The sequence below is a fragment of the Paramormyrops kingsleyae genome, chromosome 13 (assembly GCF_048594095.1).
Source record: "Paramormyrops kingsleyae isolate MSU_618 chromosome 13, PKINGS_0.4, whole genome shotgun sequence".
Lineage (NCBI taxonomy): Eukaryota > Metazoa > Chordata > Actinopteri > Osteoglossiformes > Mormyridae > Paramormyrops > Paramormyrops kingsleyae.
Genome location: NC_132809.1, coordinates 5,530,985 through 5,675,163, shown reverse-complemented (window position 1 = coordinate 5,675,163; position 144,179 = coordinate 5,530,985). Strand labels below are relative to the sequence as shown.

Genomic DNA, 144,179 nt, shown 5'->3' with positions numbered 1-144,179 from the left:
TTTACTTAATACCAAGCTGACATGATAAAATTGTGTGTTTTTTTTTCTATTATTATTATTACAATATTACTTATTACTTTTATTTCTAAGTTTGAGGGCATATTGTATTGTTGCCAGTTTGAAAATAAGCTATAGAGAAAGCTTTCTAAAAGTTTTTACAAGTTTCTAAAAGTGTTTACAATGGCGTGGTCTGCCATCTCACTTACAAGCATATTTTATGGCTTCTCAGATTGCACTTTAACCCTAAAGTAAAAAAAGCTAAATAAAGTTAAAACTTGTTTTGAACCATTTTTGTCATCTGTAGTTTGATTTTGAGTAGGGGAGGGATTTTATTTTTAGGCCATATTGCCCAGCTCTACACAGTACCATCAAATGTTTTATACCTGACTTAAAAAGTTACGAAACTTATAAATTAATGAATTATTGCAGACAGGCATCACTGCAATTTATGAAAAAAAGGTCAAGCAAAAAATGTTAAATCTGTATGAAGAGATTTAGAGTCCCACACAGATATCCCACCTCTCACAGAAGTCGCGGAAGTCTCTCGCAAATTAACAGTTGCTCCCTGGTGCAAATAATATACAAATCCCGAGAATTTTGGCGAGTAAGTGAGAGAGAGACAAAGAGGTGGGATGTCTACATTGTTGAGGGATAAGCACCACCACCACACACCATTTTTTTTTTTAAGCTACCTACTTTTCACAAACATCAACATGGTCTTGTATTTCTGACAGGCTATACTTCTCGTTGCAGTACAAGCATTCTGTCAGTGGTCCAGAGGATATAGGCTGGTCACTCTCAAGAGTCTGAATCATTGTAAGAACATAAAAAGTCACATTAGCAGATATATAGTAGGGTTAGCTTATACAAAGAAATAATAATTTAGGAATATTCTAAATCACTTTATTTAAAACTAGTGTATCACTTAGTTTTAGTGGTTTAAACTGTCTCAATAACCACAGTATTATTACTAACCAGAGATTTTAACCTTTTCCTACCTGCCTGCAGATCTATATCTTTCTGGAGTGGCCGGATATATATGAGAGCCTGCCCAACCATGACAGACTCACTTAAGAGGTACTCAGGGGAATACCTATCATCTGGACAGGGTATTGTCTCTAATTTTTTGGAACGTGTTGATCCTCTGGATCGCAACAGCTGGAAACCGCCACAGTTTTTCAACATAGGGAAATGCTGAGAGAGATGGTCTGAAAACTCCTGAGGAGTGCAGTATTTGTCTAAAACAAAGATAAAATAAAAATACAAGTTAATTTCAGGTGGATAATGCATTAATGTAAGCATGATTTAAGCAAACCCTTAGAAAGAGAAAAAAATGTACTAACTATTACCGGGAATGGTGATCCTCTTCTCTCTTATTCCTGCCCTCTCTAATTTGTTTTTCACTGATGGACTTGGCACCTCACATTCCTTTCTCTTGGACAGGCAAAAAAAACGATGGGTGTAGGAAACACTTTTAGATTTCTTTGCTGAAGGTCCAGCAGTGCTGGGATGTCTCAGCACACGGCCCTGTGGATTTGAATATGGTGCAAACCATCTTAAAACCTCTGCTGCAAGAAAATGATTATAGATTATGAACACTAGTTTGTATTTTAATAAATTGAATTACACAGTCAGTGTCCGGTCTGCCAACTGTATGGTGAACTCTGACCTGCGAATTTGTATCTCGTGACCAATATCGATCACAACGCAACCTTTAGCTGAATTAAAAGAATAAGAAAGTTTTTGCAGTAAAGTGAAGCTTTAAATATTTGTACTTTTTGGGTTGATTATTTATTTTTTGTTGTTGTTACGTAAGCTACGCCTGCTCAAAGTGTAGTGTGACCGCGGCTAAAGCCGTCATCCCATTGTTTTGTCAAAAACGAGCATTTCAGACGATGGTCAACGAATGTGATCGTCAGTAACAACCCACCTCCCCAGACCCGAGTGAAAGTTGGCAACCCAAGGCCAAACTGTTGCCTTGGTCTTTATCTGCCAACTTATCCCGTGTCCCACCACTTCGATCCGGAGGCGTCGTGCTCAGACCAGACGATGGGTTTTCTGAAGGGTCAACATTTGCAGTTTGCCACTCCAGTGCTTGGGCAGCTTCTCGGAGAAGCTGTGGAACGGACTTCGCCATGTTCCCTACCGGCAATTATCAAAATACCCACGACAACGTAAAGTAAGCCCCGCCTTGACGCAATGATTGCTGTAGGGTGGGCATGGTCAGCTCGGAATGCATTTTCAAAGCCGCATTGAATTTTGCTACAAATATCCCACGGCGTCATGATGAAAATGCAATCATAAGTGTCCTAACTAGTCTAAATGCATTTAGGACAAAAAACATTTAAATGATAATTTTGCTACTGTTTCTGCTTGGACACATTACTCATATCAAATCAATTTGGGTTATACATTTTCATTTTGCTACTTATAAAGCATTAAAATAGTATGCATTATACAACTTAAGACTACTGTTGGAAATGGAAAATGTAAATAATATAATTTAATTTTCAATTTCATTCTGCACCAAATTTTGCACGCGTGGAGGTGATGGAAAATGTAAATTTAAATACAGAATTTCATTGCCATTTTGAATATTGTACTGCCATTTTGCATATTGCATTGCAAATTGAATTTTGCTACACATATGCTTCCATAATACTTGTTCATTTAAATCTCTAAATTATACAACTGAATTGGCCTTCTCAACATGGTCCCTGTGGTAGTGCGAACTAAACAAGACCTGACAAAACCATCTTGGCCAGGAAACAGCTCTTTGATTCTTCCAAGTTTCCAGAGGTACCATCGAGTAGTCAAACCAAAGCAGCAGGCGCGCCAAGCAACAGCCAATGACATTTCAACATCGTAGAAGACGTAAATTTTTTTTTTAATGTGTTTAATAATTAGAGTTGTGATCTAGAGACCTGCGTGGGACGAATTTTTCAGTCCCGCTCCTGCCCACTTCCGCAAGATTCTGTCCCGCTCCCGCAAAAAAATATTATTTTCTCCGCCCACAGTATTCAAGTTTTGTCCCGCTCCCGCCCGCAAAATCCCGCAGGTAAACATATACTGTAAGTAGTTTTATTTTTACTACTTCTTCCCGCTACTCTGTTATTTGTTTTAGGCAAGGTTTTACTGATCGAACGAGCCGCTCCCAGAATCCGCCCCACCAGGCTGCTCACTCTGCGATGAACTTCCAGGTGATCCCTCTCTGTGAGAAGAACTCCAACAACTACGGGTCTTTAATAGTCTTCCAAAGCCCCTTCAAGTCTTGGTCTGCTCTCTTAAACGTTCTAGCATTGTCAGAATAGATGACCAGGCATAATCCTCTCCTGGCAATGAATCTCTTCAATGCTAACAGAAATACCTCTGTTGTCTGATCTGAGACCAACCCTAAATGGACTGCTCTGGTTACAGCACAGGTAAACAGGGCAATGTATGATCTTTTTACAGAACCATCTGCCTTCACATAAAGTGGGCCAGCAAAATCCATGCCTGTGACCTCGAACAGTGGTGATTCATATATTCTGTCCTTAGGCAATGGTGCAGTGGGTTGTCGTCCAGCTTTCACCTTGAATCTCTTACACACTATGCATCTGGCCACAATGCTCTTTACCAGCTGCCTAGCACGGATGATCCAGTATCTCTCTCTCACTTGTACGAGAGTGTCTCTCACTACTGAATGCATCACCCTTTCGTGACAATCCTGTATCAACAGTTCTGAAAATCTGTGTTTGTTGGGCAGAATCCAAGGATGTTGCTCTGAATGTAAAGTTGGACTGCTGTAGCCTTCCTCCAACACTTAGCAGCTCATGTTCATCAAGGAATGGTTTGAGCTCTCGGATCTTACTGTCATGCCTTGCAGTTTTCCCTGCCTTCAGTAGCTGGACCTCCTGATTGAAACTCTGATGTTGCGTGATTTTAATCCAGTACTTCTCAGCTTCAAGAAGCTCATCTGCAGTCAGTTCGCCGTGTAATTTTGATGTTCTTGTTTTAGCATTGTTTATGAATTTTCTAATCCATGCTGTCACTTTGAGAACCCTTTTCAGTTTGCTATAATTTTCAAGCTCCAGTACTGGTTCATAGACACTGGTATCATTGGCAGCATGCTGTATGGTGACTTGGTAACTGGATTTAAGTTCTGCATTCACCCCATCTGAAATGTTTCCATCCTCAGCCTGTTGTGCCTGATCGGCTGATGGAGCAGCACTGGGACCATTCCACCATAGCTGGTTCTGTAATGCCTCAGCTGCTTGTCCCCTTGTGGGAAGGTCAGCTGGATTAATCTTTCCTGAGATGTGTGAACATGAAGCTGGATAGTTAAGCGTCTGGATCTCAGTCATTCTGTTAGCAACAAATGGTTTCCACCTTTGTGCAGAGCTGCAAATCCAGTGCAGTACAATCTGGAGTCAGTCCACATTTTTGAGTCTGTTCCATCTTCAAGGAGATGCTCAAGTTGTTTGCCAGTCTTGTTCCAATCACAGCCCCCATGAGCTCCAAACATGGCAGTCATTTTCTTTAGAGGAGCCACCCTGGATTTGGAGGCAACAAGACTCATTGTTGTTTCTCCTTCTTGTGTTTTGCCTTGCAGATAGGCCACACAACTGTAAACCTTCTCGCTGGCATCACAGAATACATGCAGTTTCAATCCATGCTTGTTTTCTTGTTGCATGTCTATTCGGTACCACCTTGGTATGGCAAGCTGGTGTAACTGAGTCAGTTCTGAACACCACTGTTGCCATTCTTGGGTCAGATCTGGTGGCAGCTCTTCATCCCAGGAGAGTCCCCTCTCCCACATCTCTTGGAACATGCACACTTTAAAAAATTGCTTGTGAAATTTACAGTAAATTATTGGCAAAAAATTTGCCAATAAAGAACTGTAAATTCACAGTAATATACCATGAATTATATCACAGTACATTACTGTGTCAGAAAAACAGTTATTTACTGTTTAAAAAATTACAGAGTTTTACTGTTTTTTATTTATTGTACTTTACTGTAATTCTCATTTACAGTAATCCACTGTAATGTCATGTTTTACAGTTAAATACCGAAATCTGTATTTACATTAACTTACTATAATTTTATTAATTACAGTAATTACCTGGCAACTGCAGTTGCCTATAAAGTACTGTAAAAATTTTTGGAGTAATTTTCTGTAAAAATACAGCAATTTAAAATAGCATGATCTCATTTGTATAACCTACAGAACAAAGAACACATTGTACTTTTTAGTATTTTAATGTAAAATGGGCAAAACATCACAAAGATGAAGATCCACACCAAGCCAGTAAACACTGGAAAATAAGAAACATTCTACTGTATTGCAAACAGCCTTAATAGCAATGAGGTAGATTCTCTTTCCTTTATTTATATCTGACACACTATTCAGCCAGATGTTCTGACAGTAATTCACCATTGAAAAATTGTCAATCTGAATCTCTCAAATCTGAACCTGGCTAAAATAAAAACTAAGCAAATTTCATTGGTATATACTGCATTCAACATCCTGAGTTGTATTACTGCATATAAAGTCATGAGAGGTAGTGCAATTGTGCGTATGTGTGTGCGTGTGTGTGAGTGAGTGAGTGAGTGAGTGAGTGTGTAATCTTTTGTCCTGGTTTGTATGTAATGTTAATGTGTGTGTGAATGAGTGAATTGCAGTCAGTTGTTCTGAGTAAGCAACTCAACACTGAGACATTTTATCTGAACGTGCATGGCTAATCTAAATATATATATATTGGCATATAATAATCAACAAGAACAGGAACTTGAAGATGCATTCTTACTTTCACAAAAGAGTTATCTAAAATGTGCATATGTAATGTTTGTATGTGAATGACAGTTTGTATGGGACTTTATATGTTTACATATGAATATGTGTGTGAGTTTGTTTGTGAGAGAGAGTGAGAATATGTGTGTAGGTGTGTGTATGTGTGTGTGTTCCACAAAATGATCTAAAAGTTCATTTTACACCTGCGTGTAATGCTTGTGTCTGAGTGTGAATTTTGTGCATGTGTAATGTTTGTGTATGAGTTTATGAATGTGTGTATTACATTTGTTGGTTTGAGAGTGTAGATTTGTGTTTCGTGTATGTAATTTTTGTGTACTTCAGTGTGTGAATGCATGTGTGTCTAATGTGAAAGAAAGTGCGTGTACACCTGTGTAAGGGAAACAGAGAAGTGCATACACCTACACACACAGCCAATCAAAGTCCATTAACCTCCTTAGGAGACTGCAGACATTTGCATTCATGGCCTGCTTCTTCTTCTGTACCATCTGTCCACTGGTTTTACTCAGAGCCATTCTGACAGTGGTCTTGGAGTTGGTGCTTGGATTGATCCCCACAAAACATCTGCAAAATCAAGGGTAAACCTTTTGCGCTCTTCGCCCCATCAATGCTCAAACCCCCCTCCCCATTCACATCAATTTATCACCTCATTCTTAGTCCATCACCCTAAATTCAAAAATAAATATTTTTTTAATAGCCTGCAGTGCCATTCATCAGTCTAGATTGTTTTGGTGTAAAACATGACCCAGTTACTCAAGAAAATCCACAGACCTTGTTGTGAACAGTTTCATGTAGGAACTATTTCATTTCTACTAAACTTTACATGACACCTGTTGTTATCACTGTGCTGAAGGTAGCAAGCATCTACTCATCCATAAGAGCCTCACACTCAGTGTGCAGTAATATGGGTAGTAAAAGTAGATCCTACATTTAACTGCTCACAATACGTTTTGTGGATTATCTTGAGTAACAGTGTCATGATTTCTGGTAAGAGACATTGCTGTTTTTTTTTTTGGGGGGGGGGGGGGGGCGGCTTTGAACACCACAACCCTAGTGCCATTTAGTCTCATACTATTCAAGAGAAGGCAGACATTTATATGGCCAATATTTTCAAAACCTGGCAACTCGCACCAAAACAATCTAGATGGATTAATAGCACTACAGAAAAATACGTATTTTTGATTTTGGGGTGGACAATTTCATCCATGCAACCTCCAAACTACATTGTTCCAACATGGCATTATCCAAATTAAAAGTATTAACCAAATTTATCTCCTACCTACACAACTACTTGCATTGAAATATGCCTTTTTTCTCAGTGAACCTTTTGGGCTGTATTTTGACAGGGTTGAGTACAGCATAAAACACTGATCAAATGGGTATGCACTTATTGGCATTACATCTGTGAACATTCCACCTGCGCTAAGACTGTGTTAGTCTATGCAGTCACAATAAAGCCTGTCTTTTGTACCATCCATGCCAGTCTCACATATTCTTTATTCTCTTGGAGAAGTATGTCGACCTTACTGAGATCTATCTGCCTGATAATAAATTTAATTCTGCTGAGTTCTGCATTAGACTGATGGATGTATAAATACAGCTTTCATGTCATTCAATATCTAAATTTTATCTTGTATTTTAATAATAATAATGATTTACCTGCAGGAAGCTTCTTCTTGGTATTCAAAGTTGAAAGTATAGAATGAGGCAAAGGCAGCTGCCAGACCTGCCACAAAGTTTGGATGAGGAGATATGACCACCTGACCCTCGATGCTTATCATCCACTTCATCGAAGACAGCATCTCACCTAAAATCAATGAACATTTATACAGGCAATGAGGTACCTTGCAGTACAAATATGTAGTGTTGTGATATAGAATTTAATAAATTCTACCTTGAACAATCAGTCTTGGAGAATCTGGCAAAGACATCGACCCCTCCACATCTGCAGGTGTGGCTGTTGCTTGAAATGTGGGTTGTACACGCTCACATTAATAACACAGTGTGGGTTTCAGAGATTCATATTAGTACTACAAAAGGATATCTAATCAAACACTTACATCAACTTGTAAAATCTTTCAAATCCTGAAACTGGCTACCTTCAATGTGACAAATTAGTACAGAGTCATTTGTTTGAGCCCTTCTGCTAGATAGCTGATATTTCTTGTGATTTCTGTACAAATGAGACTTAAATGTAGCAAACTTTCTAAAAGAATGTGAACATTCTGGAACACCACAAATGAAAGATTGGTTTGGTGCATTTTTGTGTAGCTTCATATGCTGAGTAAAGGCTAATATTGTTTTACATTCATGGTTACACAACTTGCAAATGTACATAATTTATTAAATTTTAAAGTCGTTTTAACTCTAAGTAATAGATGCTCAGTAAAGGTCCATGTAATTTTAAACAGTTAACAGTAACAACTATAACTCAGCTATAGGCAAGTAAAACAGACATGGGGTTAATATACAGTAGTAGCAGTCTAAACCACTCAAGTACGGTATGTTAACTGTTGGTCGGGCTAATGTTGTAACCGCACCACTACTTACTAATGAATTGATTTTCGAAATAAAACATAATACTGCAATTAAGATATTATTTCACTTACTATAAGTTCATAATTTTAACAACGTGAAACTAACAAAATTCAAAATAAAAGTGATTACTGGAAAGTCTGACATAATTTTACGATTGTTTGTAAAAGAAAAAAAAGTAGCAGTGCTTACAACTAGCAGAAAAGCTTTATACTTCATTGTGTTAAGATTAGCGTTGATTCAAACAGCATTCTCCAGCGCCAGCCATCACTCACTCCTTCCTGGTTTCTCAGTGCGAATATTTAGTAAACGCGCAGTACACACCTACATTAACGTTCATTCGAACTATATTTCACCTGGTTTCTCGGAGAAAATGTGTAGTAAAACTTCGGTTAACACTTACATTAATGTTAATTCAAAATCACTATCTCCAACGCCAGCCATCACTCCCTCCCTCCCTGGTCTCTCGTGGCAAATATACAGTAAAACCTCGGTTTTCACTTTGTCCAAAGAAAATGCGTGCCGCCTGTTTTCCGTGCTAATACTTTACTGTGAAATAAGCAGTAAAGAGTTGTAACCATCTAATGGCCCAGGATGCATTGCGTTTTACAATGTAATACTGTAAAACCATGAAACAATACTTTACTATAAAAATTTACTGTAAAAATTACAGCAATTTTTTACAGTGCACTTAACCCTGATGAAATAAAATCATCCACGTAAAGTGACTCTCTTATTATATTTACAACTTGTGGTTGTTCTGTTTCATATTGTTTCAGGTGTCTTTGAATTGTGACGGCAAGCAAAAATGGGCCCGGCGTCACCCCAAACACCACCCTTGTCATCCGCAAGATGCAGAGCTGTTCATTCTCTTCCCATGTTGGTGGACCTGAGAACCACAAGAATCTGACTGCATCTCTGTCCTTTTCTGCGAGGCATATTTGCAGGAATGCCTGTTTTATGTCTGCTAGGAAAGCGATTTTGTGTTGTCTGAATCTGATGAGAACACTGAGCAGATCTGGATTCAGGTTTGGCCCTGTTAGTAAGCAGTCATTGAGAGATGGACAGCCATCTTCATGGGACGAAGCATCAAAGACCACTCTTAATTTCGTGGTTGCCTTGTCTTCTCCGAGCACTGCATGGTGCGGCATATAATATTTTACAGTGTTACCTTCATTGCCTTGTGGCACATCCTCTACGATGTTCTGCTCTAAATAATCCTCCACTACCTGATTATATCTGCTAAACAATGTCAGGAATTGTCAGGAAGCTCCACTCCTTCTGGTTTCCATGGCAACTGCACTTGGTACCGTCCATCCTTAAAGGTTGTCATTCTCTCCAACATCTGCAGAGCCTTGCTTTCTACTGGGTTCTGCGCCATCTCATGTATGATACCCAAAGACTCCATTTCCCAGAATGATTTCAGCTGTTTGGAGGAGTACATTTTCTTCAAAGGGAATGAGCATGCAAGTTGCCTCAGTAATGCTTGATGCAGACACTGGCCCCTGTTACAGACCATCCCAAGGTACTTTCCAATGCCATCAACACTTCCGTCAGTCTCTCAACCTTCCCTGTCACTATCTGCCAATAGTAGTCAGCTCCTATAAGGACAGCGAGGTCAGGTTCATCATTACTTCCTGGGAAGTCTGCTAGTTGCAGTCCTCTTTTCTTGAGCTCATGCTGAATCTGTTCACCAGGTACCTTCATTATTGCCGAGCACACTTGTGGGGTTTCCACAACTTCTATTTCAATTTTCTGACTAGGATCCCAGATGTTCTGCAGCATGACCCTAACTGTATTGCATTGTGATCTTTTGGGAACAGAGGAGCCAAACGTGTGTAGCGTGAGTGTCTCGTCTTATTACTGGCAATTTTAAGCGCTTCACCAGGCTTTCATGGATGAAGCTTCTCTGGCTGCCTCCATTCAATAAACAACGAGATACTTCCTTGCCTGATGGGCCTCCAACCCACACCTTTACAGTCTGTAGCAGCACAGCTTTCTGTTCACCTGGTTTAATTTCCACTGAGTGATGAAGAACTGAGGAAACTATTGCCTCCCCTGATTCAGATGGGGACTACGTGTCAACCTTTTCACCAGTGCACACAGCAAAGTGATGTCTCCTTCCACATTTCTCACAGGACACATTCTTCATCCTACAAAATTTTGCAATGTGCTTCTGGCCTAAACACACAAAACATATTCCCATCCTTTTTAACTTGTCCTTTCTTTCAACAATGTCAAGATTTGGGCAGTTTTCTGATTTGTGTTCGGCCCCAACAGTTGTTTTGTTTCTGGCTGGCTGTGTGCAGTGCAGCAGCAGATTGCATGCTAGGCCTTTTAAACCTCACATCACAGAACTGTAATTTGTATGGCTTGTTCTCTGTCTTCTGTGGAGTGTATGATCTTGTCATCTGCAGTGATCTTTCCCTACTCTGAACCTCCTTCTGTAAAAATGTGACTATTTCAGACACTTTCCATTTCTCATCCTCTTTTCTCTGACGGGTATATTCAAGCGCGATATCATCTGGAATCATTTTCAGCAGTATTGGACATAGTAAGCCTCCATATCTTTCAGACACTACACCCAGTGACTCCAAACTTCTAACTTGAACTTCACATTCATCGTATAGCTGCCTCAGAGGAAGTACATCAGAGGATTTTTAAACAGGTGTTAGGTTCAGGAGTTTTGACATGTGAGCACTAATCACCACATCCTTTCTTCCAAATCTGTTTTGCAGTAACTCAATTGCGTTATCATAATTCTCATCTGTCAATGTCAGCCCTACTACTGCCTTTGCTGCCAGTCCAGTGAGATAAGTTTTCAAATATGTAAACTTTTCTCTTTTGCACGGTGCTTCATTCTGGTGAATAACAGCATCATATTGGCTCCAAAACTCCTGCCACAAGCTGACATCGCTATCATATTTGTTAATTATCAGCTTGGGTAGCTTTACAGATGCCCTCTGCGCAAATGAGTTAGCGTCACTCACCCTTTGATGTGCCGCACCACGGAGCAAGTCCTCCTTTTTCCTTATTATGCGCTGTGCACGACTCTTGGACAGAGTGATACGCTCCTTATATTCTCCTGAGGTTTCAACCTTCATCTCCAAATCGTCCAGCACAGTTTGACGTTCTATTTCGCCATCTAGTTCAAGTAAACTGTGCTCCTTTACAGCTAATATATCCAGCAACGTGCTCAAATGGTCAATATCCGGATCCGATTTAGCCATTTCTGAGTCAATTTGATGTACACGTCGTGTCGTAGCACCTCTAATTGTTCCCCACTTTCGTTTAATTCGTTCCATTATCCTTTGATGACCATCCTCTGCTACTCCTGCAGCTCTGGCTGCATCTTCACGTGTGTCCCGTTCACTCATTATCCCGGGTTTCGGCACCAAAAGAATGTAGCAAATCCTCTTAAAAATGGACAGGACGTCAGTTATGTAAATGATAAGCCTTTATACTGTAAAAGACTTCGGAAAGGGTGTACAACATAAATGACAACAAATATAATGGCTTCTAAAAGTTAGTATCTCTTCATTGTCGGCTCAACAAACATAACTAACTTCAGCAAGAGTGGAAGTCCCCCCCCTTTTCTCTCAAAGAATCATGGGAACTGCAGTCCTCCAGCAACAACCCAATACGTCAACTGAAACGTACTCTCTCAATAGGAAATAAGATATAATTAACAGCTCTCAACAAATGCATTTCTTACAACAAATCAATCAAAACACAACTTAAATTGCTGTTATTAAATCAGATATGCATAACAACAAATCAACAACAAATCAATCCAAACAGCAATAAAGTTACAACAACCTTTTCCATGATCTTTGAAATAAAAGGAAGATTTGAGATAGATCTATAGTTTCCTAAAACACTGGGTTTAGGACGGGTCTAATAACACCCATTTTAAAAAGTTTTGGAACATATCCAAACTTAAGAGATGATTTTAACACATTTAACAGGGTATTGCTAATCTGCAGTGCAATTTCCTTGAAGAATTTTGTAGGAATTGGGGCTACGAAGCTTGTAGAGGATTTACAGGAGGAAATTAAGCTCAAGAGTTCTGAGTGTTTTATAGGAATGAAAGATTCAAAGGTCTCATTATTGATAGGCATAAGGCAATTGCGGTATCCCTGTGAGTCTGTTAATGTGAGACTTAAATGGGATTCACTAATTACAAGTATCGCTTAGTAACCTGGGTTAGAAGGCTCGTCCAGTGAGCTGCATCACCAGGTAATGTAAACGATTGGTAGCGAAGCTCCCCTCACGGCCGATGAGAGAGAGTCTCGCGATGTTTCAGGCGAGTTTGAGGTTCAGAGCGTGTAGCAAGATCGCACAGAGGCAGGAGCTTAGTGTGAGTACTCAATGACGGAGGCTGAAGTTGTGTAAAAGACATGCATTTATTCCTAGCTAACACAACAACTAACATAAGACAGACATTACACCTGACATAAACAACAAACACGAAATAACGGAATAAAACAAACGATGTAATTATGAAAATGCAATGACCGGATTTAAATGAGTAACCTTAAATGGGAAATACTGTTCTGCAAAGCAAGCACAGTTTGTGGAAACACGACCCTAAAGTCTTATAGCAGGTTAACAGAACAGCTTAAGTTGTTAGAATGAAAGGATGTTGGTTTACTTGGTTGAAGAGTGGGGGGGGGGGGGGCCTTGGCAGTTGATGGCAGAGCTGCTGAGCTGATGGCACTCAGGAAGGCGCGGGGTTTGGAGCAGTGGAGTGGAGTTTCTTTAGATTTTCTCTCCTGGTGAAGCTTTGTCTTGGGTGCTGTTCTCTGTTCAGCTGGGCCTTCACCGGAGGGTTCTTGTGGGCTTCTCGTCTCCCGGGCTGATGTTCTTCTTTGGGCTGGCGGTTATTCTCTGCGCCGCTGCTGGTTGTTCTCTGCGCACCTTTGTTCTGAGGTGCTAGATTTTTATGGTCTAAAGTTCATGAATAGGGATGACCAGGAATTCGACTCCTGGCCCAATGGCTGGCCATCCATTTGGCGGGCTTTCGGAAGGGGGTCTGTATCAGTCCTTTTGGGATTTATGGCCTGACTGATTCTCCCTTTACTGATGATTTTCATTAAGCTGTTATAACTTTTGATACATCCAATTTTATGGTAATCACTGACCAGATTTGGAATCAGGGGTGATTAACAATCAGTTTGACACCAAACATGCCATACCAGCTTCACAGGTACATACCTCATACCCTCTGTATTAATTGATTAAACAATTAATTATTTTATCTATGTGACTGATTCACATCAGTATAGGATACAGGTGTTTTGGGTTGCACCTCAACAGATGTTACACTTTGTGCGGATATTACATCAAATATTCATATTACAAACAGCACATCTTATCCATAGATAGGCGTGGCCGTTAGTTTGTGGTAATATCAATATAAGTTGCACATCTGGAAACAACATATTTTGTTTGGTGTGGCTTATGCCAATTCATCTTCTCCAGAATGGATAAAATACACCTTAATTCAGTTCATTTAACATAGCATGGTAGAAACAAAGAAACTTGGTGGGGTCCACCAAGATCAGATAAGGACCACAAAGGAATGTTGGAAGAGAAGGGGGGGTTTTAACACAGAAGACTCTCTAAAAGTTAGGACACATTGGTTACACTAATTTTCCAGATTCTTCTGGTATTCAATGAGAACATATATACAATGGTAGCTATACCTATCTATTTATTTAAATTTATATGTGTTCAAGTGCAAAGGGGGTAAAATAGGTGATACTCTGTGAACATGGTTATAAGGGTGGCACACAAAACACTAAGATTGTCTAAGGACACATACAAACATAACCTATCTGTATATTGAGACTAGTAGTCGTGAGTAAATCAATATACAGGGTATACAAAAGTCAAACTTAAATGAAACTTCCTTTAGGGTGTTTGTCTGTTGGGTGAGTGAAATGTAAGGCAGAATGTATGGGGAGGGGGTTGTGTGCCAAGTCGAGGGACCCCTGTCCGTGAAGTCCACTCTGCTTGTCTGTAGGTCCCTAAATCTTTGGGCAATAAAAGTTGGAGTGCTGGCCTCCCTTGATATCTGTGTGTGTGTGTTTATGTGTGTAACCCCCCTTTGGTGCCTCTCGTACCAGGCTCGGCCTTGTCTCAGGCCACCTGGAATTTAGGCCCTGTGATATGTGCATGTGTGATCCTACATTTACATTAATGATATTGACACAAATACATACAGTAAACTGGTTAAATTTGCAGACGACACCAAGGTGGGCGGTGTAGCAGATACTGATCTAGCAGCAGAGAGGCTTCAACGGGATCTGGATTTAATTAGCGAATCGGCTGATACTTAGCAGATGAAATTTAACACAGATAAATGTAAGGTGATCCATACAGGGAGCAGAAATATAAAGTACAGATATTTTATGGGTTCCAGCAAACTATAGGCCAATCAGTTTAACTAGCATTACTGGAAAAATAATGGAAGCTATAATTCAAGTGAAAATGGTAGATTACCTAGATGCAAATAACATTATAAAGGATGGCCAACATGGATTTAGGAGAGGTAGATCCTGCTTAACGAATCTACTTGAGTTCTTTGAGGAAGCTACAAGTGAAATTGATCACAAAAAGGCCTTATGAGGAGAGGTTAGCGGAACTGAATCTGTTCAGCCTTGAGCACAGGAGACTAAGGGGGGATATGATTCAGGTCTATAAGATTCTAATGGGTCTGGATGCTGTTCAGCCAAATGACTATTTCAATATTAGTCTAAATACTAGAACTCGTGGCCATAAGTGGAAATTAGCGGGAGAACATTTTAAAACAAATTTGAGGAAGCACTTCTTTACACAGCGTGTAGTTAGAGTATGGAATAGTCTTCCTGCTAGTGTAGCGGAAGCTCAAACCATGGGTTCCTTTAAATCAGAGCTAGATAAGATTTTAACAACTCTGAGCTATTAGTTAAGTTCTCCCCAAACAAGCTTGATGGGCCGAATGGCCTCCTCTCGTTTGTAAATTTCTTATGTTCTTATGTTCTTAAATCACCCACAATAACAGCTTTTTCAGTACTGACCACCAGGTTTGTTAAAAAATCAGCAAACTCCTTAAGAAAATTAGTGTACGGCCCAGGTGGTCTATACACAATAACAATGGTGATTTGACGTGAAGAGCTAGAAAGAGATGAGCCAGCAAGACTAAGAACAAGAGTTTTAAATGTGCTGAAACTCAAACCACATTTCTCAGACACTCCTAGGCTGGACTGAAAAATTGCAGCAACACCACCACCTTTGCGATTTGTTCGAGGGTTATGCTTATAACTGTATTCAGCTGGAGTAGATTCATTTAGTGCCAGGAATTCATTCGGTTTAAGCCAGGTCTCTGTGAGGCATAGGGCACCAAGACTAAAATCAGTAATTATTTCATTTATTAATAGTGCCTTAGGGTGCCCTGCATCACAGCTGTTTTCTAGTAATGGATTCATTGTATTTTTTATTAAGTTATTACTTAATAACACTACGGTGGAATAGGCTTCCATGATTAAAAACAAGGGGAACAGACACAGTCTCAATAAAATGAAGCCTAGGTGACGACTCTAAGCGACTAGCAGGCGGTCGGTTATGCCTGTGTTCTGTCATAAAATACTACCTATCGAGACGTGCAATCGAGCCTTTCTGCGCATGTGTAGTTCCACCGTCTTGGGATTAGGGTTAGGTTTTAGGAGTTAGGGTTAGGGTTAAGGTAAGGGTTTTAGGGGTTTTGTGGGGTTAGGGTAAGAGTTAGGGTTAAGGTTAGGGCTATCGATTAGCACTACGGTAGCATTTTTCGACAAGGCAGCATATATCGACAGAACACCGGTTTGCCTGCCGCCTGGACTTGGCTCTAGTTAGTCAGCGATTTACCTGGAGACTATGAGCTATGCTTTTAGACAAGAGGTCGGCACCAGCCCGCTAGGGGTGAATACCGTCCCTCTTCAAAAGCCCAGGCCTACCCCAAAACACCGCCAGTTGTCTATATAACCCACACCATTTATCGGGCACCATTCCGACAGCCAGCAATGTAGCGACGATCATCTGCTGTACATTTCATCGCCACGTCTAGCAGGGATGGGGCCAGAGCACGTTACTGACACACACATCTTCTTCGCAAGGTTACACACCTCTATAAAATTTGACTTCGTGATCTCCGATTGCCTCAATCAGACATCATTAGTGCCGACGTGGATAATAATCTTAGAGTATTTACGTTTACTTTTAGCCAGCACTTTTAAATTTGCCGAGATGTCGGTCGCTCTGGCACCAGGTAGACAATTAACTATGGTCGCTGGAGTCGCTACTCTCAAGTTTCTTAGAATAGAGTCGCCTATTACTAGAGCACTTTCGACAGCTGTCTCAGCGGGAGTTTCACTGAGTGGGGAGAACCTGTTGTAAACCCGAATGGGCGAATGGTGCCGGTGTGAAATTAGGGTTGGATTTACGACTATGCCGCCGGGTCGTCACCCACTTGCCTTGCTGTGAAGGCTCTGCTGCCGGAGCGGGGGGAGACTGAATATCTATGGCGGACATATCCGGAGCCGCTAACACTGAATCAATAAAACTCTCATTCTCCTGAATGTCCCGTAACGTCCGGATACGTCCCTCTAAAACTACAATCTTCTCCGTCAGCTTAGCGACTAACTGACACTTCTCACATGTAAACGTACCGCTAATGACCGGAGAAGAATAACTAAACATATTGCACTCAGAACACGGAACAGGAGACATGGCGTTGTACTTACGTGAAACGGGAAGACTGAACTTTTAAAGCTGGAAGCACCTTTTTGATTGAATGGAGATCGTAGGTCGGTGCTTGCGAAGTTGATTAATCCGTAGGGGTTTGGAAAATTATCAGAAGACTATTAAGTTTGCGAATATTTTTTCGAATGACTTAATTCTAATTATTATTTAGGTGATATCTATAGTTTTAAAGTTCGCGCGGTAGCAACCAGTTTCGCTCACGCAGGAAACAGCGGAAATGACGTAGTGGGTCAAACACTGGTGACCTTCAAAAGGAATTAGCACTATGCTAACACCTAATGGGAATTGCCATTAACAGGCTAACAGATATATGCCTACACATTGTAAATCCTCCCAACAGCTCTTATTAAATGATTTCTTTTTTCCTTCTCTCTCATCTGGCTCTGTTCACCATAACAGAGCAAGCTTCATAATAAAAGACAACCGTCTTTATTCATTGATCTCTCTAAATGGACTTATTGGCTATTCAGCCAATAATTGGATGCATACAAAGTTTCAGTCCAGTCAGTTTAAGAGGGCTTTATTGTCATTCTATCCAAATAGAGGTATTCAGTGGGTGGGGGGAGGCACTCACAATACTTAAAGTGCAAAAACAGAAGAAGTGAAAGAGGGGAGCTGGACGTTTGTGAGGCGGTGTGGCTCAGTGGGTTAGACCTCTGTGCTTGTGATCGAAATTTTGCTGCTTCAAATCCTGTTCTTGGCAGATTAGTTATATGTCTTTTGGGCCCTTGAGCAAGGCCCTTAACCCTCTGAAAAGCTCCAGTGGTCCCAGACAAATAGTTACCGCTGTGTGTGCTGAGAAGATGGGGTATGTGAAAACTGAAGACTTCCAGTGTACTTGTGCAAATAAAGCATAATTTCAATTCCAATTCCATCTCAGCCCCAGTAAAAGCTTAATTTTATTCCTTATAAGAACAGGATCATTAAACTGCAAACACTAAAAAGAACAATCTGGAAAATGCTACAAATAAGGCTCCTAGCAGACCTACATTGTGCCTCCATATTGGATTCCCGCAGGATTACTGGACTCCTTCACACTTGTTTCAAATAAGAGGGCAACAGGTTCTAATGGCTTCTCCTGTAGACATTTGAGATGTCAGACACTTATACAGATGATTAATTATAGTAGAAGGAGGTCCGTGGAGGCCTTTCTCAGTGAGAACATAATCTGTGTCTTTCCTTCATCTACCCGGCCAGTCTGCTGAATTCATTTCCTTTGCCACATAGTTTCTCCTCACAACAGCCTAACACCCCTGCCATGGGGATGAGGGCATATTGATCTAGGGGTGACTGCAACAGTGCATTTGATATCTAAACACTAGAGCTGCAGTCTTTTTTTGGCACTTCTTTCCTTCAAAGAAATGTACATGAGATGTCTGCAGCACATTTCATTTACTGATGGATTCCTGCTCTTTAGTCAGGTTAAACTATAAACCTTCTAACTGCATAAAACAGAAATGTGCAAATGTGTACAGTATAGCTTGATTTAGAATTTATGCATATTTTTCCCCCAAATTATTATCTTAAATTTCTGGTTGTTGTAAATGTATTTCAAGTTTATATAAACAAAAAGTTGTTTAGTGTATTTTAAATGAGATTAAGTATTTATACAAGCAAATATGATATATTACATGGAAAAGAGGGAACGCACCCACCTGCTACTTAAGTATTGATATTTTATATTTCAAGTTAAATTACACATTCAACAATAAATTATCTGGTCATCATTCAATGTCATAGACCTATAAATAACTAGAAAATTTATATATTATTGTCAGAGATATGAGCATCATAACATGTTAATTTAGTTACATTTCCATTTACATATATGAGTTTCATGCATAAAGTATATAACATTATATATTTTTCATTCAATCACAATATTGTTTTATTAAATAGTTTTACTGATCTTCTTGTAAAGAGAGAAAACATGCAAAATCCACACACATGCAGCACAGCTGGAATTCGACCCCCACAGTCCTAGACATGTGAGGCAACACTGCGGACCACCGCATGTAATTCTGAAAAAAAGTTTTTTTTATTTTTAACTTTAAGTCTTTAAAGGTTACGGCTTTCGGAATGATGCAGGGCCTGAACATGGAAAATGCCAAGGACTCATCACAGATGTAGCACCAGAAAGGATGACAGAAAACTTGTCACACATTATCTAATTTTCAAAAACAGTGGCACTCCTAACCACTGACACACAGACTTAATGGAATGATCCATATGGAAAAAATCCTCAAAAAATAAAATAAAAATGTAAATAAAACTCTTGACAATTTTATGTATTATTTTAGAAAAGTAATGCACATGACGTTAATGACGGAACTGGGGATACACACTCTGACATGGACTTAAGTACACCGAACTTAATGGAACAACAAGAAACAGCTGATAACATCGGGATTTCACACGGGGTTAATGAGGGGATGTGGCACACAGGTGGATCGTATGAGCTGGGCCTGACAGAACCCCCCCCCCAAAGGCTCACACACCGGGGAGCGAAGGGACGAGACTGGGGACACGAGACCTGAAAAACAAAAGCAAAACATCAACGGGGCACTGGTAACAGGACAGACATGCAGAACAGAGACAAAGGCAACAGCCAAGACAAGAACTTACAAACGATCGGGAAACGCAAGCAGGCACAGGGGCATCAAAATTGGAGACATGGGGGGAACACCAATGGGAGGAACGAAGGGGCCAGGAGTGAATGAAGGAGACATGGAGGGATGAGGAGTAGACACAGGAGGCCGGAAGGGAAAGAACGGAGGACAACGGGGAGCCCGAGGGAACCCCAGCGGGCGAGAGGTGGATGCCAGAGGGGCAGAAGGCAACTTCGAGGCTGGAGCCAGAGCAGGAGGGGGCCTCGTAGGGGGCAAGGAGGTAGGCGGAGGGACAGGCGGAGGAGGCAAGGTGGAAGTCGGAGGGGGCACCAGGGGAGGTGAGGAGGAAGTCAAAGGGGACACCAGTGAAGGGGAGGAGGAAGGTGAAGCCACAGCCGGCGAAGGCATAGTCGACCGACGAGCTGGAGTGGGGGGGCCCGCTGGCGACTGACAAGTTGAAGCGGGGGAACCCGCAGTTGACCGACGAGGTGTCAGAGCCAGGACCAAAGGCGGCCGACGAGGCATCAAAGGGGGACCACAGGCTACCGCTGAGCAGGAGCCAGAGGACCCGAAAGCGCGAAGCCACAGCGAAGGAGAGCATGGGCGAGCCAGGGGGCAGGGCGGGCAGGACACAACCTCGGCGCAGGTGTCCCCGTCCGCTCCAGGAGACCGAGAAGTGGGGACCTGGTAGGGATCAACCATGCTGGGGTGATGGACGGGGTGACCCCCCAGAGCGGTCCATTGGGGGGAAAATCCCTGAGGGCTGCCATTCGAGCTTCCCTCCAGGGGGAAAGGAGCGGTGTTCTGACAGTCTGGGACCTTCCTCAGGAACAGGGACTGGGGTCCTGGGAACTGGGGGCACGGGAGCAGGGTCCAGGGGATCGGCGACTGGAATAAGCAGAACAAGGACTTCAGGAGAACGCACCCCTGAGCATGTCAGACCAGGAGTCAACTGGAACAGGGGCCTGAGTCACAGGAATAGTGGGGCGCGGACCATCATCTGCCAGCACAGGATTAGCAGGGGACAGAGCATCGTCTGCTGGCACAGGAACAACGGGGATCAGAGCATCGTCCACCGGCACAGGAACAGCGGGGGGCAGAGCATCGTCCACCGGCAGAGGAACAGCGGGGGGCAGAGCCTCAGGAGGAGGCGCAGGGACCTCGAGCGGAGGCGTAACTGGAATCTCGGCCAGAGGCGGAACTGGTACTTCGGGCAGTGAAGGCGGAACTGGAACCTCAGGTGGTGGCGTAGGTGCAGGAACCTCAGGCACAGGAACCGCGGGGAGCGATATCGGAGTTTGCACCCGGGCATGGTCGCCGTCCATCGCAGAAACTTGGAGACTCACAGGATCGAGGTCTCAGTGGATCTGGCTCCTTTTACCCTCTGGGGTCAAGTGCATCGTCAGCGACGCAGCGTACTTTTCACGTCTATTTCAGTTTATATCTTGCTGAAATATTAATGTAGAATCATAAAAAAATGCTGGATAAATCCGTAATGTCTTCTTTTCAAAATGTCTATTGTCGGAACTATTAAAGTTTTTAAAATTAGGTTAAATCGGCAAAAAAGTAAACCATGTCACCTTACTTTGTTTTACCTGCATCAGGGGCGTGCAGTACCGCTGTCACCCGAAGATCACTATTCACATTCTAAATGAGTGCGTATTCAAATCGCATTCGCATGGTAATTTGATGAACAACGCAACGGTGAAACGTGATAAAGATACATCCCCGTCAGCACCATAAAAGGGGGGTAGGGACGTGACCAGGTGTCAATGGCTCATTCATACACATGAAAGTTGCTACATATTCAATGAAAGGAGCCAGAAATAGTGGTATGAGTTAGGTTTTTCTTATTTATTTATCCAACTGAATGTTGCAACTACACCATTTAGTTATCTTCATATAGCCAAGACTTTTGTGATCAGATATCTGGGATCAAAACAAACTGCCAGCATTGCTTACTATGTACTTTTATTATGTTTCTGCAAGTGTTCCAAACTGCATTTTGCAATGTCTATACTTTGATGTCAAATTACAAACTTAACAAAAATCTGACATATTTACAATATACATTAAAATAAAGAGTGTAATTGCAAAACAAATAAATTATTTCTTCTATTTGCCATGAATTAAGTTTATGATATTTGAAGAAATGTGTGATCGTGCCTCAGTCAGTGAAAGTGTGTTTCCTACCCCTAGACCCCAGAGGGTTAAGGGCCAGACATCCCCAGAAAGGGGCGAGTTGCCGACGTGGGCAGCAAAGCAACGGGGTTGGAGGCGTCAGGCCACCAAGTGGCAGGCGGCTACTGTGGAGTGGCAGTTGTGACGCAGGGAGCAAACACTGCCAGGTCCATGATTGGAAGGGGTTCCATCCGATACCCACCCGGGGAAGAAGCAGCGGAGATGGAGGCGGCCCACAGGAAGATCGTCGGCCTATCTGCAGGTCTCCGATCTTTCCGCTTCTTTTGTCAGCTGGTAATTTGCGGAGGCTTCCAGGACACTTCAGGGGGCTCAGACAATGTAGCAGGAGGTAACTCAGCATCATGGGATACCTGCCGGTTTTGCAATTCAGCTATCCTCCGTAGCAGTGGCCGGAAATTGTCACGCAGCTCCTCCATGAGGTGCACGTCTTCAGTTAGGGACATCTCCAGGACACCTCGGACTGGGTGAGCCAGTAGGTAGCCTCGTCAACAAGACCGAGGTAGCGATACTAGGTTGGGGGGGGTACCTTCTTCCTGAATTCCCTCATTCTGTCACACCAGCAGGCAGAGCAGGGAACGGAAAATCAGGATCCATGACACAGAGCTTCAGGAACACGGGGTTTATTTGCAGACACAAGCAGACAGGGCATAACCAGGCACATGACGTTAATGACAGAAATGGGGATAAACACTCTGACATGGACTTAAGTACACCGGACTTAATGAAACAACAAGAAACAGCTGATTTCACACGGGGTTAATGAGGGGGCGTGGCACAAAGGAGAATCCTACTGTACCAGCTGGGCTGCGTAATACATGTGGATGACAAATAGTTTTCCTCAGAAATTATGCTGTTGAAATATTTATTCAACATATATTTGTATGGAATTATAATAACATTAAGAGACCTCTAGGACACAATAGGTAATTTAAACTAGCATTTAATTGCTGACAAAATCAGGAACTGTTAGGAGTCACTTGAATTCATAATAACAAATTTCTTTCCCCCTTTGTCGCGGAACATTTTGAAAGCAGCCCGAAAGCCGCAATCCGCGACCTCCTAATATTTACCCGCAATTGTATTTTCAAAATAGCCCAATTGGTAGGGAAAACCACAGACCTGGCATTTCTGCGCTTGCCAATATTCTTTCCAGGCTAAAATCACGTCTGACCGCCCTCCGCCTCCACCTCCACCTCCACCCCCCTTCTTTCGTACTGTACTGCGTACCATGATCAACAGGAACCCACCAACAGTAATGGGGCAAAAGGAGAATAAGCACAAAGACAAAAACAGGAAATATGAATTAACTTCAGGTTTTCGGAACTGTGATTGTTCTCTACTTGTAAGTCACACACATTCCCACAAAGTTTTAAAACATCTATCCCCATTGTCCCTTACTGACGTGTCGTGCATTATTCTGTACGCTAGAGGGCTCTGCATTGCATTTCTGTGTCAGCTCGTCTCGCTTGTTTGGAATGGGTTCAGCTATGGTTTGGCACTCTCTTCTCATTATTACGCCCTAAATCACAAAATTGTCACTATTGTTTAGTGGAAGCGGCTAAAGGAAAAACAACGATATATGTAATATTTACAGCTGTCTCTTTCTTGCCCAAACTGCTTATCCCGGTGGTTTTCAAAAGAATACAGCTTTATTTATTTCCCTGCTGGGGGAATTAATGCGATCTTAAAAAGCATGTGTAAAAAGAGTGTGTTTTATAAATTATATCTCTACTGAAAAAGTGTGGATGCATATACATATATAACGTGCATATATATATATATATATATATATATATATATATATATATATATATGAACTGTGCCTGTTATATAACAAAAAAAAAGCAACATTTAAAAACAATATTAAATCATACTGCATCACATCGTTTATTGTAGTCATATTCAGCCTAAATCAAAACAGAAGTATAGTTCAAATCGCGGACCGTAGATACAAAATGCCACATAAGGTATACTGTGTTTGAGAGGCAGGAAACTAAATATTCAGTCGTCTGTCTTCTGTATTATTTACATGGAATAAAAACTGAGAAAGTGGCAATACTTAATATGCCCATGCAATTGCATTTGGAATGTTTTAGCATACTGTACGTAAATTAATCAATTAGCCTTTCGGTTGGCATTCTTTATTTATAAAGTAACCTGCGGTGTAAAGTAGGCTTAATATAGTTTCCAAGAAATGTTGCAATTTTTATTCCAGACCTGCATTAACTGACAAACGCGGTTATGTATCACTGACAGAAGCAATCCACTGGTTTATAAAAGTTGTGTATTCCCTGGTATGAGGTGGCAGTGTTATTTCCAAGTGCTAGACAAGCCTCTTCTCCGTAAACACTGCGAAAGCAGACTCTGCTCGGAGCGCTTCTGCTTGTTAAATTCTCCGTTCTTCACTTAACCACGGGCGTGCGATTAAGTACAGGAAAAACGTGAAACCACCTCCTTTTGTTTACTTTTGCCAATTTTTCTTTATATTTTGAGTATTTGATGGAATTACTTCAGTTTTTTCCGGGTTGCAGTTACCGTTACTGAACAGTAAGTACGCTCCAGTATCTCAGCGAGTGCATTGCAGGATTTAAGTGGCATGACTCAGAGGGAACTCTTTGCTAATGTATCTGATTATTTATCTGACATATAGTTTATTTTTCTAAATATCTAATCACCGATTTTATATTCATATCAGCTCTACTGAAGAGCGTCTGCAGTGCATATTTCTTGACTGCTAATATGGTCATTGAGTTAAATATTATGATAATTTCACCTGTAGCGTTATTATTTTATGCAGTCTTTTTGTGTGGATACGTGGAGGAGAGCATTTAAAGTCCGTGCAATGTCCTGTTTCTTTAAGGCGATTCATACATATAAGGTTTGTCACCGCAGATGTCCTTTGTGCCTTTGACATTTCTCTTTGAATATATGCATTGTCACTCGACATGCCACTATGGTGGACATGTCCCTATGAAACTTGTCGTTGATCTAGTGCTTGAAACATGATAACAGCATCACTTTGCTTCAGTCCAGATTTTAACTACATCGCCTTTCACAGGGGTGAAGGTGACAGTATCCTTTTCTTCAGATTAATTACTGCTTTATGAATTATATGATGACATACTCACGTGCTACACTCTGCGCTATTTATCAGTTTCCCGTCTTCTACTGGTTACATAAAAGCTTAATTCTGCTCTTCTCGCCAATAAACAAGTTATTTTTTTTAAACCTATGCATTACACCTTTAGGTTCTATATGGGCCACTTGGGAACAAGGCCACTGTATATTATTATTATTATTATTATTATTATTATTATTATAATTAGTAGTAGTAGTAGTAGTAGTATTGTAGTAGTAGTTTACAGTTTGGATTCAGACCCTGTAAGCTCTCTGAATCAAGTACTTGCACAGACAGACAGTTCCTTTAACTTTAACAATGAATTACATTTTACTTTCTGTAGTCTATTCCATGTCTATCCATCCACCTTCTTAGCACTTAGATTGGTCAGGAGGATGGTGCTCGGTTGTTGGGTGGGGGTGGGGGGGGTGAAGCACAGAGATTGTGGAACAAAGAGAAAAAAGTGATTAAAAAAACAAGTTCAAGAAAAAGAAAGGCATGTAGACAAAGCTACGCTAGTAGTTTTTTATCTTTTCCCCAGCTGATTGGGGAATTTGTAATTCCTCCAGTCAGTACGTTAATTTATGTAATTTAATAATATGTGCAGTGTACTTTGTACACAGTGTCTTTTACATTAACATATTAATTATACATTAGAATAATTATGGAGTAAAAAACTCATTAACTGTGTGGAGGGAAAACAGTGATTTAATCATTCAATTAAATGAATATATCTATATAGCCATATACCATAACTAGACTTTGTCAGAAACATAACTCAGAAACATTCGCAGAATCTATGCATTAGTAGTAACATGTGAAAAGTAAATATTTGCATACTAGTTTACCAAAATACTTGTGAAAAACACCTCTCCACAGAATATCTACAAGGCTAAATATTTAAATGTATATGTATATTGGTTGAAATATGGGTTTCAGTTTGGGTTTGTTTAACTAAAGAGAAATAAATTGAGATTGTCAGTTTATTTCTGATTTATATATCTATATTATTGTGCTGCCCTTAGTTTATATGTGTACTACAATAATATCTCGATTTCTTACAAATGGCATTTGTGCAGGCCTGCCTGTACAGCTTTGATGTTCCCTTTTCTGATTCTGTTGTCATTCATGGTCGAGTATTGTTGACTAATGCCTCCTTACATTCACCAAGGGCTTTTTGTTTGTTGTTATCTAGGGTGTGCAGGCTGCAGAGCCAACAAATGGAAGGCCCTCTGAGAAGTTTGTATGCACCCTGCCGTCTCTTAAAAACGCTCCGTACCTTATGAGTGATCTTCATCACGCCATGATCCCAAAGGCCGAAACTCGAAGAAAAAATTAGTATTTTTCCTCCTTCTTTGTGAATAACAACATTGGAGAAATAACGGGTGGAGGAGATGACGGGAGAAGTGTGGACCTCATTGATGCTTACATGGATTATATGCATCCCTTATGCATGCACAGTCCTCTTCTTCAATCAGTCGAATAGTTTACAAGCTGGACTCGTCATGGATCTACAGGGGGCTGGTGGAGTACACAACAGTTTGAGCCGTGCCAAGAGAGGATGGGTTTGGAACCAAATGTTTGTGCTAGAGGAGTTTTCTGGCCCCGATCCAATTCTAGTTGGCAGGGTGAGTACTCTGGTATTCCAGTTGTCAGCGGGGTATTAAACTTGCCTATAATGTGGAAAGATTAATTCAGCAAATGTTTTTGAGCATTCAGCAAGAGATTCATACAGGCAGGATTAGAATCTCTACTGACCTCTCTTTCTACGGGAAAATCGATGTAGACATCCATAATCAGCATTGGTCTGTGACCTTCCAAATTGTCATAGTATAAAATCTGCACCACATACTGCAAAACTATAAGTTTAATACCCAACATCTTTGAATGCTAATTAAATGATCAACCTGGGGGGTAGAGACATTTTACTCTCTGCATTTAAAGCAGCTCAACATTACAGTAACTAATAGGGCTGGGTATTGTGACCAATTCGGCAATTCAATTCAATTCTTATTTTTATGGTTTCGATTCGATTCGATATCGATTAGCTATCAATATTTCATTTAAAATGTTAGTTTTGCAGACATGGATCCATATTTTGATATAAATGCTGGTAACTGAAACTCTCCTACTTAAGTTTATTACTGAAATACACATCTACATTAATAATAGGGTGCACACAGTTGTTTATTTTAAACAACTTTTATTTTAAATGAACACTGTAACAAGAAGTCATAAATATGTTTTTAGTGGAGCAATTCGAAAGATGGTGACACCTTCAGGACGAGAGGTAAATATTCATATACTCTTACGTGAAGCACGCGCAATAAGAATCGATTCGGGGATTTCCCGAATCGATATCGTTGCGTTAAACTGAAGATCGGTTAAAATCGGAGAATCAATATTTTTTACCCAGCCCTAGTAACTAACAATAAATATACCACTAACTTACGTGTACTATTAGAGCATTTATGACATTTATTTAAACTTTATTTTACCAGGTAAATTAACTGAAAACCAGTTCTCACTGCTTTACGTGATATTTGGGAGAAATAGCAGATTACGCATGCGTGTAACTAAACTCTTCAGCCAATAAGGGCAAAGGTGTATCGTCACGGAGGCGGGTCCAGTTTGTGCAGCCGGGTGAGAGGTCGCAATGCATCTAACCGTAATGCATTGCGTCAGGATCAGAATGCGTTGCTTTAACGCAAGTCGAACGCACCCAATGACCGGACTGGGGAAACAAACTGAAACGCGGATTTAATACAGAGGACTAATGACAACAACCAGAAACAGCTGATCACATGGGGATCCCACACGAGGTTAACGAGGGGGCATGGCACACGGAAGGAGCAGATGATGGGGGCAGGACAGGAGTTATGTTGGGATAAGATCTTTATCGTTTTGGAAGCCATTAAGAAAAAAATGCTCTTCTTGTTTTACTCTGTTCATTTTGTGTTTAAATGCTAAAAAAAAAAAAAAACATATTTAGGTGTAATTTTGGGGGGCCAGGAACCAATTAATTGGTTTTTCATTATTTCTTATGGGAAAAATTCGATCAGAACTCGAACTTTTTAGGATTTGATCCATAGTCCGGAACGGATTACGTTCGAGAACCGAGGTACCACTGTACTGTGCATTTTGCTTGAGAACCAACCAAACTTTTTTGTGATTATCCTTTGTGAAAGTCTGCCCTTTCTGATGACTATAAGACTTGTTTACACTTAGATTTAATTTATTTAGCAGACACTCTTATCCAAAGCGACATACATTTTTCAGCAAGCAGGGTCAGGCAGTCCCTGTAGTGAAGAGGGGCTTAAGGGCCTCGCTCAGGGGCCCAACAGGGAAATCACTCTGCCAACATTCTTTACTGGCAGAATATTAAAAATCTGCCTTTGGCTTAAAAACTGGGTTTTCACCAAGCACTCTGAAACTGAAATATAAATAAAATATTTGATCCTACCTCCATACCTGTGTATCAAAACAAATTCAAGAAAATGTATTCATATACAATACCTGGAATATCAATGAACAATCGCAGGTATAAAAAATCAATTATTCATTAATTTCCAAACTCAGAGGTATTCCACTGCCCATTGGTAGAACAAGTGAAATATTCATGGTGGTTTATCTGTCAGATAATGCCTGTTAGATGTGATTCTACCAAATAGTTATCCCACTTCAGTAATTCACTGTGCTTCTTGTACTACTTTACTTTTTTAAACTCTGTATGTTCTGCTTCAACCCACCCCCGGTTATCTGAAGATTGAACCACTAACTGCATTATTATTGATCCTTTTCAACAACTAAGAAGAAACAATGCCACACAATTCAGCTAGCAATGACTAAAAGCGATTTTACTCCTCAATCCTGATAAACAGGCACCTGACAGATCTGTAGGCGGTGCAGTGGGGTTTAACATAGATGCCTTCATCATATAGTTAAAATTGACAGTTACATTCCAACTTGTGGAACTCCCATTCAGAATTAATGTACAGCACATGTAGCACTAAGCTACACTTATTTATGCTGCGTTCGAAATAATGGAGTTAATTACTGAATCTTAGAGATGGGGAAATGCAGCTGATCTTAACAAAAATGGCAGTATTTAAGTTCAAGGTGGACTTATGCCTTATCCACTGCTAAATATTAAGTAGAGCAGTATTGTTTTTATTGATTTTGAATATACTTTTGAATATTGTACCTTCAACCCTGCAGGTAAGATTCATGTTGTACTGAGAAACCTAGTCCCTACCTATAATGTTTGGATCGCCATCACGCACAATTAGGGTTAAATAAAATCATTAGAATACAAAAATATAATCATGGTCGAAGGGGAGAGTTTGATTAACATGTTCTGTGTTTGTGGTTGTGGATTGATTACAGGGAAAAAAAAAAACATTCAAAGATTAGACTCTCATGGATTTGAGTTTGATATTGAAACTATCTCAGGCAAAGATTAAACTTGTTCTATGTCATGGTTGCTGGGTGATTATAAGAAAAAATCTGAGGCAGAGATTATGCTCATTCTATGTCTTGTTTTATTGTTTTGGATTCAGTTGTTCAATTATAAATTTACCTTTCATCTCATCAGTCACCAGGCTTACCTTATTTATGTCATGCCATCGCCAGAAACCATTAGCATGTATGGAAAACTGTATGTTGTGTAGGGGGTGGGGCACTGATAGCAACAATGGATGACAGCTGTCCCCTTTGGAGCCTCAGATTTGACCCTGGGAAGGGATCTTTCTGCTAGGATGGCGCACTTGCAAAACAGGCATAGGCAGTGTGACGCTAAATGAATCTGATAGTTGAGAAATTTCTTAAATCGTTACAGTGTTACTTATGTTGAAAAGTAATTAGTATTGGTGAATATCTTTGTTCATTCAGTAAGTGGCACCTATAACTTTTTGCCTCTATGAGACTGAAATGCTGTTGAGTACCACCTGTGTAATAATGTTCAAACAACAGTAAGAGAGGTAGTATAGTGTACTGTGTATGCATTGGCAATGAATACTCTGAAGTATTTTTCCTAAATTTTGTATATAAGAAAAAAAAACCTTGACAACTAGCTGTCAGCTGCCATGGTTATTGGATTTAGTTCTTTTGTGACTAGAACAGGTCTGAAGTTTTAAGTGCAGAAACATTATGCCCAGAGACTCTGACAGTATAACACTTGGAACAGAATTGAAATGAATAGAATGTGAAAACAGTGTTGATGCTCCTGAAGGTCCTGATGATCAATCCATTGTCATGCTGATGAAAATGAGCATTCATAGGACAAATCTACCACATCTCCAAACCATTACTTGAGAACAATTACATATAATACTCTGTCTAGCAACTGAATTATCATCACCTCTGCAGTAAAAGCAGATTGACAATGCCCATCAAAATGGTTTCAGAATCTACTCATCTGTGCCCATTATGTGCTCTACTTAAGGTCTGCATCTGAACTGTACATACCATGCTTAATGTACAGATAATACTATGGCTGATAGAATTAAGAAATCAATATCAGAAAGTGGCAGAATGCAGAGTTGTAGGAGTGCTGAGGTGTATCCCAGTCAGCATGGAGTCCAAAGTAGGGGGATACCCTTCACAAATCCCCCATAAGGTACACTGCGTAAGGAGACCATACATCCATCTATACAATTGCATTTGACCCTGCATCCATCCATACAATTTTCATATAATTCAATGAATGGCTGTTTTAAACTTTTCATGGTTTCCAGCATCATAGTGGATGCATTTTATGGCAGTAAGGGGAGGGTTAAATTGTTTAAACTGATGTTTTTGCAAATCAGTCCCAGATATGACGTAGACATTAACATGCACAGATGACAATTGTGAATCATCGTTAGTGCTAAAAAAAGAACGTGGTCAGTGCTATAAATTAAAAAGCAGTATATAAGCGGTTAACTTACCAATTTCCTCATTTGTCTCATTTCATGTTTACCAGCCCTTCCTATGATCTGATAGGTCACACATTAGTCGATATTTGCTACTTGGTTTCAAGTAAGTATACAGCTTTGTAGTAACTGAGATAAAGTGCCCAAAAATAAATGATGAGTGAAATATATGAAGGACAACTGATTTCTAAATCGTACCATCCACAAGGTGGGTTGGGTCATATTTTGCCCCCTACAAGCAGATACACCTGGATACAGGTTACAAGTACCACATATAATTGTTGTTGATCATTATAGAAATGTGAATTAATGAAGACTATAGCTTCTCCTGGACAATGATTTCAGCCACAGAAAACAAAGAGTGCGATATCAGTGCTACTGGAAGTGCTTTCCATGCAAGGGATTTCTTCCCCTGGAGTGATGATTGCACAGATATTCATTCCAATGGTGCATCCCCTTGCTCAGCATGCAGCACAGACTCTGCGAATTAAGTATAGTTGCTGTCCGCTGTTCCTTCTGGGAATCTGGCAACATCCAATGCAGGCGCAGCACATCTAAGAGTACCTGGTGCAGCAGCTCAGAATAAGAACAGGGGGAGACTGTGCATGAAGCACCGCTTCTCATCAAAAGAGAGTCGTCTTTCCTTCATTGATTCCAAAGTCAGACTGGGTCATGCATTAATGTTGCTTCAGTGCTGCTTCTGTTCTTTCGATGTAAAATGAGAGAAAATGGTTGTTTTGAAGAATACATTATGAACTTGTTTGAAAGACACAATCAAATTCAGAGTAGAAATTTAGGAGACCATAATCCTTTTTAAATTCATACAAACTGTAGTTTACATAGGCAGTTTCTTTGGATTTCCTGAACAACTTGAACACAGAATGCACAGATTCACTAAAGTTCTCGAACACAAAGTAAAAAATTGAATATATACATGCATACAGGTAAATGTGAATACTCATATAGCTGTATGTCACCTTATTGTATATGGTAACATAGGTTAACAAAGCAAACGTCTAGAACCTATTCATTTTACATGTAAACAAAGGATTACATCAATAGGAAAACAATGATAAATTACACAATTGTAAAAGTATACACAGGGTTTGTAGTCAAAGAAAAGTTTCACTATTCTCGGTAGTCTGGTATGACAAAGATTATAACACTGATTTGAGTTCTACAGCAAAATGCCAAACACTGCATGACTGATCTTGGTAGAAATGCTATAGATTACACTACAGAAATTGACTTAAGACTTCCTCACCAGTCTGGGTTGAACTGTTCTGGGTACTATAGTAAAGACAGACATGGTGAAAGAGAGAAAAAATAGTGAGTTTCATGCTGATCAAACATTCAGTATGTCTAGTTGCAGATGTTGACTCTAACCTCTAAACTTGAAAAAAACATTCAAATGTTTTATCATTATCCCTCAGTCTGTATTCTGTAACTTCTATTCAGGGTCACCGGGGGGGGGGGGCTCGGTCCCGAGCGTTTCCCAAGCGTGTCCCGAGGGTGTCCCGGCGGCTATGTGCACAAGGTAGGGAACAACCCTACTATGACATGAGAAAACATGCAAACTCCACACACAGAACCCTGTTGGAGACGTGAACCCTAGTAACACTGGTCCCAGCGGTGTGAGGTTACCATGCTGCTATTATTCTTATAATAATAATAATAACTAGAAATGAAAATTCCTGAAGAAATTTCTGCTGACCGCGGAAGAGCTGCTGCATTATTGATTTAATTATTTAGTGTTGTAGTTGTGGAATGAAGACTGGTCTAGTAGGAAAACTTTGACAGAAATGCATTGAAGTCAATGGGAGAGTACTACTACTTCCACTTCAACCCGATTTCCAAAAAAGTTGGGCCGCTGTGTAAAATATAAATAAAAACAGAATGCAATGATTTACAAATCATATAAACCCGTATTTAATTGAATACAACATATCAGATGTTGAAACTGAGAAAGGACGCCGCCGTAGATGTGATTGGGAAGAGGGGGCTCATCACCAGACTCACCGGAAATGCTGTAAGTGACGTCAGACGCCGGAGACTTGGCGGAAAATCTGAATGAACAGCGAGCTGAGCGAGGACAGCGAGGGGAAGTTGGAATCACTCGAAGAATACATTGACTGGTACTTCGACACTACAGTCATGAAGAAGAACCTCAATACATCTTCCCCGGGAAAAAGCGAGACGCCGTCATCCAAAAGAAGTCGCCCGGCAGACTCCCCCGGAGCAACTTCGCCGACTAGTAAAGACTTCGCCGACATACTGGAGTCAATCGACAAGCGATTGTCCAGCTTCGACGCGAGGTTGTCTCTGGTCGAGATTTTGCATCAGGAGTTCACATCCCTGAGGGAGTCTTTGGAATTCAGCCAGCAACAGGTGGAGACACTCGCTGCTGAAAACGCCTCACTACGGGGCTCAGTCAAGTCTCTAACTGAGAATGTGACCAATCTAAAAGAAGAAAATAAAAAAATAAAAGAGACTGTCATCGATCTCCAAGCCCGTAGTATGAGAGATAACCTGGTGTTTTCAGGCATCCCGGAATCTGCTGAAGAGGACACAGAAATTACGGTTAAAACATTTATCAAGACCCACCTGAAGCTTCCAGAGGACACTGTGGAAAGCATCTGCTTTGACAGAGTCCATCGGCTGGGAGCTAAGAGGCCTGGTGCCCTGAGACCGCGTCCTATTGTGGCCAAATTCGGGAATTTCAAACAGAAGCAGCAGGTGAAGAGCCGCGGCAGGGAGCTGAAAGGAACGGACTTTGGCGTAAATGACCAGTTCCCCAAAGAGATTCTGGAGCGACGCAAAGTTCTGTTCCCAATCCGACGCAGCTCCATCCAGAAGGGCTCCCGAGCTGTCATCGCCGTGGATCGGCTCTACGTGGATGGACAGCTCTACCGCGACCCTAACATCACTCCCTGGTTATATTAACGCCACTCCAGATAAGAACCTGTTATATTTTTCTTCTTTTCCCAAATCCTCTTCTGTTTAATCTAGCTTATACATGTTAATTCGCTAATTTAATGTTAGGTCATAACAAATACACTACCGTCAGTCTCCGCGGCGCTACAGTGCTAACAATGTTTATGTTTCTATGTTTCTCACATATACCCTTACTCGCGTGCCCCTTTGTATGTCTTTTTCACTTCTCCCTGCTTTCCCTGCACCGATCACCTGCTTTAAATTTCTACTCAATTACACACAACACCCTCGATTTTTACACATCTGCACGACATGATAATGTACATATGTACTTAGCTTCACCACAACCACTCCGACCTTATAGTGCACACAGACATATAGGATACACACGCACACAAGCGCTCACACGCTCGTTCGTATCTGACTCATTTGCACGTGCAATATTAGCTACACACACATGTCTATGGGCACACTAAGGTTTGTCTCATGGAATGTGCATGGAGCTGGCTCCAGAGAGAAGAGGTTAAAAATATTTAGCCAGCTTAAAAAACTACAGGCAGACATTGTTTTATTACAAGAGACTCATAGACCTGCCACAGCTACAGATGAACTTAAAACACCTGAGTTTCCTAATGTGTTCTCAGCCTGTTATAACTCTAGGCAAAGGGGAGTAGCAATTTTAATACATAAAAATGTTAATTTCACATTACTCAACACAATTATAGATCCAGAAGGTAGATTTATAATCATTAAATTTTCTATACTTAACAAGAAGTTATGTATTGTTAGTATATATGGTCCAAATGTTGATAACCCTTCATTCTTCCACGTTTTCTTTACCGCACTCTCTGAACACCTAGATAGCGCACTCGTTCTTGGGGGCGATCTCAATTTCGCACTAAATAAAGAAATGGATAGGCTCAGTACAGCTGCTCAGCGCAATTGGGAATCCATAAATATAGTTAAGCAGTACATGAGTGACTATGGTCTTCGCGATGCATGGCGTTCTCTTCACCCCAACCGTAGGGAATATACTTTCTTCTCACACGTCCATCACTCTTACTCTCGTCTGGATTATTTCCTAATCAGTAGCTCACTGCTGAGTGACATTTCAGACACTGAGATACACCCTATAGCTGTCAGCGATCATGCTCCTGTATCTTTAACCCTAATAAATAAGAAAGCCATTCCACCAATTAGAAACTGGAGATTTAATACATCATTGCTTAAAGATGGAGATTTTATTAACTATTTCAAAAAAGAGTGGGCTTTATATTTAGACTATAATGACCTGCCTGGAACATCAGCATCTGTTCTCTGGGAAGCAGGCAAAGCTGTGATGAGAGGTAAAATAATCTCATTCTCATCACATAAAAAGAAAAGAGAAAACAAGTATATTCAGGAATTAGAAGAAAACATCAAATCCTTAGAAGAAGCTTATGTATCATCCCAGGAACAGGAAATGCTGAATAAAATACGTAAAGCAAAATTAGAATTAAATGAAATTATTCATAAAAAAACACAATTCTTAGCACAAAGACTTCGCTGGCAAAATTATGAATATGGTAATAAATCAGGTAGATTTTTAGCTAACCAGTTAAAAATAAATAAAGAAAAAACAACTATATGTGCTGTTAAAGACTCAACTGGGGATACAGTATATGACCCTGAAAGAATAAACAACACTTTCAGGGACTTTTACAAATCTTTATACTTACCACAGATAAACCCATCAAAAGACGAAATTGATCAGTTTCTTGATAGTATAACCCTTCCGAAATGATCAGATAATCAAACGATAGAACTGGATTCTCTGCTGACACCAGGTGAACTCCAGGAAGCTTTGAACAGTATGCCCAATAATAAGGCTCCAGGCCCAGATGGATTTCCAGTAGAATTCTATAAAGAATTCTGGACAATTCTGTCACCAACATTCTACAGAATGTTGCAGGAAACCAAGGAAAATGGTAGACTACCACCAAATATGAATTCTGCCAACATTAGTCTCTTGCTAAAACCAGGCAAAGACCCTATATTGCCTACCAGCTATCGTCCAATATCCCTTATTAATGTTGACCTTAAAATAATCTGCAAAGCTCTCTCAAAAAGAATAGAGAAGATAACCCCTCACATAATTCATCCTGACCAAACTGGTTTCATAAAAGGGAGGCACTCATCAACAAACACACGTAGATTACTCAATCTGATAGACTATTCGTGCAATAAAAACCTTCAAATCATAATATTGTCTCTAGATGCAGAAAAAGCATTCGATAGAGTTAGTTGGAGTTTTTTATTTGCAACATTACACAAATTTGGTTTTGGAACCTCTTTTATAAACTGGTTAAAAATATTATATAGTTCCCCAACAGCATGTGTTAGGACGAATGACCAAACATCCTCTAGCTTCTGTCTCAAGAGGGGCACCAGGCAGGGATGCCCTCTCTCCCCCTCACTGTTTGCAATTTTTATTGAACCACTAGCAGCAGCAATTAGACAGGCTATAGTGATTAAAGGCATCAAATGCAAGAATGTGGAACATAAGGTCAGTCTTTATGCGGATGATGTGTTACTTTTTCTCCAGCATTCACAAACCACTCTCTCTGAGGTAATTACATTAATAAACTCTTTCTCAAGAGTCTCAGATTATTCAATAAACTGGTTAAAATCTACAGTTCTTCCAATTAACTGCTCCTTTCAGAACTCTTCCTCCACTCCACTGCAATCTGGGGATATTAAATATTTAGGTATTAATGTTTCACCTAGGCTGGCAGACTTAACTAAATTAAACCACATCCCACTTTTAAAGAAGGTAGAGGATGAGCTGGTTAGATGGAAGTCCCTGCCCATATCACTCATGGGAAGGGTTGCATCAATAAAAATGATGGTGTTACCAAGAATTAATTATTTATTTGCAATGATTCCAAGTAAACCATCACCTGACCTAAATTCCTTTGGAAAGATAAACCATAATACCAAGGACAATGGAGGACTAGATCTGCCTAACTTTCACCACTACTTCTTAGCCAACAGGCTTCAAAACATCTCAGGATGGCTAAAACATACCTTCTTAGATGAACCTTGGCTAGACGTAGAACAGGCTCTATGCAATAACATAGACATTTCGGATCTACCATTCATTAGCTCAAACATTAAACGACATGAATGCTTCAAAAGCATCAGTATCAGCTCTTCTCTGACAGCATGGTGGGAGTTTCTTAAAATGACTGAGTCTTCATTAATCCCAAGCAAACGTACTCCCATCTGGAACAACCCTGACATACTACTAAACAATAATATGATAAATTTCCCGGATTGGAGTTGTAAAGGTATTAAATACTTGGAACATATATTTGAAGAAATAGACTTTATCCCCTTTGACTTATTAGTTAAAAGACATGGGATTAACAAGAATAGATTTTTAGAATATCAACAAGTTAAATCTATAGTAAAAAGGAAATTCAAGTCTAATCAAATCAAATTACAAATACCACCAAGGGTGGCAGAATTCCTTAATCTCAAAACCCCCAAATTACTGTCTAAAATATACAGGACACTTTCTAAAATGGATGATTCAATATCCCTTCCTATTGCAAAATGGGAGGCAGATTTATCAATCAGCTGGAACCACAATTTCTGGTCTAAGACATGCTTAAAAACCTTTGAACTGATTAGAAGTCCCAATTTACAATTAATACAATACAAAATCCTGCATAGAGTGCACTATACAGGGCATCGGATGTTCAGGATGGGTTTTACATCTTCTAACAACTGCTCACACTGTCAAGGGGATACACCTGAAAATTACATCCATGCTCTTTGGTTCTGTCCACCTGTTCAGATGTTTTGGCGCAGGATTTGTGAGGACTTATCAAAGTGTCTGAAATGTACCATTCCAGCCTCTCCTTCAGTCTGCTTGTTGGGTGACTTAGATGGTGTCACTACCGAGATTAACACAACCCACATGGCTTTCACCGCTTTATGCATTGCTAAGAAGACTGTCCTCATGAACTGGAAAAATAAAAATAACCTTAATATCAACCAATATAGAGAGTTTGCTGGACCATATTAGTCTTGATACAGCTTCTGCCGCCACATTAGACCAATCTCTCTGGGCTCCTTTGATCAGCTCCATCACCTAGTGGCGGTGGGGGGTCGCAGGTTTGTCCCGCTTCGGTCTTTGTTGTTGGTGTGGGGGGGGGCCTATGGGCTTGGGGTGTCTGGGGGTTCCCTGGGGGGGGGGGTTTCTGGGGGGGTTCGGCACTGGGACTGCGGTCCTGGCCTGGATGGGGCTTTGGTGGCTCTTGGGTGGCGTCTTTCTGGTGGCTGCATGCAGCGCTGCTGGGGTAGCCTGTGCCGGCGGACGTAGGGTACCAGCCTGGCGGCCGTGCTGCTCCTGGGTGGGTCCGGGGCGGGCTTGGGGTTCTGGGGGCGCTCTGCCTCCGGGCTGGGGTTCCGGCTGGGCTGGGGGGGCTTGGGTCCTGGTGGGTGGGTCGCCGGGGTGTGGGCTGGCGCGTGCACTGGGGCCCGGCCCCGGCGCGGGGACCTTCGGCGCATTGGAGGGGCTGGGGGCCTCTTTAGCTGGTGGGGAGGTTGTTACCATCTGCCCGCAGGTGGTCCCTGCCTTAGGGGTATCCACTCTGCGGGGGTGGGGGGGAATCCAATAGAGTAGGAGAATGGACCCAACCTGGGTGTCTGTTGTCTTATGTAGTCTGGGAGTTGACTGAATGGTGGGGTGGGTGTAGTTTTTCCCTCTGTGGTGGGGTCTGGTTGGCTGCCCCGGGCTCTGTGGTGCCCGGTGGTGCCGCTGCTCTGGGCCCCCGGACTGGATGGGCCTCGGCTCTCCCGCCCTGGGTGGATTTCGGGGAACGGGAGTGCTTATGGGGGTCAGCGGGGGGGCTGGCTCCAGAGGGGGGGTACTTTGCCCCCCCCGATCCTTTCCTCCCCATCCCTAAATGCTTCCCTCCTCCCGCTCCGTCACCCCAACACACATATAGGGCTTTGAGGTGCAGGTGCGTCGCTGGGATGCAGGGGAGGTATTCCTCCTCTGTCCCCCCGTGGCCACCTGTGTCTCAATCACACATCACAACTTAGACACTCTCATTACTTACTCTCTCATGACACATACATTTAGGGCCTTGGGGGTGGGCACAAGGAATGGCGTCCAGAGGGCGGTCTGTTCATTCAGCCTTACCTCTGGTGCCAGTGCCCACTTCTCAATTTTAAGTTGCATATAGACATTGAGGGTTCTGGGGAGGGGCCGAGCTGACACCAGCTGCTGATAGGCAGAGGGAGGTTAGCACCATGCCCTTCCCCTGTTTTAAAGCACTTTAGAACAACACGCACCAACACCACATATGAGCGGGCGGAGGGAAGCATGGGGTCTTTTCACACCCCCGTTCTCTGTTCACCATCTGGGGCCGGGGGCTGGGAGGAGCTGGCCGTCCGGTCGGGGTCTGGGCTGGTGGGCTTCTCGGCTGCTGTGGGGTCCGGGGTTCTTGTCCCCATGCCAGAGGAAAAAAGGGATCCATCTCCGAGGTCTGGTGGCGGATTGCCCCTCTGGAGGCGGTGGTGCCTAGATCTCGGAGTATAGAGTATATATGGGGAGTGTGAGTGTGTGTACGGCGTTCATTTCTGTGTCTTCATGTTGGGCGAATGGGTGAATATTTGTTTATGTGTGCATGAGGGTGGGAACGTATGCTTGTGTATGTGTGTGCCTGTCTGTCTATACGTATGTGTCAGGTTGGGTCTTAGACTCCTCCTGAAATAACATCTCAGGCTCTATTACCCCCCGCCACACTCCCTGCTGGTGGATGAGGCCCCCGGCCGCCGATGCGTTGGTGGTTCTCGATGTCTGGGGCTGGATGCTCTGGTGTGTGCTGGCTCACTCTCGGCGGTTGCCTGCCGGGGCCTGGCCCTTCCGGCTCTGTCGGGGCCCTGGCTGGGGGGTGGGGGGGCCCTTGGATCTCTGGGCCCGGGGTCCGGTCTGCCCTGGTGTGGCCGGCCGCCGGCGGGGCCTGCGTGCTCGTCGCCACGGCCCCCTGGGGCTCCTGTGATGTGGCTGCCGGATGGCCCCCCTCCGGAGCGCTCCTCTGCCCTTTTCTCGGTGGGGGCTGCAATTGTCCCTGCGTTGGTCCTCCTGGGGTTCCCGTGCCCTGGGGGGCCTCTGGATATCTGGGGCCCGGGTCTCCCCCGTGTCGACTTCATGTCCTGGGTGGGCGGGGCTGTGGCTCCCCACACACACTACTAGACAATTACTTGGAGAAACCTTAGGAACAACAACGCGCTGACACACAGGTGTGCACACAGGTGCTCACGGACACATGCTCACGGACACACACTGTCTTGATCGGCTGTTGTTTCTGGGCATGGGTTGTAAGGCTGGTTGTGTGTGCTGTTCAACAACATTTAACGTTTGATGGTCGTTGTGATTAGTACAGATGTTGTATGTTGTCTTTCTCTTTTCAACAGACATGGAAGCAGATTATCTGTTTTTTTTTCTTGTTTTTTTTTTTTTTTTTTTTCTTGTTTTTTTTTTCTGTTTTCTTTCCATTCCTCTCTCTCCCTCTCTCTCTCTTCCCTCCTTCTCCTTTGTCCCCCCCCTCCCTCTCCTTCTTTTGAGGAAATAAATAAAAATATAAAATAAAATAAAAAATAAATAAATAAATAATAATAAAAAAATAAATAAATAAATAAATAGATACAGTCCTCCGCAGAGGGGGGGTGGAGGAGGGAATATAACAAAAAAAAAAAAAAAAAAAAGAGAAATTTTATAGTTTTATGACAAATACATGCATGCTCAATCTTTAATTTAATTTGATGCCACCAACGCATTTCAAAAAAATATAGGACAGGGGCAATACAACACTGGAAAAGTTGTGTAAAACACCTGGTTGAATATCTGTGAACTACAACCGTGGCCAAAAGTTTAGAGAATTACACGAATATTCATTTTCACAAAGTCTGCTGCCTGGGTTTTTATGATGGCAATTTGCATATACTCCACATTGTTATGAAGAGTGATCAGATGAATTGCAATTAATTGCAAAGTCCCTCTTTACCCTGAAAATGAACTTAATCCCAAAAAAAACTACTTCAGCTGTATTTCAGCCCTGCCATAAAAGGACCTGCTGACATCATTTCAGTGATTTTCTCGTTAACACAGGTGAGAGTGTTGACGAGGACAAGGCTGGAGATCATTCTGTCATGTTGACTGAGTTAGAATAGCAGACTGGATGCTTTAAAAGGAGGGTGGTGCTTGAAATCATTGTTATTCCTCTGTTACCCATGGTTACCTGCAAGGAAACTTGCAGTTACCATCGCTTTTCACAAAAAGAGCATTACAGGCAAGGATATTGCTGCTAGTAAGATTGCACCTAAATCTACCATTTATTGGATCATCGACAACTTCAATGAGAGAGGTTCAATTGTTGTGAAGAAGGCTTCAGGAAAAGTCCAGCAAGCGCCATGACTGTCTTCTAAAGTTGATTCAGTTGTGGGATCAGGGCACCACCAGTACAGAGCTTGCTCAGGAATGGCAGCAGGCAGGTGTGAGTGCATCTGCAAACACAGTGAGGCGAAGACTTTTGGAGGATAGCCTGATGTCAAGAAGGGCAGCAAAGAAGCCACTTCTCTCCAGGAAAAACATTAGGGACAGACTGATATTCTGCAAAAGGTACAGGGATTGGACTGCTGAGGACTGTGGTAAAGTCATTTTCTCTGATGAATCCCCTTGGTTGGGGCATCTGGAAAATGATTGTCCAGAGAAGAAAATGTGAGCGCTACCATCAGTCCTGTGTCATGCCAACAGTTAAGCCTCCTGAGACCATTCATGTGTGGGTTTGCTCCTCAGCCAAGGGAGTGGGCTCACTCACAATTTTGCCTAAGAACACAGCCATCAATAAAGAACGGTACCAAAACATCCTCCAAGAGCAACTTTTCCCAACCATCCAATAATAATTGAACTGGTGACCTTCTGATTACAGGCACACAGGTTTAGCCCATTGAGCCACAAGCTGCCCCCAACAGCTTGGTGACGAGCAATGCCTTTTCCAGCATGATGGAGCACCATGCCATAAGGCAAAAGTGATAACTAAGTGGCTCAGGGAACAAAACATTGACATTTTGGGTCCATGGCCAGGAAACTCCCCAAACCTTAATCCCACTGAGAACTTGTGGTCAATCCTCGAGAGGCGGGTGGACAAACAAAAACCCGCGAATTTTGACAAACTCCACGCATTGATTATGCAAGAATGGGCTGCCATCAGTCAGGAATTAGCCCAGAAATTGATTGACAGCGTACCAGGGCAAATTGCGGAGGTCTTGAAAAAGAAGGACCAACACTGCAAATATTTTCTCTTTGCATAAACTTACAGGAATTGTCAATAAAAGCCTTTATGAAAGATTTATGAAATGCTTGTAATTATACTTCAGTATACCATAGAAATATCTGACAAAAAGATCTACAAAGACTGAAGCAGCAAACTTTGTGAAAACCAATACATGTGTCATTCTCAAACCTTTTGGCCATGACTGTAATTAGGTTAATTGGCAACAGGTCAGTAAGATGATTGGGTACAAAAGGAGCCTCCCAAAGCGGCAGAGCCTCTGTAGAGTAACAATGGGGATAGGTTCACCACTCTGTGAGTCTGCGTGGGCAAATAGTATAAAGATTAATGTTCCTCAATGTTATATTGCAAAGAATCTGGGAATTTCATCATGTATGGTAAGTAATATCATTAGAAGCTTCAAAGAATCTGGAGAAATCTCTGTACACAAGAGACAAGGCCGAAAACCAATATTGGATAGCCGTAATCTTCGGGTCATCAGGCAGCACTACATTAAACACAGACGCGATTCTATAGTGGAAATCACTGTTTGGGCTCAGTAACACTTGTCTGTGAACACAGTTCATCGCTGCATTCACAAATGCAGGGTGGAACTCTACTATTCAAAGAAGAAAGAAGAAACGAAAGAAGATCTAAACATGATTCAGAAACGCCGCTGACTTCTCTGAGCTCGAGCTCATTTAAGATGGACTGAGGCTAAATGGAAAATTGCCTGTGGTCTGACAAATCAAAATTTCAGATTCTTTTTGAAAATCATGGACGCCGCATCCTCTGCACTAACTAGGAGAGGGACCATCCAGATTGTTATCAGCAGACAATTCAAAAGCCAGCATCTGTGAGTGTATGGGGGTGCATGCTGCCATACATTCATTCTGTGCGTACTACAGCAGCATAGTAGAAGAGTCCAGGTGCTAGACTGGCCTGCCTGCAATCCAGACCTGTCACCCATTGAAAACCTTTGGTGCATCATGAGACGATAAACATGATAAAGAAGTCCACAAACTGTTGAAATCCTACATCAGGAAATAATTGGACAACATTTCACTTTCAAAACACAAGCAACTGGTCTCCTCAGTTCCCAAACAATTACAGAGTGTTGTTAAAAGAAGAGGTGATGCAACACAGTGGTAAAAATGCCCCAACTTTTTTGAAAAGTGTTACTGGCATCAAATTCAAACTGACCGTTTGTCATAAAACAATAAAATTTCTCAGTTTCAAACTCATATGATGATATGTGGTCTGATATGTTGTTATTTCTAGTATTGCTGTTTCTATGTTCAATTAAATATGGGTTTATATGATTTGTAAATCATTGCATTCTGATTTTATTTACATTTTACCTAGCATCCCAACTTTTTTGGAAACTGGGTTATACAAGATAAAATAAATATAGGAAGTGCATATTTACAAGAGTATATTTCAATATTTGCACATAGACAGAGCCATTACTCCCCCAAAATGCAGGTCAAGCTAATTGGTGTAATTTCATTATCCTTTATTCTGTCGTAGTATTGTGACTGAGTATAGCTTCTTGTTTATTCTGCAGTCGTATTTATAGGACAGTATTTATGCTGAATGATGCCTGACTGATACTGCTGAACACTGCAGAAGATATTCAGGAAGTTCTTATATTTCTACAATAAGGTACACAATTACAGTGGTACCTCGATCAGAACTCAAATTTAATCCGTTCAGAACTCTGGATCGAATCCTAAAAAGTTCGAGTTGTGATCGAATTTTCCCCATAAGAAATAATGGAAAAACAATGAATTGGTTCCCGGCCCCAAAAATTTACATCTAAATATGTTTTTTTTTAGCATTTAAACACAAAATTAACCAGATAAAACAAGAAAAGCATATACTGTACTAAACACATCTAAGCACATTTATCAAAACAGTAATTTGTAAAGTAAGAAAATAAGTGTATCCAAACAATGTGTAAAGTTAAAAAAAACAATGTGTCCTGCCCCGACTGTCCGCTCCTTCCATGTGCCACGCCCCCTCGTTAACCCTGTGTGGAATCCCTGTGTGATCAGCTGTTTCTGGTTGTTGTCATTAGTTCTCTGTATTTAGTCCGCATTTCAGTTTGTTTCCCCAGTCCGGTCATTGTATTGTCCGTCTGCGTTTTGCCTGCTTTACCTGTAATTAAACCCCATATTCCCTGATACCCTAATGTCTGCGCCTTTGTCTCCGTTCCGTCCCCGCTCGGCATGACAATATTATTATAATTAAATGTATTAATGGTTTATTATTAATATTAAACTAATTAATAACAAATCTTTATTTTTAAATGTACTTTATTATATAATAATAATTACTGTTACTGTCTATCATTGTCTAAATGTATTTTTACTGTCTAAATATATGTATTCCGCTAGTGTAACCATGCACGGTGCTATCACAGCGAATGCGAGGCTGAGACTGAAGTGTTACCCTTTGTTTCCGCTGAGAGACGTGTGTGACTCATTTCCCCACGCATACAAGTTATCTTAGGTCGGCATTCACGGTTTGACTTCTGAGATTTAGATTGAGTTCTAGGTAATTTTTTTTCGAACTGGTTGGTTCGACTTTTAAGAAATTCGAGTTCTAATGAGTTTGAGAACTGAGATACCACTGTACTAACATACAACGTAATACCATTACGGAATTTAATTTTGGGGCATCAATAAAAGGTTTAATCTGATGTGGTCCAGACTGCTAGTTGCCTTCCTGTGGAGCTTAATTTAGCTGCACACTTTCCTTGTGGAGACAGTGACCTGTCCTTCTTAGAACAAAGATCTAATTTGTGTTTTTTATGAGGCCAGAGACATCAACGTTTCCCATGTCTTCTGCAGTGTTCATCCCTAAATGTAATTGTTGGAACAGTGTTGCCAATATTAGCCCTTTCGTTTTGGCCCATGCCATAAGCAGTTCATAAAACGAATGATGTACTTACACGTGCCAATATAAGGGAGAGTCATATTACTTATCTTGCATGTTCAGACAGTGTTTTTAACTGGTACTATTTAAGCTCACATCACTTTTCCTTTTGTTTGTGTACAGTGATAAAAGTATTGTCCTATGTTTATTACTTTTATCTTTCAGATGATAATTTCTGGTAACTCTCCTTCATTTAACTGATTAATTTATTGTAATTAAATGTCCTATATGTGTAATGCCCCCCTCCCCCCAGCATTAATGCTATTATCTGTATCCTACAAACGCAGAGACTTTTTTTCCTTTGTTTAACGAAAAGAACACCTGTTAGTTAATTATGACTTACTGGCTTACATTACAGGAGGAGAGGAAGAATGCGGATGGTTTTCTAATTCAGGACATTTGTTTATGCAAATTATTTTAGCTCCATCAACACCGTGACACTTGTGATGTAATGCACCGTTTGAAGCATGAAAGACAGATAGCAAAAATAACCACAAGTGTCAATCAAAATGTTCTGTGCTGCTTTTTCAGCACCTTGGCTGTTACCACATATTACTGACTGCAGGTTATTATCCTCTGAAGGCAGGACGCCCATCTGATTTGCTTGGGAGAAAAAAATGAAAACATTTCATAGGAGTAGAGTTTTTTTTTTACTAAGCAATTATTTGAAAAACAAAAAAACAAAAAAAAAGCAGGAGGAGCATGAAAGTGTTATTATTTTAAAGAATTGTGGATAAGTGAGGCTTTAAAGTAATCCTCATATATAAAATAAATATATAAATATTAGATGTTATTATTGCTGAACTTCATGCATGTCTCACACAATATTATTTCATGCACTGTAGAACTGGTAAATTCAAAGAATCGATTTCCTCTACCATAATAGAGCATAGTTTTCCCATAGGCCAAAACCAGTGTCATGATAACAATTCACTGTGACTGACAGACAGACAGATAGTGGGGCTGGGTATTGGCACAGATGCCTTGCTTCGATTAAATATCAATCCGATATATAGTAGCTTTACATATTTGGGGAGATGTTTAAAAAGCTCCAAATGGAACACAAATTTACAAATGGAAACAAATTGTGAAAATCACTAAAGAAAGACCAAAGGCTTGTATACCAAAATCTTTTTATTTGTGAAACATATGGGTATAGTTCCTAAAAAATAAAACTGATCTTTTTCAAAGCACAAAAAAAGATTTCTGGCTGAAAAGAATACCTGAAAATAAAAATCTAAAGTCTAAAACTTGTGTTATATCGGCTGGTGGGCGAGCGGGGAAGCAGGCGAGTCAAGCCGGTAATACGGGGTTTATTAGGCAACACAGGACTGACGGCGACTGAACATTAATGACGGATCTAGGGATACTGACACAGACGCGGACTAAATACACAAGAAAAGCCAGGATTCACAGGAAACAGGTGCACACAATCGGGAAGTAACACGTAGGTAATGAGGGGGCGTGGCACATACGAGGATCGTACGAGCAGGTCATGACAACTTGCATGCAAGTTTGACATATAGATATGTGCCAAAACATAAATTATAATCTTTTTATTTAAGGAACATATGGATATTGTTTCGAGCTCGACATTGGCTCTGACCTTACAATTCGATTTGATCATTAGATTGTATGTGGGTATTAGAAATGCACATTATGACTAGCTACAGTTGAATTTCTGATATAAAGAATTTGTGTTCTAACTAGTTAGAACTGAATTTATGATATCCTCTACACATGAATTAAAGCTAAAACCACCTACAATTCTGATGTGAGAATAAAACTAATTCACTTGTTTGCATTCATGTGCTTGGAGTACTGTACTATCATGACTGACAATGTACCAAGATGGTGGCATGAGGTGATTGCATAATACTATTGTAACCCTTCTTCAGATGAGAAAGAAAGTAGCACCACTGGTACGATAAGAGGACCAATACAGCGAGAATGTTTTCAAAGTTACGGGAAAAGACATAAAATAACTAGAGCAATCTTGGGATTTTGTGAATCAATGCTAGATCGTCAGAACTAGGTTAATCATGAAATCTATACCCCCCCCCCCAACCCCCCAGCTTGGTGATAGATAGATAGATAGATAGATAGATAGATAGATAGATAGATAGATAGATAGATAGATTAACGTTATACAATTATTTAAGTACAGGGTACCTGTATTTCTTATATTTCACACCTTTTTTTGTTCAGTCTAAAATTGTTCTATATATGCAGGTTATTTATGAGTACAATACGCTGTAAAGTTTTTGTAATTTGAAAAAACAGTGGTTATAAGAACACTAAAGAGGAGTTTGCATTCTTGTAAGGTTTTTGCCTGGATACCTTTAAAATCATAACTCCCCCTGCAGTCCTATACTTGCAAGAGTTCTTCCTGTCCATTTATCCACTCTGTCTTGGTGCTGCCTGGATATTTTCAAGTATTCTTTTAATTTTTTTTTAACACTACTTTCATTTTAATATGAAAAAAGGACATCCCATAAATGTTTATTCAGGTAAGATTACATGGTCCATGTTCTTTAAGTTTTACATGTGAAAAATTGTGGTGTTATCAGTGTTGGAAATGTTGCTTAGATTGTTGCTTAAGCCACTTAATCCACAAAATGTCCTTGAAAACAGCATAGACTCTGCTTTATGATGCACTGGAAGTCAATAAGCTATTAAAATCATTCATACAGTTCCTTTATTGTGGATTTACCAGCATAATGGCTTTTTGTAATTATCTCATTCATAATCCACTATAACACATCACATTTGCTGTATCAGTGTCTGACTATTAACAAAAAATATGTCTTTGTATCTACAATATATAGTAAAAATATATGCATGAAGGAAGCATTTCCTTTCCTTTCAGGCTTAGTACAAAACAGTACTTATGATTTTCTCTGGTAGACAAGTTTTACAGTTGACTGGATAGCCCCTAGATACCCCCATAACTGCAATTAAACTGTACACAAATATCGTTAAGGAAACACTGAATAAAATTAAAAATATGAAATTTGTTCAGTTAAGCAGAATCAAAATTGAAATGAAATTTAATTTTAATGTAAGTGCAGGCAGATTGTGTTTTAATACTGAGTAGTAGGAACAAGCACAGCCAGCAGGTTTAGTGGGAATGAAACATGTAAATCCTAATATAAGTCCCCACAATATTTACCCAGAAGGCCTTTGGTTATTCAGTAAAGCTTCACTTTCCAAGTACTACCATACAGTACTTTGTTGGGTTACACAGCACTGTTCTGTTCCTTTCTATCATGTGATAATTAATTTGCTTTAAATTCCACCCACAAAAGGTTTTATTAAATGTTTATCAAAATTAATTACTAATTAATGTTGGTTTTTATCTGATAACAGGGACATATTTTATTTGTACTTTTACCATTTCAGTAATAATATATATACACTCACCTAAAGGATTATTAGGAACACCTGTTCAATTTCTCATTAATGCAATTATCTAATCAACTAATCACATGGCAGTTGCTTCAATGCATTTAGGGGTGTGGTCCTAGTCAAGACAATCTCCTGAACTCCAAACTGAATGTCAGAATGGGAAAGAAAGGTGATTTAAGCAATTTTGTGCGTGGCATGGTTGATGGTGCCAGACGGGTCGGTCTGAGTATTTCACAATCTGCTCAGTTGCTTGGATTTTCACGCACAACCATTTCTAGGGTTTACAAAGAATGGTGTGCAAAGGGAAAAACATCCAGTATGCGGCAGTCCTGTGGGCGAAAATTCCTTGTTGATGCTAGAGGTCAGAGGAGAATGGGCCGACTGATTCAAGCTGATAGAAGAGCAACTTTGACTGAAATAACCACTCGTTACAACCGAGGTATGCAGCAAAGCATTTGTGAAGCCACAACACGCACAACCTTGAGGCGGATGGGCTACAACAGCAGAAGACCCCACCGGGTACCACTCATCTCCACTACAAATAGGAAAATGAGGCTACAATTTGCACGAGCTCACCAAAATTGGACAGTTGAAGACTGGAAAAATGTTGCCTGGTCTGATGAGTCTCGATTTCTGTTGAGACATTCAAATGGTAGAGTCAGAATTTGGCGTAAACAGAATGAGAACATGGATCCATCATGCCTTGTTACCACTGTGCAGGCTGGTGGTGGTGGTGTAATGGTGTGGGGGATGTTTTCTTGGCACACTTTAGGCCCCTTAGTGCCAATTGGGCATCGTGCCACGGCCTACCTGAGCATTGTTTCTGACCATGTCCAATCCCTTTATGACCCATCCTCTGATGGCTACTTCCAGCAGGATAATGCACCATGTCACAAAGCTCGAATCATTTCTTGAACATGACAATGAGTTCACTGTACTAAAATGGCCCCCACAGTCACCAGATCTCAACCCAATAGAGCATCTTTGGGATGTGGTGGAATGGGAGCTTCGTGCCCTGGATGTGCATCCCACAAATCTCCATCAACTGCAAGATGCTATCCTATCAATATGGGCCGACATTTCTAAAGAATGCTTTCAACACCTTGTTGAATCAATGCCACATAGAATTAAGGCAGTTCTGAAGGCGAAAGGGGGTCAAACACCGTATTAGTATGGTGTTCCTAATAATCCTTTAGGTGAGTGTGTATATATATATATATATATATATATATATATACTGTATATATTCAGTTTAATTGAAAATTACTAGTGAGTCCTCAATTCTCAAATTGTGTTTGCTATGATTTCAATCAACATTTCAAATAAAATTGTTTACTTAAGGGTTTGAAAATGTTCACTGTGAAGACATGCTTGCCAAGTGACTTCAGTACTGAATACCTGTACTAAAGGTCAGGAGAGTGGATGTTCATTGAAAATATCCTTTGTAAGGGTTAGAATTTATGAGTTTTATAAATTGCTGAAATTAACTTTTTGCAGATATTGTATGCTGAATTTATTTTGACCTATTTATGTAATTAAATAATGTATTTTTAATGCTAATTTAAATATACATTTTTATGCAATTTCAGTGAAGAATAGACATGCAAATTATAATTGGGCTATGACCTTGATTACTGGGTCACGAGCATGGTTTGATCATTATAGTACAAATGACTAGAGATGACACAATTTTTTTTTTTTCTGGTCCAGTTCTAGGGTGACCACCTAATCCATGTCAGGAGGGACACTATGAGCTACAACAGGATTTGTAAACTACCATTTCATACATTTCAATTAAAAGGACCAGGATTTCACTTAAGCACTGGGTTCTTGCCTTATGCTGATTGGTCAGTCTCCTATAATCATGCATATGTGTCAGTAATGTTAATGCGAAACAGCTGGATGAGTCTTTCAATCTAGGAACTAACCAAACATTTTAGCAGAGCACAGAATCCTTTCAGCTTTAAAGTAGTTCGTAAAAGCTGAAGTAGCTCATAGTGTCCCTCCTGACATGGATTAGGTGGTCACCCTATCCAGTTCTAATACCAATATTAAATTTATGATTTTCTGCTGATATCGATATTTTCCCCCTTCATCAACTACTAAGCATTAAATGAGATATTTGTATCAATACATTTCAAATAACGTGGTAAACTATTTGAGTTTGAGTTAAGTTGAGTGTTGTAGTGGCATTGTATGAGTAAACTAAGAAGAGGAATATGTAATGGTCGTATTGCTCAAACAAATGCTATGCCACTACGCTACAGAAAGATATCCACATCCAACATCATTTACACAAGTCTGCTTCTTTGTTTTATTCAGTAACAATTGTGCATAATATTTCTTAAAGTGCAAATTGTGTAGACTTGCAAAATTAACATTACAAAGAAATCAATCATAAAAATATCTCAGTACACCTCAACTAACCATTTCTAGTCAAAAGGTACACGAGTCTCCAGTTCAATGGAGCACAGTTAAGACTTTTAAGTAGTAATTAACCAAATTTTAGAAAGAATACAAGTCTGAAGACATCTATTTTGTACAGATTTTACTGTGTTCAAACTTAAGAAAAATGAGCACTATCCTTACATTCACTGCATTAAGCGGTTTTGCTTTTTTCTTCCTTCAGGGTAACATACTGTACAGTAATTCCCCTTCACACTCATGAGGCTTAGGGGCCATGCAAGATCCCCACAGATGAGAAAAAGTATCTATACGGCATGTCGTGCTATGGCTAAAAGCATGTTCATGATTTTTCAGGCTCAACCTACTTCGGAATTGTTTTCTTACTCCCCCCGCCCCCTTGATATCTAATCCAACATTTTTTACCGGTATTGGCCCAATACCGATAGTGGGTTTTGGATCGGTGCCATCTCTACAAATGACACTCTTTGGAGAGAGTTTCTAAAACCATTTGGCAAAAGCATCGTCTGGATATATATCTCTGCAGGACCTTGGAAAGGATTTTCACGATCAGAATATATTGAATCCAAATATCCAAAAATATTATGGTACGACCTCAACTGCTGCTTTTGGATTTCTGTGAACAAAGGACTCATCCTAAACTGTTATTTCTTTATTTCTACCTAATGTATCACTTTAAAAGTCTCCTTTTAATACTGTTTCTCCAGGGGTACTTTTAGGAACAAAGACATAATGGGGATTAAGTGTTATCTCCAGAGATAAGAAAATGGGTGATTTTTCTTAGGGAAAATTTTAAATGAATGAATTAACAAAAATCAAAGGCTGTTTTTGAGGAGCCTAGTAGCTTGGTGAGTAGTACTTTTGCCCTCTGGGACCCTATAGGATTTGAGCTTTAAATTCTGCCTTTGTTCTGTGCATATGCAGTTTGCATGCCTGTATGCCATTGTGCTACCTGAGGGTTGCATTTGTCCTCCTGCAGTCTAAAAATGTGTAGTTACGCTAAATGCCCATAGTGTCATTATGTGTTTATGTGCTGTTCAGGATGTTCACCTCTCCAGTGCTGTCTAGGATAGGCTCCAGCCCCCCCATAACCCTGACCTGAATAATTGAATGAGTAGAAGATGCTGGATTTCTGGCCACTCACTAGACAAGGCATGTTTCTCAATACGAAGAATGCAAAGGTCATACTTGTGGTCTTGGCATGAGCAGTCTTGTTAACTTGCCTCCCAAGAACAAGATTGCAACACAATGAATGATGTAACTGTTCTTGTTAGCAGTGGATGCAACTGATGCATCTTTGATATTTGTGGTTAGGCAAGAGCAACATCCAGGGATTTTTACCGTCCTCTGTTCTTAGTATTGGAACTGGCAGTGGAAGATAATGTGACACGGGTAACACAAGAGCAGTCAAGTACGCATATTGCGAAACACATAAGATCCTTTGCAGGAAATTAACTAGTTTGAACGGACATTGAAAAATTCTGGATATGATAGAGGAACACTAGACAGTTTAAGATTTATGACTGTTGGTTAGTGTTTTAGTGTTTTCTTCCCCACCCTGGCCGGCACAAATGAAGACCTGCATCAGGGTACATCTTGTGGGTCAGTATTCCACAAGAGGGCAGCTTATTTCGCTTTCAAATTTGGTCCATTTTCTGGGTCAGTAGAATTATTAAGACCTTGTTTTTAAATAATTTTTTTTATTGGCCTTAAAACATTAAAATAAATTGCTTTTTTTCAGTCATTTATTTGGAAATCTCAGGAAAATCATGAACACATGTTATAAAAATAGCAGTACATGAAATGTGATTCATGCTGTTGTGTGACTGAAGCAAACAAAGGTAATGACTACAATCTTATCAATAACATCAGATAATAGATAAAGGGGGATTGATTGACCCGATTAGAGACACGGGTCAAAATCACCCCTCATTTGTGTGCAGTAGCACAGTGAATCCCGGACACCTTGAGCTAGGACAGGATTTGTAACCTACCATTTAAATTAAAAGGACCTGGATTTCACTTAAGCACCGAGTTCTTGCTGTGTGCTGATTGCATGGTCAGTCTCCTATAACCATGCACGTGTCACTAATGTTAATGTGAAACAGCTGGATGAGTCTTTCAGTCAAGGAAACAAACCAGTCAAAGCACAAGAAGAACTTAACAATTTAGCCAAGCGCAGGAGCCTTTCGGTTTTAAGGTAGTTTGTAAAACCTGAAGTAGCTCAAGGTGTCCGGGATGACATGGATTATCTGGTCACCCTACTCAATATAAAAGAAATGCAAACTTGTCACAGGCAAAGATTTTAGATCACTGGCACACTTAACTAAAACAACAGCTAACAAGACCGATGCAATCAGTCTAATTAAATGGGCAATTAATTAATCAATCAATTAATTGTTGAATTGCATTGTTGAAGTTGCTTGTTCAAGGGAAAATTTCTACAGCACTGATTTTCTGAAGACAGAGATTCCGCCTTCAAGTACAAGAAATGTTTTCAGTGAACATGGAGGACAAAGTGCAAAAAGACTCTGAGCACATGCTCCACAAGTTTCCTATCATGCCATAAGGAAGATAAATCAAAGATGAAAGAATGAATAAATGAATGATCGAATGGAAACATCTCTTGTTTTTTTGTGTTTTAGTGATCTGATCAAGATCCCAGTGATTTTTTTTGTCTTTGTGCAGCTCAGTATTAGATTTATATTCCATTTGTGAAGTGACCTCAGCTGCTCAATGGTTTGAGCTTGTGACCATGATCTGCTGGATCGAAGTTTCTTTCTGCATCCTGACTTGTGCTTTAAGTTTAGTTAACGCACCAGTTTAAGCTTTTCAAGCATGCCAATTTAAGCGTCACTAGCATGCAAATTTAAGATCTGTTAACGTGCCAGTTTAAGTTCTATAATAATGCCAGTTTAAGTGTCATCTGTGTGACACGTTTTGACACTCCGTTTGCATGTGAATTTTAGTTCTGTTAGCTTGTCAGTTTAAGCAAAATGTTTTGACCCATATATTTTACATTTTCTAGGGCTATTTATCATGGTTTTTAGGGTCTGCCTTTCACGACAGAGTGTAGCATGGTTGAAATTGGACACTGAATGGAAAACATACTCCAATTCTCTTAGAAAATATAGAGATTCCACCATCATCAAGTATAGAAAATGTTTTCCATGTTTTCAGTGAACAAGGAAGATGAAGTTCAACAAGACTCCACAGCTTCCTTTTGCATAATTACCATAGTGCCACAAGGACCTTACAAAATCCGGTTTAGCTAAAAAAAGGTTTTCACCTGAGTTGAACTAAGTGACAGGCCTTCTTGTAATGGAAACTTTTAGTCTAGGCCAGTATCCACGACTATAACCAAACTATTATAAAAATGATGACAAATATGACTAACCTTATAACACAGTTTTTAATGATTAAGATTTCACACAATGCATATTTATAAGAAGCTAGTTACTGGCAGCATCACAAGCTGGAAAAGATTTCATGAGCTTCGGCAATAGTCTTTTTATGTTTGGCCTTATAACCTACACTTGTAACCAGTCAGCATTTAATAAGGTGCTGAATATGGTTCTCAGTTTCCAGAACACTGTAGGCTGCCATAATGAGACTGACACTATCTATACAATTAAGATTATCATATCTTTAGTCATATTTCAAGCAAAAGATGTGAAGGAATCTCTCTTTTTCCAGTCTAACCTTATCTAATTTTTTTTTTCCACATATAATCAAGGTGATATACAGACATTTCCACTTCCATTGATTGGCATGGATTTAAATATCTTTCTAAATGTTGATAAATGTTTAAGGCTGTTTGTTAGCCTGCTTGTGACTCCATCTAGTGGAGATCTAGTGAAAAGCATCACCAGGGAAACCACAACTAATCATACCAGAAACCCCTTATCAATATTTACATGTTTTCAATGAAGACAGAATGGTTGGATTCTAAAGGTTGATTGTGCTCAATAACTGCAACACTCAAGTTTCCCAGAGAGTGCTGTGTATATTTCTGAATGGTGCTTAGTTGTGGATTAAGGCTTTAGCTGTGTATCAAGACCCATTATCTTCATTCTGGTTTTTGTTTTAGTATTTTTCCTGGAACTGTCCAAATTTAATCAAGAATATATGCAGAATATAAAAAAATAGCTTGTTATAAAAAATAGCTGATATTTGGAATTGAGTTAGGTTGTCCTTCTACAACAATGAAACATGTTCAAAGAAATGGATATTTTTTTCCTTATTTAATAAAATCTTCTCGTTAGACTGCATGGCCAGACAGACAAAGGTAAAGCATTTATTGATTCAATTGACACAGAAACACAACAGCGATACTTATAACTGTCAGATCATAAATGGAGCACTCTGTCTTACTCACCGGTAGAGCTGTTATTGTTTTCTTTTATATACTTTTACATTGACAAATCTGATATGAATGCAGGTATTATTGCAAACCAAAACCAATTCTTGTTTTTGAGACATGTCCTTAAGTGACATTGGACCCCCACCTCCAGTAATGGCTAGAAAGAAGCAATATCATTATCAGTATCCTCTAATGGCCCTAATTCCACACTTATAAATTCCTGTTTTATCATTGTTGTCAGATATTTCCTTTAGGCAACAATGTTGCTGATGAGACTGGTGTTTCTGAAAGTAAAGAGCAATTTTTTCACGTTGGATTTACCTCTTTTTAGTGGGTAGGTTTTTGTTTTAGAGATAGCGGGAATAAAAATTAAGACCCTGTACATAACCAACTAAAAGCAGTTATTTTTTGTATAAAATATCTAAATTAATATATCTTAATTAAATGGACTGCAAATATCCTTATACTAGTTATATATTAGTAGGAGTAAAATTAGTATAACTGGCTTAATTCTACATCAAATCATACATCATAATTGATATAATCCAATAATCACAAATGAAAAAAGCATTGTCGTATTCAGAATACAAAGCAATCCACTGGTTTTCAGAGGCTCAGTGTCGTACTTTGTTCAGTCAGCATTACAACATTATTGACATAAACTATATAAACAATAAAACTCTAGCATCACAAATGCTAATATGTGGAATATACTATAAAAACTGTAAAAAATTTACATGGGTATAGCATGCGCCACACAAGCATTCCAGTAACACAGTCCATATGTCCATTTTCCTCTAACGAATTACAAATGAATGCAGTGTAAGGCAAAATCAGGAAGGGTTCCCACTGAATCTGCTTTTCTGTTCAATTTCATTTTGTATAGATAATACAATAAAGGCTTACCGAATCATATCCTCACCTCATGTGCTGCTCTGAGGGACTTCCTGCAACAGCAGCTCCTGTGTCTTGTGTTTTTTTTTTTGGTTTGTTTTCATGTACGAAGTATGCCATAACTTTTGCGTCTTATTTTCTGGTTACCATGGCTTTGACCTGTGTCCTTTGTTTTTCCACATTACAAGGCCGATGTTGCTGACAGAACTGGTGTGATGCCACCAGTGAAAGAGCAGGAGTCCGGCACAGATTTTATGTGCTTTCTATCATCATGAGCAATATAAGGTCACTGTTAAATAAAAGCAGTCCAGGAGCCAGGGGGAATGTCTGTTACAGAAGCAACTGGACAGATTTCATATTGTGTGAGGGTCAATTTTTTGGTAAAGGTAAATGGTTGGCTGAGGGATGACAGATATCACATGCGTTTTCACATACCCTTGTGTTGGTTGTGTGTGCCCCCTCAGCAGACACTGCAGTCACAATGGAGGTGATACACCATTGAGCATCTCTGTGCTTTCATTGCAATTTATTGCCTTAAATCATGTTTCGCCTTCTTCTACCATTGCCAGTTTGTGGAATGTACCACAAAGAAGAACAGGACCTTGGGCCAGTTATTGGCCAATGGCATGTAATTTTGCTGTGCTACACTGTGCAGATCTAACAAAATTCCACTATATGTCCATTCTACATACAAGAAAGTACATTGTTTTCCCATTAACCATGGATCACAAAAGCTCTGAACCTGCTGAATAAGAAGATGAGGCTCTTTAGGTCTGGAAAGGAGGAGGAGATTAAACGGGTACTTGACAAACCTTGACAAAGCTGGCATTACAGTCAGGACATGTTCTTTGCCTTTTCCAGAGCATCATCCATCAGACCTTCAGCATCATCTAGCTTCTCTGTCTGGGGAACAGGCTTAGCTAGTATTAAATGATTAATATGTCTTTTTAAACCAAAATGTATGTAATGTAATGAAAATGTATACTAAATAAATATTTCATGTACCCAGAAGAGTTCAGTCTTGAGACAGTTCTTGAAGGTCTTGAGGGACACTGCAGACCGGATGTAGTTAAGTTCCAAAACTGAGGAACCATGGATAACAAAAGTCTATGATGACTTTGTGGCAGACAGTTGTGCTGTGCATGTTGGGAATTATCAAACCAAAGCCAACACCCCAAAAGGCATCCAGGTTTGTTAATCTATGAAGCAGGAGATATAGTTCCATCCACTAATAGTTGTATTAAACATACATAATAAGCCAAAAATACAAATAAAAGCCCGTCAATTGCAATCCACATACTATCCAGAAGAGGTACTGTAAGGATAATATTTAGAGCTGAAGTCTAAGAGTCACGCTAGCTAGGAGATATAGTTCCATCCACTAATAGGTCTCCCATACAAAAGACACTGCAAATCGCATGTGCACACACATCCACAGAATGGTAAAAAGCCAAAACCAGTTATGTACTGGCATACAGATACCCCCACTTGAAGGAATCAGGCCACCAAGGGGCTCTCAGCTGCTAAGGGAGGGAAGGCATACACACACTCATCTTTGTATTCATATCTTTGTAGGGACTCTCCATTCATTTCCATGGGCATAACCATAATCCCAGCTATGAAAGCCTTAACCCCCACCCAGCCCTAACCATAAGTAACCAAACAAAATACGAGTGACATTTTTAGTTTTGATTGCAGATTTTTATAATATTGTGTTGCCCCTTGTGGGGACTGAAAAGATGTCAAAATAACAGGTTTTTATCACATTGTGGGGATATTTGTTCCCCACAATGTAATATATACACAACACACATGCAATTAGTGGGGTTCCACACACTAAAAAATTAAACACCTTACTGCAGTCAACCACAAGTTGAATCATTAACCACTGGTTACCAAGAGCGATGGAGAAAGGGCCTCCTGCCAATGGTGTAAAAAACCAAAAACCTGCAAAACAATTTTGTGAGATGTCAAACACATCACTTACAAATACAAAACTAAATACATTGATAAGCCCCACTCACAACACAACCAAAATAACCAAAACAAAAGACTAATATGGCTTGGTCAGCATTGTCCACTTGCTAGCAGAGGTAGTAGGCAAATATCCACGGTATATGCAAAGCAGCTAAAAAGCAGTATGACTAGAGTAGCAGGGGAAGTTCTAGTCCCCCAGTCAAACACCAACCAAAGCGTGCAGTCCCTATAATACATGATAAAACATCAGGTTAAAAGCAAAGATGGTAAAAAGTGTAAAACTAACGCCATAATAGGCTACAAACCAAATTGGGGCATACCTATGAATATCCTGCTAGTATAAGCTATTACTTAAAACAACATGCCTTTAACTACATGCAGCATGCTGCAATTAAGTCGCAAAGGAAAAAAGTGTGACCATGCCAACAGCAGTCCACGAGATAGTAGCCTCTGACAAAGAATCCGGGCTAAGAGGACCTACAAAGTCGTAACCAGTGACTATAAACAGCTGCCTAAAATAGTACACCAGAAAAGTAGAAATACGTAGAAAAGGCTTCCATACCTGTGACGATGGTGAAGATCAGGTAAACCGAAAATGGGGCGTCTACCAGGCCTTATATAGAATGTCTGTACGTGATGTTAGCTGCTAATTATAAATCATGTAAATAGTCCAGCCATGAACAGAATACATCTATTCTGCTACAACTTTTTTCTATTTGGGGACATTCTCTTGCTGATTATACAGGGCAAGATGTAACGTACATCCTGATGAGTGACTCAATGTAAGCTTCCATGTCTGAAAGATCCAAAGAGGCTATTTTTAGGCTTTAGTATCTTACATAATTGTACACATTTTCTTTCCACAGCTGCGTTTTGGCAGGCTGATTAAAATTACAAATATAACAGGGAAAAAAAGTTATCATATGGAATGAGTAATATTTTGTCAGCATAATAACCATATTCCTCACAGTTAAGAGGATGAGCAAAGATTTTAAAAAAATCATAATAATCATTCACCCCATGACCCTGACCAGGACAAGTTGTTAGAACATAGATAGTTGAATCTAATAGTGATTCAAGGTGAGAGCATATAACATAAACTTTTCTTGTTCTTTTTTTTTTGTCAAGACAAGAAGCAAAATCACTCATTTTTCGTGTAATATAGTGAAGTTCTTCTGGCACCAACCCACAGGTTGGAGGATGCATAGGTCTTAAGCAGACATTGATGACTTTTCTAGGTTCCATAATCTGACAGGGAATGAGAAATTATTCTAGAGCAGACAATAAAAGCCCTTACCACCCCTCAAGGATTGAAGTGTAAAAATAGTTTATTGAATAAAATAGTTCATTTTCCCTCAGCGATGAGATTCATGAACCAGAGAATTGTAATCTTGGCCAATATGCAATGTGATTTAAGACTTCTTTGGACTTAGAGGCCAGCTAATGAACTGGTGCAAGCAGTAATTGGTTATTTTTATAGATAAATAACCCCACTCAGCTATTTTTTTTTCTTTTTAACAGATGCACCTGTGGCATACTGCTGCATAACCACATGTGCTTTATTTTTTATTTTATTTTCAAATTTCACTTCATATACCCGATGTAATGCCCCCTTTTGCATAATTCTCATTATGCAGGAATTATGCATCTTCCCTATTATGGGGAAGATGGTGGCACAGGAGGTCGTGCTATTGTTTGGTAACCGGAGGATTGCAGGATCAAGCCCTGGTTCCTCCTGATCCCATCAAAGCGTGCTTGAGCAAGACACTGAACCCCAAATTACTCCTGGTGTGCAGGTTGGTGCCTTGCATGGCAGCCTTTGCCTCCAGTGTATGAATGGGTGAATGCGAGGCATGAATTGTAAAGTGCTTTGAGTACTCATAGGAGTAGAAAAGCACTATATAAATGCAGTCCATTTATCACACAGGTTAGGATTAAAAGCATCTAGTGTACACCAAACAGGTAGAAGAAGTATACTATTTTCTGTAATTGTCTCATCAATATTCAGATATTTCAGGAAATATCAGATTTGCATTTAAGTTTCTCAACAGCTATGTAGCTCACATTATGTAAAACAGCCATTCACCAGGTTGTGAATCAAAGGGAAATGCGCTCAATATGCTGACTGCCTCCTGACACATTTACGAGAAAAATATCAGTGACTTAACTGTGGGAAAAACATTTGAGCTTTTATTAACCCATATAACCCAGTAACTGTTTTTTTTTCCTCCCAAATAATAAATCTTCTTTCTTACTCTTTTTACTATTTCTCCTTACTTCTTTTTACTCTTCACTATATCCATTATGTTTGACAAATCTTAGAGGAGGAATGCAGAATGCTTGTTAACGACTTTGAGATGCAAAATGTGTTCTGTAATGCAACCTTGTACACATAGCAGTGGTGAAAAACACACCTTTATGGAAGTATTAAGAGAATCAACTCTAAGAATAATGTATGTATGGTGTGTAAGAAAGACTTAGGCAATCAAAGAAAATTATGTTTAATGATCTTCATGTTGGTGTAAAACTATGATATATGTCAAATTCATGTGAAATGCAACAAATTCATTGAAGGGCTGGGATGCCTCTGAAGAGAGGTTTGGGACCTACGTGAAGTTGGCCCCCCATATGTTTCAGATTTCAACCAAACTGGTCTCAATCATATGTGCCACATTTGTGCTGGATTGTGCCGTTAAAATTTTTGTTTGGGCTGTTTTAGTTTCTGAGATATAAATGTTTGTTTACATGGCGATGTCATCAGCGTGAAGTTGGCTCCCCATTTGCGTCTGATTTCCACCAGACTGATCACAATCTTGTGTGCTGCGTTTGTGCTGGTTTGTGCCATTAAAACTGTCCTTTGTGCTGCTTTAGTTTCTGAGATATTGCTTATCTACATGGTCACGTGACTCTGCCATTAAGTTTGCCCCCCATTTGCCTCAGAACTGGTCTCAATAGTTTGTGCCATTTAAAAATTGTCTGTACTGTTATACCTCTTAGTTTATGCCCTTACATGATCGCCGTATAGTGCTCAGGCTCGTGTTTCTCATGTTAACAGAAGGTGGAGCGTTTGATGACTCTACAACAAAGCTGTACGTAGACTTAGTCAGCCCCGCCAGCCAGATATCGCATTTCAGGATCATGCTAGATATTTTCACAAATGACCGACCGTTACATACTGCCTTGTTACGTACAGGCTTGACCCAGGTTATCATCTGTTCTACCAACTCATCACAGCACAGTACGTCTAGTCCTTGAGATGTGGGAGTGAAAAAGCAAAAACAGTATGGAAATTGTGGAAACTAAAACAGCACAAACAAAAATTTTAATGTCACAATCCGGCACAAGCGTGGCACATACGATTGAGACCAGTTTGGTTGAAATCTGAAACATATGGGGGGCCAACTTCAAGCACGTAGGTTACGGAACTGACGCGGTGTTTCTTTAGCCATACAACAATATATAACTATTTGGAGAACATAAGAAATTCTTGTAGTTTTTATTATGTTTATGTCACTTTGCATACAAATTGTGTGTTTTGAACAAATATAGACTTACAATCCTGATTAATAACTTTAAACATTTTCTTTATATGTGTGTGTGTCACCACCAACTGTCAAGTACAGCAATTGACCGTGATGTTTTTTTCAGCCGTATTACTCACATGTCTGAGACCTGAGATTTTGACACCATTCACGTAACACCCAATATCAAAATTTAATTGAGAAGACAGCTGAGACTCTTAAATGGTATATCATTAAAGTCTTGCAGAACAGAAACTTATGAATAGCAGATGGATATTAAATCAAAGACCTAAAATGAAACTTTCAATCTGCTGTCTGAATGCTATAGGTCAGGTCATCACATACACTGATTGTTATAGTCTTAATGATTGTGCTGTAATTATTTTGACATTATAATCCTGTTTTAATTTAGCTTTATTCTACATTTATTCTTCTCTTTTAGCTCCACACGGATTTGGATTCCGGCAACAAAAACATCAAGTACATCCTAGCAGGCGAGGGAGCTGGGACAATCTTTTCCATCAATGAAGGGACAGGAGACATACATGCAATGAAGAGACTGGATCGTGAAGAGAAAGCCGAATACACACTCACGGCACAAGTTATAAACAGGGACACAAACCTACCTCTCGAGGCACCTTCAGAATTCACAATCAAAGTTCAGGATATCAATGACAATGCACCAGAATTCACCCAAGGCCCCTACCGTGCCACCGTTCCAGAGATGTCTCAAGTGGGTAAGACAGCCGGGTCACATGCCAATGCATACTACTACACATTCGATTACCAGAAGGTATTGAACAAATATGGTTAAGCACACATAAATCCAGGAAAGTAAATTTGAATATTATTTATTACATGGACAAATACTTGATTTAAACAATGAATGATCCACCTGCTTCCAAAGGTGAAGACTGAAGTTGTTGCTAATATCTGTGAAACATTTCTCTTAGCCAATTTCATATATCCATCTGATTCTACTTTCTGTTTGCAAGTGTTTTATTCTATTCAGTTACAATATTTTTCAGTGCTGGAGTGCGTATTTTATTATTGCTAGTAAATATTAAATTCAACTACTTAGTTGATGACTAAAACTCACTGTCAGCAATCAGGAAATTACATCTAATGGCAGAGTAATTACAAGAAAAAATCTTCATGCCTGATACCAAGTGTATATTTACTGAAAATATTGGTTTCTGCCATTGTGCACTACCTGATTCTGAGCCAAGGGGCTGAGCCAAGTAGACTCATGTTAATTTATCTGTTTTTTTTTTTTTATGAGTTTATCTTCTATAGATAATAAACATTTCCATATATTTTATATGAACTTGTAGCAGATTTTAGATGTTTATTCTACGGTGCTTAGGTAAAAGATCTGCTGTTTTTCTGGCACACATCTATGCACACATTTACAGATTTGTCTGTGCATTCACAGATCTATGCATGCATTTATAGGTTTGTCTACGCATTCACAGATCTATGCATGCATTTACAGGTTTATCTACGCATTCACAGATCTATGCATGCATTTACAGGTTTGTCTACGCATTCACAGATCTATGCATGCATTTACAGATTTGTCCACACACGTAGAAAATCTCATAATGCATAGAAATCTGATTACATGCATGGATTCTGAATACACATTTACAGATTCCTGTACACATTTGCAAATCTAAGTACGCAATTACAAATTCTTTTACACAATTACAAATCTGATTATACACACACGGATGGAGATACAGTCACACAACTCTCCATACACATTTGTAAATAATTTTGCTATAATAATAGCCCCATTAATGACCCACTAAAATATGCCTGGACAGCAGGGCTGCTTTCATCCAAAACATTGGGTAACCAGTGTCATTTATTCTTGTTTATTGAAAACCTTTCCAGGAGAAAGTCTTTTTCTGGAACATATATTTAAAAAATGCTTAATTTGACAAAAATGTTTCAAATATACATAATTAAGTGGGGTGGCCTTACACTCTGCAATCAGACCTCCAAGCCAACATTGACTTGACTCCTTTCATTTGTGGAATTAATCAGATTGGCTCCAGGACCAGAAAAGACCAGGCAAGGATAACATGCATTTAAAAGACAGTGGAACAGAACAGAAGCTTGTGCATTTTGTTCAATGCAGGCTGTATGGCAGCATATTGCTATCAATGTGACAAAAATTAAACTTGCCTTTCTCATTATACTGAGATAGTTTTCACGTTTTAACATGCAGGTATAGTGAGAAACTACTTTTATTTTTTTTTTATTTTTTTGTCATAATGGTAGCAATGTGCTATCCTAGGGGTGCTAACAATACTGCAATGCTATATATTATACATTCCAAAGGAAGAAAAACAAAAAAACCAGTCTTCAAAAATGACAACAGCCATTTTAACATTGATTTTTATGAAGCTAAATTTTAACTGTGGGTAATAAAGTTTATTGAATCCCAAATGTGGCTGAATCCTGATATATAAGAAATGCTGAAAGTGTGCTACAGTATTTCATTTTTTCAGCTTGTATGTGGGATCCTTCAATAATGGCTATTAAAATTTGATCTGAATGACGCTCAAACACTGACCAAATTTCTAACAAAAGTAACACAGCTGTGGCTACCTGCCCTTCACAAGAGAATTTTGTTCATGTGCAGTATGACCAAATTAAAAGAGATCTTAGAGGACCTCATGTGTAGTTCTTGAAGCTCATGAACCTGGAAATTGTTATAAAAAAGTTCTAAAGACTTCGTCCACCACCAGTGCAAAATTACACAAATAGTTTGCAAATGGAAGAAATTCAGTAAAGTCAGTGTTACTTTCACAAGGAGTGGACAATGATCGTTAAAGGAGAATACTGTGGAATCATCATGAGGGATAAACCCTGGGTTGAGAGCTAAGGATCCGGAGGCATCTCATACACTTAATAACATCTGTTTTCTACCATATCAACTATAAAAGAAACATGGAACAAGAGTTGTGTTCATGGAATATCACCATGGAGGAATCCACTGCTCCCTAAAAAACAGTTTTCTGAAGGTCTTCTGGATTTTCTACAGCACTGCTGGAATAACCTTCTGTCAGCAGTTGAGACAGAAGCTGGACCGTCTGGTAAATGTACACATGACAATTATTCAAACATGGGAGCAATTCAATAACAGAGCAGCTTAGGGCAGCAGAAATTCTATACGTTGCAAAGTCAAAGTCCTGAACTCAGTCCCATTGAAATGATGTGTCATGATCTGAAGCAGGCCATTCAAGCAAGACAGCTAACAGTATACATGACCTGAAACATTTTTCTACTGAGGAATGGACCCAAAACACCTCTTAATTTTGGTTAAAGTTATTGTCAAAGGGGGAGGTTAAAATACTTGTTTTCTGTCAATGGTCTTGATAGTTTTAACCATTTTGATTTTATTAGCCAATCAGGTGGGAATCTGGATAGTTTATTTCTCAACTATGTATGCAGTTATATATCATAGAATGGGCATAGTGGTCATATGGTTAGTGTTTCTTTATAATTTGTCTGTCCACAAATGCTTAATGTAAATTGTATGATGAAAGTAGTTTACAAAAAGATTCATAAGCAGATGTTATTCACATTCACCTTCCATCTCTGCAGTCAACTGACTGTCCCAGTGCACCTTTTTTCATTGTCTTTTTTTTGTAGTTGTCTATTTGCATTACTTTGCAGACCCAGCCTTCATACCGTTACCAATCTTTTTGTTTAATCTTTGGCATTTCTGCCGTATCAGTCTGTCCCCTCCCTCATCCTCTACACTGCAGTTTTTAACAAGTTTTAAAAGGGATGAATTTAGACACTTACTTGCAGTAAACATTTTATCCAGAAGCACATAAATGTGACAGATCTGTTCAGTATTTGCATCATCTGTTCAGGGTTCAGCACACTTCCCCCTGTGCATCTCTGAGTGTTTCATATCTTTTCCTGTATTTGTTTGTCAAGTCCACCGGTGAATCATGGATTGTTGTTTTATTTTGTGCTATATTCTTTACTGGAGAACATGCTCACTTTCCAAGAAGAACACACATTAATAATTAATTTTGTTATAACTAATTAGATAAACAAGCCCTTTATGCTCAGAAGCATAAACTCTGTCCTCTGGGGTCCAGATCAAAGAGGCATGTTAAACATGTAACTCGGGTAAGCAGTATACAACACATTTATCATCGAGTCAGAGGACTGCACAAAGTGCACACTGAAATTGGAGAGGAAAACAGAAGAGTAACAAGGTTATTTTAAAAACAAAAGTACAACGACCTAGATCTAATAATAAATAGCTTGTACAAGAAGTCTTCTAATCTTAAAATCTCTGCCATTAATTTCCAGTTTGTATAGTCCAACTGCGGTATGTAGTAGTATGTTTTAATAATGGTGCATTGCTGTTTTTAACTGGTTTTTAACTGGTTGTGTGCCTCAATAACATAATTTGATTATGACAGTGACATAAACATAATTCAGTCATAACATTAAAACTATTGACAGGTGAAGCAAATTACATTGATTTTCTCAATACAGTGGCACCTGTCAAGGGTGCCATTATACACTACATGCAGGGGCGGATTAAGGTGCACAGAGGCCCCCAGGCTACAGTAATCTGTGGGGCCCCCAACCCCGCCCCCCTCCGCGCCAATGGGGGCCCCCTTGCAGGCTGGCACACGTGGGGCCCCTAGGCTTAAGCCATATCTAGCCTCTGCATTAATCCGCCCCTGACTACATGGAAAAAAGTATTGGGATACCTGGCCATTACACCTATAGGAAATTTTATGACATCCCATTATAAATCCATCAGCATCAATATGGAGTTGTTCCCCCCTTTGCAGCAATAACATGGGAATTTTTGCCCATTCATCTAGAAGAGCATTTGTGAGGTCAGACACTAATCATGAACATGAAGGCCTAGCTCACAATCGCTGTTCTAGTTGATCCAAAACATGTGCAATGAGGTTGACGTCAGGGCTCTTTGCGGGCCAATCAAGTTCTTCCACGCCAAACCCAACCATGTCTTTATGGACCTTGCTTTGAACATTGGGGCTCAGTCATGCAAGAACAGAAAAGGGCCTTCCCTAAACTGTTCTCACAAAGCTGGAAGTATAGAATTCTCCAAAAGGTCTTGGTATGCTGAAGCATTAAGAGTTCCCTTCACTGGAACTAAGGGGCCTAGCCCAACCCCTGAAAAACAACCCCATACTATTATCCCTCAGACAGGTAACCTTTTCCTGGCATTCGCAAAACCCAGAGTTGTTCATCAGTGTGATTCAGAGTTGTTCATCAAAGTGTGATTCGTCACTCCTCAGAACACATTTCTACTTGATCCAGAGTCTAGTGACAGTCACTCTATCTGATGCTTGGGATTGTGTGCTTAGTGATGTGAGGCTTGCATGCAGCTGCTCAGCCATGGAAACCCATTCCATGAAACTCCCGGCACACAGTTTTTGTGATGCATTTAATGCCAGAGGAAGTTTGGAACACTACAATTACTGAGTCAACAGAGCATTGGTAACTTTAATGCACTACGTGCCTCAGCACTTAGAGGCCTTGCTGTTACTTTACGTGGCATGCCACTTCATGGTTGAGTTTCTGTTGTTCCTAAATGCTTCCTCTTTGCAATAATACCACTTACAGTTGACCATGGGATATCTATCAGGGAAGAAGATTCACAAACTGACTTATTGCAAAGGTGCCATCCTATGATAATACTGCACTTGAATTCAGTGAGGTATTCCGAACAACCCATTCTTTCAAAAATGTTTGTAAATCTGACTGCATAGCTAGGTACTTGATTTTATACACCTGTAGCAATGGATCTAAATGGAACACCTGAATTCAGCGATTGAGAGGTGTGTCCCAATACCTTTGTACATATAGTGTATATTAGGCAAGTGAACAGTCAAATCTTAAAGCTGATGTGTTGGAAACAGGAAAAATGAGCAAGCACAAGGATATGAGCAACTTTGACAAGGGCCAAATTGTGATGGCTAGAGGACTGGGTCAGAGGATCTCCAGAATGACAGGTCTTGTGGGGTGTTACCAGTATGCAGTGGTCAGTACTTACCAAAATTGGTTTGAGGAAGGATAACTGATGAACGTTTGATGGGGTCATGGGTACCCAAGGCTCATTGTGAGAAGCAAAGACTAGCCCATGTAGTATGATCCAACATGAGGGCCATTGTAGCACAAATTTATGAAACATTTAATGGTAGCTATGACAGCAAGGTGTCAGAATACACAGTGCACCACAGATTGCTGCATTTGGGGCAACTACGGCTCAACAGACTTCTTATACTGACCCCTGACCACTGCCGAAAACACTTACAATACCTACAATGGGCATATGAGCATATAGCTGGGCCAAGTATTATCACACTGTTCAGGAATGGTCTGAAGGAATATGAAAAACAGTTTAGTGTGTTGACTTAGCCTCCAAATCCCCCAGATCTCAATCAGATCAAGCATCTGCAGGATGTGCTAGACAAATAAGTCTATGGAGGCTCCACCTCGCAACTTACAGGACTGAAAGGAGCTGCTGCTATCATGTTGGTGCCAGATACCACAGGACAACTTCAGAGGTCTTGTGGAGTCCATGCCTCAAAGGGTCAGAGCTGTTTTGGGGGCACGAAGGGGATCTACACAATATTAGTCAGGCGGTTTTAATGTTACGGCTGCATGTGCTTGCATGTGTTTCATGGGTAATGGACAAGGTTACATTTGAGTTTCACATTTTCTTACTGAAATTAGACATTCAGCAGCCATCAAGTACTGAAATGATTTCTAATGCAATTACTTATGAATCAATGATTAACCACAGAGAGTACAAACCCACACATATGTTGCACATTACATTTTAATTCTGGATTTGATAAATTATAATTAAAATGAAAAATTATTGATATATTAACAATATATTATAATGTACAATATTTAATGTTTTTATGTTTATTCTGTTTTTTTGTCCCCACACGGTTCTGTTTTTTATTCTCTGAAAGCTGCATTGTAAGATTTGAATGTTTCGCATTGGTCTTTGTGTATAAAATGCTGGCGGCTGCTGTTGTATTCCAGATGTAAGATAAAGACCATCTTTAGGTCTTAGAAACTAAAGGCTCAACCAAAAAAGGCTGCAGCAAAAGCCAGCATTATTTGTGATAAGTTGCATCTACCCTCTAGCTTTCAGTGAAGGCTATTCTTTCAAAACAAATCCTATAATTTAAATCAGAATATAGGTGATAAGTCAGTATTTTTTCCTATTTTTCATCCTTGGCAATTTCTACCACAGGGTTTGGGTGTGTGTCTGTGTGCTGTTTTGTGTGTTGAAGGACGTTACAGTATATTGTAGCGTCGGTGGGAATTGAGTGTTCCGGCATCCTTGCAAGCTTTGTACTGTATATAGCCCTGTGTGTCCTGTAAATAGCCCTTGAATGTATTTGATAGTGTAATTACTTGTGCTCCTGACTGTCCTATGTACCATTACCTGTGTTATCTTGACGTTCTCTATTGTATAATTACCCGATCATGTGTGAGCCTTCGTGTCGAGTGTGCAACATCCCCACATTTGCCTCTCTGTATAGTTGCTTTTTGCGTTGTGCATTAAAGAGCAACTTTGTGAGAAACCATCTCCTCTCGTATTTTGCTGTCACTGCCATGATACCTCGGTCAGCCAAGCATCACAGTGGTGTCAGAAGTGGGATGCCAGAAGTGGCCCCACTGATGCTACTGGAGCGGGTGCCCTCTGGCAAGTCCGCTCCAGCCTGGCAGATCGGAGGACAATCGCGAAGTGATGAAGCAGAAGAGGAAGCGGTGCTGGGGATAAGACAACCGGGACAGTGACACTCGTCTGCTGGGACTATAGCAAGAGGGGGCACCAGCTACGTGGTTGCCCTGCAGCCTCCCTCACGCCTGCCAGTGGATAAGCTAGGAGCGGCACGGAAATGAAGGTGCCCCCATTTTCTACTGGAGTGCCCTGTACATGTGCGGCGTGACCTCAAGCCACTCCTGCCAGCCTGCGGACCTTCGGCAGAGGCGACGCTGGCAAATGAGAAAGGCAGGCACCTCGGCGGACTCCGACTACTCACAGGTCATCGAGTGTTCTCCACTTACCAGCCGCGGCATGACCCCAGCAGAGAATATGACCAACAGAGGTGGCAGTATGAGGCTGCATGCCGCAACTGAGAGGCCCGGCTAACTTTGGAGAGCTGCAAGCTGGAGGAGCAGCAGGAGCTTGACCAACAGGACTGGGAACAGCTGTGAGAGTCCACAGAGCAGCAGTGGCGGGAGCTGGAGCAGCTGCTTGGCGAGCTGGCCAGCTGGGGGTAAGAGTGCGACTGCCAGAGGAGTTTTGCCGAGGCAGTGGAGCCAGGCACTGCGTGGCCATGAGATGTTCGGTCATAAGGAGGCATGTCACGGTTTGGAGGCTCTGCTGGCTCAGGAGCGCTGCAAGCTGCAAACCCATGACACACTCTAGAAGCCCCGCTGGTGAAAGGCCTCCATGAGCGTTAGGAGGAGGCCCATTTGGCACACCTGTGAGAGGCCCCCCAGCCTCTCACAGCAGCAGCTGTGAAGGCTGATATTTACTGCCAATAATTCCCTTTCAATTGGTGGCCCATATTGCTTTGCACACCTGCATACTAAATAGTTAGAAATATGTCTGCTTTATGGAATTATTTATTAACATTAGCAAAAACAACTTTAGAAATGCATTTTGCAAACATTGCCCTGCTATTAATAAACATCTCAGCACAACAAGTTTGATTGCTCACCTCAAGGCCAGACAGTGAGACGTTTCTGAAAAATAAATCTGTTCCAATAAAGAAGGAGCCTCCCAAACAATCAGTATTGGTGTCACTTTTCGAAATAAACGGCTACCGTTATTGGCCAGAAATTTCCTTATCGGTGCATCAGTAATTTAAATCATATTTTTTTGCTTCTGCCTGTAGCTTCTGAGATATCTGCCACACCATCATGACCCGGCTGGAGCATGCATAGAAAATAGATGGATGGATTGTTGGATGGATGAAGGGATGGATAGATTGATGGATGGATTGTTGTATGTTTTTGTTTGACATTACCCTACAGACTACCCTACAATTTCACCATCTGACTTTAGAGTCTCTGTTTGGTGTAAGTGCTGCTAGTTCATAACTACTTGTGGTCCTTGCAGCTGGTTGCTACAGGCATTAACATGTAGATGGTCATCTTAGGTAGCTATAGATTGTGGGAAACTTCCTATTGAAGGACACATTCATAGATAGTTCAGCTGTGGCAGCCTATGTGATATCTTTCCTATCACCAATGCATTGTGGGGATTGCTACTCAATTCCTTTTTACAGTACCTATAATTCAGCCTAAAACTTGATAGGACAGTTAACTTCCAGCATGTAACATAATTAACCAACCAAAGTTTAACAAGTCTCCTAGTTGTTTGTTTTTCTTGCTTCATACCTGTCATAATCTCTCTGATATATATTTTTTCTCCATGCAACCCAGGTGGCTAGTCAACAAGTCACCCATATTTCTGGTATCTATACACCCACTGTTAGGGTGAGCAGCATAATTATGATTATTTATTGTTTGGTAATAACAAATGTGAATTCTGTTACTGAACAACTCTGAATGTGAATGAGAAATAAAAATAAGAATTTATATAGTCAAACTATCTTTATCCAAAGCTATTGTATACAGAGAAGGAAAACCTTACACAGAGCGTAGGAGGAATTCAAACCCATCAACCCTCAATCCTGAGGGAGTGAGGTAGTAGTGTCCCCATGACACCATCGTAGGATTTGTGATTGTGATAAAACACAATGAAAATGACTGAAATTAACAACTGTTTTGGGCCACATATTCATGTCCTTGTGTTTAACTAGCTCTTATTCTTTTATAAAATTAGACAAATCTTTATAACAAACCTATTTTATTATGGGTTTAGGTGTTTTTTATTGCTCTAACAAAGAAAAATTATTACTTTTATCTTTTTACATCTCTTTAAAGCACTATTTCTCTGGAATATGCGCTCATTTTAGCATGTCCCAAATGCAATGTATTCAACTTCCTCAGTAAATATAAACTTAGGAAAATTATAAAAACCAAAACTTATTCTTTATTATTTTGATAGACTAGGGTATAAAACCATTAGAGAAAGAAACAAATCTGGTGAAACTTATTTTGTTTTCTGTAATTATGTAATATATTATATGTCCCCACATTCGTTTTCCACCCTGTGAGCCTCTAGTTTCTTGACTCCCTAAAAAGATTACATATCCATACAGCCATTTCCACGAAGTGACAATATTTGTTTTTGGGGGGAAATTCAACTGGAAGACTAAGGTAAGCTTTAACTGTCACTCTCTCCTGTATTTTTCTCAATTTTATATTACACACCGGATTGAGGCACCCTTAAAGTTCCACCCTGTTAGTATATATTATGGGAAATATTTATTGGAAAAAATATATTTTAAAACATGTTAAAAATAGCTATTTAAATGCTGATCAGCTGTAGAGTGTGCGCTAGCTAAATGTTGCTCACTCAAAGAGCTAGAGCTAAATTAGCTAGAAATATTCCACCCTGTTAGGGTATGTATAGGAAAAGCAGTTTACTGAGTAGAAATTGTACAATAATATTTATTATTTTCATTAAAATGACTTGTAGATTTATTATTTGAGTGTATTTCTTGTGTGTGATAATGAATAATAATGGTATCATTTAATTTAACGTTAGCTAACTCGCTAACGTTAACCTTCTTTTCCAATTTTATTTCCTGTTAAGGCCACTTAAAATTAATAAATTGTTTTACATGACTCAAACTTCTAAAATATTGGTGAGTAGGGGATTTTATATTTTATATTTTATATTTTTAGCGAAAAGACGAACGGCAACAGAGATATACTAAAACTAGAAAAGTTCTCAAACAGCTCGCGAAGGGTAATTTTACTCGGTATATTGATGCGCCCTGCCAAGATTTTAATACCGTGGGCCCACACACAATCTGACAAACGACAAAAACGATTGTCCGAGAAGCATTAAATTGAAAAATCCGAGGCTGACATTCAAGATTTTTCACCCACAGTTTTTGAGGTAAAAAAAACGGATTTTTTGAAAAATATAAAATATAAAAAAAATCGAGGCGGCACCAAAAAATTGAGGCGGGCGGCCATGTAAAACAATTTATTAATTTTAAGTGGCCTAAGGAGAGTACAGTGCTTTCATATGAATTCAAGTGTTTGCAGTCCATTCAATTTGTCGCCGTTTTTGAGGTTCTCAATCTATTATCTCAATCTATCAAAATTTTAATCAAAAATGGAGCACTGAAGTAAAGAAATAATAACTTGGATTATATATATATATATATCGGGATAATTATTGATACCGTTTGTGTCACGATCTGCGCGTACGATCCTCGTGTGTGCCAGGCCCCCTGATCAACCACGTATGCTCCCATGATTGTGCCCAGCTGTTTTCTTTCAGTCTGATATGTTCTGTGTATTTAGTCTGCATCTGAGTCCGTTTTCCCCAGGTCTGTCATTGATGTTGTTTATCTTACCATCCAGTAAAAATTAGTCGCATCCAGTAAAAATTAGTCAGTGGGTAGTGAATGTCGATCCAGTCCCGCTGTTAATCAAAAATGTCCGTGGCATTGACCTGTCAGTCAAAAACTTATTAGCCAATGGGGACGCATCCCTGAGAAAACCCGCCCACGCGAGAAGTTTGTCAGGGAACGCAAGCGATAAAGTTGGCATCGTAACCGCAGTCAGGCAGCGCAAGCGAGAAAGCTGGCAGCGTAAACAAAGGAAAACATTATTAAAAGACCAATCGTGTTTGCAAGTTATAAATTTTACTTTTGAGATGACATTTCTTTTGCTTCAGTTAGTTTTTTTTCTTCTCGAAGCCTTGTTTTTGCTTGATGTCAAAAAAGTTTTGCTTGATAATATTGGCACAAATCTAATTCCATACCTAACAGGGTGGAAAACGTCTGGAGAAATATATGCAAAAACATCCCATAATTATAATATTTTCAACCCCTGAGCTTGGCAAACATGCATTCCTCATAGCTAAGTATGGTATAGTCCTGACAAAATGTTTAAACTATAAAATATAATCATTCCAATTTTCAGAAAACAGACAGCCAAATATGTGGTCCAAACAGGAATCACCCTTATACAAAAAAGAGTCTCAAAACTACTGCTATAATGACCATTTGAGTAATCTGCAGGATGTCCTATACTGTAAGCAAAAGTCTAGTAATGCATTTTAAATTGTTGGTAACACTTTACTTAAAGCAGTCATCATAATGAATTATAGATACCTTCATAATGCAATTATAATGCATTCATAAAGTATTATAAATACAGTTATAACTGTTTATAAAAAGGCATAACACATTATAGCCACGTTTATTATGCATTATGAATGCTCTATGAATCTACACTATAATGCACTATAATGCATTATAATGGTCTCCATAATATGAATACATTATCATATATGAAGGTACCTATAATGCATTATACATGAGTGCTTTAAGTAAAGTGTTACCAAATTTTAACAATTTTTTGTTGTTTATCTTGTTGCTAATGCTGTTGTTGTGGCATACGGGTAACGTTACAAATATGTATCCATAAAGAATTTTTCCATGGGATCAATGAAATACATGTTATCTTTACCTTATATATTGCATTAGCCACTGACTCCAAAATTCAGCTGTACAGTATAACGGATCAAACTGTATACCACTTTGGAGAAAAGTGTCCCTCTTTTATTTCCAGCTATCAGTCGTCCCCAGCTGAGACTGTTTGGATCTAATGAGGGGTAACAGATGGCCATGGCCTGACTAGATGTTTACCACACTGTATATTTCCAGCATCATCAAACTCATTAAACCATGCTTATTGCATTTGTGAAAATAAAAGCCATGTTTAAATTGTAGCTCAGACTTTTTTCGTTTAAAGATGATCCTCCAATGAACTCAATTGATTGATGCTATTACTTAACGACACCCCTTATGACAACTAGTATAATATAATATTCTTGGTGATGTGTTCTATTTAAATAGAAAATCATTAAAGAGACAATACATTTTAGCTTAGCATGTCACGCCTTACTAAAAGTTTAAAATTCAATTCACTAGTAAATCAGAACAGTTCCAGTGGTGCAGAACAGACATTTTGGAGCATTTTTACTTGTTGATATTCAAAATTCAAAAATAGGATATTGTTCCTCTGGGCAAAACCACAATTGTATGTGGCCCTTCCTTTTAAACCATCTGGATCTCAACAGGCAATGGATCAAATTGGAAAGGCACAAAGCAGAACTGAAGACCACTCATGGGTTTTGACTTTGACACCTAGTGGCATGCAATTCCATGCCTAGGGAGAAAAATCAGTAGGCAACTGACTGATAGACTGAAAGAATTCATCCATCCATCCATCTATTTTCCAACCCGCTTATCCTACTGGGTCGCGGGGGGTCCGGAGACTATCCCAGAAGCAATGGAAACGAGGCAGGGAACAACCCTGGACAGGGGGCCAGCCCATCACAGTGAAATAATTCATTTCCATTGAAATTGCAGATAACCCAAACCATACTAGTATTCGGTAGTCCATACTTTGATCATGGATTCATTCATCACCGCAGTTGTATGCTACATCTCCATGATATGCACAGCTGTCAGTTGTTGGTTGAGACATTGTAGCGAGCTGTGATTTGGCCTGGATGGATGTAGGGGCCAAAATCGTTATTTGTTGACACAGGAAGCTATTGCTATATAATGTGTTACAACACACATAGCCATGCAAACAGAGTGAATAAACAGGCAGATGAGGAAAGTGATATGTGCTACAGCTATCTGTAATAAGATATTATGTGTCCATAGCCTGAGGTACACAGACCCATCTGTAGTGTTCAGCAAACAGGAACAGGATCCATAAAACTTGACGCTCCAGGTCAGGCCAGCCATTTAAATTTGACCTGGAAAAACAATGTAACATATTTTCAGTTTAACGTATGCTTAGTACTTTAATGCACTCAAGTCAGGACAAGATTTTATAAACTCTTTTAAAGATACAAAGTACCTCATTGATTAGTCCCCTATTATGACATTTACTGTAATATTCATGATGCACCTACATTACAGTTTTTGTCACAAATAAACGTAAAAGCCAGTTTGTAAATCCTCCATCACATGGAAATGTATATATACACGAATGGATGTGTATGGATTGCTGAATATAAATGCTCCACAACTGAAATAAAAGTGAGTAAACTAGTAAATTAGTCAAAGTAAAAGTCCTTCAACAGGGAAGCAGCAAGTTTATGTTTTTGACTCCTAATTTGGCCTGTCGTCACAGTGAGATGTGAGTGAATTAAGCAGACTCAGTGTAGGTTTGAGACGAGAATCTACCTGCCTTGCTAGAGATATGGTTTCATATTTTCGGAGTCTGCTCGGACATTTGGTTTTATTTGATCTTTCTTAGGCTCTTTTATCCACAGGTATGTCAGTCACCAAGGTAACAGCCACAGACGCAGATGACCCAGTGTATGGAAACAGTGCCAAGCTGGTTTACAGTATTCTGGAGGGCCAGCCCTATTTCTCAATTGATCCCAATACAGGTCAGTGCCTACATGAGACACACATACCCTAAATTAAGTATTTAGATCCAGCTTTTTCTTGCAAGTTTCAAGTTTTCCATATGAGACACCATGAACAGAAAGACACAGTTAACACTGAAAAACATCTGTATATCAATGTTAATTTCAGATCAGCGACCTAGAACAATTGCTAAATTTAAAAAGTAATGATTGAATGATAAAATGTATTTCTTTGAGTACCAATAGAAAACAAAATTTGAGTACCAATAGAAAACACTATTATTTCAATACCAATAGAAATCATAGAGCAAACATGGAAACTTTACTCACTGTACTACCAATTCACAGGACACAAACACACACACACGTGTGTATTCATATCTTTGCAGGAACCGTCCATTAATTTCTGTGGGCAAAACCCTAATCCCACCAATGACAACCTTAACCTCTACCCAGCCCTAACCATAACTCTAAATAACCAAAAAAACATACGATAGTTTTGGCATTTTTGGTTTTTAGATTTTGCAGATCTTTGTGGGGATAACAGGTTTTTATTACTTTGTGGGGGACATTTGCTCCCCACAATGTAATATAAGCATAATTCATATACACACACACACATACACGTGCACGCACACACACACACACACGGACACACACACACACCATTCAGAGATGCCATTTCCTACTGTGGGAAGAAACTATTAATATATATTATACCCACACACACACAAACCAATCAATAAAATTAAATAGATGAAATAGTGAGGACTCACAGTGTTTTTGGGGAACATGCAATGCAAATAATACCGAAGAAAACAGCTTCTCTTTTAACACAAGTTCTCTTACCACAACATAATATGCATGATTATTAAGTAACTGCTGATGGATCTTTCATTTGAGGCAGATGTTTTAATTAATGTTAATGAAACATTGAAAACAGCCACCAGCCTCTATTTGATGCCTCCAGTAACACAGGAAATTAATCACGTTTGATTAATGAGCAAATGTTGTGTTCCAGTTCATCACTTAGCTAATGGACAGGAAATTACTGTTTTGTCTTTCTTTCCAGTTTGATAGTCATGGTTTTGCATAAATAGCAGGCAATCTTTAAGGATTAGAGTGATAGAATGGATGTGCACAGAAGGAAGCCATTCCTTTCTATTTTGGTATTAAAACTGGTTAAATTATTATGACAGTGATGTTGTGCAAGGAATTGCCTACATTCTCACCTGAAACCTTTTCTTGATTTTGCCTCAAAGAAAACTAAACTGGTTATCGCAAGGGATTAGTACTATATATATATATATACACACACTGCTCATAAAAATTAAAGGAACGCTTTGAAAACACATCAGATCTCAATGGGGGAAAAAAATCATGCTGTATATCTATACTGATTTGGACTGGGTAATGTGTTAGGAACGAGAGGATGCCACATCATTTGATGGAAATGAAAATGATAAACCTACAGAGGGCTGAATTCAAAGACACCCCAAAAATCAAAGTGAAAAAATTATGTGGTAGGCTGGTCCATTTTGACGAAATTTCATTTCAGCAACTCAAAATCGTACTCAGTAGCTTGTATGACCCCCACGTGCTTGTAGGCATGCCTGATAATGTCGGGGCATGCTCCTAATGAGACGACGGATGGTGTCCTGGGGGATCTCCTCCCAGATCTGAACCAGGGCATCACTGAGCTCCTGGATAGTCTGAGGTGCAACCTGGTGGTGTCGGATGGACTGAAACATAATGTCCCAGAGGTGTTCCATTGGATTTAGGTCAGGCGAGCATGGGGGCCAGTCAACGGTATCCATTCCTTCATCCTCCAGGAACTGCCTGCATACTCTCGCCACATGAGGCCGGGCATTGTCGTGCACCAGGAGGAACCCAGGACCCACTGCACTAGCGTAGGGTCTGACAATGGGTCCAAGGATTTCATCCTGATACCTAATGGCAGTCAAGGTGTCGTTGTCTAGCCTGTAGAGGTCTGTGTGTCCCTCCATGGATATGCAACCCCAGACCATTACTGACCCACCACCGAAACGGTCTTGCTGAACAATGTCACAGGCAGCATAATATTCTCCGCAGCTTCTCCAGACCCTTGAGACTGGGCTGGGAGACACAGTAAACCTTCTGGCAACGGCACCTATTCATGCGCCTTCCTGGAGGAGTTGGACTACCTGTGCAACCTCTGTAGGGTCCAGTTATCAGCTCATGCTACCAGTAGTGACACTGACTGTAGCCAAATGCAAAACTAGTGAAAAAAAACTGTCAGAAAAGATGAGGAGGGAAAAATGTCAGTGGCCTCCACCTGTTAAACCACTCTTGTTTTGGGGTTCGTCTCATTGTTGCCCCTCTAGTGTGCCTGTTGTTAACTTCTTTAACACCAAAGCAGCTGAAACCAATTAACAACCCCCACTGTTACTTAACGGACTAAATCAATATCCCAGAAGTTAAATTGACTCGATGCTATACTCTGATTAAAAAGTGTTCCTTTAATTTTTTTGAGCAGTGTATACACACACACACACACACACACACACACACAGAGTACTGTGCAGAAGTCTTAGGCAGTCCAGAGAAATGTTTAAAGCTGTTTATCTGGGTAGCTTTGGCTTAGAACATAAAACAAAATTTAACATTAGAACATGTGCAAATTAAGAGTAACACAATAAAAGCTAGTAATAATTTCTTCTGTTTTCTAAAAAGTAACTGATATCTAGTTGGATGGCTAGATGAACACCGCTTCATTTCCCAAACTTCTCCTCAGGGGCACCTCAGCCGTTCCATGATTTTGTTAAATTTCACCAACAGCTCAATTAAATAATTAAATAAATTGGTTTAAAAAATCAGTGACAGATTGACTAGCTGTATGAGGTGTGCTAGTGGCCAAGTCAAAAACTATATGGCTGCACTGGATGGTTGCTGCAAATTATATATATATATGTTACTGTGTACATAATAAAATGTACTCTACACACTCTGTACACAACATCATTTGAAAATTTCAGAACACAGAACACCCCACAGCCTGAATAACACTGCTGGGTAAGCGAGGTGAGTCAGCAGTGGCAAATTCTGTCCAGAAAATTGGCTGAAAGCCTCTAGACAGAAAGTAAGACCCGCACTAAAATCTAACCTTCGACCCTGTATTATATAGGTGATTGGAAGATGGAGGGATATATATACAGTCTATGCAAGTGTTCTATTGCAATTGCCTGTATTAACTTTAATCTGGATAACGTCTATTAAATTTATTTGAATATTTCATTTGATACTTCAGTACTAATGAAATTATGTATTATATTATTGTCACCTTACACATATTGTATTATCACTGTGGTGGTGGTGGTTTTTTATACTGGATGAGACATTACACTGGAGTCTAAGAACCTCATTTAATTTCAGCTGTTATTAAAATTGCACTTCATGGGATGGATCGAGAAATGAGGGAAGAATACCTGGTTGTCATTCAAGCCAAGGACATGGGGGGGCACATGGGAGGCTTGTCAGGTACAGCTACAGTCACCGTTACCCTGAGCGACGTCAACGATAACCCACCCAAATTCTCAAAAAGTAAGGTCATTCCCATTTATAAAGATAACCTCATTAATTACTCCATCTACCATACCGAGCTGCTTATCTGGGTGATGAATGACAATGTTTGTTGTGTAGAAAAACACATGGGGGGGGCTGCTCACAATAATGCTGATATAAAATATATAAAAAATATAGATTATATAATATATGATATTTTATAATATATGATATTATATTACATATGATATTATATTACATGATTCTAACTAGACTAGCTGCCGCACTAGCTGGTGCGATACATTTCATGAAGATATAAATCTTCAATTGTTGAAGCTCTTACAGGAAGTAAAGCACAGTACGTTACTGAGATTCTTGTCTGTGGTTCGGTTCCTGACAGGTATATATGAATTTGTTGTACCAGAGGATCTTGGCCTGGAGAATTCTGGAGGGAGAGTGAAGGCAAATGACAGGGATTTTGGAGAAAATGCACTATCAACATACAGCATCATTGATGGAGATGGGAAGGATGTTTTTGAGATAACCACAGATCCTCATACACAAGAGGGAATTCTTCAGCTAAAGAAGGTAAATTCCAAGTTTGGGACTACCCACATCATTGCACAGATATTGCTGAGCGATTTGGATTCCAGACAAGCTTTTTGTTAGTGCATATGACATCAACACGGTTATTCACATATTCACTTTTACTAAGACTATGATGTGTTTATTAGTTTATTAAAATATTTTTAAATATAGAAATGAATTAAGCTACATAATATGAGTACAGTGTTCACATTTGTATCACTTCAAAGAGTGGAACTGCATGAGTACACGTATTCTAAGAAACATTTTAGCTGGTTCAATGTCTTTTCTAACCCCATTGCTGAACAGAAGACTTCAAGGAGTGAAGAATTATTTTAAAAAGAATTAGTCAAATTCAGAATATAAAGACATTTAACAAGGAATGAAGAAAGCTTCTAAAATGATTTGAAGGAACATCCTGCAATAACCTTTTTTAAAGTCATGTACAATTTTGTCATTCAGCAGGCACTCTTATCCAGAGCGCTGTACAATCGAAAGCAGGGTCAGATGGTCCCGGGAGCAATTAGGGCTTAAGGGTCTTGTGCAGGGGGCCAACGGTGACATCACTTTGCTTACTCTGATTTGTACCAATGCCCTTCAGATCACAGACACAGCGTGCAAACTCACTGAGGCACACACTGAGCACTTTTACCCCTTTCAAGCTCTCATTTTGCTATTTGTTATTCTTTTATATATCAGTGCTTGAAATTTTGCTTTTTTAAATGTACTTATTATTGGAAGCAGTAATGGTGATATTTTTTCTCAGACCAGACAGTACTGTGGATAGTTACAGATCACTTGATCTGTTTCTGGAGAAGGTGTAAATATTTCTACATTTGTCATGGGTGACTGCATCTGGTGCTACACTTCCATTTGATCTACCAAAGAAAATGTTATGTTCTTCTTTTGATTATCAACACTGGCAAGATATTCAGAGTGAAGGGAATCATTGCAGAACTCATGGGTTTCTCAGCCCTCATAAAGTCTCAACTGTTGTAAATACTCCATAAAAACTTTCATAGGAATAATACTGTAAGAATCTCTGTAAATAATAATGTGAGTAAATACCAAAAATATTAGCAATTTATTTGTCATTAGACATTATTCCACTTCACATATTAGCCTAGGTCTCCATGCATAATGTTCTGCTCAACTGGGTGGAGTAGCTACTGTTCTAAACAGAGAATTAAAACAGCATAATGAAACCCTGGTCAGACTGAGTATCATTTCAATCTAGAGTTCCAAAACAGGCTGCATTTTCCATCATGCCATAATGCACATTGTTGCAGACCAGAGTAAGGTCTGCTACATGGGTAAAGAAATTGTAGAAATTTGTTGAACCAGTCCCCAGGCTTTCTTTCTTTGAACCCATGGCTATCACTCACACTGTCTTGCATCATAAACAGATACTTATTTGGAGGAGGAAAAAAAGAAAAAAAGTCATATATGAATGTGACAAATGGGGGCATTTACTGTCTACTGACTTTCTATAATGCGTCTGACACCAGTTGTCTCAAACAGTAATACCTTAAAACGCAACATTTTGGAGCGCCTGCAGAAAACATCTGTAAGCTCTTATCAAATATTTGGAGCAAATTATGAAAGACCCTCAAAGTTAAAAACGTTGATATAAACTAGGTTGCAGAGGCTCAATTAGAAGGTTTTTTTTCAGGGTGCAAATCAATTTATCTTTAACTACTCAGGATACTGTGGGGCTGTGAATGGTTGTGCTGCTGTTCTCCTACCAGACCAAATCCATCTTTGATGTTACCAAGTATGCCTTCTGCGTACTCATTCATAGAGCAATACATTGAACATGTAAAAACTTGATGTAACTATATTCCAGGAAGTTAAATACTGTGAAAAGAAAGTTCTCCTTGCATAACAGGAGGACACAAAGCAAGCACACGATGAGCCCTGGCATCCAAATGAGAATCTTTGGATCCATGCAGGTCAAGGGCTGTTCACGTTGAACTTGTTATGAACAGTATGTTATGAAACAAGCTCTGCAGTTCATCCCAGTGTGGGTGACTGGGAGAAGTGCTGGAATGTCATGAATGCTAATTAGACAAGATGGACATAATGAGACCCTTGTAGTATTTATAGGTCTACCTGGAACAATGGCTGTTCAGAGTGACACATTGCAGAGAGACAGGAGACGGGAGAACTAAGGCTGCAAATAGATAAGATGAAACTTTAAAGAAATATATACATTCAAACACAATTTCTAAGAAATAAAAAAATCTGAGAGGATTTCATGCATAGTTCTTTGAAGTGTGGAAGTTATACAGTGATAGAAAAGAAATTGAGTTGATTAAATGTAACCTCATTGTAAGGCTGGACTGGAATTTTAGTGAAGCACCACCATTTATTGATAATTTAAGATTGAGTCCAGGCCCGAGCTGTTCACAAAGATTTCAGACTGGAGCCAGAATAACTTGAATTGAGCCATTAGTCATGGTGCCATTTAGTATGGATATTACATTTTAGTCCTCTGGTTGAATATACACACACACACACACACACGTATACAGTAAATATAACACTTGTTGATGTCTATTGCCCATAAAGATAATTAAATCATTGTATACATTACTAATATGACATACCAACTAACTAGTGCAGAGACAAACTGATATTGGAGTTTCCAAAACTAATATAAAGATCATTTGTATATTTGCAAAAAAAGTGAAAGAATGTCAGTGTGTGTCATGCGATAAACGCGGAAGCAGGCGAAGGAAGCCGTGAATAAGCACAAAAGGGATTTATTTTCCAGGGTAACACACATAAAGATGTTGTATGTTGATGCTTCCATGTCCCACTCTCGCCAGTGTGGGGAAGCAATAAAAAAGGCCAACAGAATGTTGGGTTATATCTCTAGGTGTGTGGAGTTTAAGTCTGGGGAGGTGATGTTACATTTATATAATTCCTTGGTAAGACCCCACCTAGAAGTAGGTTTGGTCACCATATCTCAAGAAGGACATTGCTGCCTTAGAAAAGGTGCAACGAAGAGCTACGAGAATGATTCCTGGTCTTAGAGGAATGTCTTATGAGGAGAGGTTAGCGGAACTGAATCTGTTCAGCCTTGAGCACAGGAGACTAAGGGGGGATATGATTCAGGTCTATAAGATTCTAATGGGTCTGGATGCTGTTCAGCCAAATTACTATTTCAATATTAGTCTAAATACTAGAACTCGTGGCCATAAGTGGAAATTAGCGGGAGAACATTTTAAAACAAATTTGAGGAAGCATTTCTTTACACAGTGTGTAGTTAGAGTATGGAATAGTCTTCCTGCTAGTGTAGCGGAAGCTAAAACCATGGGTTCCTTTAAATCAGAGCTAGATAAGATTTTAGCAACTCTGAGCTATTAGTTAAGTTCTCCCCAAACGAGCTTGATGGGCCGAATGGCCTCCTCTCGTTTGTAAATTTCTTATGTTCTTAAGACACATGTAACGTCAATGAAACGAACGGAAACGCGGACTAAATACACTAGACTATAGAATACAATACAATCAGAAACAGCCGTAAAACACTGGGAATCCACATGAGGTTAACGAGGGGGGTGTGGCACAGAAGGATTGGCACAATCGGGGCGTGACAGGACCCCCCCCCCCTAAAGGCGTGCACTCTGGGCGCGCCTAAGGGGAGCGAAGTGACGGGGACACAGGACCTGGAAAACAAAAGCAAAAAACTCAACAGGGCACAGGGAACAAGACAGACACACAGAACAGACACAGACAGCAACTCAGACAACCACCGACAAACAACAGGAAAAGCAAACAGACACAGGGGAAACACAGGAGACACAGGGGGAACACCAACGGGATGAACAAAGGGGCCAGGAGCAGACAAAGGAGAAACAGGAGGACGAGGAGCAGACACAGGGGGCACTAAGGGACCGAAATGCACAGAGGGACCGGGGGTGAACACAGGGGGCAAAAGGGCGGGGGGAAACGGGGAGCCGGAAGGAACCCCGGCAGGCAAGGGGCGGAAGCCGCAGGGGCCACAGGCGACCGCAAGGAGGGAGCAGGAGGGAAGGCCGAAGGTGAGGAGGAAGGCGAAGGGAGGAACGGAGGAGCCAAGGAGAAAGACGAAGGGGACACAGGCGAAGGGGAGGAGGGAACAACAGCCGCGGCAGGCGAAGGCGCAGCCGCCGCCGGCCAAGGCGTAGGCGATAGACGAGTCGGAGGCAGGGGACCCGCAGTCGACCAACGAGGTGTCGGAGGCGGGACAGGAGGCGACCGCCGAGCCAAAGCCAGGGAAACCGCAGGCAAGCGGGGGGGCAGGGTGGGCAGGACCCGGCACCGATGTCCCCTCCCCTTCCGGCAGACAGAGGAGGCGGGGACCCGGCCGGGGTCTGCCACACTGGGGTGACGGTGGAGGAGTCACGGGGGAAGTCACGGGGGAAGTCACGGGGGAAGCCAGGGCAATCCCCGAGGGGTCCCACTCAAGGTCCCCCACCAACTCCACTATGGAGGGAGGAGCATCAGAACAGCAGTCTGGGACCTCCTCAGGGACAGGGGCCTCGGGTGGTGCCATCTCAGGCACAGCAGGGGCCACGGGAGCCGCAGGGGGCCGAGCTGGGAGCTCAGGAGCCGCGGGGAGCTCTGGGGGCTGCACAGGGGCCTTGGGTGCTGCAGGAGGGAGCACAGGAGTCACAGGGGACACCATGGGGAGCACAGGGGTCACGGGGAGCACAGGGGACCGGGCAGGAGGCGCAGAAATGGCCTCGGGCAGCAAGCCAACAGGGGGCACCGCAGGAGCAGGAGGCACGGGCGCCTCTGGGGCCGCCGCAGGACCAGGAGGCACAGGCACCTCTGGCGGTGCGGCAGGGACCTCGGGCGGTGTGGCAGGAACCTCGGGGGCGAAGGCAGGAACCTCGGGTACCATGGTGGCCTGAGCAGGGGGCAGCACGGGGACCTCCAGGACCGCTGGGGCCTTAGCGGGGACCACAGGAGCCTCAGAGGGCGGCAACGCAGCAGGGGCCGCATCCTCTTCTGGAGGAGCCAGCTCCGACCGCAAGCGGAGTAGCTGCCTCAGGGTCTCCTGCGCCTGGGTAAGCTGCTGGGATAGGGACTTGGGGGTGACAGCGGCAAACTCCCTCCGGAGCTGCTCCAGGAGCGGAACTGCCTCTGGGGAGTCTCTTATGGCGGGCTCCCTTACCACCCGCCAGTATAGTCCCTGGAGGGTAAAAAACCTCCTCGCTGTCTCCAAGTTGGATTGCGGCACCACTGGCATCAGAATCACAGGGGGCGCTGCGGGCTCAGGAACCATGGGGGGTGCTGCAGCCTCAGGAACCACGGGGGGGGGGGGCGCTGCAGCCTCAGGAACCACGGGGGGAACTGCCCGCTTCCGAAACCGTGGAACCCACAGGATAGCGTCCTTAATGGACCTGACCCCTTTAAGGGCCAGGCACGTCCCGATGAAGGGGCAAGCAGCTGCAGGCTTTGGCAGTGAAGCGGCAGGCGGACGGGCTTCGGGTGTCCGCTCAGGTGAAGCAGCTGTGACGTAACCCGCGAACACTGCCGGGTTGAGAATCAGGCGAGGATTCTCCCACCGCGCAGCAGGGTAAGCGGCGGAAACAGAGACGGCCCCCAGACAGACCTCATGCGTGTCCTCCTGTCTTCTGCTTCTCCGCTTCTTTCTTCTCGTTCCTGCTGCTGCGAGACCAGGCACCTCGTGAGCTGGCTTTGGTGGCCAGTCAGCCTCCGGCCAGTACAGGCTGGGGTCGCAAAAGGTGTAATTCGCCGGGATCATCCTCAGCACCCCTGGAATGTCCTCCCTCAGCCGGTGCGCTGGCGAAGTACCTGGTTTGTATTTATAGAGTCCGGTCATTCTGTCATGCGATAAACACGGAAGCGGGCAAAGGAAGCTGTGAATAAGCACAAAAGGGATTTATTTTCCAGGGTAAAACACATAAAGACACATGTAATGTCAATGACTGGACTGGGGAAACGAACGGAAACACGGACTAAATACACTGGACTAATGACAGCAATCAGAAACAGCTGTAAAACACTGGGAATCCACATGAGGTTAACGAGGGGGGAGTGGCACAGAAGGATCGGCACAATCGGGGCATGACAGTGTGTGCTAATAAGATTCCAAGTTGCTTGAAGAATTTTGGAGGAATTAAAACAAAACAAAAATTTCTGTTGATAACAAACATTCTAAAATATTGAGAAGTTTCAACAATGATTCAAGTGCAACTAAAAGGAGCCCTTTATTACAAAAATGAAATATTAGTAAATGGCACTGTGTGTTAATTTCACATTTTAAGACTCAGAACTGGGTTGCCAACACTTGGGATGGTCTGTGGCTCACCAGGTTAGCTCTATGTTCCTATAATTAAGAGGCTACCGATTTGAGTCCTGTGATTCGATTAATAGTCTTATTGCAGTAACAGCACCCCCTGCCCAGACCTTCACACCTGTGTGTTTTCAAAAAGAAGATATGGTATGTGAAAACTTAAGAATTTCAATGTACTTCTCTAAATGCCAAATGAAGGGTCTTCATGAATTATGTCTACTTCACTAATCTTTTCACTCCTGATAAGCATTCAAGAGGAGGACCAGATTGAACAATCAACATGATTCTGCAATCACCATGCTTGATTATATAGATGTTATAAAGTATGTTCATCATCAGTATATATATATCAGCTTCTTTCTCCTTTTTTCTGCTTTTGTTTTTTATTTTTATTTTTTGTTAATCTGTGCTTGTTGTTTTCACCATTAATAACTTTTCATCATCACTCAAAAACAGCCCTTGGACTTTGAGAGTAAAAAATCCTACACTCTGAAGGTTGAGGCGACCAACATTATAATGGACCTTCGATTTAGCAGTGGAGGCCCTTTCAGAGATACAGCCACGGTGAAGATCACAGTGGAGGACTCAGATGAACCGCCTGTATTCTCGTCAGCTGGTTATCTTCTGCAGGTTCATGAGGATGCTACCGTTAACACAGTCCTTGGGCAGGTGTTTGCCTATGACCCAGATTCCACTGCTAGCTCCATCAGGTGAGACGTGACATTTCACCTATAAATACACAAAACACATGAAGAATCCCAGTAATACATACAGCTCCTTTCCAGGTCTATATAACATACACCATTACAAGTTGGATTGAGTAATTTGCGGCAGTAGTAATTATATGTAGGCCTTCCCATACACAAACAAAAATGTAGGAGCATGTTTTCATTAAAAGAAAAGATGCATTTTAAAAATTCTTAGGCATTAAAAAACATGCAGATGGACTGGCATCCTGTCCAGGGTGTACCTCAGCCTTGTGCCCTGTGATGGGCTGGCATCCTGTCCAGGGTGTACCCCAGCCTTGTGCCCTGTGATGGGCTAGTATCCTGTCCAGGGTGTACCCCAGTGAGACGGCCTTTTTGCCCTATGATGGGCTGGCATCCTGTCCAGGGTGTACCCCAGCCTTGCACCCTGTGTTGCCTTGGATATGTTCCAGCCCCCATTGCCCTGCCCTGACCCTGACTAAGATAATCAGATATAATGTAATTCAGGAGACAAAAGAAAATACACTGTGAGTGACTCATCTATAATTGCATCCCTGTTATTTGACTTACATTAAGAAATATCATCAGGGCACCTTCAGTGAAGGTTATACAGACAATTTTCCTTTTCACTTTGGCATTTCATGAACTCTTCAGTGACTTGCTATGGTTCAGGGGCATTACTAAACAGGCTTGATATAATACAGATGACTGAGTGCAGGAGGAAATACAGGATATTGATGTGCCAGTTTGTTCTGGTTACACAGCCTCAATATTTTCCTGGACAATAATTGCTGCTGACCTTCTTCACCCTTATGACTTATAAGGTTTTTGAGATGTGCCATGCCAGAAACATCTGCTTTTTGTTCTCTCAAGATAATAAAATATTAAATCAGGCAAAATGTAAGAATACGTATGCACGTTTTTTATAAATTGGCTAAAAGTTTGATTAAAGAAAAAAATGTTAATTTCATGGACATGAACGTTCACATCTTTGAAAGTTTTCATCTTGAAGGTTTGTATGAATTTGAGCTTAAAATGTAATGTTCCTAGATAAACTGACTCCCAGTGTGATTGTGCAGCTGAGAGCAATTTTTTTTTGTTTCCTGCACTAAAATTATTAAATAAATTTCAACTGAACATAAGTTATATTCTGAGCCATGAATAACAATAATAAATAAACTTGAAGCCTACAAAAAGGACCCAGGAGTTTTACAGGATAATGTTCTGTGACACACATTTGACACAGGCTCAACTTTCATTTGTATGCCATTCATTTTGTAAAAGAGATAAACAGCTAGACACCTCAAACAGAAGACAGAAATTCTCTTGGTAGAATTCCTCATAATCTTGAGTCATTTTGCCAATGAAAGAAAAGGGGAAAGCTGGTGAAATTTCTTAGGGTGACACTGATAAGAGAACTTTCTTTTCAAATAAAAAAAAAATCAATTTTCTTTGTAATGCATTGCATTGTATTCTTATAACACCTCTGACTTTCACACCTCTTTACAAAAAACAAAATCCTTAAAATGGATCCTTAAGCATACTGTATTCGTGGATAAGGTGCATTGGTAACTTAAATATCCTTAAATATTCTTTCTTGTATATTCTGTTTTTTCCACCTACTAATCATTAAAGTTGCTTACATGGATGTTGAAAGAATGTTTAGCGGATGCTAATGATGTTTTTTTTTCTGAAGTACAGATGTTAATGATGTTATTCCACTGACCACTTAATCATTAAGAATATTATTGTGGCTACAGCAATGTACTCATCACTGAGTATAATTGTATACTAATGGTGCAACTTCAATCAAATAAATTTTCTGGTTGGTCTAAGGCTTCTCTAATGTCCCAGATATACACTGTATCAATCTATTGACTATCACATCTGTGCCTGAATGAATACTTAGATGTTTTATGGCTTCCTGGGTCTTTATTTCAACGTTATTCACAGAGTGGCACAATGTCATATAAAGGTGCAGGAAGTCTTTTGTCACGATTCGAAGGACGAAGGACTCGAGGGCAGGCATGTTGACGAAACAGAAACAGGTTTTCATTGAACAAACAGAAAAGGGAGGGTAAACAGGTTCATGGGGGATCAGAAACAGGGGAACTACAAGTAGGGGAAAAATTTAATAAAATAAAATATATAACCAATCAGTACTAATAATTGGAGACACAGACTGCATACTATGAATTCCTATATCACTTTTCCTTTTTTGTAGAATATGCTTTGTATATTATTCAGTTATCTGGCATAGGTGTAAAATGTACATTTTTGTTTCTGACAACTCTATATACTTTATGAGGTTGTTTTCACTTCTCCATTCTTCAGTTACTTATCCATTTTGTAATCCTGATTTTCTTCTATGTTGATATCTGTCCAATATGAAGTTAAGACTTAATGCGGCCATCTATTTTTCCTATATTCTATACATACACCTTTTGCTCATTACTGAATGTTTGAGTCCATATAGTGGATTTTTTTTCCTTTTGAATAATTTTGTCACTTGAGAAACAAAGGACTCGAGGCCGGGGTAAGGGGAATAAAAAAATGGGAAAAAATCTAAACCAAACCAAACAGGACCACCAATGGTCAAAATGGGAGGACTGGTATAGGAAACGGCACAGGCAACAGGAAAGTAGACGTTAATGACCGGACTGGGGCTGACAAGACAAACAGGTACTTAAATACAAAGACTAATGAGGGACAACAAACAATAGGCATGGCTCATCAAGGCCACGATAGGGAGGAGACAGCAGGGTCTGGCGGACATGATGGGCAGGTCATTACAAATAATCTATGGAACATACAGAGTTTGTATAGGCTTTATGAGGAGATGCAATGTATATGTTCCCTGAAATATTTTTGGTTTAGAGAAAAAAACTACAGGTATTCAACATGTGAGTACAGTTATTTATCAAAAAATGATACCATTAGAAAATGTTGCCACTTTTTTGAGTTTGAAAATTATTTATAGTCACAAAGAAAGTTAATAAAACTGCCAAGCCAGAATTAAATATTCTCATTCTCCTGGAACCAACTCCCTAGTGAGTCCTGCTGTCTGCTTGATGTCTTGAGAGAGATATCCATTCATGACAATACACTGATTATTTACAGCTTCTGTTCTGTTTCTAAACTGTCATGGATGATGTTTCCACATTTGGAACATTATGAGCTGTGGTAATTAGTCACGTATTTAATTTAATTTTTGTTTTATTTTTTTCTCTATACCATAAGCTTTCTACACTCTTTTCCTATTCTATATAAATCAGACTGAGATGAGATACTTTTTCTTATGATTAAAATGTAAACTGTATGCCTTTTCCCAGCAGTTTCAAGTTCAAATAATTTGTTCTACACTATCAAACACGAGAAAAATGAACCATTTGCCCAATTTAAAATAATACACTGTGAGCAGATTAGTATCTTTGCTTACAATGTGTGGCAGAATAAGCCTACACTATATATGCTGAATTCTGCATTGCATAAATCCTTTATGTTTCATTATGAGATTAAGCTGGGTGAGATGGAACACTTCATAGAAGCACATTTACAGGAAAGGCAAAATAATGGCAGGAGGAAGGTGCATTTAAAATTCAATATCCTTATTCTACTGAAATTGGCATGAGTAATAGTGTATTTAGGCAGTCAAAAGCCTATATTATTTACAAAGACAAAGTTATTCATTGGTTGCTCAGAACTTTTAATAACTGTGGGCTAAACCTTATGAAGAGTGAATGTTGGGGGGGGGGGGGGCAGGGGGGACTTTGGGAATTGTTATAAATGGTGAATTGTGAATGAATGCGCAATTTACATTCACTGCTGACAAGACTGTTTCTTTGGCAGATACTTAATTGATCGTCACACAGACCTTGAAAGGCAATTCAACATAAACACTGACAATGGAAAGATAATGCTCGCCAAACCACTGGACAGGGAGATGGACATGTGGCATAACATCACTGTGACAGCTACAGAAGTCAGTAAGTATGCTTTTTAAGTTGTTTTTTTTCTTTAAATGTATTCCAATGGTTTCCAGCTAAAGCATTGTTTGAATGCATCTGTGCTTCTGACGCTGGGAATTAGTGTTTGGATTCACATTCCAAAATGCTACTTTATCCCCTGAACAGTAATTGAGTTGAACAGATCAGTAGTTCAATTTGTATCAAAAAAATGAAAAGAAAGAAAGTGCATTAAGATTTCTGCAATAAACAAATACTCACATTCACAGAATATTATACAATCATGCCAGTGTTCAAAGGAGATAAAATAACCTTTGGGATCAAGGGAACTGAAATACTTGGGGAAAAAGTCTTTGAAGCATATTATAGAGAATGAAAATATGCAAAAGTCTATTTAATATGCCTTGTATTAGTATGGTCGACTGTACTAGGGAATAAAGCTTAAACAAATTGTTTCCTTTTTGTTTGTTTCATTTTTAGAAGTATTAATGTTACAAGGTTTAAAAAGACAAGCACATTACTGTTCAAATCAAAGATTTAAATATTGTCTTATGCAATTAAAGGTAAACAGAGCCCTTAGACTATTATATAATTCTTCTGCACTGCATTGAAAGAGCAGAGATTTCTGGCACCACAGCACCACACAGAACACATTGCAGGACCGCTAGGAAAACACAAATATAAAAAAAAAAAAATGAAATTAACAAATAATTAACAAAAAAAGTAGGTAAGTTAATTAATGTTTGTTAGGTAATCAATGATCATGATAATTACACATGAAGTTATTGTTGATAATGAATTAATTAAAATGTTCTTCAAAATACCAGTGACATGCTAAAGTACTGCTGGGGCATCAACCTACACCTCCTTGAGTTGCAGTCAGACAGTGTGGATTTTTTGAAAGCTCTGGAGAAATCAAAGAACATGATTGTGACCATACTGTACATACAGTTGGCTCTGTGGAGCATGAAGATCAGTATATTATCTAGCACTATATGGGCCTGGAAGGCTAACTGGAGAGGGTCCAAGTGGTCCTTGACTAAAGCATTGGGTTGTTTAAATAATAGCCTTTCGATGGTTTTTATGATATGTTCAAATCTGTAATCCACAGGGGCTGTGGGTCACACATCATGTGTACTGATACTTTCTGAATGCTCAAAGAAAGGGTGAATGTGTTTTGAAAAATTCTTTGGATGTTCTTTGGACATTCAAGCACACACTCTTTGAGCACCCTTGGGTTCATCCTATCCAGACCTTGCTTGTGTTGGACTTCCATAGTTCTATACTTACTTGGTCCAGAGGGATACACAGTCTATGGGGAGAAGTGGGGTTTCAAATTTTAGAGGTACTTTCTTCTGTAGCATAGGGGACAGAAGAGGAAGCAGGGGAGAGATGGTCTGTAGTGAGGAAAGGGTGAATGAATAGGAGGATAGCAGGTGAGTGAGGGGCTGAAACTTATTCATTTGCCACCCTGGAGCTAGAGGTGCAAAGGTAGGGCTTAGTGGCACATTGGTGTCAAATACAGTCAACAATCTACATTGATTACAATGACTGACACTAATCTTTTGACTGGCTGCCAAAGTGTTTTTTTCCCCTTGGATGAAGGTGCAAAGAGTAATGTTTGTAAACAAAAAATCTGTCTGGGATGCACATCTCCATCACTGTAGGCCGATGCAGTACACATCGCAATGCATTGCTACTGATTCGATATATTCAAAATGCATATGGTAAACACTTTACATGAGGGGGCACAAGTCACTTAGTAACCCAGTTACTTCTCAAGTACAAATCAGGAACAAAGTAACTGCATGAAATACACAAACTATTATTACTAATTAATGATGAACAAACATGGGGAAAGTATATAACTAACACTTAGTTTCTGGTTAATTAATACATTAAGTAAGAGTATACTGCTACATTATTTGTGCCCCTCGAGAAGTGTTACCGAAGCAACTACCAATGTGATACAATATGATTCACCCCTATTGCGATTTAGTGCAATTCAACATGTTTTGATTCAAGACAATGCAATTCAACATGCAAGACTTGGCTGAGAGATTTGATGAGAATTGGCCACTGAAAGCAGTGGAGAACTGAAGATGAGAGAGCATGATTGAGAAACAGTTTAGATAATGGGAATCTATCTAACTAAAAAATTATTGGTCAAAAAATATTGGTCACATTTCCAAATAGTAAAGGCATAGAGCCTATAGTAACAAATTAATAAATCAGATTCTACCGATGCACAGATATTAGAAACAATGCGTCCCAAGTTCATCACAAATGATATCGGGTGCACACTATTTAAATCAGGGCAATTTCATTTTGAATTGGCACACCAATGAAAATTAGTGAATTTTACCATCCCTAGTATATACCACTCAGCCTCCATGAAACCTTTTTCTTGTTATAACAACATACATATCTAATTATAACAAGATCATTTTTACGTAAAACAAGAATCTTTTCTCATCATAATGAGATATACGTATCTTGTTATAATGAGAAACTGGGTTTGTTTCTTTTTTGTCATGGTGGCAGCAATACATCATTGTACCTGCTTAACATTTGATATTTTTGTTTGTTTGTTTTAACCCATTTTCATTTTTTCAGACATGTCTTTGGATAATATGAGCAGGATAATACGACCATGTTGAATAATAAACAGAAAAATGTTTTTTTTCTGGGATAAGCTCCCAGATCACTGCAACCATGAACCAGTTCCAGGAAATGAATTAATTCATATATTTATTTGTTTGTATGTTCACTCAATCATTCATTTATTCCATTGTGTTTCAGGAAACCACAGTCAGATCTCTAGAACTACTGTGACCATTAAAGTTTTAGACATCAATGACAATGCACCTCAGTTTGCCAAAGACAAGGAGGTGTTCCTCTGTGAAAATGGAAAACCTGGTCAGGTGAGGATATCATGCTTGTCAGTGATCTTCCTTTCACCTACGCAAGTATTTTTACTCATTATAAATTATAGCTTATGGGTTTAGCAGAAAAGCACATTTTAGGTTGAAACAAAAGAAAAGGAAACATTTAGTGGGAAAAAATAGTGAAATGTAATAATATTACTAGTCATGCAGAGATGCATCTTGCTATCCCCTTTTGGTGTTTTTAAAAGCATTTTCTACTTGTGTACTGATTATGTGCATCACTCTGCATAAGAATGTTCATTTTGTGAATAAACTGCAAATATTATTTAAAATGAAAACATCTCTCTCTTGTTACAAAGAATACATGGTATTTGTCTGAGAATTTCTAGAACAAAACATTTGTTATATATGTATGTGTCACGGTGCGGGGCAAACGAGCCGGAAAGCAGGCGATTGCAGCCAGAAATGCGGACAGAAGGGATTTATTTAGGTAGACTGACGAGGAAACAGGAACAACGCATGACACTACAATGACGGATCTGGGGAAGACTGACTCAGACAAGGACTAAATACAAAAGGCAAGCTAGACATAACAGGACACAGGTGATCACAATCAGGGCTGAACACGAGGTAACGAGGTGGGCGTGGCACACATCAGGAGCGGACAGAGCAGGGTGTGACAGAACCCCCCCCCAAAGGCGCGCACACCGGGCGAGAGGAGTCCCGAGAGGAGGCGACGGACGAGACGAGACCGGGGAACAGGACCTGGAAGACAAAACCAAAAACCATCAACGAAGAACAGGGAACAAGACAGAGACACAGAACAGGAACAAGGACGAAACGAAAGACAGGACACGACAAAGAACCGGAAAGGCAGACAGGCAGACAGACAGACAGAGAAAGGAGACACAGAGGGGACAGAAAACGGAGGAACAACAGGGCGAGGAGTGAACACAGGAGACACCGAGGGACGAGGAGCAAAGACAGGAGGGACAAAGGGACCAGAAGGGAACGGAGGAGACACAGAGGGACGAGGAGCAGAAACGGGCGGGCGGGACGGCGGGAAAGGGAGGAGGAACCAGGGGAGCCCGAAGGAACCCAGACGGGCGACGGGCAGCGGCCGGAGGGGCCGCAGGCGAGAGGGAGGAGGGAGCAGGAGGGGACCACCCAGGGGCCAAGGGAACGGGACGAGGGAGTGATGGAGGGGACACGGAAGGAGCAGGAGGGAACACCGGTGCAGGCAGGCAGGAGGGGGAAGCCGCGGCTGGCGGAGGCGTAGCCGGAGCCGGGGAAGGCGCCGTCCGACACAAAGCCGGAGCAGGGGGGCCCGGAGGTGGCCAACACGGAGCCGGAGGCGGGACCGAGGACCGGCACCGAGGAACCAGGGGGGGATCCGGAGGCGACCGCCGACCCCGAGCCGGACGACCCGCAGGCAGCCACCGAGCCACAGCCAGGGGCCGAACGGGCGAGCCAGGGGGCAGGGCGGGCGGGACCTGGGCCCGACGCCTGTGTCCCCGTCCCTTACGGGAAACTGACAGGCGGGGTCCTGGGGGGTGTCGGCCTCGCTGAGGCAAGGGTGAGAGAGTCATGAGGGAGGTCGGTGCTGGGCGGACAGAAGTCAGGGCCTCTAAAGAGGCAACAGGCGGGGCAGCCGGAGCCGGGGACAGGACTGGCAAGCCGGGCTGGACGGGAGAGCCGGGCAGACCAGATGCCGGCAGGACAGGCGAGACAGGCCTATCAGGCGCTGGCAGGACAGGCGAGACAGGCAGATCAGGAGGGGGCACCTCGGCAGGCGCCTCGGTCGTGCGGCCAGTAGGAGGCGCCTCGGCAGGCACCTCAGTCATGTGACCAGCAGGGGGCGCCACGGGCAGAGCGGCCTCCTCCGCTGCAGGTGGAGGCGAAGCCAGGCCCTCGGGCGGAGCTGCAGCGGGCACCCTCAGTTCCCGGCCAGCAGGGGGCGCCCCGGTGGGCACCGCCATCACGCGGCCAGCAGGGGGTGCCTCAGCCGGCGCCGTCATCACGCGGCCAGCAGGGGGCGCCTCGAGGGGCGCCGCCATCACGCGGCCAGCAGGGGGCACCTCGGGGGGCGCCTTGTAAAGAGCGGCGGCAGCTGCAGCAGGCAGTGCAGCTGGAGCTGCGGGCAGGACAGGAACAGGCGGGTCAGGAGCAGGTGGGTCCAGAGCAGGCTGGACCGACGAGCAGGGCTGGACGGGCAGAGCGGCGGCCTCAGGCAGGGCCGCGGGCAGGACAGGAACGGCGGCCTCAGGCGGGGCCGCGGGCAGGACAGGAACGGCGGCCTCAGGCGTGCGGCCAGCAGGGGGCACCTCAGCAGGTACCTCGGGCAGAGAGGCGACAGCTGCAGGGACCGCAGGCGGGTCAGACAGAACAGGCAGTGCCGCTGGCAAAGCGGCGGCAGCTGCAGCAGGCGGTGCCGCGGGCAGAGCGGCGTGAACAGCAGCAGGCGGTGCCGTGGGCAGAGCGAAGGCAGCAGCAGCAGGCGGTGCCGCGGGCAGAGCGAAGGCAGCAGCAGCAGGCGGTGCCGCGGGCAGAGCGAAGGCAGCAGCAGCTGGTGCTGCAGGCGGTGCCGCGGACAGAGCGGCGGCAGCAGCAGCAGGCGGTGCCACGGGCAGAGCGGCGGCAGTAGCAGCTGGTGCTGCAGGCGGTGCCGCGGACAGAGCGGCGTCAGCAGCAGCAGGTGGTGCCGCGGGCAGAGCGGAGGCAGTAGCAGCTGGTGCTGCAGGCACGTCCGGAGCAGGCAGGTCCATAACAGGCGCCAGGGTTGGCGCCGGGAGTGCAGGCGCTGCCCCTTTAAGGGCCTTGGGGATCCGGGGAATGGCGTCCCAAACGGCCCTGGCCCCCCTATTAAACAGGCGTGCTGCCCGAAAGTCATAAGCCGCCAAGGGTGCCGGCATCTCATCGGCGGGGCTGGCGAGGGGTACCGGCAAACTGGAAGCGGTGATGACGCCCGGGGTGAGAGAGCAAGCCCTCAGAAAGATCGCCGGTTCTTCTGCCTGCTTTCTCCCCTTGCGCCTCCTCCGGCTTGGCTTGGTGGGTTGAGTTGAGGCTGTCGCGGAGAGGGTGAGCGGCTGGAGCCGCCTCTCCGTTATCCTCTTGTACACCTGCCGGAGATTTTTGCGTACGTCTGTGAAGACGTGCGCTTCCATGAGCGGGGTGATCTCCTCCAGGAGGGTCCCGCTCCGGCTGGCTATGTCCCGTGCCACAGGATCTCTGGTTGGGACAGCCAGTAAATGACCTCATTTAGCAGATCGAGGCGTTGGTCCGCGATCTGCTGAGGTGTGCTGTGGAGATCCGTCATTCTGTCACGGTGCGGGACAAACGAGCCGGAAAGTAGGCGATTGCAGCCAGAAATGCGGACAGAAGGGATTTATTTAGGTAGACTGACGAGGAAACAGGAACAACGCATGACACTACAATGACGGATCTGGGGAAGACTGACTCAGACGAGGACTAAATACAAAAGGCAAGCTAGACATAACAGGACACAGGTGATCACAATCAGGGCTGAACACGAGGTAACGAGGTGGGCGTGGCACACATCAGGAGCAAACAGAGCAGGGTGTGACAGTATGATCTTAGTAGTATTATATATTTTTATTATTATATTGTTGCTTGTATAATACTGTGAAAACATCACAGTTATGGAAAACAATAAAACATATATATGTATTCTTGTGTTTCTCCACAGGTGATAGAGACTGTCAGTGCCATTGACAAAGATGACCCAATTAATGGACACGTTTTCATCTATAGACTGGCATCAAACAATCCAAATTTTACAATAAAAAACAATATAGGTAAATTGTGGCTGTTCCATCAGCATGCATTGTGATATTTATAGTTCCAGTTATATCAAAGGACACACAGTAGGTCATTTCACTTGATGTATAGAAAGGCGTAATTTCAGTGCAGCAGATGGTACTCAATGTGTTTGCTAAATACCATAATTGGAAGGCTAAATTAATGTTTTTGTCCTCTATTACACATGCTGGAGGTTTTGTCCACAACCTGATGGTGCATTATAATTTCTAAGGAGCTCTCAGCAAAAAAAAAATACCTTCATTTGGCTCCTTCATCTGCTATAAAACCCAAAGGGAAGTGACTACTTGTTTTATTGGAATCTGACTGTTAACCCACATTACTTCCTCTTTCCACCCAGGTCAATTTGAGAAAGATGTAAAACTTTATAACTTTTATTTAAAAATGTTTTGAATGAGACACCTGTTGGGTAAATGAGTGTGTAAGAATTTAATGCTAGAGAACATAATTACACTTAAGTCTGCCTGTGACTCGTAACAGAGTTTGTCATACAGTATTGTCTACTAGCAAACATATTTATCCATACAGTAGTTAATCCACTGTTATTGCTATTGTCTATCCCATTTTTCATTTGCTATATGGAATGCTTGGGGGATAGAATGCCCTTGATAATCATTAATTCAAGATGAAGCATCATGTCATAAAACTCTTAAAACAATGCAATTGGGAAGCAAATTATAATATCAGTGGCTTCCTGTAATGTCACTGGAAACACGTCTAAAGCTTATGAGCATGCTGTGAATATTAATGTGGGATCATATCAACAACTAATCTTCAAAGCTTATGCAGAAAGTGTGCAGGTCTTGATTTGAAGGGGGAAAAATATCTGACAGTCGAGGTTGGTTTAAGCAGATATATTATTCATTGTGCTTGTCTTTGTTGCAAGGCGAAGGTAATAATTTCTGATATCATGAGATCCTTGTACTGTCATGCTCCTTAGCAAAGGGTCAGGGCTGAGACATCTAGGGATTATGGAACCTGTTTCAAAGTCCCACGGAGCAGTGTGTGTCTGACAGGCGGTTAACTGAATTAACAGATGGAGAGCTCTAAACACTTGTTCTTTGAAGGTTGGTTCACAATATTTCCTTGCATTAAAATATTTTTATCTTAAAGTAACACTTATTTCCCCCGTGACGGGTTGGTGCCCCATCCTGGGTTATTCCCTGCTTTGACCCTGTACATTCCGGGATAGGCTCCGGACCTCCTGCGACCCTGAATAGGACAATAGGAATAGGTTATAGAACGTGTATGAATGTATAACACTTATTTTGAAATATGCTTTGGAATACATTTTGGCACTTGACCAGGGGAACTTCAGTGCAAAACCTAGAGTACAGAACGTGATGGTGATAAAACAGAGAAGTTTATATAAGAAAGCTATACTGTTTTGTCACCAGCTGAAGTGGTTATGGTGAACTGTCAAATGGTTATAATAACAATTGAATTATTTGTTCAAACCCAGGTATATACTGTTGTTAGATTCTGCATTTAAAGTTACATAAAATTACAATCAGCAAACTGAATAGCCTTATAGAACATTATATTATTATTAAGAGATGTATTACTTTTGAGCTGTTTAATCCCTCAATATGACGAATATCATTCTAGTGGGTTGGAAACTATGGAAACATCTAAGATGTGGGATATATTACCTGTGTCAATTAATTTTGCAGTATGACGTTAAATGTGCTAATTTATCCATTTTTTCGCAGTCAAAGTCTTCCTTTACCAATTTTCTAACATATTCTCTACTGTTCCACCTAACATACTTACCATACAGAAACTAATCTGTACCAATGGAGGATTAAAAAAATATTTTAATTTTGTCAGATTTATGGGATTACACTGGAGTCTGCAGTCTGTAAAAATGTGCTTTGAAGTGGGTATGAGGAACCAAATAATAAACTCAGATCTATCAATGGTACTTTACTGTAATTTACCTGAAACATTGTATTTTATGTGTCACATGAAGAGAAATTCTAAACACATTTCTTAAATGCTATTTTTCCAAAAAATCAATTTTTAGAAGAAGCATTTTTTGGAAGTTGTAGGACATCAAGTAACATACTAGCAAATGAAGGTTGTGTCATAACATCATGATAATGTTTTAACAGCTTAATATCCATTATGTATGCATTTGTGGAATATTGTGCAGTAATTCTATTGCCTCATAAAAATACTTGGACATTGAAATCATGCAAATTTGTATCTAATATAAGAGTCTTAACCAGAGAGTAGTACTAATGTAAAAGAATATAGATTAAGCTATTTTGACAAATTGTGCAAATTGCGGCTGGCACATTTTTATAACTGTTTCAAGTGTTACAAAATGTTGTAACATAATATATAGTTGTCAGTAGACTATCAAGTGTTTTGGAAGCCATAATTTGCTGTATCACTTTACTGTATTGTCTTTTACCTTTTCAGACAATTCCATAAGCATTCTAACAAAGCACAACACCTTCCAGCGGCAAAAACAAGAAATGTACCTCCTACCCATTATCATCAATGACAATGGAAACCCTCCAATGAGCAGTACTAACACACTTACTATACAAGTGTGTAGCTGCAGCAAGGATGGCGCCATCCAGTCCTGCAACGTGGAGGCCTTTATGCTGCCTATTCGACTAAGCATGGGAGCCTTGATTGCTATTCTTCTCTGTGTGATCTTATTTTTAGGTATGTCCCTACAAATTATTTTCCTTACATGTGATATATATTTCAAGAAAGATTTATACAAGTTTATATATGACACACACAACAATTTGTCCACATAATTACAGACAGTGCAACGGTTTTCCAATGGTATCTAACCCTCTTACTGTTGTTTTGATATGCAGTCATAGTTGTGCTTTACGTGACACTCCGTAGCCATAAAAATGAAACGCTGATTGTTAAAGATGAAGACGATGTCAGAGAGAACATTATCCGATATGATGACGAGGGTGGCGGTGAAGAAGACACGGAGGCCTTTGACATTGCCACTCTGCAGAATCCCGATGGGATCATCAGCTATCTGCCAAGAAAGGATATCAAACCAGACCTACAGTTCATTCCCCGGCAGGGTCAAGAATCTGGTTCCAATGGTGTCGACATTGATGCATTCATCAGCACGCGGCTTCATGAGGCAGACAATGACCCTACAGCGCCCCCTTATGACTCCATCCAGGTCTATGGTTACGAAGGGAGGGCCTCTATTGTTGGCTCATTAAGCTCCTTGGAAACAGCTTCTGCAGACTCAGAACAGAATTACGACTACCTCAGAGAGTGGGGTCCGCACTTCAGAATACTGGGAAAGCTCTACCTGATGTCAGACAATGAAAAAGACACTTGACTTGGGATCTTTGAGAATCACAGGTTTGTTTATGTAGTTGTTGTACCAGATTTAATAGGATAAGAAACAGAAAAAGAAAAAAATAAACATTCTAATGTTTTGTGAAAAGTATCACATTCATAATCTTAAAAATCCAATACATTTTAATATTAAAGCAAACTGAATGTGTTTTAGGAGGTTTATGATTCTTGTGGTTTGTAAATTTAGAATCTGTGGAGTGTCTACACTTAATGTTCATTATGGCCGGCAAAAGTTTGAGGACCTAGATGCTTCTTCATCTGGTTGAGGATAGATATCGGCAGTGTGGTATATCATCTGCTGGGAGGTACGGAACTGTGAGTTTCACAGGAGAACCTAAGGAACATTATTTAAAAAAATAAAAAAATTAACAATATAACAAGCAAAAAACAGCAAAATTTCACTTTCATTGAAATGCATATGATATAAAGAATAATAATTATGCTGGATTTAATAAACGTAATGTAAGGTATAATTTCATATTGTAATAAGCAGCATATTTGTTAAACTGGAAAAGCTGTTTGGCTTTCTTTATAGAATAGTTTGTATTCACCTATTATGAGTGTGTTTTGCACATGAAAAGTGTTGCCTATATTGAGTAAATGTAACTATTATCAGTATAAAGGAAAAAATGAGGCCTTTTTTTGTAAACAACCAAGCTACTTTTTCTCTTGAGAAAAAAACATAATAGTAGTAATTTGTTGTTTTTTTTGCTGACTTCAATAGACTGGATGTTTCTTTTAATCTGATTGAATTTGCAAATGGTTAGAGTTACATGCAGTAATATTAATTAAGCACAAAATGTGAAATATGGTTCTGTTATAAGAAACCTGTACATTCAATAATTAATGCATGAAACACGTGGTAAATAATTGAATATGTAATGTTACAATCCAATACATACTTATTGGCCTGTATTATAGTAGACAAATGACATGTGAATTTCCTCTTTGCTTTTATTAGGTTTTGTTTTTCTAACGTACATGAAATACTGAAGCTGTATGTAAACTCACTTTACACTGATGCATCTTCTTACAATTGCATTAGACCTTTATATATGTTCCTGATGTTTTGTGTTTAACCTAAAAATTAGTATTATTAATGATATAATCTATGTATTGCAATTATATATGTGTACTGTTTCTTATTTTGTAAAATATATTTTTTATAAAAACTGCATATGGTGTTTCTGTTTAACTCAGATATAATTTGTCAAACATCACTAAAGCTGTCTTACAGAATACTACTTGCTTCCTGGCCATTTGGCTAAAAGTGGACCACATATTAAATAGATTTTTGGAACAGGGAACCTGAAGAGAGGGGGTTTGCCCTGTCCACAGCATGCATCGACCGAGTATTGCAGGGTCATCCTTTTTGGGGAGTGGTGTGTACCCCAGCAGGTTAGGCCTCTGGGCCTATGAATGGAAGTTTGAATTCCATGCTCAGCAAAAGAGTCACATTGCTGGTAGGCCCTTAACACCCCGAAAAATCTGGGATAATTGACTAACCCTATGCTCTGAGCCCAAGCTTTGCTCTCTCTCCTGTATATTCACTGATCAGACATAACATTAAAACCACCTGACTAATATTATGTAGGTCCCCCTTCTACCACCAAAATAGCTCTGAACCATCAAAGTATGGACTTTACAAGACCTGATTAAGTCCAGCAGTATGTAGCAATAAGACATTAGCAGCAGACTGCTTAAGTCCTGTAAGCAGGGTTCTTGCAAGTTTCAGTAAGTTAAATTTAAGACCTTTTAAGACCATTATGAGTAAAATTTAAGACCAACATGATGCATTACTAAAAACATTTGAATGATACCAGAAATTCTCATATTTTATGTCACTCATATCCTTAGCCCAACATCCACATATCATATGTGTTTACAAAGTGTGTTTTAATAAGTTCACATGTATTTAAAGCATGTGGGAGTGGTATTTTAATGCTTAAACTATAAAAAAAAACTTTATATATATGGTCTTTCTATATCGTGGATTTTCACCTATCGCTGATGGGTCTGGAACGTAACTTCCGCGGGAAACCTGTGTAAGTTGTGAGGTGGGGCCTCCATGGATTGAACTTGTTTGTCCAGCACATCCCACAGATCCTTGGTCGAATTGAGATTTGGAGAACTTGGAGGCCATAGTCAGCGCCTTGAAATCTTTTTCATGTTCTTCAAACCATTCCTGAACAATTTTTGCAGTGTGGCAGGGAGCATTATCCTGCTGAAAGAGGCCACTGCCATTAGGGAAATACTGTAGCCATGAAGGGGTGTTCTTAGTCTGTAATAGGGGCAGTGTGTGGCTCAGTGGGCTAAGCCTGGGTGCCTGTAATCACAAGGTTCCTGGTTTAAACCCAGCCTCAGCACTTCTGTGGGTCCTTGATTAAGGCCCTTAACCCCCAGCTCCCTGGGTACCACTATGGATGGCAGCCCATTGTGGTCAACTTACTCTGTAAAGAGCAAGTTGAGGGAGGTGTAAAGACAATTTCCCCATGGGGACAATAAAGTATCTATTATTATTATTATTATGTATAGGTACATGTCAAAGTAATGTCCACATGAATGCCAGGACCCAAGGCTTCCCAGCAGAACATTGCCTAAAACATCACACTGGCTCCACCGGCTTGCCTTCTTCCCATAGTGCATCCTGGTGCAATCTCTTCTGCAGGTAAATGATGCACACACACCCGGCCATCCATGATGTAACAGAAAATGTGATTCATCAGACCAGGCCATCTTCTCCCATTGCTCCATGGTCCAATTCTGATGCTCGCATGCTCATTGTAGGGGCTTTTAATTCAATTCTATTTATATAGCACTTCTAACAACAGTCATTGTCACAAAGCACTTTACATATAACCAGCCCAAACCCCCACCAAGCAAGCCTGAGGCGACAGTGGCAAGGAAAAACTCCCTCTAGCAGGAAGAATCCTTGAGAGGAACCTAGACTCGGAAGGGGACCCCATCCTCCTCTGGGTGACCGGGGAGCATGAAATTGTATTGACATTGACATTAATTTCAGTCCAAATAGTTTTAAAACTCCCAGTTGGTTACATGTAATTATCTCCAAGGAGTCCAAGTGAGGGTTCAGGCGGTGTAGTGTCAGCTCGGGATCAGCTCGGAAAAGAGAAGATGAAGAAGAGTGTTACTGCCCTACACCTAACATAACCTCCGGCTAAAGTACTAAAGTAACTATGACAGCCTGGCTAAAAGAGAGACCTGGAAGGAAGCACAGACATGAGGGTTTCTAGGGGTTTTGCCATCAAGCTAAACTACCATCAACAACTTAAGTGATCGGCGAGAGTGGATGACGATAGCACCAATGCCCCCTTCCACCTTTAATCTCAAATGACCATGAACCTCCAGATCTCCCATTCACCTTAAAAAAGGGGATTTTAATATACAAAAGACTGACTAAAGAGGTAAGTCTTAAGCCTTGACTTAAAAGCAGATATTGTTCCGAACACTAATAGGAAGTTTATTCCATAACTGTGGTGCTTTATGAGCAAATGCTCTTCCCCCAAAAGTAACGTTCTTTATTCTGGGTATGAATAGACGACCTGAAGCATACAAGTCACTCGGAACCAGGGAGCTGCCGTCCTTCGCTATGGAGACGGCGCAATCTCCCTCCACAACCACCCGCCGGAAGAAAAAGAAGAGGCTGAAAGAAAGGAGAGCAGAGGAGGTACCAACGCTCTTCTTGGGAGCGTGCTCACTCTCTGCTGCCGTCACCCCGGATGTCACCACTGCCGCCTGTCTGCAGGGACTCCTCACTAGCCCCGCGGGTGAGATGCCACCCCCTATGGCGGCTTATCATTTCCGGGCAGCACACCTGGCCCACAAAGGGGCCAGTGCGGAGAGAATCAATTTCCCGGGTCTCTAAGGCTCTTAAAGGGTCGACGCCCGCTTTCATGGCGCCTATCCCAGCGGCCTTAATGGATGCATCTGTCCTGCCTGTTCCTGACCTACCTGTGCCTGTCTTGGTGGCGCCTCCTGCTGGCCACACGCCCGAGGTGCCCGCTGCGGCGCCCCCTGCTGGCCGCCTGCTGCCTCACGGGAGGCCCTGACTCCAGTCCCCCCAGCTCAGATCCTAGTCCCTGACAAGACAGGCAAGACCTGACAAAGGACGGGGAACGCAGACAGGCATATGGAAAAGGGTGACACGGAGGGAACACCCACAGGCGACACGAAGGGGCGAGTAGTGAACGGAGGAGGAACAGAGGGATGAGGAGCAGAAACAGGCGGGACAAAGGGAAAGGGAGGAGGAACAAGAGGAGCCCGAAGGAACCCAGACGGGCGACGGCCAGTGGCCGGAGGGGCCGCAGGCGAGAGGGAGGAGGGAACTTCTTCCTGCTGCTCTCGATCTCTCCCCTGCTTCACTTCCTGGTTGATTGCGGCGGAAGGTGGAGCCGACTCCGATGCCTCGTCCACGCTCCGAGCAACGCGCTCCGCCCGTCGTTCGGTGAGCCGGCACTGCAGGCGATGGAGGCATTTCCGAGCCTTGGTCAGTGGGTACTCCTGCCCGGCTGGGCGCTCCGCTGACAGGAGGTCCACGCCCCAGCTGGCCAGCCTCAGGGCTGCGGGGTCCTCCTGGACCTTCGGCTGGGAACGCCAGTACACAAATTCCTGCAGCAGAACGAGCCGGTGGTGCTCAGTCTGCTGCTTTGTGCTTTCGGAGAGACTTGTCATTCTGTCATGTAACGGCTTGCAGGCGAACGGGAAAGCAGGTCAGCCAAGCCAGGAAGTCGAATAAAAGGGGTTTTATTCGTGGACAGGACCGGGGGAAGCACATGTACAAACATCAATGACAAGTCTGGGGAAGACTGACTCAGACAAGGACTAAATCACAAGACAAGCTTAGGGTAATGAGCAACAGGTGAGAACAATCAGGCAGAAACAGGAGGTAACAAGGTGGGCGTGGCACACATTAGGATCGGACGGAGCTGGGCGTGACAGTCTGCATTAGCTACTCTAATTCAATACAAATTAAATTTTAAAAAGACCTGTTCGACATGCTGATAGATGAATAATGGTGCTCGGGAGTAGCCTTCGCTGAAGCTCGGGCTCTCCGACTATGTCGCCGAGTTGTCACCCACTTGCCTTGTTGCATGGGGTCGAATTCCAGAGTTTGGGCCGTGCTATCTAAATCAAAATCTGAAGCCCCCAGACTCCCTGACTGCGAACCTGCAGCCAACTGGCTACCTGGCGACTGTGCTGTCTGGAGGCGCAACTCTAGCTCTATAACTCTCTCTGTCAGAGCTTCTACTGCCTTACACTTTTTACAAATAAAGTTATTGCTATTTAAACTATCATTGCTGATGGATGAACTAAGGCTAAACATTCTACACTCACTACAAAACACAACATCACCATTATCCATCTTACCTAAAACAAAATCTCACTTACGCTGTTGCTTCTTGTGCAGATTCGCTAAAGGTTGAAGTTGGTTCTTGTGTCGTTGGGGGAATATGAAGAAGAGTTGCTGTAAAGCCCGTACGTTCGGGCAGAAGGAGCCCAATAAGCTTGAAGACCTTTCGCGGAAAATTTAAAAGTCTAATCGATCGTTGGTCTTTTCAAATTAGAAGTTTGAATTAAAAATGAATATAAATGCAATTGAAATTCTGAAAGGAAAAGAGTTTGGGATGCCAACCAGCATGGCGCGTCTCGTACAGAGACTACCGAGAAGCAGGAAGTGACGTCACACAATACTTTTGGCAGTGGACAGGGGTCAGCATGGGCACTCTGACTGGTCTGCGGCTATGCAGCCATGTACGCAGCATGCTATGATGCACTGTGTGTTCTGGAACCTTTCTATCATAGTCGGCATTAACTTTTTCTGGAATTTGTGCTACAGTATCTCTCCTGTGGGACTGGACCAGGTGGGCTAGCCTTCGCCTTAGACACTCATGACCCCATCAATGATTCACCAGTTGGCCTTCATTGAACTACTATTGATAGGTTTTGACCACTGTATACTATTAACAACCCACAAGACCTTCTGTTTTGGAGATGCCCAGACCCAGTCCTCTAGCCATCGCAAGTTGGTCCTTGTCACTCAAATCCTTACGCTTGCCAATTTTTTCCTTGACCACTAACATACTATGTTTGGTTAATCAATACCTGTGAAAATTATTTAACTACTTATGTTCATAAAGTGGGCTGGAACAGCAACGTATATAATTACTTTCATTATTACTATATAATTATAATAATGATAATCATGCAAATAAATAATTAAAATACTAATAAATATTATTATCATACATTACTGGTTTATTTTTCCTACTTAATTAGAAATTCAACTTAAATACAGGCTTAGGGAAAGGATCTCATTTGTAACTTGGGGACTGTCTGAATACAATTTACCTCTAGGCAGTATAACACGAAAGCATAAAATAATCTTCCATCATATGCTGATGACACATAAAATATATCAGTGATCATACCTGTATATGCATAATTACCCTAACTACCCAGATCAATTTTGGCTCCAAACTAAAAGAGAATCATTAGCAGACATTTTAGAGCCTAAAACACTGAGGTCAAAAACAAAAACAAAGATACAACATTTAATAAAGTTGCTACAACACAGTAACAATCTAGCAAAAGAAAATAGCCAGAAAAATATGAAATCTTGCAAAACAAGTAAATGCAGTCTAGTGTTTAGCACATGTGCTAAAAGTATTCTCCAGAGACCCATTTTTAATTATGTTATTTCATTGCATATCTTGTCTTCTAAGGCTGCTAAAGTATTGATATCGCTCCACAGCAAATTGTTCAGTTGTCTGTGGTTTCACTCCTGGTGCCCAATTTTGTAGGCTTAGCTAGATAATATTATGGGTTGAGGGGTGTCTTGGGAGGTGCTGATTAATTCCCCTTGTCCCTCATTCCCTGTGATGAGTATACGTTTTGTTTTTTTCTTAGTAAGATGCTTCAGCCTTCGCAACGCTGTAATCCTGTTCATACCTCCCAACCCAACACCTTTCCCATCTGTCTTTTTTGTTTCCCTAGAGTGTGGTTCCTACCCTGCAGGATTGGACCTAGCTGAGTTTTGGATTGCAGTTTAGAAATATATCTTTTCTCAGCTGCACTCTCTCTCATCATTACAGCTATTCTGATTACAGTGGAGGATACTCCCTTATTCTAGCAGCAAGGATACACAGAAATGAAGATAATAAAAATAAATCATGTTAAAATAATGACCAGAATTTATGCATGGTCAAAAGAATCTACAGTATATTTTGTATCTCTTTTGTATACCTTTTGTAAAATGTTGTAATAAATTACCTTAAAAAGAAAAGCTAAGAAATGCAAGATAGAAGCTAATAGAGTAATGGGAAAAGGACGTTGGAGCAGAATAAAAACCAAGGAGTCCAAAAGCAAAAACAGAAGGAAACACTCTGGGGGCATTGGGCAGGGTGTTCATTTAAATGTCTTTTTTAAATACAAAAGTATTCATAACAGGTCTGAGCTGAGAGATCCAAATGTGAGGGAGTCTGCGTGGCACACAGTTAAGCTGTATCATTGCCAAACTTGCTTACCTATTTGAAGCGGGGCACAAGCAGGCTTGTTTTATTGATATGCTACTACTTGAACTGAAAGAGCTATGTTCTCCCTCCCCATTCTCTAGGATAACATCATGCATATTTCAGTCACACTGCAACATGAAATATTTTAGTATTAATATACTGAAGGGGCAGGAGGCGAACATGACATAAGAGCGGGTGAGTCAAAATGGAGTGGTTTAAATATTCCATCTTAAGGGAGTGTTGCACACTCTAGAATTCCCTCTGAAATTCTACCAATCAGTAGTAGCAGTGAAGGAAGTGTTTGAGAAGGCTTTGTTAAAAATCAAATACCTGATACATGCACTTACAGGCACGAAAACTGTTTACGTATTTACAGCCCCATCCTGGGTTGTTCCCTGCCTATAGCCTGTAGCCTCCGATATAGGCTCTAGACTCCGCGTGACCTTGAACAGGATAAACGGTTCAGGAAATGGATGGCTGGAAGATTCCATGTAACCTATCACCTACATGTGTCACAACACCAAACACAAAGGAGGCAGGAACAGAGGTAACGGCAAACAATAAGGGGTTTAATCAGGACTGAACAGAGCAAACAAAACAGACCATGAGGGGTCAAACAAAAGGCACGACTAACAAAAGGTAAGGCAGTGGCACACATACTGGGATGACATCAATGACCAATGTGGAGAACAAAGGACTGGGAGGCACTCTTATAGGTGACTAACAAGGGAGCAGATGAGAGGCAGCTGTAGTGATCCTCAGATAGGTAAGACAAATGAGCCACACGTGTGGCTCGTCAGAGTCATACTAGGGAGAGAACAAGGAGGGAGGAATGCAGGGTGTAACACATGTACATAGAATTTCTGGACAACATTCCACTGGCATCTGTTGAAAGTCGGTGTAATGTTTGTACAAAGTTCTTTTTGACTTAAATTTTCACCTCTTTCTTTGACCCTTGTAAAATTTGACTTAATGTTCTAAAATATCTGTTGTGCTACATCCTCTATCATAGCTGATATTTTCAGATCCATGGTATTGTGGGCAGTCTAAGGCACACCTGTGCAATATTGATGCTGTCTAATCAGCACCTTGACATGCCACACCTGTGAGGTGGGATGGATTGTCTTGGCAAAGGAGAAGTGCTCACTAACACAGATTTAGACAGATTTGTGAACAATATTTGAGAGAAATGGGTCTTTTGTGTATGTAGAAAAATTTTCCGATGTTTGAGTTCAGCTCATGAAAAATGGGAGCAAAAACAAGAGTGTTGCGTTTATATTTTTGTTCAGTGTAGAAAACAACAACAAAATTTTTTTTAAATGGCCCTGGACTTTGGGGTACCCCACTGTTCCACAATACATTTTACTAACCAGGGGGTCTCCCACAATAGTTTTTGCAGGGCTTGCATACCTATTGGCCAAACAGGAAAATACCTAGTATGCCAGATGGCATACCCAGTCCTACCTGTCGAGTCTTACTGTGCATGCTTATGTGCCCTATACTGGACCAGTATCCCATCTAGGGTGTGTCCCAGGCTTGCAGCAGGCCCTGTGCTGCTTGAGGTAGGACATACAGTATACTGTGTGTCAGTGGGCAGTGGGCAGTGGTGGCTTGATGGTTAGGGAAGCGCACTTATAATCAAAAGATTGCAGGTTCGAATCCCCCACCAGCCAATCACCACTGAGGTACCCTGAGCAAGGTACCGTCCCCAAGCACTGCTCCCCGGGCGCTGAATTAGCTGCCCCCTGCTATGTCACGAAAGTCACATATGGGTTAAATGCAGAGGACACATTTCATTGTTGCGCGCTGTGCTGTGGTGTGTTAACAATGACCACTGATCACCTAATTATGTTATGTCCTGTAGTATACTGTAGTGTGGAGGTACCGGTGTGCAGCATGCCAGGTTGTACTGATGCCAGTCTTGTAAATAGCTCTCTGTAGTTTTTTGTGTGCAATGTAAATGTGTAGTGTTATGTCACATGTTCAATGGTTATTGCTGTACATAGCGTGTCGTTATGTGTATGTGTGTGTGCCGACCATGCATATTAGGAGTAAGCGGGGCAATGGACACGGTGGGCAGTGTGAGTGTGTTGTGAGTACAAATGGTACAGGTGCATTAAACGTCACCATGTGGTTAAACCCAGAACCATTCCAATCTGATTATTACAAGCAACATGGCTTGGTGACCCTCTTTTACAATACAATACGGACAAAAGGATTGGGACACACCTTTTAATCACTGTATTCAGTGGTTCATTCAGACCTATTGGCACATGTATATAAAATTAAGAACCTAGCCATTCAGTCAGGATCACTGTCACAGGATGCCAACTATTCAATAAGTCAGTTCATGAAATTTCTTCCCTGCTAAATATTCCATGCATATGGTCAACTGTAAGTGGTATTGCAAAGTGAAAGCATTTAGGAACTCAGCCATGAAGTGGCAGACCACATTGAGTAAAAGAGCGGGGTCACAGAGTACTAAATATAGTACATAAAAGTCGTCAACACTCTGTTGACTCAATAACTCTGCCATTAACTCCAGCACAAAAACTGTGCATCGGGAGCTTCATTGAATGATTTTTCATGGCCAAGCCTTTCATTACCAAGCAAAATGCCAAGCATCACATGGAGTGATGTAAACATGTTCTGTGGAGTGACATCATGCTTTTCTGTCTGGCAGTCTGATGGATGAGTCTGGGTTTGGTGAATGCAAGGAGAATGTTACCTGCCTGACTGCATTGTGCCAACAGACAAAGACATTTTGGACAATTCTATGCTTACAACTTTGTGGGAGCAGTTTGGGGAAGGCCTTTTTCTGTTCCAGCATGATTGTGTCTCAGTGCACAAACCACAGTCCATAAAGACAATGTAAACTTGTGTTTGCCCAGAACCCATAAAACACTTTTTGGATGAACTAGAACGGAGATTGCAAGCCAGGTCTTCTCATCCAACATCAATGCATGACCTCACAAATGCTCTTCTGCATGAATTGGCAAATATTCCCACAGACACAATCCAAAATCTGGTGGAAAGCCTTCCCAGAAGAGTGGTAGCTGTTATAGCTACAAAGGGGGGACCAACTCTACATTGATGCCTATGGATTTAGAATGGGGTATCAAAAGTTACTCTCTGTGTAATGGCCAGGTATCCCAATACTTTTGCCCATATAGTGTATATAAGGCAATGAGCCTAAGGTTCTGTTAAAAGTGCCACAGCTAAGTAAATACCATACCATACCAACTTTATTTATAGAGCTCTTTACAAACCCACTCTGGGCCAAAGTGCTGTACAGAATCCAAAAAAGAAACAAATAAAAAGCTAATAGCACATGTAACAGCAATAAACAAAGACATAAAACAAAATTAGAACAAGCACTATAAAATACGAACAAATGACGCAAAATAGTCAAATAATCATCTGCCAACAAATTGCGAGTCATCAAATGCCATAGAAAAATAATGGGTTTTAAGAAGAGATTTAAAAAATATATACTTATTTCTACTCTTACAAACTAGACAGATGTATAGTAAATCATATACAGGCACACAAGCATACAGAAGATAAACTGAAGGAGTAATATAACTCATCTTGGATTATGTGTGATTTTAATAATAGGCCTAATACAAAAAAATCACCATCAAATTACTTACTGTTACATACAGATACAACTGCATGCATATTCCAAGTCAAATGTAAATTTTATAATTTGTGATGTATGTTTGCACATGATTTCAAGTTGAGCTGTATTAAGTTGTATGAATGCAAACACACCTCATAATTTATCAAGGTTGTAAATACATCTTAAATACATCCTATTTGCATAGGGTGACCAGATAATCCATGTCAGGGAGGACATTCTGAGCTAGGACAGGAATTGTAAACTACCATTTCAATTAAACTGACCTGGATTTCACTTGAGCACCGAGTTCTTGCTGTGTGCTGATTGGTCAGTCTCCTATGATCATGCATGTGTCACTAATGCTAATGTGAAACAGCTGGATGAGTCTTTCAGTCAAGGAAACAAACCAGTCAAAGCACAAGAAGAGCTGAACTATTTAGCCGAGCACAGGAGCCTTTCAATTTGAAAGTAGTTTGTAAAACCCGAAGTAGCTCAAAGTGTCCTCCCTGACATGGATTATCTGGTCACCCTATATTTGCATCTTCCCCATAAAGACACAGAGCATTGGGTGCTGCTGTTTAAGTACATCGTTTACTACTTACCATTTGCTGAAACTGCTTCGGTACTTGAGTGGTTCACTACCATTGAGTGATTCTCCCATTTGTTTAGGAAGAGAATGTAGCAGTGCAGGTAAATGCCTAGGTGTTAAATTGGATGAGAAACAGTGCCTAATTATGGTCCATTCTGCATGTCTTCCAAATGCTATGTTCCTTTCCAAATCTATTCAAAGACAACCAGGTGCTAACAGGTCAAGTATTATAGATTATACCACTCCTAGCTCCTCTATTTCCCCACAGACACATAAATTAAAGCACACATTATTATGGTCCAGAAGTACTATCCATTAATATAGAAAGCAAAGAGACTTCCAAGTCTAGCTCAATATATGACTTGGAATTAATTATACAAACTTAAAATGAGTGAATCAGAAGAACATATTAAGGCAAGCATTTTTTTCACTGATTTTTATAACCTTAGCATTCTAAAGATGCACTACCAGCAAGTCCAGGCCAGACAGAAAGGAAGATTATTCATTCTAGACATGTGCAGAGACCAAACATTTGCTAGTTGTCAAAAGTATCCTGTTGCAAAGTCTGCATAACTAAAATGTGCGCATGAGAATATTCTGTGTATTGTATCATCATACACCCATGATAGATAGATAGATAGACAGACTGTATATTGTACACTGTAATATTTCAATATCTTAACAAAAAAACAACTGACCTACATTCAGGCTTTCCTTCAGAAAGTTATAGCCCTCTTATATAAGTATCACAATAAAGATAAAACCAGGGGAAGATGGTGAGATGTAAGCTGACAGTTTGACAAGTTTGAGAATGATATGCCAAAACCAGTGTACCTCATTTTATGTGATACTGTAGCAACCCATAATGTACATCAACAGAGACTGCACCTGACTGTCACTGCAGGGAAGATGTGTGTGTGCGTTGTTATGGCTACTAGGGAAAGGCATTCGCCACACATTCTCATGATGTGTGGTTTGCTGACTGTGATAGGTCCTCTGAGGAATGGCTAATACTTTCACTGTAGTAAATGAACAGCAAAAGGGGCATTACAGTACAATCTTCATGATGACACAAGAATGATCAGAAAGCACTTGTGCTACATATGAATTGTGTTATCGTGCTAAAAAATACTGTAATCATAATATTTATTCTTTGGCAGAAGGCTTACAGAGAAAGGAAAGAATATCCAATTTAATCGTTTTTAAAAAAACTATTATTTATATATATTTAGCAGATGCTTTTATCTAAAGCAGCAACTATTTATTTATTGCGAACACAGTATCAGATAGTCCAGTTGGGGGTTAAGGGACTTTAGGTTGAAATCACTCTGCTGACCTTGGAATTTGAACCACTGGCTATTTGGATCACAGGCACATTAATGTAACCCATGGACCAACCCCAGCTGAAAGTCTAAATTTAAAGTCAAAATCACAGCTAACAGCACAACAACACAGAGCTAAAAGCCTTGGAGAAACCAACCTTATGGTTGTTAAACCGCAATCTGTTGTATGAAAAACATATTTCATTGTGCTTATGATAGAAATCACAATGGCTATAGAACAACACAGCAATAAACCTTCAATAACAATTATACTACCGCAATTGTGTAACAAGTTGTGTAACATAACTGCTACTGTAGTATGAACTCGTTAGTCCAATGCTAATTGATGATTGCAACACTGAAGGTAATTTTGAATTTGAGAACTTGTGTTTTATGCTATTTTATTATATCTGGATATTTGGAAATGACATATGGGGGGAAAGAAAACTAATTTGTGACAGTTCTGCATTTGTTAAAGTGGGGAAAGCCAGATGGCTTTGCTGGAAAGAGTGAATGAATGGAATAGCCTTTAAGTTGGATGCACAGAATAAGAGCTTTGTTTTGTGAGCATTATCAAGAGCGCTTGGCAAATGCGGACACTTGAATCGTGAGTGTGGAAATAGCAATGGTTGTGTTTTGTCAATCGGATCAAGAGCCCAATGCCAAAGTACACCCTTGTGGAGAAAGCCAGCAATATGGGTGGTTACTGCCCCAGCTGCCACCTGAGGTACTCCATGAATTACATTTATCTCAAGGAAGACGCTGACGGCTGCTTCAAAAGGGGCTTTGTGTTCCTATCAAAGGAAGTCCCTCTAGACACAGAGGATAAGACACCGTATTATCTTCCTAACCAGTCTATGTCATTGCTAGTTTTGAAATTCTCAGGCTGCACTTAAAGCTAGTGCATTACATGCAAGTTATTTTTTATTAAAGGGAACAGAAGAATATGTCCTCTGCAGCTAAAATCTGAGCAGACTGTGGAATTCAAAGAACTTTATTATTGCAAAAGTGTTAACATTTATAATTTACTATATTCCCTTTGATAAATTAGGACAGATTTCACTGCCATCTGAGTATTCTGATGCATAGAAATGAGTAAGGAATAAATATATGTAATGTAACTAAAATATCTGGCATCTCAACAGAATGAAGAAAGCCTTTTTACTTTAATACTTTTAAAAATATAAAAGTATACATTTTAAACATAGGTCATATTAGCAACCAATGAAAAGGTGGACTGTAAAGTTAATCATTTAGGACCACACTGCTGAGTGGATATAGCTCCTTCAGTGTTCTATGTAAACTAACCTCAAGGTGACATTTTACTGAGGCAGGAATGAATAAGACAGAAATCTCATAAGAAATATGGTCTGAGTAAAAGATAGGATACCATCTCTCTATACCAATAGAATCATCCATTGTGGGAGTATTGATATTTCTGCATACAAGGGTCATATCTATGTAGTACAGCAAACTGTAGAAACAAATACAGTGCTTGTAAATTGATTTCCCAAAATATCCATGAAAATCATGTGACCATCCAGATTCATTTTGACTCACTTCACCTGACCTTTATTTCTTGGTAAATTTATATGGGTGCATAGTTCTGTAGTAACACTTGGACCAGAAAACACTACAGATACTGTGCAAACTTTTCTCTTTATGTTGACATATGTATTGTTTTTTGTTCCACAGCCTAAACAGGCATTTTTATTCCTCTTTCCCCCTTCACTCTCCCTCCCATGGTGCTTTTCCTCAGGCCATCAGGAAAACACATACAGTAACTGTAACTCACACTCCTTTCTGTGGCTCTTAATATCCTATATTATCCTATATCTTAACTACACAGTCTAACCCCCCAACCCCTGGACTTCCTTCTATCAACTGTGCATTATCCATTACCTAAATAGTATTGATAACTGTGAAATACCTGTATACTGTGCAATATCATTGCTCTGTATCCAACATCCACTACTCACTGCACATGATCATTATTACCATGTAATACCTAAATAATGTGCGATAACCCACACTACATATCACATTGTATATTCATATATTTAAAAACCCTATTTAGTTATTTATTCCATATGTATATAGCGCTGCAGAACTTTAACACTATTTGTTTATTGTTTGTCGTGTGTACATGTTTTCCCTGAAGGAGCTGCTCTTAATCTGATTATACATGTGTATAGTGACAATAAAAGGCATTCATTCATTAATTCATTCAATATCCTATTTATCATGCACATTTGGTTTACTTTCAGTTAATGTTAATGATAACATGATGTATTCAGTCATCATAGGAAGATTGCAAGTTAATGGAAAGTCTAGTTTGAATTGAAAATAAAATAAAAGAATCTGAAAGTCTGTATGAGTCATACTTCAACACCTATCAATAATGACCACATATCTCTAAAACTGCATTTTATGAAAATTTGCATTTGTGGCCTGATCCTGATTTTTGGAGTCTTACAAAGTTACTCCAGGATTCATATTTTAGATTGAAAAATCTTCAAAAGAACGATTTTTCCCAATTAAGCTGCTTTGCATGCAAGGATTTTGCAAAAGGTCCATAAGGAAATAGGAAGAAGGTTCCTGTGCATATGGAAAATATATTTCAAAGTCAGAAATTTTCAGTGAGGATTTATCATTTTAGAATAGTGAGATGTAGGGGATTAGTTAATCTAACATTTTCTTATTTCCTCCTTATTTCTCATATAATTGCTCTTTACAGCTGCTTCAAGTGACCTCTACAATGCACTCACAGGACATAACAGACTGGCGGGATGGAGAAGCACATCTTTCTGTTCTGAAGTGGATTGTTCTGCTGTTTGCCGGTCCATTTTAATCTGTGTTCAAATCATCTGGAGTTATGTGGTATCAGACTGTGTCACATGCCTGGGCTTTTTAGGACTTGTCCATATCAGAACTATATCAGAAGACACTGCTTACCTTTGAATTTTAAAGTAATTAAATTCACAACTGAACAATAAACCACAGTACTATTGTTGGTACAAAAAAATTAAAATGTTACGGTACCAGGTTTTCTGAAGTACCGGTGGTACCGAGCACCCGGTTAACCCGGTTCTTGCTGCGCTATCCGATAGTTGCGTATTGTGCAGTTGCGTCTTCTTCATAAAAGCACAGAGACATGGCGACCGGCGGTGCTGCTGATGAGGCGGCTCTGAATCCGCTCGTTGAAAAGAAAGGAGGAAAGAGCCACGTGTGGAAGTATTTTGTTTTTGCGGCTGATGACAAGGGCAACATCATTGATCAACAGAAACCCATTTGCAAGCGGTGTCATCGAAGTTTTATGCCAAAAGGAGAAAATAGGCCTACATCGAACCTTATAAAACACTTCAAAGACCGTCACCCAGATTTAATGAAAGAATTCAAGCAGGTAAGTTTTAATTTTATTTTATATTTAGAGCTTTTGTTATAAAAAATATACCCTATATTAATTTGAATGTCGGATTGAAATAAACATTGCCATTTGCTTAGTTAATCGTTAGCATAAGCGCGGGCAATGCTAACGCCAGTATCAGAAAAAGTTTCTTTAATGCTCCTATAGCGTTTAAAACAGGACATAATAGCGTACTATTTTTACACACCAGAGGCTTTTAAATGATCTGTGTAGCCAAAGTATGTGTGTTAGAGAACAAATGTATGGTTAATGTTTGTATCTTTAAAATCGGTCCATCAGAAAAGCAGTTCTAGGTTATGAAATATGGTTTGCGCAGTTTGATTAAATAAAAGTCCAGTCAAATACAGTCCTGTGTAGTTTGGTAAGGCTTTACAATAAGATACCATTCATTTACATGACTTCATATGTTATCTAATATCAAGTTACAGTGAGTGAACATTAATTGTGTGTGAATGTTATTTTATACAAACACTTGATCGTTTATGTTTGTTAATTGTGCATTAAGTAATGTCAACAGGTACAACTTTTAATTTAACAAAAATGTATTAATGTATTAGCACTGTTGCCTCACACCTCTGGGACCTGGGTTCGAGTCTCCGCTTGGGTCACATGTGTGTGGAGTTTGCATGTTCTCCCCATGTCGTCGTGGGGTTTCCTCCAGGTACTCCAGTTTCCCCCCACAGTCCAAAGACATGCAGAGGCTGATTGAAGTTGCTAAATTGCCCTTAGGTGTGCATGTGTGAGTGAATGGTGTGTGAGTATGCCCTGCAATGGGCTGGCCTCCCATCCAGGGTTTTTCCCTGCCTCGTGCCCATTGCTTCCAGGATAGGCTCCAGACCCCCCACAACCCAGTAGGATAAGCAGGTTGGACAATGGATGGATGGATGGAAGAATAGTTGCTGTATAACACTTGTTTATTGTTAAGTCATATTAAATGGAATCTTTTCATAAAGTGTTTTTAATAATACAGTTTCCGTCTGTGTAAAATTGATATCATACACTTAATATAAGTAATCTTATCTAAATTTATTATAAAAGCTGAGGTTTGTTATTTACTGAAAAGTTACATATAAAATTCATATAAAATTGTTTTACTGAAGGATATTGTATTTTCCTTTTACAGCTGCAGGCTGAGGAAGACCACGCACCACCAAAGCAAACTCCTAAGCAGACAACGATTACAGATGCATTTCAGCAGCAGAAGAAGTATGACAAAAACTCACCTGAGGCAAGAAAACTGAACTGAGCTGTTGCTGAATTCATATGTATGGATCAAGTGCCAGTTTATACAGTTGAAAAATGTGGGTTCCAACAAATGCTTCATCACCTCAACCCAAAATACCAGCTTTCAAGCCAAAACTTTTTTTATGTACACTGAGATTCCCCGCAATTACAATAACACCAGAGACCTCATAAACCAGCATCTTGGAGAGAAACCGTTTTACAGCTGCACAACAGATCAGATGTTTTTTTGTAAACATGTTCTTTTCAATGCTTGTAATTTATTTAGTCATTTAATTACTCAAATGTTTAAAATGCCTTGGTTTTGTTTTATTTATAATATTATTAAAGTATTGTTCAGTCATGGCATATTTTGTTTAATATATACAAATGTTTAAGTTTATAAATAAGAAGAGTGTGTTATTCAGCCATGTTTGTTTAATTATTGTTTGTTATTAATAAAAAATAGCTTGTTGTTCAATTAATGTTTTTGTGTTTTGCTTTGGTACCGAAATTGGTACCGAGAACCGTGGATTTTCACTGGTATTGGTACCGTGACAACACTACACAGTACTCTTAAAAATGTTCACCAAATACTCCTGGGACAAATACATATTTACAATTACCCAAATGGTTCAGTTTTTATAATACAGTGGGTATTTGGGATTTGCCAGTCCTGAGCGACAGTTCGATGGCTTTCCCACTTAGGAGATGGTAAGTTTTGTCCTGCTGCACTGTAGAGTGAGTTCATTGTCATGTAAAAATTCTTAAATCTAGGTTATCAAATGCTCTGCAGCCATCAAACGTATTCAACAAATATTTTGGCTCAAACCCCAATTAGCTAAAAAACCTGACCAATGCAGGGACTTCATGATTAATCAACAGCAATGCAACACTCTGGCTGTACTCGGCGTCACCGATATTTGCACTTGGGAGATAGTACCACATAGTATTCATTCATTTTGCCAGCTAAGCCACGATTGCTCCATATTTTTCCATTAATCAGTGAGGCAGCAGAGGATTGCATGTCATTCAGCTCACTGGATCACCTTCAAGAAGAATAGATATTTCTCATTGTAGTATGATATCTTTGTTGTGATTTTAGTGTCTATTTGCATGTTAATTTATATCATTCCTCCTAAACTGTATTATCCACTTTATGCTTGAGGATGCTACTGTGGAAATGAATATGGGTATAACTTCAGGTGAAAGGGCGGAAGCGGCAGTAAGCAGCAACAACTTATTACACTTTCTTGAATATATTTCTTTCTTTGTCATTAACGTTGCTTGAAATGACGTTACAGAGCTTAGGTACATGTTGCGCCATTGGTGGCTGTACTGTAATAACCAAATTAAGCTAAATATGTCGCTTAGACCATGTTCCAAAAATAAAGAGGGAAGTTATCTGTCAATCTTTGTACATTTCCCATCAACTCAATTTGCATGCGAACGATGATGAATCGAAATGAAATTGGCTGAAGCACCTAAACTTAAAGCAGCCACCAAAAACACTCTATTTATGTTCATGTCATTTTCTTGAAAAGGAACCGATGGAGGCAAAGTTGTTTCTCATGTCCTTTAACAAAATGCGTCAAACCTTGTTGCTGTGGAGACACTGATATGCCTCAGAGCTTTAAACATTTTTTATCGCCTCACCGTCAGAAGCAACAGACTCGATGAAGTAGCTAAATATTAGGAGTGCGATGGATCACAAAAGTCATGTGTCTGATTGGATCACGGTTTTTGAGTCATGGATTTTGGAACATTTTTTGGATCAGGAAAAAAATTAAAAAGAGGACGATAATGACTTGGCTCTCCATTTATCACCTAAACAACTTTTATCACCAAAAAAATACTTAAAGCAAGAAACTTTTAACATGCCCCATTCACGTGAATGCACAACTGCTTTGTCTGTATCTTTTCACTGAAGTCTGCATCATATGGAAGTTCATAAAGGGCATCTATCAATATCTTTTTCTGTCTTATTATTTTGAGATCATGACTTAACCTGTAGCTTCGAGGTTCAGGTAATTATTACTTTAAAATGTAACAGCGGTAGTAAAACTGCATTTCGCAACTTTGTAATTAGTCTATGGTTAACTTGCCTGCCATACCTTGGGGGGGGGGGGGCGGGGGGGGAGGTCCTTATGTAGTGGTTGTCGATTACACCACTACGGCAAATATTATGGTATCTGGGGCCTTTTAATATCATCCTCCCATCCATCAACCGTAGAAGGCAGAGGTATGGCAACATTGTTGCATTTCATGGTTGATAAGCTTTGATCCCACATGTTGATTTATTTTGCTATTGCAATCACTCAAAAATGCCGGTTTCCAGCTCAGTAGTGCAATAAAGAGGAAGTTGTGCCCATAATTCATGCAAGGAATCATGGGAACTCCCATAATCAACCCATCTATCCCTCTTTTAAATGCTTGTTACAAGGAACTATAGAAATAATGTCCTTTCAATATGTCAGTACCTTTTTGAGTCCTGCACACTGTAATTATGACTGAGTACACTCTACATGACACAGGTTTCCTGCTTTTACAAATTGTTTGCATCCCCTTTGTCCACCTTGTTTAATCTGATATCCTGCTTCTGTAACATGAACACTGAACCCACAGCACAGCATAAGAATGTTTAGCTAAAGTTGCAATCAGCATTGATTCCTTGTTTAAAAGCTGATCAGAGGAAAAGGAGTGACAATATTATTCTGTTGAATCTTATACTATTCCACATGACTGTTAAAATGCTTTAGTCAATTAATGAGTATTATTGTATCAGTTTATAACTCAGGTTTCACACATCGTTACACCTGTCAGTCGTCATGTAGGCTCTAGACATAGGTCGCAAAGCAGGAACAGAAGGAAAGATAATTAAAGCCTCATTAATGACTTTCATAGTTATGCTGGCCAGATAGATTTCTTTTTTTGTTAATTATCTTGACAATTATATTTATGATAAAGCCCTTTATGAAATATATGTTTATATTAGCTAGATAGGTAGGTGTTTTATGACATCACCAACACTTTCTAATTCCAGTATGACACTTGAGCACTGTGTCATCATTTTGATTATTAATAAGATGTGAGCCAGGCAAAAAACCATCAGTTGTCATCTGGACTCCAAGAAGGTAGGTCGCAAAGCAGGAATAACATGCCAGGGCAACATAAGCCTTGTTAATGATTCACACCATTGTGCTAGCCAGCCAAACTCCATCTATACAGCCAGTGAGATGGTGACTAATGGTTTATTTTTCCACTGATGATTTTACAACGTGGTGTTTGAACATTGTGTAGAAGCAACAGCAGCTAAATGACAATATAATGACAAGACAGCAGTTTATAATTAAATTAGGGCTGTGAATCGATTAACAAATAATTGATTTACTGTACAGTTTTTTGCCAAACAATTGTTGAAAATTGTGATTAATTGTACACATTGGCAGTTAATCACCGAAAAAGTCATATTGCAAAACGATCCATAAAAATTTAGATAAATACATATTAGCACCCCTGAATATTTTTGTACCATTGTACGTTTGCAACTCTTCTTTCGTCATTTTGAACATGTGCTTCAAATCATTGTCTTGCTGGACAGAGTTATAGTACTCAAGTCCGGTCTCATGTGCACATATGAATGGACTTGTTCTTGTCACAAACTTGGATAATTTTTTACTTGGGGCCCTATTTTGCACCGGTGCAAAGTGGTTTTACTAGTTTCATACAAGCGCATTCCTCATTTTCACACCATGCACGTACTTAAAATTCTTCAGATATATCTGTTGGTTTTTGCTACATTACCAAAATATCCCAACCATAGTTTTGAATGAACATTTGGATTTATGCTATCAAAGTAACCTTCCTATACTTTAAAAGGTGGGTAGCAATTTTTACACATAGTTGCCAGAAACCTATAGTTTTCAGGGTGGTAGTGTTACCGGTTCCAGACCTAGGGGTTATCTGAGCCTGCAGCAAGTAGCGCTGTAGCGCTGGCAGAATGATTTCCGCATGTTCTGTAGTGCTTGGAAGCAGTTTTTGCAAGTATGTCTCGTTGTGACCTGCAGGAAGGCAGGGTTGGATATCCCACCCAGCCCATATTCAACCCAGCTTACTGTTCGTCACCTCATGAGCCTGTCAGTCATGCCATTCATTCAAGAAGCTTTTTGCGGTGCAAAAAAAAGCTGAAATTCTTGTATATTGTTTGGTTACTTGTGGTTAAGTTTAGGGCTGAGTAGGTGTTAGGGGTTAGGTTAGCCAAAGATCCCTTAGCTCCCCTGTAATTTGAACCATGGAATGTACTTACACACTATGATATGGCATACTGTTTTACTGTTAATGTTTTTCTTTTTATTAAGTGAAAAGACTACACTTTAAAATGACGATTAAAAATACAATACAGTAAATACATAAACCAGTAACATAGTTTTCATTATTATCCCCATTTGTGCATGTGGAACAGAAATACGCCCTCGCAAGGATGGTTTTACACTCATGGATGCTGTTCTGTGCACTCGTATTACATACACGTGCACATCTGCTTCCTCGGCCAGAAATTGATCTGGTTTCCCGGGCATACGCGCCATTGTAATAGCAATCCACCATAGCTTATGCACCCCTGACTTTTAAAGGTGAAGTGACCTGCCATTCTGATTGGTTCATTGCATGTTACGACCAAAACACACATCTGACTAATTAAGAGAGTTAGGAGAACCTTTTTGCACCTTGCGCTGGCACAAAGTGTGGTTTATCTGCCGTTAAAACAGCACAATAAATTTGGACACTTCCAAATGTTAGTTGCATGTTGCACTTTATGCTTTGCGTTACATCATCAAAATAGAATGCTTGGTCTTGGGACTGGAACATTAGTGACTTGAAAAAACCTTCCCGACTCCCCCATAGTGTCTGTCTGCAGCCTGTTTCTAATTAGCTTCGATATTTTTCAACATTGAACAGGCACCCACACAGTCAACACACATCCTCATTATGCCAAGTCAGCAATTGTACGTTTTGTGTACAAAAACCATAAGCAGTTTTAATGCAAGATATCCAGTAAAAAGAAACACGCTGAAATGCAAATATTGCAAATCACTGATTAGGGGGCAGTAAGGTTTCATGGTTTGGTACAAACCTCTGTTTGGGGTTCATGATTCCATACACTTTTGTACAGCAGGAAAAACAGATTTGTTTTGAAATTATTTATTTTTAAAACGTCAAACACAAACACAGGAACTATTGTAAACTAAAGGCAATGTGTATGTCAACAGATCTAAATAAAAAAAACAACCTAAGAGATTTTAAAGATAAATATGTAAAATAAATTTAAAAATGACTGCATCATAAAAATCAATATGAACTATATCCCATATAAATCCTGTGCTCTCTATTACCAAGTATGTAGCAATAAACACCCCTACAGCATTATTATTTTTTCAGTCTGATCTGAATTTCTTGGCAAAAGCACATTAAATGTCATGGGAAGACTAACTTGCAGAGGTGGTTTCTGCCTTGCTGCGGTCATACACACATTTGTCTCAAATGAGTTAGCATGTTGGATGTGTTTCCAGCAACACCTTCTGATACCAAAGCTATACAAATTGCAAAAATCTAAATTAAATTGTTAATTAGGCTACTAGAAGCATACGTAATCCACTGTTCTACCTTGTCTGTACATCTTGTTTGAAGTGTTTTTGAGGCATTTGTAGTTCAATTTGAATATCTCCCGAGAGAATATATACAACTGGCGAATGCTTAAAATGCCCCACAATTTTTCTCACACTGGCAACAGCATCACTTACACTTTGTTGGAATAGCAGCCCCTTGTGCATCACAAGCTGTATCGAGTGTGCAAAACAGCCCAAGCTAGTGACTCCCAAATCAACTATTTCGTTTTTTTATATTACTCGCATTGTCTCTCATAATTGCATGCTCTTTGTTTAGAGGGATTTTCCACCAAACAGTACTTCCACCACTCAAAACTTTGTTTTTACAAAGGTTGCAAATCACTGTGCTAGTAGTTCTTGTTTCATGTTCTTAAGCTCCTCATACTGCAAAGGGTATGCACATGATGTCACAGCAGGCAGAAGACACTGCATTCACACTCACTGAATGACAAAAAAGCTGATTGGCAGTGTTAGCGTTCAGCTTGAATGTTGCAAAAAACGCATCTAAAATAGGAAAGAGTTGCCGTGCGATTTATTGTATAAATCGATTTAACAAGAAATAGGAGCTCTCTTTTTGCAGATTGCCAAAAACTAAATAAGTAAGTATCAGATGTGGGTATCAGATGTGGATCAGTCAAATATGGCCAATACCTAATCCATCTAATAGGTATGGATCGGTGCCGATGCTGATTTGAATCGGTGCACCTCTAAACGGAACACGTGAGGTGGTTAGCATGACATCTAATTTCTACCAATATCTGGAACGGAAACAAAGACAAATTGTTGTATTTAATTATTCCCCATGTCAGAAATTCTCTTTTTCACATCACCCATCTTTGTCTCCTCAGTGAGACAAGTGAGTCTGAAGTTTGGGATCAGATCACAGCATCAGTCCGTGTTCAGCACCCCCAGAATAGTTATGTTTAACGGTCTTACTCAAGGGCCCAATGGTGTTGCACACATTGTGTGTACACTTAAAAATAAATAAATAAATAAAACAACATTTAACAAAGCAGTTTAAAAAGTTTGTTAAATAAAAAAAGCACCTTGTTGACCCTCACCCTCAACATTGGGGCTCCCCAGAACTGTGTCCTGAGCCCCCTGCTGTATATGACTGCAAGGTCACATTTGACTCCAACAACAAGTTTGAAGACAATACAGCCATGGTAGGCCTGTTCAGCAAAAACAACGAGCAGAACTACCTGGAGGAGATTAATAAACTGTCACTGTGGTGCCAGGACAACAGCATCCTCCTCATTGTAAATAAGATGGAGGAGTTGATTGTGGACTTTGGGAGGAAATAGCAGGGACTACAACCACATTAGGATTAATAGTGCTTCAGTGGAGAAGGGTGGGCAGCTTCAGGTACTGTACTTCGGTCTTCCCATAACCGAGGACCTAAACTGCTCCCTACATACTGACTCCATTATGAGGAAGGCTTACCAAAGTCTATATCATCTTAGATGTTTCAGACTTCAGACTGCAACTCTCAATACTGAGAACAGCTCTTGGCAGAGAGTTGTAGGGTCAGCTGAGCACACAATCAGACTTGCAGTTCCTGGCCTCCAGTACATTTACACCAGATGATGCTGGTCCAGTGCCATGAAGGTTATTAATGATCCCAGCCATCTCAACAATGGCCCCAACAATGTGCAGAGGTCAGGTAAATGCTGCTGCTGCTTGAAGACCAGTACAGAAAGGCTGAGGAAGACCTTCTTCCCCCAGGCATTACGGATCCTTAATGAGGACATTGTTTGGCTCTGCACACCAATATATGCTACAGCCTACTTAACCCACACATCTACAAATATAATTACTCACATACATGCTTATTTATTTCTGGACTCTTGCACAACTCAAGACTTACTGCAGATTTTGAACACCATAGATGTGCTAATTTTATTTAATGTGTAATGTCTGTAATACGTGATGTCTTGTCTAAGTCTCATCTCTGAAACTTATGTTTTCCACAGCCTGGAGCTAGGCAGCCATACTCACTGTAATTGTGTATTTAATGAATCAAATCCTCAAAATTTTAAATCCTTTGAAAGGAAGTTTGTGTTGTTTTATGCATATTCTTTGATTCCAATTTTAATTGTATTCATCAGGATACAGATAATGAAATTAATAATTGCCACATAATGCTGGGGAGGTGTGTTTCTGTTACCTTTGTGACGAAAAATTCAATGTATGGTACCAATATTGGAAGTTCTTGGAACACAGATATTAAACAAAGAACTGGTATAGCATAAGCAATATTTCAACAATGACATTCTATCTTATCAGCCAAAAACATCTCATCTACAATCAAGCTACAACTATATAAGACCATCATTATCAACTGCAACATATGCTAGTGAAACATGAAAAATTACAGCGAAAATGACACAGAAGCTAAATACGTTCAAACAAATGTTATTTATCATGAATACTTGGGGTCTCGTACCTTGATCATATCACAACCAACAAAATTCTAATAAGGAGTGATTTCAAGAGTCTGCAGGATACAGAAAGAAAGCTATGCCTAGCTGGACACAAATTACATCTCACTGGGGAATGCCACTCAAAGACAGCACTATGATGGATACCAACAGGAAGACAAAAAGCAGGCAGACCACATAAGATACGACGTCAGGCCATTAAAGAACATTTTAATGCATTAATGCTTTAAAGAAGAAACAGAGGACATTGTGAAAGACAGAAGGTAATTGAGAGAGCTTGTTGACCAAAGTGCACAACAACACAAGCAGACCTAAGTGTGTTTGACAGATATTATTTTCAATAATAATAATAATAAGAAATTAATTATAATTTTTTTAGTTAGTGGTCATTCTAAAAACATTGTTTTAATGTAAATAAAACCAGTATGTTTTGGTTTAGTTTTCAGTTTGTGGTTTTTGAATTCAATTTTATTTTCTACAGCTGTACTTGTATTTTTCCGGACCAAATTCAGCTACCCAGGTCTGGTAATGGACTGGGTCATGTGTTTGACTCAACGCCCTGTTGGACTTGGATTCAATTTGTTAAGGATATGATCTTGACTGGGACTGGGTTACTGGCTTATCGGGGTAACTTGTCGGATTTAAGGTACCACAGTTTAAATGGACTTCATATTCGTTTACTTACATTTTGCCCAGACTACCTTAAATCCGACAAGTTACCCCGATAAGCTAGTAACCCCGCTTTGTAGTACAGGCCTCAGGTCTGTGGAGTTTGCATGTTCTCCATGTGTTGTCATGTCGTTTCCTCCCAACCCTTTGGTTCCACCCCCCTCAACCCCCACATGGTCCAAAAACATGCAGAGGCTAACTGGAGTTACCAAATTATGAATGGTGTGTGCGTGTGCCCAGTGATGGGTTGGCTCCTCATCCTGGGTTGTTACCTGCCTTGAACCTGCAGCCTTCAGGATAGACTCTGGAGCCCCTGCAACCCTGAATAGGACAAGCAGTTACAGAAAATGGATGGATATACTAAGGAATACATATTAAATAATTGAAAGGGTAAAGTGTAAATTTACTTGCAGGCAAATGTGACTTTTTTGTGTTAGCACATCAGGAAACATTAAGTCTTTTGCATTAAGTCTGGATTTACTTATTTCAGTTTTATGTAAAGCAAAAGCTGCCTGTAATAATATTAGATCATAATATTATTGTTGTGTGGGCTGTTTAGGGACAAGCATTGATTCCTAAAACTCTGAAAAGGATTGGGGGTTCAAATCAGTGTGTGTCCTCCCCATACATATGCTTTTATTTGAAATGAAATGCAGTGAAATGACATTTGCATAAGTCCGAGTACAGCTACACTGGAATGCTTATTTTCAAATTTCTCGTCTTACTCTCTTTTGAGACATACGTGTGACTATGCCTGTGAGCCCAGCGATGGCCTGGCATCCAGTCAAGTGTGCCCCCCTGCCTTGTGGCCTGTGTTGGATGGGATTGGCTCCATACTCCCTACAATTATAGAATGCATAAGTAGGTAGAGGGATGGATAATATATTATTCTAAATAGTAATGCCCTTTAAATCTGGCCTTTCATAGTGTAGTGCCAGGGGACACTTTTCATATCTTTTACGATGAAAAGGCTTTTAAAATGTGTAATTAATAAGCTAATACATTAAACACCATCTAAAATGAGCAGGCCAGTGGTTTCTCATACTGATAATTAGATTCATTTTGCTGCATTGGGACTGCAGTCTTTGCCTTTTTAAATGAAATCTATATCAGTTGTTCAACACTGGCAAGTATTAAAGGTTCGAACCAGGTTGAGGAATGAAGCATATTTGGTCAGTAATAGGATCAGTACCAAAATCCTCCACCATCACATCCCTGAACGACTGGCGACCAGTAGCCCTGACCCCCATCGTGAGCAAATGCTTTGAGAGGCTGGTCAGGAATTTCATCTGCGCTGCGCTACCGGACTCACTGGACCCTCTACAATTCGCATACCGTCACAACAGGTCCACTGATGACGCCATTGCCCTGACACTGTCATGTTTCTGGATGGCACGGGAACGGGGCATGGTGCACAAAGAAGGGGCGGTCGACCCACTTGCGGCTCCAGCAAACAAAACAGGGTTTATTAAATCAAACAGATAACTTAAGAAAACCAAAAGACCACGAGGGGTCAAAACTAAACAGGGAGGAATAAACTAGACTAAATAACACACATGGAAAAACTAACTAGAAAAGCAAGACACTAAAGTAAAATTCAACCATGGGGGAAACCAGAGACAAGGGCATACCACAGACAAACGTAGACATCAGAGACACGAGCTTAGACAAATAGTTTAGACACGATGAACCAGCGGGGAACAGAACAAAGGCAGGAACTAATATACTACAAGGGGTAATGACAAACACAGGGCAGGTGAGACTGATTAACAAAGACTAGGGAAACAGGACACAGGTGAAACCAATTAACTCAAAGACACTAACAATCAGGGAAACTAAGAATTAATCAAGGAAACAGAAACCAACACTAGGGAATTAAACAGGTAAAGACACAAACAGGGGCACAAGGGACAAAACCAAACCAACTACAAAATCAGACACAAGAACTAAAGAAACTCAAATGAAACACTAGGGAGCAAAATACAAAAACAGAGGAGGCGGGATTCGAACTCACAACAAGAGGGAACTCAGGACCGAGGGGCAAACAGACAGCACATGCTTAATACATTGAGCCATGAGACCAGACAAGAGACAGGGGAGAAACAAGGACTGACGTATGGACGGGATGACCAGCACCACCTGCTGGTCAAACGGGGAAGGGGCACGGAAGGACCACAGCGGGAGGCCGACCCTGACAGTACCCACCACCTAACGCGCGGACACCGGACGCGCGCCGGGGCACTGCCAGGGCCACAGAGAACAGGCAGACAGGACGCAGACGCGGAGCAGGACGGGGAACAAGCGAACAACAACCAAGGAACCGGACAGACAGGACCAAGACGCAGAACCGGACAGGGAACAGACTAGCGACAACCGAGAAACTGGACAGACAAAACCAAAAACTCAGACAAGAAGGGCATGAAAATAGACAGAGCAGACACCAGGAGCTGGGACAAAAAGACCAGACGGGAAAACACAGCAGGAGACAGAACATGGGGACCAAAAACCAACTGACTCGGGAATGGACGCGGGGACGGAGGAACAAAACCTGGGGCATGAGGCGGAAAACAAAATGTAGGGGAACCAGAAGGGAAAGGACCAGGGACATGGGACTGGGACCGAAGCGGGGCAGAGGGACCAGAAGGAAAGGGCAGAAATGGAACTTGTTGGGGCAGCTGACCGGGAAACGGAGAGGGGAACTGTTGGGTAGGATGTGGGGTAGGTGGTTGGTAGGAGGGCGACAAGGAAGGGACTGCGGGACGTGGACAAGGACGGGTACTGGAGGGCGATGAGGCAATGACGGCAGGACGGGAAAAGGGACCGGAGGGTGACAAGGAAGGGAGCGAAGGACCGGAGGATGACGAGGAAGGGACCCTAGGACAAGGACGGGAACTGGGAAAGGAGGGCAACAACGAGGAGGGGACTACAAGACTGGGGAACGACGAGGAGGGCACAAGACCGGAATGGGGACTGGAGGACGATAAGGAAGGATGGGGACCAGAGGGTGACAATGAGGAAGGGACTGCAGGAGTGGGACAGGAACTGGAAGGCGATGAGGAATGGACTGGAGGACGGGAACTGGGACCGGAGGGCGACGAGGAAGGGACTGCAGGATGAGGACGGGAACTGGGACCGGAGGGCGACGAGGAAGGGACTGCAGGTTGAGGACGGGAACTGGGACCGGAGGGTGACGAGGAAGGGACTGCAGGATGAGGACGGGAACTGGGACCGGAGGGCGACGAGGAAGGGACTGCAGGATGAGGACGGGAACTGGGACCGGAGGGCGACGAGGAAGGGACTGCAGGATGAGGATGGGAATTAGGACCAGAGGGTGACAAGGAAGGGATTGTGTCTAGGCGGTTGGACCGCCTAGTGTGTCCCCGTCTCCTTTCGGGAGACAGAGAACCGGCCTAGCCCTCTGCTGGACCTCCACCAGCGCCAGGAAAGGTCCGCTTGGGTGGAGGTAGGCGTCCGGATCTTGGGGCTTGGGGCTTGGGGCCAGGACGGTCTTGGGCGGAGATGCAGGAGCAAAGTCAAAAGGCCTGGCCCCCTGTGGGCCGGGCGCAGGCAGAGCAGAGGCGGCGGCCCCCTGTGGGCCGGGCGCAGGCAGAGCAGAGGCGGCGGCCCCCTGTGGGCCGGGCGCGGGCGGCCGGGGCAGAGCAGAGCAGAGGCGGCGGCCCCCTGTGGGCCGGGCGCGGGCGGCCGGGGCAGAGCAGAAGCAGAGGCGGCGGCCCCCTGTGGGCCGGGCGCAGGCAGAGCAGAGGCGGCGGCCCCCTGTGGGCCGGGCGTGGGCAGAGCAGAGGCGGCGGCCCCCTGTGGGCCGGGCGCGGGCGGCCGGGGCAGAGCAGAAGCAGAGGCGGCGGCCCCCTGTGGGCCGTGCGCAGGCAGAGCAGAGACGAAAGCGGCCCCCTGTGGGCCGGGCGCGGGCGGCCGGGACCGAGCAGAAGCAGGGGCGGCGGCCCCCTGTGGACCGGGCGCGGGCGGCCGGGACCGAGCAGAAGCAGAGGCTGCGGTCCCCTGTGGGCCGGGCGCGGGCGGCCGGGGCAGAGCAGAATCTGAGGCGGCGGCCCCCTGTGGGCCGTGCGCAGGCAGAGCAGAGACGAAAGCGGCCCCCTGTGGACCGGGCGCGGGCGGCCGGGGCATCGCAGAAGCGGCGGCCCCCTGTGGGCCGGGCGCAGGCAGAGACGAAAGCGGCCCCCTGTGGACCGGGCGCGGGCAGCCGGAGCGTCGCAGAGACGACAGCCCCCTGTAGGCCGGGCACGGGCGGCCGGGGCATCGCAGAAGCGGCGGCCTCCCCTGGGCAGGGCGCGGGCAGGGCGGCGGAAGCGGCCGTGGCTTCCCCTGGGCAGGGCTCGGACTGAGCGGCGGAAGCGGCCGTGGCTTCCCCTGGGCAGGGCTCGGGCAGGGCGGCGGAAGCGGGCGTGACTTCTCCTGGGCAAGACTCGGGCAGGGCGGCGGAGGCGGCCGCGGCTTCCCCTGGGCAGGGCTCGGGCAGAGCGGCGGAGGCGGCTGCGGCTTCCCCTGGGTAGGGCTCGGGCAGAGCGGCGGAGGCGGCCGCGGCTTCCCCTGGGCAGGGCTCGGGCTGAGCGGCGGAGGCTGCGACTGGGCCAGACACTGGAGACGAGAGTCCCTTGGCCCAATCCATCAGCCGGCGATTGAGGACCTCCAGCCCTTCCTCCACCTCAACAGGCATTGTGGAGCCTGGGGGTCGTCCTTTTGGCTGGTTCATTCTGTCATGTTTCTGGATGGCACGGGAACAGGAACGAGGCATGGTGCACAAAGAAGGGGCGGACGACCCACTTGCGGCTCCAGCAAACAAAACAGGGTTTATTAAATCAAACAGATAACTTAAGAAAACCAAAAGACCACGAGGGGTCAAAACTAAACAGGGAGGAATAAACTAGACTAAATAACACACATGGAAAAACTAACTAGAAAAGCAAGACACTAAAGTAAAATTCAACCATGGGGGAAACCAGAGACAAGGGCATACCACAGACAAACGTAGACATCAGAGACACGAGCTTAGACAAATAGTTTAGACACGATGAACCAGCGGGGAACAGAACAAAGGCAGGAACTAATATACTACAAGGGGTAATGACAAACACAGGGCAGGTGAGACTGATTAACAAAGACTAGGGAAACAGGACACAGGTGAAACCAATTAACTCAAAGACACTAACAATCAGGGAAACTAAGAATTAATCAAGGAAACAGAAACCAACACTAGGGAATTAAACAGGTAAAGACACAAGCAGGGGCACAAGGGACAAAACCAAAACCAACTACAAAATCAGACACAAGAACTAAAGAAACTCAAATGAAACACTAGGGAGCAAAATACAAAAACAGAGGAGGCGGGATTCGAACTCACAACAAGAGGGAACTCAGGACCGAGGGGCAAACAGACAGCACATGCTTAATACATTGAACCATGAGACCAGACAAGAGACAGGGGAGAAACAAGGACTGACGTATGGACGGGATGACCAGCACCACCTGCTGGTCAAACGGGGAAGGGGCACGGAAGGACCACAGCGGGAGGCCGACCCTGACAGACACTACATACCGCCCTCTCCCACCTGGAGAAGAGAGATACGTATGTGAGAATGCTGTTCGTAGATTACAGCTCAACATTCAATACCATCGTTCCCTCAAGGCTGGACAGGAAACTGCTAGATCTAGGATTGAGCAGCTCTCTTTGCAGCTGGATCCTCGATTTCCTGTCCAACAGACGCCAGATGGTTAGATTGGGAAACATCACGTCATCCACCGTCACAATGAACATTGGTGCTCCACAGGGGTGTGTACTGAGCCCTCTCCTGTACTCACTCTACACCTACAATTGCATGGCCACTAACAGCTCCAACATCATCGTGAAATATGGTGGGTCTCATCACCAATGGGGATGAGACGGCATACAGGGAGGAGGTCAGCGCCCTGACACATTGGTGCCAGGAGAACCATCTCACCCTAAATGTGGCTAAGACCAAAGAGATGATAGTGGACTTCCGGAGATGTGGAGAAGCACATACCCCCATCACCATTAACGGCGCTGCTGTGGAGAGAGTGAGCAGTTTCCGTTTCCTGGGTGTACATTTAGCGGAGGATCTCACATGGTCAGTTCACATTGACAAAGCAGTGAAGAAGGCGCAGCAGCGCCTCTTCTTTCTCAGGAGACTGAAGAGATTCGGCATGAGCCCCCGCATCCTCAGGACCTTCTACCACTGTGCCATTGAGAGCATCCTCACAGGATGCATCACCACCTGGTACGGCAACAGCCCCACCTACAACCGCCTAGCTCTGCAGAGAGTAGTGCGGTGTTCGGAAAAGATAACTGGAGGTGTGCTCCCCTCCCTCCAGGACATCTACAAGAAGCGGTGTCTGAGGAAAGCGAGGAGGATCATCAAAGACTCCAGTCACCCTGGTCATTATCTGTTTACCCTGCTTCCGTCAGGCAGGAGGTATCGCAGTATTCAGTCCCGTACCAGCAGGCTAACGGACAGCTTTTTTCATCAGGCAATCACAATAATGAACACTAACCACTGACACTTCGCAGAAGGAAATGGAAGAGAAAAAGGGAGGAGAAAGGAAAAATGAGAGGAAAGGAAAGGAAAAGGGAAGGAAAGGAAGGGAAGAAAGAAGGAAAGGAAAAAAAAAAAAAACCCACTGCCACTATATCGACTCCATGTCAATTATGCACTTCATATTGCACATAACTGCTCTTTGCACAACGTTCATGCATTTAATATTATATATGTATATCTTGTACTTATCGGTTTTTTTTTTTTTATATAGATTTTGCACACCACTACTGCTTGTGAAGCTAGCACACAAGAATTTCACTCATATGTACTGTACCAGTAACATGATGTGACAATAAAGATTTGAAACTTGAAACTTGATACATTCCATAACTACTATACTAACAAGAACATCCCTTCAAGACAATATTCTCCAATAGCAGTGGCCTCTTGCAGCAGGATAATGCTCCCTGCCACACTGCAAAAAAATGTTCAGGAATGGTTTGAGGATGAAAAACAGTTCAAGCTGTTGACTTGGCCTCCACATTTCCCAGATTTCAATCCAACCAAGCATATGTAGGGTGTACTGGACAGACTAGTCCAATCAATGGAGGCCCGGCTTTGCAATGCACAGGACTTAACGGATCTGCTAGTAACATCTTGGTGCCACATACCACAGGACACCTTCATGCTTCAACGGGTTACAGAAGTTCTGGTGGCACAAGTGAGACCTACACAATATTGAGTAGGTGGTTTTAATATTATGGTTGATCAGTGTTTTTGGTCTTTTTCACAAATATGAGAATCCTTCAACAAAAACCAAAATGTTACAGTGTTTGACTTTTGTGCAGAGCAATTGACTAGGGATGTAACGATACACTCAACTCACGATTCGATACGATTCACGATTTCACAATACGATTTTCTCACGATTTTTTAGCAGAATGAGCTGCAGACAAATTTATTAAAAAATATTCCTTTATTTATCTTTCTAAACTGTGTGTTATGCGAAGCTCTGCGTGACACTGCAAAATGTGTCCTCTTTTTAACAGTGCAACTGAAATTGAATAAAATACTGTTTTAAAAAAATCCCAAATCAAAATAAGTAAATAAAAAAACATCTTCAAATACAACTAAGGCTTGCATGTGCAGCTTTTTAGCATGGTTTGCCCTTTTAGTAACCTTCGCTCAGCTCACTGTGGTGCCGGTGGACTTGCAGAAGCATGTTCATTGTGCTATTTGTGTATGTTATCAGTCTTTTACAATGTTTGCACGCATTTTTTGTTTTGTCTGTGCTTTTCTCACCATTTTCGTTTGTGATTACCGATTTAAGATCGGGCGGTGCATCCATCCATCCATTTTCTGAAACCACTTAATCCCAACTGGGGTCGCGGGGGGGGACCGAGCCTATCACGGCAACAATGGGCACAGATAGGAACCAACCCTGGGCAGTTGCCAACACACCACAGGGTGCACACACTCACAGGGCCAATTTAGACTCACCAATCAACCTATCCTGCACGCTTTTGGACCGTGGAAGGAAACTGGAGCCCCCGGCGAAAATGGGGAGAGTGTGCGAACTCCACACAGAAAGGACCCGGGACCAAACCCAGGACCTTCTTGCTTAACCACTGCGCCACCACACCGCCCGGCAAGGCGTCCTCAATTTCAAATTCGCTCCCCATCTCGCGTTCAGTCGAAACCAAAAACCAAAAACTAACGCACAACTTCGGGGTTTGTTATAGAGCACCTAATGTAGCTACAGAGGAAAGCAGAATGTTACATGACGATTTAGGAGTAATAAAATTGATGTGGTGGTTATGGGTGATTTTAATTTACCTGGGATACAGTGGGACACAGTCTCTGGTTCTTCTGTAAATGAACTTGAGATGGTGAAATTAGTACAGGATTGTTTTTTAATACCCCTACCAGGGGAGAAGCCCTTCTTGATCTTGTTTTCTCTAATAACCGGGATAGGATTGGAAAATTAGAGGTTTTAGAATCATTGGACGGTAGTGATCATAACATGGTTAAATTCAAGGTTAATTTTAGTGTCCGAAGAGCAAAGTCGAAGTTAAAAGTATACAATGTTAGGAAGGCTAACTTTAATTGTATGAGACTGAAACTAGAAACTGTAAAATGTATGGAGTTAAATAGCAAAACAGTTGAAGAGGCATGGGAATTTTTTAAAAGCACATTGTTGCAAGTGCAAGAGGACTTTATACCTGTTTCCAGCAAAACTAAATCTAGAAAACGACAACCAAGGTGGTTTACTAAGGAAATTAAGAATAAAGTCAGGAGGAGAAGGGCTCTGGTCCACAATTGGAAAATAACTAATGATTTCAAAATTAAGCAGGAGTATCTAAGTCTACAGGTAGAGTTAAAAAATAACATTAGACTTAGAGGGATGTAGAAAGAAAAATTGCATTGGAGGCAAAGGATGACAATAAAACTCCAAAAGAGCTCTAAAAGCTGAAATCACTAATTTGCAGGACAGTAAGGGCCTTATAATTGAAAATGAAATTGATCAAATTTTTTTTTTTTTTTTTGGCGCTTTAATCGCAATAGAAAGAATGTCATTCACTCCCATTGTATGATTTTCTACTAGAGCTCTGTTTCTCTCGCATTCCGTTGATCCGTCGATTCCATTGATTCTGTTGCCCCACGAGCCCTTTCCCTATATGGTTCCCTTGTGCCAGCATAGTTGGTGAGTTAGCTTCCACTTTCTTGTTTACTATGTTGATTGTTCATTTGGGTGTAAATTGTGGGTTTTGGGTAATATAGTGGTTAGTGTTGCTGTTCCTGATTATGGTCATCTACTCCTAATACGGTGTTTGACCCCCTTTCGCCTTCAGAACTGCCTTAATTCTACGTGGCACTCAACCAATCCCACAGATGCACATCCAGGGCACGAAGCTCCCGTTCCAACACATCCCAAAGATGCTCTATTGGGTTGAGATCTGGTGACTGTGGGGGCCATTTTAGTACAGTGAACTCATTGTCATGTTCAAGAAACCAATTTGAAATGATTCGAGCTTTGTGACATGGTGCATTATCCTGCTGGAAGTAGCCATCAAAGGATGGGTACATGGTGGTCATAAAGGGATGGACATGGTCAGAAACAATGCTCAGGTAGGCCGTGGCATTTAAACGATGCCCAATTGGCACTAAGGGGCCTAAAGTGTGCCAAGAAAACATCCCCCACACCATTACACCACCACCACCAGCCTGCACAGTGGTAACAAGGCATGATGGATCCATGTTCTCATTCTGTTTACGCCAAATTCTGACTCTACCATTTGAATGTCTCAACAGAAATCGAGGCAACATTTTTCCAGTCTTCAACTGTCCAATTTTGGTGAGCTCGTGCAAATTGTAGCCTCTTTTTCCTATTTGTAGTGGAGATGAGTGGTACCCGGTGGGGTCTTCTGCTGTTGTAGCCCATCCGCCTCAAGGTTGTGCGTGTTGTGGCTTCACAAATGCTTTGCTGCATACCTCGGTTGTAACGAGTGGTTATTTCAGTCAAAGTTGCTCTTCTATCAGCTTGAATCAGTCGGCCCATTCTCCTCTGACCTCTAGCATCAACAAGGCATTTTCGCCCACAGGACTGCCACATACTGGATGTTTTTCCCTTTGCACACCATTCTTTGTAAACCCTAGAAATGGTTGTGCGTGAAAATCCCAGTAACTGAGCAGATTGTGAAATACTCAGACCGGCCCGTCTGGCACCAACAACCATGCCACGCTCAAAATTGCTTAAATCACCCTTCTTTCCCATTCTGACATTCAGTTTAGAGTTCAGGAGATTGTCTTGACCAGGACCACACCCCTAAATGCATTGAAGCAACTGCCATGTGATTGGTTGATTAGATAATTGCATTAATGAGAAATTGAACAGGTGTTCCTAATAATCCTTTAGGTGAGTGTATATTGAATGATTTGAGCGCTTTGTAGAAGCTAACAACATTGCTGCTGAAAAGAAAGTGCCTGTGCTACTCAGCGTGATCGGAGGGAAAACATACGCGTTGCTCCGAAGTCTGATAGCGCCAGACAAGCCGAGAGAGAAGAGTTTCAAGCAGATCACAGCCACGCTACAGCAGTATTTTTCTCCGAAGCCCCTGATCATCGCGGAGCGTTTCCGTGTCCACCGGCGGAACCAGGTGGAAAGTGAGTCGGTGACACAATATGTTGCAGTGCTTAGAAGATTGTCAGAGCACTGTGAATTCGGGGGTCATTTGGATGATGCACTTCGCGATAGGTTCGTGTGTGGTTTGAAGAGTGGGGCTACACAAAAGCGCTTGTTGACCGAAACTACACTGACATTTCAAAGAGCGGTGGAAATGGCAGTGTCCATGGAAAGCGCATCAACTCAGCGGATCACTGACGGTAAATCAAAGACTAAGACTGCAAACAAATGTAAACGATGTGGGAAGGATAACCATAGTGATGAAGACTGTTGGTTTAAGGACAAAAATTGTAATACTTGTGGAAAAAAAGGCCATATCAGCCGCGTTTGCAGGAAGAGTAACAATGATAGCAAAACAAAGAGTGGAAACAAAGCAAAGGTGGCACGGCCAACAAAGGAAACTAAGCAGGAAGGCTATGTTAAAAAATGAAGGGTACACCACCTTGATGCTGATGCAGTATCCAGTGGTGATGAAACTGACTGATTTAGCTCTGTATAAACTGTCGCAGCCAGGAGATAAGTCCAGTATCATGGTGAAACCATAAGTTGAAGGACTGCCACTTGAAATGGAATTGGATACAGGCGCGGCAGTCTCTTTGATCTCAACAGAGACTTATGACAGAATACTGAAACATCTGCCCTTATGCTAAACTGACATTGTTCTTCGAACATATACAGGACAAGCATTACGACCTGAAGGTGTAATTGATGTTCATGTAAAAATGGGTAAACAGATGGCTGTTCTTCCATTGTATGTTGTGCAGGGGGATTATCCACCACTCTATGGCAGCGAATGGCTGCGTCAGATTAAACTCAATTGGAAAGAAATAAAAACAGTTAAACTGAAGACACTAGAAGCTGTTCTGCAAAAACATACCACTATTTTCTCTAAACAATTAGGGGAAATGAAGAGTATAAAAGCTAAAATAATGCTGAAACCTGAACACAGACCCAAGTTTTGTCAGCCCAGAGTAGTCCCATATGTTCTGCGTCCAAAAGTTGATGCGGAACTGAACCGTCTCACTGAAATGGGAGTTTTGACACTGGTGCAGTACAGCGAATGGGTTACCCCAATAGTCCCTGTTGTAAAGAAAAACGGTGCAGTGCGCATCTGTGGGGACTTTAAGGTGACCGAAAATACACTTGATTGGCTACCTGAAACTACTGATTAACAGAAACTACAACAGTTTCAACTGAGTCCAAGACAGAAAGTAAACAAAGACAGAGTCCTACCTTACTAGCAGAGAAGAAATCCAAATCAGAGCTTGAAGCACACTGAGTACTGAGCTGGACTCACCTTCAATATAACTCAGTTAGCCCTGCCCCTAATTTACACCTTCAGCGAGACCGAAACTACACTTGATTGGCTACCTGAAACTACTGATTAACAGAAACTACAACAGTTTCAACTGAGTCCAAGACAGAAAGTAAACAAAGACAGAGTCCTACCTTATGTAGTGGGTACAGAAAATGCGCTGGGTCTTTAAGAGCCGGGGCTCTTAAAAAAACGCGCGAGGGTGCGTGTACGAGCGGGGGTTTTTTATGGGAGGGAGAGTTTTGAGCGAGGTGAAGGACGCGGTAGCGAGGGTTAACGGTGCGGAAAAAAGAAAAGAGTTTTGTCACCGGTTGAAAGGGGAGACAGAGTGACGCACCGTTAGACGACGCTAACAGGACGCATGAGACAGCAGCGACAATACACGCGACTACGAGCCTGAGGCATCCAGTAAGTCGCTGGCGCTTCGGATTCCGAGCCGACAGTGAGCTCCGCAGCGGGTTTTACCCTGCCAGCCATCCCTCATCTACGGCGTGATCCCAGCTGGTGGCGGGTAATACCGATCACACGACACCCACCTCTCACACCGGCCGGTGTTTATAATTTTGTGGGGCCAGCCGGACTGAACTGGACTACAGCCGGGCCTGTGTACATCGGTACTTCCACATATTCGGAGTGACACTGCATCTACGCTCACACTGCCCCGAGGAAGTTGGACAATCCTACGTGTACTGTGATGCCGGATTGTTTTTTTAAATTTGTTTTCCAAATGTACCCTGAGTAGGAAGGGCGGTGAAATTTATGTTTTTTTTTGTCTAGGCTGTTCATGTTACACGCGATTTTCTTTACGGTGTGAGTATATTCCGGAACGAGTGCAGCCCTATTATGTGAATGTTTCGCCGTGTGTAAGTCGTATAGCAAATGTGCTGTGGGTTGAAACTTACCTGGTAACTGGTGAAAAGGGAAGAGGGTTCATTGTTGTTGAGTGTCATGGAACCTGTTTTTTTTTTAGGGTAAAACTGAACGAAATGTTTTGTGCTGTTCATTGAAAAAGGGTAATATTGAGGTCGGGATGGAAAAATACCTTTGTCAAAGAGGAGAAGTATATTGATGTTCCAGGTTTGGCCGCTTAATGACTTTTCTGTTATTAGTGGTTAAGGTAATAAATGTTAATAATAATATTCTGGTTTCTTAGTGTGACAGGCTATTCATCCGGGGGTAGGGGCGCCTCACCTGTTTAGTTAGTCCCAGGAAAGCAGGGGTAGCATAGTACCATATTAATTCCTCCTGAAGCCCACCCTACCTGGGCAGGTCTGTACTGTATTTCGGCCGCTAGACAGGGAACGACTTGTTCATACGGCTTGAACATTGAGGTTTTTAGGAATTGGTGTGGGGACGCAGATCCTTTCCCACTCAGTCCTCCCCGGGCTTAGCCCTATCTAACTCCCCTACAAGGCGGCGGTAGAGCCCCGTCCGCCACAAGTGGCGTCACGAACAGGATATACTAATTCGTCCTTATTATCATATATATATTTTATATATATATATAGGCTACTGCATTTCTTTTTATTAGACACCATGACAGAATTAGAGGAGCTCAAGAAGCAGTTTGCTGACATGCAAGCAAGGTTTGATAACCAAGCGAATGCACTGATGCAGGCTAGGAGTGAGCAGAGGGAGGCACTAGCTATAGCTAAAGCCATCATCGATCAACAGCAGCAAAAGCCACCCACAGCCGCTGTGTACATCCCCAGAGACCGTAAATGCCCTGACTTCAGTGGTAAAACAGGAGAACAGAATGTGGAGGACTGGATTTCTACTATGCAGTCTGTTCTGCAGGTTATGAAGATTCCTGCTGAAGATCGGTCAGAGTTTGTTAAGCAGCACCTAAAGGATGAAGCTAAGCTTACAGTCAAGTATATGGTGAAAGACCAAGATCAGAGCGTAGAAAGGATATATGATGAGTTACGTAGGACTTATGGTGACAAGGTTCCCCTCGGCACAAGGCTCAAGGAGTTCTATGATCGGAAGCAGATGCCTGGAGAGACCATACGTTCTTATGCCTATGATCTCCAAGAAAAGCTAATGCGGATCCAACAGAGGGATCAAAAACGCGTTCCAGCTGCAGATTTAATGCTAAAAGAACAGCTTGCGCTTGGACTCCGTGATGACATTCTAAGGCGAGAGATGAAAGGAAGGCTGAGAGGAGATGAGAGTTTGACTTTTGCTGAGCTAATGCAGGAGGCTATTACCTGGTCCGAGGAAGAAGAGGTGATGAGCGCCGGCGGCATCGGAAGCAGTTCTCGCCCCAGGGGGGTTGTTAACGCCGCTAAAGCAGCAGAAGAGCCTCTGTCACTGCTTACAATGGAAATGCTACATGAAGCAATACAGAGGATAGCCGGCCGCCAAGACGAACTCTTCCAGATGGTGAACAACAGAGGGAGAGACGGTAAGTTGAGGGGCCCGCCCCTTAGGAGCGAGGAAGTGAAGTTAATCTGCTACATGTGCAATGAGCCTGGTCACACAGTTCGACGTTGCCCCCATAATAGTGGACGCGCAGGTCCAGTGCCCCTACCACCTCAAGCTGACACACCAGCAGGGGCTACAAGGCACAGCACCGTGGGGACAGGATGGCAGGGTCCAGGTCTGTCCATCATCACCAGCCATTTGGCAGGGCAGTCTATGAGTGTGTCAGTCGCCCCAAATGGTGGTGCCTTTGGGGACTGCTTAGTTGTGGATGTGAAGATAGCAGGCATGGACACTAAGTGCCTTTTGGACACCGGGTCGGAGGTGACCACGATCCGTGAATGCCATTTCAAGGAACACTTCGGAGAGTTTGCCTTATCTTCAGCTAACTGGGTTCAGCTCACTGCAGCGAATGGTCTTGAGATTCCCCTCGTAGGGTGTTTGGAGGCAGAAGTGGAATGTTTGGGGACGAGTGTCGGCAAAAAGTGTATTTTTGTCCTCAAGGACGAGAATCCAGAGGAGGGAACGATGAAGGGTCCTCCGGGGATTCTGGGGATGAACGTGTTGAGTGAATTGACAGACCTTTTTGTAGCTAGGGACAGGGCAACGAAGATAGGTAAGTATTGTGAAACCGAGGCCAAAGTCCACAGAGTACTAGCCAACATCAGGAGAGAGGCAGGGGCCCTTGGGCAGAGCGACCGAATAGGCTATGTGAAAGTGGCTGGGAGAGAAATAGTTACTATTCCCCCTCTTAGCGAACGTATCCTAGAAGGCCGTTGTGGAGTGCCCTCGAAAACAAGCCGCCAGGAGTTAGTGGAGGCGCCCTCTAGCGCATGCCTGCCAAAGAGTCTCCTGGTGGCTAATGTACTCGCCAGAACATCGGGAGGTTGTGTGCCTGTTCGAGTGCTGAATTCCGGTACAGAGCCAGTGAGGCTGAGGCCCTGGTCCCGAGTGGCGGTGGTGTACCGGCCACGAGAGGTGCTGCCAAGAGAGCTTGTGGAGTTTGAGGAGAAAGATGGGGAGTTGCATGTGAAGGCTATCGAGGTCGACCGGGGTCCCAGCGAAGTAAGCGATGAGGAGCAACTACCAGTACCCGTCCAAGTGAAGCTTGAAGGGCTGGCCCCTGCACAGCGTAAGAGGCTCCGGGACCTTTTAGCTAGTCACCGAGATGTTTTTTCGAACAGTGATTCAGACTATGGATATACCACAGCAGTCACTCACAGTATACCAACTGGGGACGCCCCTCCCATCAAGCAGTGGCACCGCCGGGTCCCGCCTCAGGTCTTCCAACAGTTTAAGAAGCATGTTTATGATCTCGTCTCTCAGGGGGTTCTCCATGAGAGCTGCAGCCCTTGGGCCTCACCTGCAGTGATCGTGCTAAAAAAGGATGGTAGCGTTAGATTTTGCTGCGACTACCGGAGGCTTAACCTAGTCACTTGCAAAGATGCCTACCCGCTTCCGCGTGTTGATGAATCATTGGATGCATTGGGGAAAGCACAGCTTTTTTCAACGCTCGATCTGACCTCTGGTTATTTCCAAGTGGCCATGGATGATGCAGACAGAGCAAAGACGGCTGTCACCACCCCATTTGGGTTGTTCGAGTGGTCCAGGATGCCGTTCGGGCTGTGCAACGCTCCGGCCACTTTTCAGCGGTTAATGGGGGTGGTGCTGGGTGACCTGACGTTTGAAGTGCTGCTTATCTACCTCGACGACATCATGGTTTTCT

The 144,179-nt window shown here is 41.5% G+C and overlaps 1 protein-coding gene across 1 annotated transcript; it reads left to right on the top strand.

Moving 5' to 3' along the window:
* Positions 1-24,268: 24,268 nt before the first annotated feature.
* On the top strand, positions 24,269-102,641 carry LOC111856831 (cadherin-8-like). The gene is made up of 12 exons (XM_072698081.1): positions 24,269-24,468; positions 26,235-26,667; positions 62,182-62,476; positions 76,234-76,353; positions 79,744-79,911; positions 80,273-80,460; positions 87,224-87,477; positions 91,324-91,460; positions 94,242-94,363; positions 98,034-98,142; positions 100,592-100,843; positions 101,005-102,641. Exons 2-12 carry the CDS (start codon positions 26,434-26,436, stop codon positions 101,496-101,498), a joined length of 2,373 nt encoding a protein of 790 aa, XP_072554182.1. The 5' UTR covers positions 24,269-24,468; positions 26,235-26,433; the 3' UTR covers positions 101,499-102,641.
* Positions 102,642-144,179: the final 41,538 nt, after the last annotated feature.

Excerpts from the sequence above, each read along its gene's own strand:
- LOC111856831 (XM_072698081.1), top strand. The coding sequence starts at position 26,434 with ATGACGGGAGAAGTGTGGACCTCATTGATGCTTACATGGATTATATGC. Across the intron at positions 62,477-76,233 it reads TCCAGAGATGTCTCAAGTGG|GTATGTCAGTCACCAAGGTA; the intron begins GTAAGACAGCCG and ends TTTTATCCACAG. Across the intron at positions 76,354-79,743 it reads CTCAATTGATCCCAATACAG|CTGTTATTAAAATTGCACTT; the intron begins GTCAGTGCCTAC and ends ATTTAATTTCAG.